The following is a 144,179-nucleotide window of genomic DNA, read 5'->3' on the forward strand; positions in this document are numbered from 1 at the left end:
CAGGAGAGAAACTTCTTTGTGAGGATAAACATAGAATGTGTAAAAATTGAGTTGGAAGAATCCTATGGAGTGCTTATATGCATTCTGAGTAACCCAGCAAGAATGTAATTTGGCAAGAAATGGTCCCAGAAATGGTCCAGCAGGAATGGAGAGTTGCAGAAACTGAATGCTGAGTTAGCAAAGGAAAACTGTGCTGTGATTCTACTATGTATAGCCACTGAATATTGATTGACATGGGCCCTCCCTGAGCCATTTCTCATTGGAAGTACTCTGCCTCCAGTCATCCAAGCACATGTGGTTAAACTGTGGTATAAATTATACAAATTCATTTAAAACACAAATAAACCTGGAAGATAATCTACATTGACAGCTCTCTGTCTCCTGTGAACCGTTCACTCATCTCAGTGGCCACAAATGTCCCTCATGATGAAGAGTTTGCTCTGACAAAGATGGCAAAACAAACATGGTGGTATTTTAGTCCAGGGCTTGTTTGTGCTGCATGCCTGTCAGTCATGTCACCAACAAGCACAGAATCATAGAAGCACAGAATGGATTGGAAGGAACCTCTCCTTCCAACACCTCTGCCACAGGCAGGGACACCTTCCTGCAGACAAGGTTGATTCAAGCCCCATCCAACCCGACCTTGGGTAATTCCAGAGATGGAGCAGCCACAACTGTGTGAGTTCTGTGTGCAGTGTGACTCTATTGTCATGGCCATGACAGCAGAGTTCTTGGGGGAAAAAATCTAGGAAAGTTTACTGGAAAAGAAGGATTCAGAATTAGAAAGAATTGACTCCCGAAAAATAGTAATCAGTGTTCTATGATATACTTATGAATCGAAACAAGAGCATCCAACATCTTTGCATGTAGACATCAGGACAGTGGACAGACACTTTGCATGCAGGTGTGGTCTGTCTAGAGAGAGGGCTGAGACATCCTGGTGAAACTTGGGCTCAGCCCTTGGAACCTCAGTGTGGGGAAAATGAAGCAGTAACTCATTGCTGGTGTGAAGCAGCAACCTCCTACTCTGCCTTGCAGCTCTGAGAGAAACCCTGAGCTCTGAGTCGGGGTCTGTAGCTGATCTCTTTGTGCTGGAGATCCCTCCCCAAGGAGGTCATTGCTGCCTGCAGGGTAGTGCTGCTCCAGGGTGACAGCCTTTGCTGGGTCTGCACAGTTCCTGTATTTCTGGGTAATAAAGGAGTTTCTCACATGGGAAGAACACAGAACAGGTGAATACAAACTACTAGGGGAAAATAACGACCTATTGTGAACCTGACAAAACTGATCAGCCTAAAAAATTGGTGGGAGCATGCAGCCTGAGAGCTTAGGGAGGACAGAGCCCAATGAGGCTGCAGAGTGGTAATGACTGTCTCTGAGGAAATCTGTGCTGGTGGCCATCTGAGGTGGGACTTGCTAGGGAGAGGGGGGAGGAAAGCCCCCCTCTGACTGCATTGTTTACTCCACTGCTGGCTGTGGGGCTTTAGTTTTCTCTGATGCTTTGCATGGTGTGTTTGCACATGGAATGAGCTGCCTTGCAGGATTCTCTGATGTTTATGACCATCACGGTTGGGATCTTGATTGACTCAGGGAGCAAAGGATGATGCTGTCTGAGCATGTTAACTGATCAATGTTGCTGCCTACAGGCCAGGAAAGGTTGGGGTCCCCTGCCTAATGCCAACTCAAATTTAGATGCATGTCATTTGTAGCCATGCAAAGCAGTGTCACATTCTTTTCTTCTTCTTTGATCATATCCAGAAACTATAAATCCCCAGGGTGAAATCTTAACTCTACAGAAACCCAGAGCAAACCTCCTTTCAGTGATGCAAAGTTCATGGTGAAAGTTATGTTTTTATTCCTTAAAAAAAGTCTTGTAATTGCTGGAGAATTTTATTTATTTCCCTCACAGCAAATTAAATGTCAATTTTCATGGTCAGGTAGTCTACTGAAAACAGTCAGGCCTGTCTGTTCAGGGTGTTGAGGGTTGATAATAAAATTACAGCCCAGTAATTTTACATTTTTCTCCTATTATCTGCCATGCACAGCATGTTTTATGTGTTCTACACGTTTCATGTGTTCTACTCCACTACAACCATCGTAAACCTGTGGCCAGCTCTTTCATTTGAATGTACTCGGTGGGAGGTGGCAGGTGCACTGTTACAAAAAGATCTTGAAACTTTATCATAATATATTCAGCAAGGTGATAATGTAAAGCCTGCTGGAAAATGGAGAGAGGTGGAGGAGAAATTCCATGCCTGGGAACTTACTTAATGTTTAAAGACAGGAAATGCTTTAGAAGCAAAAATATCTCAGATCTGTCTAATCCACTGCCCCAGACTAGTTATCACAATGCCCCTGGTGCAGGGGGCAGGTGGAGGAGATGACCTCCATCTCACCTCAGCTTCCATCATGCTCTCCACCTCCTGTGCCAGCTGGAGCAAAGAGGCACCTTAAACTGACACTGTTTATTTTCACTGTGTGGCTGTGGGACAAGGGAGATTTTGAGTGAGATTGGACTGAGACACATACTAGAAATACTGGCTCAAAAGGGAGATCATGAGGTGAGGGACACCTCCCAAGTGCAGCCAAGATCATCAGAAACAAGTTCTGTGTTCATTTCCAGTCTGGACCAATCCCATCCACTTTGATACTTATTTGCCTTTAGATTATTCAGATCTTTCATCCTTTCCTGAAGCTTTCTATAGGAAGGAGTGTGTAATAGCACAACTACATGGGCTGTGATCAGAACCTGGTGCTGTGTTGGACTCAATTTGTGTGAGCCACTGTGTGAAAATCAGCTCCTCCATGGACATCAGTGTTCAGTATCCAGTGCCTATCACAACTGTGCTCACTTCCCAGGCACCTTAATCTTTGTGTGATTTTTTATTTGTTTTCCAATGATTCAACTTCTAAAAAGAATAAAAAATAACAGCACATTGTCTCCAAGTGAGTGGTGAAAGCTGCACAGCTTGTCCTGGACTAGTGCTCATCCCAGCATCCTCACAGAACTCTGCTCCTTGTGAAAAGAGCGGACTTCATCAATGTGTGAAGGTGTAGTGCCAAGTGTCTGAAGTGTCTGAAGGAGGAGTGCCAAGGGGATGGAGCCAGTGCAACTGGAAGTGTACTTGGAGGTGCCCAGCAGTGGGACAAGAGGCCATGAACAGAAACTTTTGCCCAGGAAGTTCCACCTGGACATGAAGAAGGATTTCTTCCCTGTGCAGTGGCTGAGCACTGGAAGAGACTGTCCAGAGAGGGTGTGGAGTCTCCCTCACTGGGGACATCCCAGAAGTGTCTGGAGGCAACCCTGTGTGCGGTGTGTGCATTGTCCTCCTCCTTCTGGGGCGGGGGTTAGGCTTGGATGGAGGAATGCTCAGGAGAAGCTGAGGAAGAAGAATGCCTCTGATGTGATAATAAGACTACACCGGGAGTGTGGTGGCCTTGGAAAGTGCTCTCTTGTACGATGTCACATCACCATTGGAATATAACTAGAATGGTGGAGACAAGGCCAGCGATTAGGAGCTGGCATGACCGTGGTTGCACCAGCTGATCCACTACGATCCCTTCCAGCCCTACCACTCCCTGCGGGCCGGTCCCCCATTCTGCCCCGCATCGCAGGTAGCCGCTGCCCGCGCATCCCCGCGGGTGCGTCCGTCCTGCCTGGCTCAGCCCGACCCGGCTCAGCCCTGCCCGGCCCAGGTGCTCGCTCCCGCCCCGGTGCTGTGCCGCCCGGCCCGGCTCAGCCCGCCCCAGGTGCTCGCTCCCGCCCCGGTGCTGTGCCGCCCGGCCCCGCCGCGCTCCGCCCCGGTCCCGCCCGCTGTCCCGCTCGCCCCCGGGCGCGGCGCTCCAGACGCGGTGCCGGAGGCAGCGCTGCCCCGCGGCGGCGGCGGCGGCGGCGGGGCTTAAAGCGCGCTCGGGCGGCCGGGGCCGCGCTCACCTGGGCGCCGCTCCCGCGCTCCGCCGGCCGCCGCAGCGGCTGCGGGGCAGCGCCCGGGGACCATGCGGGGCAGGCGGGCGCGCCCGCCGCACGCTCCGGGCAGCAGGTAGCACCCGCCAGGTGCGCGGCCGAACATGGACTGTCTGCTGCTGGCCGTCTGGACTTTACCTGCGGCGATCCTCGGCGGCAGCTCCATGCCATTCCAGACTCTCCCGTGGCTCGGAAGCACTGTAAAGGCAGGTCGAGAGCACTTTCTTTTGCAATCGCCTAGTGTGCTTTCATACCAGGTTGCTGCAGTTTCTGGTGCCTTGTCTTTCTGCCTTGCCTTGTCAAGGAAATCTCTCCCAAGACTCCTTTTCTCTCGCTCTCTTTTATTTTATTTTATTTTTTTTTTCTCTTGCAGACCCTTCAGCTGTGTTGCCTCTGTTGCATGTCTCATGCAGCAACTTTAACCAGTGACAGCATCAGTGAATTGACTCATGGTTTGTATAGCTCTTTCTTGTGTCTGTGTATGTGAACGTTTGCATGCATGTTTATTTTTATTTATTTATTTATTTTTCCTGGAGTGAATATTTAGAGGGAAGAAATCCCAGTGTTTGGGGAGCATGGAGTGCAAGTAGGCTGGCTACTGCAGGATAGTGAACCATGGGCAGGGATTAATTTGTTAAGCCCTGTGTGCTAAAGCTGAAAGGAACAATATGTAACAGCAAAGCAAATGAATGGGATGGTAAATACTTCCACGTTTCCACGTGTGATTAGAAAGATGAATGCATGTATAGCCACAGCAGCAAAGCCTCATGTGTCTGTTGTGGAAGCAGTGAGACAAAAGTAATGAAAATATATGTGTGGGAGAGCAGGAGGTGCAATGCAGGCTAAGGGAGAAAAAAACCTGGAGAGGAAGAGCTTGTGTGAGTGGGAGCTCGGGAGCCGTTTGTTCCCAGGTTGGAGTGCCTAACACGTACATGCTGATGACTTTGGGACTTTTGAAGTGCAGTATATGCTTTGTATTGTGTGTGAGTAGAAACAAAGTACAATAGAGAACCACACCAGGGTGCAGAAAGGAAAACCCTCCTGCACCCTATGCTCTGCTCACCAGGGGATTCCCTCTCTCCAGCAGCTGCTTGCATTTTTTGGCCCCCAGCCTACGTAGCGTCCTCAACTTCAGCCGTTGATTAACACCATTCGAGGAAAGTGAAAGCTCTTGATGTATTGTTTCCACTGTCTAAGAAAAAGCAACTATCAGTGGTTAAGTGTTCAGCCTAATGTGTGTCCAACAAAGTCCATTCAGGCACAGAGATTGATTGAGACTGTTTGCAACATCTGTTACAACACAAGGAGGAGGGGTTTTTCTTCCTTTTTAATGGTGTCATTTCAATTTAGGAAGAGAAATTAATTGTTTGTCAAGAGCATGGACATCTCTTAAGTATCCACGGAGAAACACAGGTCACAAATTAACTGGGCTTGGGAAGCAGTTTTTTCAGCATAATTACTGAGGCTACCAGGAATAGGTACAAAGATCCTATTTCAGGGAACAGCTAAAACTCAGAGCCTGGTTCCAGGACACAGGTAATGCCTGCATGGCTAGATCAACACCGGTGGTGATGTACTGCAGGTGAGGCACCTGCTTGTACAGCCTGCTGAATTGTGGCCTCTTCCCTCCCCACCCCCTCCCCTTTAGGTGCTTCTGAGTAGGTCTGAGTGTTCTCCTAAAAAATAGTTTTGTATTTTTTTGCATATTCTATCCAAAACAATAAACTTCTTTGACATGCAATTAGCAATGGCTGGCTAAAGGTTATTAGGTAGGATGTAATCTCTTTCTGCTGGAGGTCAGTTACAACTTGAAACCCAGTCTAATCAAGTCACTACAAAGAGATGAGGTCTCATTCAGTTAAGGCATTAATAAATTAATCCTTTAATCCATTTGAAGAAGTGGTACAGTTCTGCAAGGCCCCAGTCATGGCTACCCCTACAGTGATACAATATTTGCTGCATTCTTAGGGAAGGGAAAAGCCTCTCAAACCAGAGCAGCCTTCACATTTGACAGCAATTAATACAGGGGGAGGGGAAAATCTACAGATCTGCTGGTGATGACAAATGTCTTCAGAGGAGCAGTTGTGGGAATGTTCACAGCTATGCTAGTTAGTCTGTGCCTCTCAGTGGGACACAAAAGAAACAAACACAGGCTGAGAGCCTGTGTGACTTACAGGGGTGAATTTATGTGGGTGAGACAGCACACACAGAGCCTGCTGAGCCTGCAGGCCAGCCCCAAAACGTGGGGATGCTCCATGCCACAGGAAATGCCTGATACTGTGTCAGAGTGCCTTGTTTGTGGATGCCAGAGCTGACGGCCAACTCTTTATTGTTACAGATTATGTGTTTGTGACACCTGTCAGAGTGGATGCCAGCGGATCCTACATTTCACATGATGTTTTGCACAGTACTAGGAGAAAGAGATCAACTCAGAGTTCAAAGAGTTCCTTGCACTACAAATTTTCAGCATTTGGACAGGAACTTCACTTAGAGCTTAAACCTTCGACCATTTTAAGCAACAGTTTTATTGTCCAGGTACTCGGGAAAGATGGAGTGTCACATTCTCAGGAACATGAAATTGAGCAGTGTTTCTACCAGGGATTTATAAGGAATGATAGCACCTCTTCAGTAGCAATATCTACGTGTGCAGGCTTGGTAAGTGTCTGTTTAAAACAAATCACCATTAAAAGTATTTTCATACGTGGAATAGTAGCTGAAAGTATGTAGTTCAAATAATATTCAGGACATCATACAGCTTTTTCTGATTTTTCTAGTATGACTAGTTGCTATTGTGTTTATCAGAAGAGACTTTGTTATAGCCAATGAACTGCATCAAAACCTTTGCATTTTTTGATGACAGTCTTTCAGGAAAAAAAAAACCAAACAACAAAGCAGAAGACTGGCTGGTAGTCCTAGTAATTATCCCATAGCAATTTGTTACAGATTGTGATAGTTTATACATTTTTGCTCCCTCTTAAATAGAAGTTCTTCCTGCCTTTGTGAACTGCAATGAATTAAAGGAAAAAAAAATCGGTCCAGAAGCTTGTGAAAAAAACTTATATCTAGGTTCATCAACTGCTTTAAGTAAGGGTGAATTTCCTAGCTTGGCAGGAGTTGTGAAAAAATTTCCCTTGATAATTCAAATTTCCTTTGATAATTCAAGCCTTATTTGGGTTTACTAGTGTTGATGAGTTGATCTCTTATGAATTTGTTAAATATTATCATTATGTATTTTCCATTTATGGCTGTCAGCCAAATTAATGAGAAATCATTATTCACAGGTGATTTTTTCAAAATCCGTTTGACAGTGCTCGTTGCCTGCAGAGAAGGCTTTACTGATGTAATTTAGGAGAATCCTGTACAGAATTAATAGTTAGAGATGTTTTCTAGGCTTAATCCCTTGCACTTGCAAAGCAGACTGCTGTGGCTGCAGAGGAAGGCAGTGACATTGAGTGGGAAGTACATGAGGTCATCTGTGTGCTTTGTGGTTGACTAAAGGTCCAGAGGATATGTTGGGTCACCCTCTAGAAACCTGTTTTGCAAAGGTACTTGTCTCTGAGGGCTATTAACGTGTGTGACAGGACCAGAGAAGGAGCACTTGAGACAGCCAGTGTTTCCTTTGAAACTGGAATCAGTGACTTGAGAAGCCTGTTCATTAGGGAGGGCTCTTGATAACTTGTTGAAGTGGTCTGGGTTGTATTTTCAATGCTGTACCCCCCCACCTTTTTTTTTTTTTTTTTTTTTTTTTTTTTTTTTTTTTTTTTTTTAACCTCATCAGGTTAGAGGAACTTTAACAGTCCATTTGAAAAGTTGCAGAAGTGAGTTTGGAGCAGGTGCCAGGAACTGGGCTGGCACTTTCTTTTGCTTTTAAAGTTGTTTGTGATGCTGAACTGTTAATATCAAATGTGCTCATGGAAACCTCATGTTCACAACTGCTACCTTTTATCAGATTTACTGAGAAAAGTGCCCTGTTTTCACTCACTGCAGTGTTTTGTCTTTCTGCTATGGGAGGTGCTCTACCTACACACCAGGTACAGTTTGGGAGATCTCCCCTGTTTGGCCACGTTTTGGTTTTCAACATGCTTTCTGAGCTAAGTGAAGTTGGGCTTGTCAAGTCTTGTCTGGAGGAGGAAGGTTCAAGCCTGCCTCAGGTCACAGAGGAACAGAATGTGGTGATCTTAACTGAGAATGAAATGGATCTTTTACCACTGTCTCGACACAGAGGTTGTTATGACTGGTAAGCTTCACTTAGAAAAGATCCAGAAACTGATCAAAAGAGAATAAATATTGTAGTATGAACAAACTTATTATGGAAGTACCCAGATTATCAACAAATAGAATCTCTTTTTAAAGTTAATTTCAAAGTTCAATAGATTTTGCCTTAAATTGTTGTTTTAAACTGGCAAATGAAGTATACCTTTACTTACAATAATCTCCTGTAGGGTAGGTATCCCAAAGTATAATTGTCCCTTTCTCTCCCTATCCATCTGTTAATTTCAGTGCACCTAATGAATCCCAGGCAAATTACCAACAGGATTCTGAGTCTTTCAGTTGACAAGGCTGCCCTCTTAAAGATGTCGTCAGCTGTCTGTAATGACACCCACGTCACTTTTCACTGGGATCCAAACTCAGTAATCATATGTTAAGTCTGGACGCTGTGCTCTGATCAAGAGAACCTTGTGAATAGCTTCTATATCCTTTTTCACCAACTACTTTTGTCACTTGGTTGCCCTTCTTTCCTATTTGCTTTGTTCACTGCAATTAAACCGAAAGTGGTGTTTCTTCTATATGGTTGGTAGCACTAATCTTTCCATTGTTCCTTTCATTAGCAATAGCTTCCCTACAATAAAGCTGCAGTGACCCATTCTTTCAAGCCTGGAACACCACAATGTGATTTGGAAGCAATTGCATTTCAATAGACTATGGGGACTCTTTGATCTAATTTTTTGGATGACCTAGAGTATTCAGTCATTCAGCTGTCTGTTATCTGCCAGTGCCTGCAGAGGAGACTTTGGGGAGAGTCCATATGAAATGGTTTGTTAGGCAGGATGACCTTAACTTAACACTGGAAAGGAGCAAGAATTTGTTGCTTTGGTCTAGATCTGTTAAGAGATGTGTGTATATTATGTTTTAATGGCTTAGTTGACAGGAAGGCCCCACATTTTTATGCTGATTTGTTGATTTGAGACCAAATGTTTCCATCAGTCAACACAATTTTCTTGGTGTGTCAGAAGGCAGAACAGGATCTTTATCTGAACAAGTCTCTAATATAGTAAGTGAGCATTTCAGGAGAATGTGCACAAGTTTGCTGTGAGTACTGCCTCTTTGCATTATCAAAGTGCTTCGACTTTCAACTGGAAACTTGCCTTTTTCTGTCTTCTGCTTCAGTCAGCATCCTTTGCTTGCTGGAGCATCTGTTAATACAGCAAAAAACCCAGTGCTTTTACTTGCTTTATAAATGAAAACTCTGTTCTGGACCTTCTGTTTGAGAATGAGAACATGATACCCACAGAAGCTATGATAATTTTTTCATGTTTCTTTAATGTATTCTCACTCTCAGGGATCATTTTTCTTACTCTTAAAATTTTCGGACAATGAGTTTGTTTATGTTAGTAAATGCAAAGCTAGTTTCTCTCTTTAGCATCATCTTAATGTGTCCCAAATAAAAAGTAATGCAATTTTTTTTACTTTTCTTCATTAATTTTTATTATTGATTTAATAAACCTTTTGTTTTATTTCTGCATGACTTTTTGAAGTTTCCTTCAGTGCCTTGTGTTCTCCCAGTTGGTATATCCAGGCTACTGGTTTGTCTTGCTGCTTCATCCCCTATTTACATTCTCCAATTCAATCTGTTTGTTCTTTCCACATTCAACCTTATTTCCCAAAATCCTGATTTGTAGCTAATTCTTACTTGTTCTAATTGTATTTTTATTGCTATTATTATTTAGTAATTTATTGTTACTTATAATTGCCTTAGCTAGCTCATTGGGAGGCAGACTATACCAAATCCACAGACTACTGTGGTTTTTCAAGTTTTTCTGAATGAGATGGTGCTGGCCACTCTTAGAATATGAAATTGGTTTTTTAGGACCTACCCAGGATGGTTGTGTATATTCCTTCCTACTTTCCCATTCTCATCCAATTTGTGCTATTTACTCTGCATTGAAAATGAGATCTGTAGTAGGTTTACCATCTGTAACTCCCTGATGACATCTAAAAGATTTCCTGCTGCCTTCCTAGCCTGTACCACAGTGTGGTGTTTGCCTCTCTTTATAGGCCAGGTTTTGTCTCCTTTCTGTCTCCTTACTTTAGGTTTATGTGTACAGAATCTCCTGTATAAAGTGAGTTGTTTGCAGTCACACAGTAAATCAGGGCAGAGTACAAGAGAACCTCAGAGGTCTCTGGTTGTATTGTAGAGACTTTCTCAAAAGTAATTTGTGATTGTGCTTTTGGGAGCAGAAGTTGCATTCCCCTCATGAACTCGGGCAAAGCCAAAAAGGTTTATAATCCAGTACACTACATAGGAATTGGTGGCCCTAATGAGTGAGGGCTTTGTCCAGCATCTGTGGGGTGCAGGACACAGGCAAGGGTCTAGAGCAAGTACAGACTGTGTGCCCAGAGGAAGGATCTGTTTATATCAGGAACTCTCCTGCCATTCCATCCCAGTGTGTGTGTATTCTGGGTCAGGAGAGGCGAGTTCAGTTCAGTACAACAGTTCAGGTCCTTTAAAACTATATGACACACAGTTTTATCACCCAGGCCAAGTTTAGCCCTGGCATGGATCCCTGAGAGGCTGCACCTGCTCACACCAGAGGTGGGCTTGGGCTGTTCTCTCCCTTTGGTTTATGTACCTCAGTTAGAAGTAGTGGTGCTCTCCTCTGGTTTTGGCCAGATGTGGTTGAATCTGTCATTAAAAGGAGCCTCTCTCTTGTCTCAAGTTGTGTTATGTTTATTAGTGTCTAGCCAAAGGAAGAGGAGGGAGGGGTGAATCATGTTACACTCAAGCTGTCAGAGGATTCTAGACATGAAGGGTTATAGACATAGCACTGAGAGATAAACAGGAGATGAATTAATTCAGTGGAGGGTGTGTGTGTGTGTGTGTCTGAGGACAGGGCTTTGCTCAAGGTATCAAAGAAGCCACAAAATTAAAGTGTCTTGATGCAGTCTGACCACCTAGGAGGCAGGCAGGCCAGGCAGCTCATGTACCCCCTCTTTGTAGTCATTTAATTGCACCTGGTATTAGCCTTATTAAACTTGATGCTAACTGCAGCCTCCTGTTCCTAGAGCTCACACTTTAAGTCCAATTAAATGTGTTGAGACAAATCCCAAGGTTCTTCTGCAGACAAACTGCCATCAAATTCAGTGAAGGCAGACTGCTGGTGAAAGTACAGAATAATTGCTGTTTGCAATGAGGGTCCTTCACAAATCTACACTGTAAAAATACAATTTGGCCCAGTGGGATCTTGAGGAGAAGCTAAATATAGCGCTGGTGATTTTTCTCCTTCTTAAAGGTGTTTTTAGTCTGCCCAGAAGCCAATACACAAATTCTGTATTTTCTGCCATTGTGCCAGCACAACATGAACAGCATCCTGCATGGGAGTTCTATGATTTTCTTTGTATTCACACACCATTGCATCTCCATCCTTTATAAAACACAAACTGTGTTTTACAGAATTATCCTGTTGTTCACTGTGTTGGTGAACTACTTTCCATTCTTATTCTATTACTCCATAATACGGTAAATATGAAAATAAGAAAAATCTCCACAAGAAAATGAGATGACAATAGGAAATAGTCATATTCTTGAGGATATTTTAGGTTATACTATAAAATGCAAGGCAGTGTTTCTGGTTTCAGCATTGACTGTCTGGTGATGAATTGTGTGATTAGGTTATTGATCAACCTTCTCCATATCTGTCTGATAAGCTTTCTGTTTAACTCTGCCTTTAGGCTCTGCAAGACAAAGGCAGTGTAATCCCAGGTGTTTTGGCACTACTGATTCCTGATAGGTAAGAAATAGAATCAAAGAGGATTAATGATGAGAAAGAATCTGCTTCTGCTTGGCAGAAAAAGCAATAGAATTCTTCCTGGTTTTATGTTAAAAAAACTGGAATGCACATAGAGCAAACTGTGCGTGGTGGGCTGTGGCTGCAGAACTGCCTTTGAGTGCCCACAGGAGCTGGTCCTCTCTCACTTGTGCCTGCTCTGTCATTGCTCAGCTGGCAGCAGAGCATGGAAATGGTTCACTGGTGTATTTGCAACCACTGTGGGCACCAATGCTTGAACCCTTGGAGTGACTTTCCAGAAACAGGGAGTGTCCATTTGTACAGAGATAGTTCATCCTGGCCCTTCTTGTTAAGCAGCAGCCTTATCATCACTTCCAAAGCAATCAGCAGTCTCTATCCATGCTGGAGACACCAGCAAAGCCTTTCCCCTAACCCTAGTTCCCACACTTTGCCTAGTCCATTAGAGAGAAGCTTATAGACAAATGCCCTTGTGAGGGTCAGGAGTGGGTGACCTGCTTGCACAGATGTGACCTATTCATAACAGGATGTCTTTGATGTCCTGAGGATTTTTATTTTCAGCACCACTATTTTGATGTGGGCTGTACCATCTCTGCTGCCCAGAGACAGTGTATTCTGTTCTGCACAGCTGGGAACTGCTGGACATCACAAATAGCTCTCTTTTTAGAGATTTCAATAACTAATAGCAACTTTTAGTCACTAATTAACCTAAACAGGCTTTTATTTCTGTCATTCCCCTTTTCTTCCTGCACCTCAGAAGTGTTTGAGGAGGATACCAGGTTGGCAGACCTGAGTAAAGACTTTTGTTGTCCCAAAACACAGTGGCAGTCTGTGAAACTGGAGCTCAAGTCCAGGCCAAGCAGCCCTGGAGATCTGTGCCTGACACATGGCACAGGATTGGGAAGCACAGAAGTGTCTTGGTTGTCCCCTGGTCCCCGCAGAGGAACAAATTCACTTAATTTGAGCAAATGGTGCTATCAAAACTGTTCTTAAACATTGTTTTTATCCAAGCTTTTTCTTTCCTCACCCTGTGCAGAAGCAGAGCCCTGATCACAATGACATACCTGCACTCAGCTGGAAGCTTGACTTTGATGCAATGTTGGCTGCTCAGTCACAACTACCCTGGATGGTCACTGGGAGTTCTGTCACCTGCTCCAGAGGTCCCTCATGTGTTTTGGCTCCTCAAGTTTTTGTTTGTTACAGTGTCACATTCAAGTCCACCAGATATCTATGATAATGTTTTCTAATTAGCAGCCTCTTAGGGATGGGTTTGTCTTCCTGGTGTAGCAGATTCTTTACTCTTTGAAAGAGAGGATCACCGGGGCTGCTGCCCAGTACTGCCACAGGAGGGAGGACTGGAGGTCTAGAGACCTGTGGTTTGGAAATTTGCAGTGCATGGATCAAGATAAAAGCTGGAACTATGCTAGACAAAGACATCCACAGGGTGGTAATGCCCATAATATATCAATCAATTCCTTAAGATCATTTCAGAGCTATTTGCATCTGATTTCATTCTCTCCTGAGCATTGGCACTGCTGAATACAGACCCAGGGCTTTCTAGGGATTTCCTAGAAAATACCTGCTTTTCAGGAGCTCTGTGCCTCACTTTGTCATGGTCTTCTCCCAGCTAGCTGGCAAGAAAGGGGTTAAACTTAATTATCTCTATAGTGTGAGCTGACAGTGGACCTGCAGTGAGTTTTAGCAGCTGAAGCCCAGACTTAATTTTTTTTTTTTTTCCTAAAACCCACTAATTTTTGTGTTAGGAAGCCTCTGACTAGCCCTTAAGTGGTATCTGAATTGAATTTTAATGGATAATTCCATTGCAAACAAGGTTTTCTTCTGTCTTTTTGATCATGTCACTGAGAGCAGAAATGTTGGTTCTTTCTTGCCTTTTCTTATCCCATTTTAATCCCAATTCTGTTGCTGCAGGTCTACCATAAATTACTGTATGCTAAAGGAATTTCCTATTGATTTGCTCTGACAGTGATTTGACCAGCTATGTGAATAGCTGATGGAAGCAGAACTTATCTTGAGTTCAGACAGTGGAGCATTGACTAAAGCTCTGAGGTAAACATTGACAGAAGAAACCTGGAATCATGAAGCCTTGCAGCTCAGCACAATTTGCAAACATGTATTAATTAAGCTTCAGTGCTGGCTCTGCTCTGTGTTAGATGAGAACAACATCCTGGCACACAATGGGTTGACATCAGTAACCTTTTATTGTTTATCGTGCTCGGAAGTCACCAAGAATGAGGGTGAAGAAATGTCAAATAATCAGGTCAGATGCAAGTGAATGAGTCTTGATGGTTGGAGCTTGGTACCGTGGGAACCATTATTGTCCAGAGTAATTTCTGGAACATGCAAGTTAATTTCTTTTTTACAATGTTAGTTCATAAGCTAGGGAAATGTGCAAACAACTTATACAGTCAGATGAAAACCCTTTGCCTGAATCTTATATGTGGCTTCCCAGCTGGTGACTGCCAAAAAATGGTAAAAGACAAAAGTTGGATGACAAAGTTAATCAGTCTTGAAGTTATTCCTACTGCAATAACAAGGCCCAGCACAAACCTGCTTAAGAGAAGAGGAAGCTGAGGCAATAAAGTGATATTTGCTTGCAGAGACAATGGGGTGTTGCCTTTTCACTCCCCTGGGCATTCACATTTCAGGCTGCCCCACTCTGTACACAGCACACTCGGGGCTTTATTCTTTGAGGGCTGGATTCTCGCTGTTCACAGTGGGATCACTTGAATGCTTGTGCCTGCCTGTCTAATATATGTTAATTGAAGGACTTTTGTGTCTCAACATCTTTATTAATATTAATGGAATGAGATTTTTAATGGACCTATACGAAATATGCTTGACCTAGCTTGAGCCCTCACTTTTGTTTTTACACTCTGCAGCACAGTGTGGCTTCTGACTAATTTAAGAACGTAATATTATATTCTGTGGCAGAGTACACAAACTAATGAAAAATGGATTACTCTTCAGACCTGCAGTTTCCTTGCCATGAGATATAGAACTTATATAGCACCAGAATGTAATTAGTTCTTTTTAAATCGTGAAATTAAAAACTGGTTTTCTTTTTCTTTGTGCAAATTTTTGCACTTCAGTGGAAAGATTTTTAAAATAATTCTTTCTTGACCAGACCTGTCTTATGCCACACACTAAGTTTGTGTTTTTTGTTTTTTGGGTTTTTTTTTTTAAAGGAAGAAGTAATCAAAACAGTAGGCCTTAAAATTAGGCTAGACTAAACCTCAAGAAATATTTCAAATTAATATTGCTGTTAAAGAACAAGTTGGTCATGGTGAAGGATAGGTGTAAATGCTGTAATGAGAAGAAAGTTTTAACTTCTCTAAAAATGTGGCTACCCAGTGTCATTTCTTGTTAACACTTGACAGAAAGTTATGTTACTTGTTTTGTTAGATGCAAATATAAATGAAATGTTAAAGTAACAGTCTTGGGTGAGGGCAGAGATGATTTTAGTTTTTCATTCCACTGTGGATGATTATGACCTGCTCAAGAAAAGTGCTTCTGTCACGTTTGCACTTTTTTGTTATTTTTTCTGATAAAGAATAATTCCTTGTAGTGTGTTCTACATTTCATTGTTTGCAATAAACATCTCTGTAACCACTGTGGAGACCAGCCTGCCACAACAGGAGCTCCAGGCTTGCTCTGTCAGCTGGTCCTCTTCATGCTGGAAGCCATATGGATGTTTTTTTACACTACTGACATTCCCACATACTGGTGGTGAGATTGTTATCCTACCCCAAGCAGCAAAAATTTGAGCAAAGAGGCAGAAAAGAGAATTTCCTGGCTGAGACAGCAGTGAGCTGCTGATGTATGCTGATTCCTGCAGCCCAGTATCATCCACTCTCTTTGAGAGGTGTTTGCTGCTTGATGGGCTTCATCTAAACCCTATTGTGGTGAGTAAAAAATTTTCTGCTGACTGCTTTGGATCTGAACCTGGCCTTAGGAAGTGTCTTTTATTCCTTCCTACATCATCATGGCCCTTGAGTCAGTCCCACTTTTTTGGGACACTGCTGTGCAATTGCTGTTTGGTTTAGAAACTCATTTTATAAAGGGGAGGCACCACTGGCTCATCAGGAAAGTGAAACGTGTCTGTTGCTCCTGGCGGACCCCAAAATGCATTTTGGGCATAATCCAGGGTGGTGCTGTGTGATCAGATTTCACTGGGTCAGAGTTAGATGAAGGCAAACCCCATCTGCAGGCTGAGCCTTGCTGTTCTCATGGACTGCTCAGACCAGGACAGCCAGGAGTGAGACAGAGCAGGAGCTCAGGCAGGTTCCAGAGGCAGCTACTGCTGGAACGTGCACCCAAGTGCTTGGCATGCAGTGCCTGCTGTTGCCAGAGAGGTTTCAGAGCCCTGGTGCCAAGTGCTGTCATTGCACTCTGCTGCCAGCATATCCTGGCAGTGAAGGACTAAAGGAAGAGCAGTGGCCACCAAAGAATGCAAAGCCATGAGTAAATGTAAAGAGGTTATCTGGCCTAGCCCAAACCAGTCCTGATGAAGTCAAGTCTGGTGATGGGAGTAAAAGAGGATGGTGCTTTTTGTTGTCCTTGTTAGACAGGAGATGGACTTGGCAGGTTTTGAGCAGAGAGAAGTGCAGGAATGCTATCAGATGTCATCACAGAACACCTGTAGGGGGCAAGACCTCACTCATCTCCTGCTCATGGTACGAGAGCTGGGTAATTGCAGAGGGGAGCATTTACAGAAATGGTTAATTGGTTCCTGTGTTTGCCAGAGAGAGCTGGAGGGTCATTTGGGCTGCCTGAGGCACAGAGCCCTGCAGTGTAGTGTGATGAAGACTATGCATGAGCTCAGGAAAGAACAGGGTGCAGGTGGTGCCATGTGCTGTGAGCATCAACATAATGCTGTGGTGACAAAGGCTTTCCATCAGTGGGACAGATGAAATACCAAGGAAAGGACAAACTGGACCAGCAGCTGAATCAGAGGGCTGATACATCACCATATATTGCCAGTTACAGCTAGGACAGAAATGTGCCAGACTGTAGTCTTGGCCTGTGAGTACTGCACTGGTTCTGTTTACAGGTCCTCACTTTTGGGTTATAGTGCCATCAGAAGTTTATTTTTGTTGCAATTTTCCAAACATTTCTTGAAAATTAGCTTTCTGGTGCACAGAGCAGCACCACCACACTAAATTAATTGCAAATAGCTCGAGGGCTAAGGGAATAGTATATTTTTTTGTTGTGGCTGTTCACATGATTTATTTAGTCATTTGAAAGACTACAGTTTGGGAAAGTCAGGAACCCACTCTGATGTGAGAAACAAAACAGAAGGAAATGTTATTCATCCAGAATGAGGGTCTACTGCAAACCAGCTTTTGTGCATAGCCAAAGTTGTTCTGCCTCCACAGCCCTACTCCTGTGTTAGGATTAGCAGAAGATGAGGAGTATTTCCCATTGGGAATGTTTCCTGCTCAGAATGGTGTCCTTTTGCTCCAAAATATCTCCATGGATATTCCACATCCTTTAGTGACAGCTTAGCCTTTGGACCTAATTGCCTATAAAGAGGAATTTATATATTGATAGATACTTTTAAATATTGATACATACATACATAGGCACCCTGAATTGGTGCCTATTCTTTATTAAATCTTTATCATGCAAGGACAGTGCAATTCAGTGTCCATTGTATCTGAAATATGAATATATTTGTTTTTGTATTAAGGTGCAATGCTGTTCAGGGCTGTAGTCTCTTCTGCTGCTCAATAACTTTTTCAGTCATTACTATTATGATTTAAAGAAACACCATTGTGCTTGTTTCAGGAAATGAATTGCATTTTAAAGAGAAGTTTGTTGTAGTTTGCGTTTGATTTTTGTAGTAAGTGGAGGATGTAGGTTTATTGCAAAATTTATAATGTGGAGGATGTATATGAATGAGTCTCACATGACTTCCTTTATTATTTGTTAAAAGATATTAAAGGAGTAAGTCACTGTAAGTCTGTAAAGTGTTATATAAAATGTATCTGCTATTGAAAACAAAAGCAATTTTATTTCATATTGGTGAATCTTGTAAGAATCAGCATAAATTATCTGAAAAACTATGGTCAGTGTCCTATTTTAGTCCTTTTGAGGGGCTCAGTGGAGGTGTATAAAGAGAAGCCCTGGAGAGGGGTGATCAAATGTGAAATCTTGGGCTGAACAGGATGGGGAGTGTAGCTTAAACCCTCTCTTATCTTGCCACTCTTCTTGTGTGTGCTGCCTCTCCCCAGCAAGGTGCCTGACTGATTCACAGCAACTGATGGGCAGTTCAAAATTACAAAGCTTTCAGTTTCCTTGCTCCTAACAGATAAAGAGGGTGGGCATTTCCTGATTATATGGTATACACTCAAAATATTTAAGTTCCCCATGGTGCTATTTGTGCCTAATTTACTTCTCTAGCACATTAACACTGCTGGTTTTCTGCAGAGGGAGGGGTGTGTGGTGTAACATGCTGTGAAGAGAGGAAATGTTTCACAAGAGCTCCTTCTGGCTTTTCCTCTGTTTGCATTACCACCTGGAAAGAAGAAAAGGTGGAGGGGCTGACTGATGATCCAGATGGATTGCAGGAACACTCACATCTGTGGTCAGATGTGTTAATCTGGGCAAATTCACACCGGGAAGTGGCAGGATTGCACTTCAGCTCCTGAGGCACATGGAACCTCCTGTAGGAAGGTGTGTAGGCATGGAGAGTGCTGAGCCACCATCAGCCAGTAACCTTGGGGCAGCCTGTGCCCCTTCAGAGGCCACTGAGAGCCAGAATGTTTTGGGGGAAAGTTGGGGATATGCCAGTGTGAAGGATGGGGGGGGTGAGGACAGGCTCCAGCAGAGCAGATACCATCTGAGTATAATAAATCACAGGCTATGCAGGTCACACAGAGCTTCAGAGAGGCTTGGAGTGGGAGGACCACATTTATCACTTTTCCTGTTCACTTTTCTAGTTCTTGCCTAGGAAAGCAGACAAATGATCTCCTGTTTATGGGAGTTGGGTGCTTTGATGTACTAATTATTCCACTGGTGGTGCTTAGCAGAGTGAGCATATCCTGACTGCTGGGGAAGGGCTCAAGGTGCAAGAGCTGTGCTGTGCAGCACTCCTGTCACTGCTGTGCAGCATTTCTGTCACTGCTGTGCAGCATTTCTGTCACTGCTGGCTGTGCTGTGCTGTGCAGCCAGCCCAGGTCCCTGGTGCCAGGATGGAGCAGGGAGCACTCTCAGGCCCTGGCAGTAGGAGCTGCATTGCAGACTGGAGGGTCTGTGGCTCTCACACACTCCCCTGATGTCCCAGAGCCTCTTTGACCCTGGCAGCACATTTCTCTTCTTGGAGCTTTTTTTCTTAACCTGTGCTTAACCTGACCTTTGCTTAACCTGCTGTTCAGGAGATTCACTGCAGAAACAGGGGCAGGCTGCTTAGGAAATTTTGCCTCCTAAATCTTCTGCTGATACAATATTTTTTTTTACCATCCCTTTATAATTTTGCTGCATGCTGAGCTGTCAACAAATATCTCCCTTGTCTTCACTGCATCTTTATTTTAGTCAGAAGGCCTGTAGTGTTTAACAGTGGCAACATCTGTTCAATAGATATCTGGCAATCTTGGATCAATTTAATATAAAGAATATCTCATAAAATAAAAAGTTGTTTTCAGGGACTGCCTTCCCTTTGCCACTTAAATTTTCTTGTTTCCTGAGATCTCAGAGAACATCATAGGGTTACTTTGAGCTTTGATCCACAGACTACACTTTGAGAGCCTGAAATGTAAGGTATTGTGCTGAAAATGCTCTACCTGCATGAAAATCCTTGCAAATGGTGTTTTCTGACATCACACATAACTGAATGGATTTCTTCAAAGACACAAGTAAATGTTCCCGTGCTGTCTTTTTTCCCCACTGTTTTCTTAACTCATCGCTGCTAAATAGTTGCATAATTTAGATGCTTGTACTGGAGACTGGTGATGGCAAAATCAGTGTAACCTTTCATGACCAGTTTAGTTCTGCAGGCCTGTTCAGGGGGTACAAGTCAGACATGGGGCTGAATACCTGGAAACCAGTGGTTAACACTCCAAATGCTGCTTTAGACCCTGCTTTGGGCTCACAGACAGCGTGTCAGGAGGTGTAAATTGATGCAGTGGGTTGAAAAATGGATTTACCTTACCACAACCTGGGCCAATATGAAGGTAGTATTCCTGTGCCCTTTTAAGGGCAGTTGTGGCATTATGTTATCTTTTATGCCAAGCCAGGACTTTTTTGTGGTGTGTTTTGCATGTCATCACAGTTATTTCTACTACAGAGATTTAGAAAATAGTACTGAAAATTATTTCTCACTGAACTTTTACTTATAATATTAAAAGCAGGAAATCTGGCTGGATTTGTCACAGACTAGGCAAAGTTTCTCATTTACTCCAGCAGGGCAGTTACAGCATGTTCACCTTGGGCATCATTCCATTAAAATAGAAGCTGAGGCTAATTTGTGGGAGAGGAGTGAATGAGTGCACAGCTTTAAAACAGATCCAAGGTGGGTGCAGAGTGGCTGAGCAGTGCAGATTGGTGGCAGTTGGCTACAAGGAGGAAAACAGAGACTCTGGACTCAGGGTATGCTTGGCAGTGTAATGTGGAGAAGGCAGGGTTTGAGATGTAAACAGGGCCTGCAAATAAGAGGCCTTTTCATGCCATGGAATTTAGATGTAAGTTATTACATTTATCTTAGTAAATAACTATTTAAATGCCCATGTAAAGTAAGCTCTGGATGCTGAGGGTGTTTGTTTGGTCATGGGAGTGTTATATGGAGTTGCCATTGTGCAGGTTTTCAATGTTATGCAAAACTGAGACAAGGATGAGGTCTTATTTCAACTTGGTGGATTTCTGGGATGTTGCTGCCTTGTATTTTGGGTTTCAGTGTACAAAATAGAGTTAACATGTTACTGCTTTACCTGTTCTTGGTGGTGAGAGGAGATGCAGACACACCTAGGCTGCTGTTCTGCTTCAGAGGGAGCATTACAGCAAGGGAGCAGAGGATGCCATTGATTGTTCCCTGCTCTGCCTTGCACAGTGGTGCCACCCCAGTGCAGAGGGGTGGTGGAGGGAGGGGCTGAGTGCTGTTCCATCCCCAGCTGGGTTTAGCATCAAGTAACACCCTTTCCCTAAAGGTGTGGGACAAGTAGGAAGCCTTATTGCCCTGGAATTCCCAGGGATGAGCAAAGCTCCCAGCCCCGCACAGCTGGCTGTGCTGTGTGTTTCTGGCCCAGTGGTGCTGCCCCTGAGTGGGGCCACCTGCCAGGAGCCTGTCCAGGGTGTGCTGAGGGTCAGGGCTGTGTTTGGGGTTTTTGAGCAGGGCAGTTGCCAGGTGGGAGCCCTGGGGGTGGCTCTGGGTCCCTGTGCTCAGCGCAGCTGGCTCCTGGATCACAGCCCTGGCTGTGGACTGGCATGCAGTTTACAGCAAAGAAGGGGGAAGCACTTTAACAGAACAACCCAGCCAGGTCAAATGTGAGCCTTCATGGGGCTCTCATGAGCATTTTCTGCATTGATTACAGCATCCTGCTTGTTAAACTGATAAATAAGGGACAGGGAAGCTGAAATGCTGAAGAGCAGAGAGTTTAATCCAGATACCCCAGGCGCCAGCCTGACATTCTCACTCTTGGGCCATCTTTGCTCCTTGTTTTCCATTCCCTTAATGGCCTAAGCTCTTTTGTTCCACTCCCTTTCTCCTTCCCACGTAGATATTTCAACATATGGATCTGTCTGTGTATGTGGAATATCAGCAAAGCTGATACTTTGCTCCCTACAGAGTTCCTTGTGACCACTCTCTCATGTAACTAATCCATAGCAATGTATACTCCAACAAGGAAAAATTAAAAGGTTGGGAACCACTGACCTAACTTCTTAGTAAGCAATACAGCTGGCAATCAGATGTAACCCGAGCTCCTCGTTATTGGAGCTGCCTGAGCTATTCATAGCAAAGCAAAATTGCTGTGGGAATTGAGCTGGATTTATTTTGTTTGAATGCAAATTATCCCAGGTCAGACAGGCTCAGATCTTCTGCCCCCTCAAATTCATTTGCATCAGCTCTGGCAGGGCAAAGCTCCTATCTGGAGGATCTGCACTGGGGAAATGTGGGTATGGGTAGGGAGCCACCAGATGTGGAGAGCATTTTTTTGGGGCTTTGGTGCAGTTGGGTGTAACTCATTGCAGCCCAGAGTCCTGACCAGAGGGAAGGTTCTGCCATCAGGGAGCTCCAAGTGCTGTCCCATGCTTGGGCAAGCCTCTCTCTATTGCTGCAACCTCTCCTGTAAGGGAGAGGGAGTACTAAACCTTGCCTAATTCTCACCTACAATATGAAATGTTCTGAAGGGTCTAGCTGCCAAAGTCCCATCATCACAGGAGAAGCTGTGTTTTCACTAAAAAAAACCCCAACCCCACTTAACTTTGATTCTAGTATACGTGATTATAAAGGGTAAAAAGAAGCCTCTTAACAACTCAGCTGAAAATGGCTCAAGAAATCAGAAAGAAAATAAAACACTGAAGCCCTTTGGCATGGTTTTAAAAAAAATCTCATAATTTATAGTGTTGTTTCATGCAAGGACTGATTCATGACTTTTAATGCTTGGAGTTGCTTGTCTGATAGGGAGGAATGTTGCTGATCAGAAACACTCAAGCAAGCATCTGTTAATGCTAAGTACCTATGGAAAAGGAATTTCCAAGTACTGATTTTAGTTATACATCATCAGGTTTTTGGTTGTTTTTCTTTTTAAGCTGTTCATTTTCTGTGTCACTCTGCCCTAATCTTATTGGTTTTGCCTTTATTGCCACTCTAGGAGCAGCAGCTTCATTAAGAAGGCATGCACTTCCCTGGAATATTGGTACATCTGAGCTCCAGCCCTGTAAAATTGATTAGCTGTACACAAAGGGGGAGGAGAATCTTGACAGAACATTTTCATTTCACCTTTGAGCAGCATAAATTCTTCATAGCAAACTCTCCTTAGGGTGAAATGCTCTGTCTGAAGATCTGGGCATCCTGAAGGCACATTTCAGATATTTAGGAGGGGTGTAAATGGTGCTTTTGTTTTGTGCTGTCGCAGAGAATGACAGTACAGAGAGGGCTGCATTTCCTGTGCTCTTGAAGGTTTCTGGAGGTGAACCTGCTCTCACCTGAGTGTTCTCTGTAGCTGTGCACCTTGTTACATGGGATGGTAGGTCAGGGGACACACTAAGTTACTCTCTGAAGCAATTTTTCTGTTTTTCTCGAGGTACCCTAAGTAACTAATCAACTGTCAGCACATGACAAATAGTGGGCTGCCTCTTTTTAGGAAAAGTGAAGCATAAATGCACTCATTAAATAATCCTGCTGTTTCCTGTTTGCTTTGGGATGGATTTCACAACTGTCATAACTAATAAAAGCTCTAGATTTTATCTTACAGTTGCAGAGATTTCCTTAAACAACCCATACCCAAGTGCTTGTACAGCTACCAAGGCTAAATTTGAGCTGTTGGTTTTAGCTAATTGCCTCCCAAAACCTTTATAGGGAGCCAAAGAGCCCTACTGATGGAATTCTAAATGAAGTGATCCTGAGTGTAACTTGGTAAACCTCTGGCATTTCACTTAAATATTATTGATGTACACTTAGTGTGGTTATGCTGTAGTTTGTATTAGTATTTTTCTTCTATTCATTTATCATGCCTACTCCTGGGGTGTTTTTTTGTCTTTTTTTTTTAAGCCCAAAACATGAGAAATGAGCGCTCACATACTGACAAGCAAGTATTTAATCTGTGGCAAAGCAATCAACTTTGTGTTAGTTCTAGAATGTTTCATTACCTTGCAATAAATACAAATTTAATACATTTAAATACCAATGTGACTGGTTCAATTACCCTAAGTGGAGGAACAAATAAGAATATTTCCTTATTTGCCATATGCTGACAGGGGGTTGCATAAAGATGTTTGAAACAAGCTCAGTCAACTGCAGAAATACAAAGGCACTATTCAGAGATAACGCTGGCTTTGTTCATACAGGAATAATTAAAGACTTGCAATTTTGTTACCTTGTTTTAATTGCTGACTGTTCTGCATAGCACTTCTTTTGAGCAACCAAACAGAGTAGTCTTTCATGGCTAAATCAGGCTGGCAGTTTAAATCTTGTACTCTCCTTCTGTCAGATTATCAGGTAAGAAAATGCTGTATTGTTAAGAACCCTTAATATTTTACGTTTGCAAGAAATCTCTATTATGTTAGAAACCAGAATAATTGAGTTATTTTTTTCTGAGTCAGATTCTAAAGGAAAATGGCATCTGCTGACAATTCTCAAGTCAGAAAAGGCAACCAATGATTCTAATGCTACTTTCATGATTAAAAAAAATATTTTAGTGTGTATAAGGGCCATTAACTTAACCTAAACATTTGCTGTGGTACAGAGCCAGGTATTCCAGTCTGGTGAAAATCAGTAAAGGTCTGCTGAGGTTATTCTCATCAGCCAAGGACCCAGTCCCATAAAATATCACTTTGTACTTCCCTGACTGGGGCCAGCATCAGGAACTGCCCATTTACAGGCTTGATACTTTTCAGGAGGATGGGTGAATTTTTTGGCAAAGATAAAAGCTAGGGAAAAGTTTAGTTAACTTAAATTCTCTCTTCCCTTCAGTGTGTTCACATGCCTTTGTGCTGCCTGGTTTGGGATAGGATCAAAAATGAACATGCTCTGAATTTTACTCGTGGGATTTCTGACTTCAATAATACATGTGTATTATTGGAAGCCTCATGAGAGTCCATTCTCACTAGTTTCCCAGAACATTTTCTTTCCCAAATTGGTATAAAAGCACTCTGGAAATGCTTGCACAGACAATGTTCAGCTCAATGGGAGCTCCTGGGTGCTTAACACTCTGTAAAAGTCTGTCATTAATTTAACAATCTGTGTATGGATTTTAGGCCCCAGACTTTTCACTTTTTGTTGGTGGATCATGGATGGTGTCCCTGTCACGGTGTCTCAGCAGCTTGTTCCCTTTACCCAGTGCTTCAGTAATGTGTGTGACAGGAAGAGACAAAAAGCCCCTCAGCCTTGTGGCTGCTGCTGTCCCCTCTGCAGCTACCTCCCAGAAAAGGGGCTGTGGGTCAGAGTGGAGAGGGGAGGAACTCCCCTAATTGCCATGATTTACTGCCATTGGCTTGGCTGTTTGCTCCTGATGCTTCCCAAGGGTAAAAATATCTTTCACCTCAGCAACACTTTCTGCGGTTCAGCCCTTTCTCCTTTCCAGATATGCTGCTTGTCTTTTTTTTTTTTTTTTTTTTTTTTTTTTCCTACCTAATTTCACATCTTAATTTGCTCATTTTGATTATATTTTCCAGAGCATTGACATTGTGACCCTAACCTGAGAGGGGCTCAGCAAGCCATCTCTCAAAGTCAGTCAGTGCTATCGGGTATCTGCAGTTCCAGGTCAGCCTGTACTATCCTGCTGGCTATAATTCTTGGAAGCAGTTTTGCTTATGACTGTAGTAAGGTTATAGTCTCACATATTTTTCAGACTACCAACTTAACCCATCCCAAGAGGTGAGTCTACTTCATTACACATTCCCTAAAGAAACAATCATTTATTTAAACTGCTTACATGATGCAGGATCGCTCTGAACAGCCTTGTGATGGTGTTGGTTGAATACCCTTGGTTTGGAGGAAAGAGGAATTCATAAGATGAATGTTGGCAAACTTAACAGGACTTTATTCTTCCTGGGATTCCTTGGCATGAGTGAGAAAGGGATACATTTCCCACATTTTCAAGGCTTAACCCAAAACCTGTTCTAAGCAGCTGGCACTTTCCCTGCTCTCTTGGCAGGTTTTTGTCTCTCCTGGTGCTCAGGGATTGCCACCTCCTCATGGGTTTCTCCATGGGGACATTTGAAATATTCCTGAAATCCCTGCTGCTGTTATGAGCTTGCTGTTATGAAATGCTGTGTCCACACTTGGCTGCTGTGCTGTGCTTCACTCAATACCCAGGCTCTGAGCAGACCTGTCCTCCTGGGCTGGGCTGGCTTGCTCTGGCAAGTGTGTGTTCCAGGCAGGGATGGAGGGATGGTGGCTAATGTGAAGGTGGTTTCTGTACTTGGTGAGGGCACTGCCATGCTCATAAAACCTGAGGGAAAGGCTTCTCTCACCTCCACTCACTCTGGGGTGGACTCTGAGCAGAGGTACAGGACTTATGGGGAGACCTCTCTCCCCTGCTAGCACAGGTTGGTGTTTAACAGTTGGTATCTTCCCAATTCCAGGGACCAGCCTGGGCCAAAAGGCAGCTCCTGAATATTGTCAGGGAGCTCTAAGCTGTGTGAACAGCTTGGTGTTCTCTGGGTCTCCAAGCTGTCCTTGGTTCCATGTGGGGAATGGTCTGGCAGGCAGAACCCCCAGGTGGGACAGCTGAGTGAGGGCACTTGTCACATCTTATCTTCTTTTTGCCAGGGCTGGGTGCTCCTTGTTGGGACTCAGATGTTTCGTAGTTCTTATCTGTATGACAGTCTCACAAATCGTGAGTTCTACAGCACTTCAGGCTAACAAGCTAAAAATGGAGGCCTATCTCTCTCTCTACAAGGCTTTTTAAGGATAAACTGTCCAATTAAGAAATGACACCTAAATTAATTTTACTTTTAACCCAATAACCAAACACCTGTGGCCTGCAATGTGGACTTTTGTATCCAGATACAAAATCACCCAAACCCATGAAGAAGGTGGTGAAGGACAAGCCTCTGCTCTAAAACCTCCACCTTGCTTTGTATATATTACTATATTCTAAAGCCTTTCAGTTTTCAACACACCTCTATTCAAACTACACACCCATAATCCCAGCTCTGTTACTCAGATTTGGAAGCCTTCTCCATGGTCTCAGATCAAAACAGTGTTTTCCTGGGGGTCAGTGCCTATCAGCACAGAAAGTCTAAAACTCTCAGAGACCAGGGTTCCAACAGGCTGTCCCTCCTCCAGCACGGGAAAGCTTTGGTGATGGAGCTGGACCTCTTGTGTTTCCTTTGTGGTGCCAAAGCACCAAGGACTTAACAGAACATCAGGGCAGGAAACAAGAGTTTGATGAAAATGAGCTGTAGATAAGGTAATTTCATGAGTTTTCTCTCTGCAAAGTGAATGAGAAAAGACTCCAGTGTGCTGTAACATGAGATGGCCCCAACCACACTGTGATGTGCATATTAGATTTCTAGGAATCTTTGGCCTCAGATGGTTTTAAATAACCAGCAACCATAGTTCATAGGTCATCTGCTCTCCTTGTTCTTTGTTTTTCAGGGAAGTTCTTAGTTTACATTTTTATGTGTTTTAAGTAGAACTAAAAATTGTGCTTTATGTCTCTGTTCTTCACGTCCTGTAATTCTTGTTGAGATGTGTTTGAATCAATGATTTGGGTTTTTTTTAGGAGCTGGACAGTTGGGAAATAACAGAAGACTTGGATCAATGTCCACTGAAGTCTGTGGAAAGCTTTATGCCAATTTCAGTTGGCCTTTTGTCAAGTCTTTTAAAACTTTCATGAATATTTGGAACTATTTTAATGGGTGTGAAATGACATTTAACTCTTCCTTTTTAGTGATTTTTTCATTTTGAGCACACTCACACCCACATAATGGTATAGATTTCATTGATTTCTTTGGCCATTGTTTTAGTTAAGACACAGTGAGTTTTTAGCACCTTATTTTATGTATATGGTCTTAACACTGAATAAGGCATTCTGGGTATGAGTAGTATTCCTTAGGAAATATGTGCATGCTTTTCAGTACTTCATTTAGTTGAGATACTCTTGTTCTTTTGCAAACTATAATTTAACTTTACATCAGTCAGTATTAAGTAGTTGTGTTTAGCAGAGACACTGCAGGTCAATTATTCATCTGTTTTGATTCTCGGTTTCGTTTTGTTAGGCTTTTATCTCATTATTTGCATCTGGTTTCTGAAACTCCTCTAACTTTAATATGCATAAAGCTGTTGCCTTCAGTTTAATTAGCATGTAATGAATAAAGTGCCTTGTATGCAGAGAATCCACAGCCACAAGGGCTTTCTAGTCTGGAGTGAGGATTTGTCTGCTCCTCAGCACTCAGCTTTGTTAAATTATAGGAGAGAAGTTCTGCAAATCCTTCACTCACTGTCACTGCTCTGCTTTTTATGGAGGGTCTGGCTTTTCTAGGGATGCTGAAACCCCAGAGTGAATTTGGTTTACAGGCTGGTAAGCTGCCAAAGGCTCCACTCTAAGAACACAGGGGAGCAAATAGGAGCAGCCTCTAAGAGGCCAGTGAGATCTCTGAAAATCTCTGAATATCTACCTGATTTTACATAGTTAAGATGATATTTTTGAGTGGTTTAAAAAAAAAATCTCATTTTTCAATTTATAGTCTATGTTCTATTAAAAAATACTGAAGCAGATGCCATATTGTCATTGTCCTTGTCCAAATCTCATTTTGAAATTCATCCTTTTGAAACACACCAAGAAAATAGAACAAGTTCCTTACCTTGGTGATTACACCCAGATCCTGAGGAATTTCAAAGAGGCACATTGGATCTGAAAATTCCTTTAGCCCAGAGCTAAGCAAATGTTTCATAACAAATAACAAGAGGGGGAGGAATGTTGTCTTTTTCTCTTCTCAACTTTTCCACAAACAAAATGTTAAGTTCCTCTAAATTATTGATTCAAAAGTATTTGCTAACCATATGGGTCAACCTATGTCTTTCCATTTTCTTTCCAATGGCAGGGAATCTTCCTTCCAGAAAGATAGCAAATATGTGGTGTGAGGGAAGAAGAAAACAGCAAATTCCAACTGAGCAATCTCTTGGGTGTTCCTTCCCACCATATTCTCACAATTATTGCTATTATTAGTGATAGCCACAGTGGGATACAGAGGGAATAGACAGGAGTCCCTGGCCTTTGTCATGCTGTGTTGTCTAGACTTACAAGAATGTTAGATTTTGTCATCCTGCTTCCTCTCATGGTGTTATAATTGCAGAGAATCTGAAATAAAAGTGGAATTTTGACCTATCTGACCCTCTCCTTGTTGTGTCCTAAACCCATCAAGGTTAATGGAAAGTCATCCTTGATTCAGGGAAAATCAAATGTAGTGCATAAAGCTATGCTGAAAGTAGAAAACCCAATGCATGAATTTCCATGACATTTTTGACTGTATTTGAGCTGGATGAATACCTTGAATCTAACTCAGAACTATGGAGATGTTTCATGTATTTGTAGAAAAAATTCCCAGGACACCCAGGAATACACAGTAGCCAAAATCTGACCTGGAAAAAAATCTGGAATTCCTTCATGGTGTAAAGCTAGGAAAGATGAACCTGTGCCAGTCTGCTGCCCCTGTGCCGTGGCATTTCCAGCTGGCATGTTTGCCAGCCAGCACAGTGGAGCCTTAGGACGCTTTGCTTTAACCAATTTAGGGTAAAATTGTTTAACAGTTTAGGAACCTGCAGGAAAAGGACCTGGCAGTTGTTGTCCCATTGCCCCCTTTGCAGAGCTCCAGAGGACTGGAGCTCTGTCTGAAGCCAGGTCAGCATTCTCTGCATTGCTTTGGAGTTCCCAAAGTGATTAAGTCAATACAAATCCTTGAAACCATCCCATACCTGGAAAAAATGGCAAATGGTGTGTGATTGAATGAGTGTCCAGACTGCTCTGTGGCACTTCCCCTTTCTTCTTGACAACTTCATAAAACTGGGTGTTATCAAAAAGAAGGTATCTTTCATTCACACAACATTTTTCAACTTGGAGGATGAGTTTGATGTAAAACCCAAAGGAAGAATGTCTTATTGGAGATTTAGGGTCATTTCTGTTGGAAAAAAGTGACTACATTTGTAAGGCACTCAGTCAGCTACAGCCCTGTAAAGGTGCAGCAAAATACAAGCAGGGCTCAGAATTCAGTCACTTCTTCTCCCCCAACAGGAATTCTCAATCCACCCTTATAGTGTTAAATATAGAAATGATGTTTGGGGCTGAGACTTCATGTGCATCAGGGACAGTTTCTTACAGGAAAATGTAGAACCCTTTTTTTTTTCCCATATGGTTTGAATCATTTACAAAACGAATCCTACAGGAATAATTTCAGATGTGGAAACCTTTAAAATGGGGAAATAAGAACCAGATTCACTACATTTCTGTATTCCAGCTGAAAAAAAAAATTGCTTAGCAGTGCCCAATTATCAGAGCATTCTAGATAAAGATTGCTTCTCAGAACCACTTGTAAATTGTATGATGACACACATCATAAGGATTAAAATATTAGTCATCTTCCCTACAGGAAAGTACTTTGTCATGACCAAATGTGAACTGACATTTGAAATATGCCAAGTTATTGCAATGAGCAGGCGAGTTAAATTCCTGTCAATTATTTAAAACCTGTCTTTCATTGATGGAGGCAATTTAACCTTCTTTTAGAATGTGAAGTAGATACAGGCTGAGATACATAATTAGGAATTCATGCTGAAAAGAGAAAAATGGGCAGACTATGGATCAGAATATAATTTGTATTGTTTTGTTGTTGTTATTATTAATATTAATATTATTCAGAGGCCAGTTAGACCTTCTCAGTTCATAATGTGGAATCTCTTCTATTGCCAAAATTGAGATCACAGTGTGATTTTATGAGCAGTATAATTGGGCCCCTGTGAAAGGTGCTTATACTGGGGAGTTCTGCAAAGCTGCCTTTGATTTGGATCAACAGAAGAGAGATTCTATGAAAAGAGCACAGTGGATGGCTGTAGTCTGTTGAGGATCTGTAGATCTTTAATAAATCTTTCCAGCTGGAATAGACATAAAATCAGTTTCAGTAGTAAATGGTTAAAGCTGTGAAGATTCAGATGTAACATTGAATTTTCACTTGCTTTTCACTGTGTTGAGTTTTCCTCATGGGAAACAGTTCTTAAAGTGCAGAAAATTCCACAGATCCTGAAAAAATACCATGCTTACATTAGGCATTCAAGCTGCTCTCCTTGTGATACCCATGGCATTGAGGGCCTGGGAGGCTGTGCTAAAGAGCATCCATTTCAGAAGGGAGGAGGTGATGCATGTGACATTTCTGCATTTTCAAAGACTTTTTTGAGGAAGGAGGTAGAATCATGGTCTTGGAGGATGCAAGATGTGGGGCAAGATGGTTTGCAATTGACATTTGTTTGTCTGCACATATTTTTCTGAAGCCTAAGAGATATGTAGTCCTTGTGGGATGTCAGTTTTGGCAGGAGGATGTTGGCACATGGTAGAGCCTCACTGATCCAAACCAAAAATCTGTATCTAGTACTGTGTATATAATGTAATAGAATTACCTGATGAAACTTCTTTTTGGTTTTTGACTTGGTAAAAAGGGGTGTTTATTACAACATGTTTTACAAAACCAAGAAATGAAATAAAATCATAACTGATTAATGAGCTGCATGGAAATACTTCCTCAGTGCCACCCACATTTCCCTGGCCCTGCTCCTGGAAACACTTCATCACATGTGCAGTTTTATGCACAGATCCTATGTGAAAACTACAGTGTAGTTTTCCCATACTTGTGTCTTTCAGAGATCCAAGAAGGAAAACAATTACTTGCCTTTAGTGATTAGCTTTCCTTTGTAGGAGGGTATAAATTGTACATTGTGTGTAAATTCTGATTAAATTGCAGGGAGTTGATTACTGAATGATGATGCTTAAGCATTCAGATGCTTCAGCTTTGTGCTGCTGACCTGTAATGTAATTTTCTACTTGAAGTACCCATAAGTTTGGGTTTTTTGTCTGGTAATACCTTATTGAGAAAAAGCTGTGAACTTTAATTCAAATATTTTCTGCTATGACCTGTGCACTTATGAGAAGTTGTTATTTTCTAGAAGCATTTCCTTTTTCTGTATATCCTGTACACAAACCTGAATTGTGGGAGTCCAGGGTTTTTCCCTGGCTCCTCTGGGGATGCAAAAACCCTCCTGGCAGACCTCTCAGAGACCCCCGAGTGCTGCCCAGGAGCTGCAGGGGCTGGATTTGGCTCCCTGGGAGAATCTGCCCACATTGAGAGAAGAGACACAGAAAATAATGATGAGTAGAGTGTAAATTAGAATGTTAGAATGTAGTATAAGTAGGTTTTTAGATTGTTTATATTAAGGGCCATGTGACCAAGATGGAGGATCCTGGGTGTGGTGGGCTTCTTCCTCCTTCTTCTTCGTGTCTTCCATGCTGAAGTTGCACCCTAGGAACCACAGATTGGATGGGGAAAGAACTGGACATTGTAAAGAGGTTGCATGGCATTGGGGAGAATTTGTAAATATTGTATACGTAGTTTAGAGTATTAAGACCTTGGCGCATTCCGCCCTGGGGCTCTTCTGCAATGGTCGACCTGCAGAGCGGACCTGTGTCGGGCTGGCTGAAACATTTTTAAAGATAAGATAAATAAACAGCCCTGAAGCAACACAAGGTCATCTCGAGCTGCTTTCTTGCCGGTGCCTCTGAGAGAACCAGACTTTTTACCACCTTCATGCCCTCTCTGGGAGGTCTCACGCCTGAAGAGACCCTCAGAGACAGGACACTGAATGGGTTAACATTGCACGTGAAACCATCCATGCTATTGTATGAAGGTACTGTGCTGCCTGTCCCACCACACTTGTTTTTCCAAATTGGAAATCTGGTCATCTCCAAAAGGAAAGGACGCTGGGACGAATATCCAGATGGCACCTTAAGTAATCCCTAACTGGAGTGCTGACCAGTGTCGAGGTGCTCATTGTGGGGGTTCAGGAAGGTGGAGCTGGTGTGCTCCAGCTGTGAGCCGTGGCAGCTGCTCCCTAACCTCGGCGGTGTCTCTTTTCCAGTCGGGTTTGATCCGGACGCGGCAGATGGAGTTCCTCATCTCCCCCTTACCTCGGCAGCTGGCACAGGAGCACAGCTTCACGTCCCCCGCCGGCCACCACCCGCACGTGCTGTACAAGAGGACTGCCGAGGGCAAGGTGCACGGCTCCCCAGCCCGGCCCCAGCCCAAACCCTCCCCTGGCCGCCGCAGAACGCGCGCCAGCGCCCACCGCCACGGGAGGTTCCAAAAGCAGCATTTTTGTGGACGGCGCAAGAAATGTATGTAAGGAAACTTTCTCTCCTTTCTTGAGGTAGAGGCTGTTTCAGGCTGTGTGGTGGTCCCGAGGTGTCCTTCACATCCCTTTGGGATGGAGACGTAATAATGTTAAATTGCATATTTCTAACGTGAAACGCGTATGAGGAACTTGAGTTTTCCTCTAAGTTCATAGAATCGTCTCTTTTATTAAGCTGTTTAGTTTTCTTGTACTTCACCTAGATTAAAAGACCCCAGTGGTGAATTTTTTTTAAAAATGACATAGTTTTCAGTAAGCAGTTCTGCACAGTGATGGATGCCAAGTCCCTGAACTTCTCTCTGTTAGATTGGGGATAAAAAATTAATTTGGCTTGAAGATGCAGGAAAAAAAGCTTCAAAATCATTAATTTCTGAGAGCATAGAGAAAAAGTCTTTCAGAACTCACCATTTGATAATGAAATTTTCAGCAACTGAGATCTTCAAACAGAACCACCCATGTAAATTGTTAAATAAGATTTTGGAGCCACGTCTTAAAAAATATATTGAAACATATTATCCTGCCAAGATCCATTCTGAGTCCTTCATTAGGCCCTCAAATTGCAGAACATTTTAAAGCCCCCTTGGACCCCATATCTGTACTTTTCGCATTCAGTTGAGTCTTTTTGAAAGCTGATCAGCTTCTGAGCTGAGGTTCTTAATGAGTGTCTCCAGAACTGTGAACAGTATTGAAAACAGTGCCTCAGTCCACTTATACTCTTCCAACTTCCTACTGAAGTTCCGAGAAAATGAGCAGCTTCCTTTTCCAAAGGTGTGTAAGGAAGAAGGAGAAAATAAATAGAAGGGAAGGAATGAGAAGGGAGTTAGTGGGAAAGGTGGCTGGCTGAGACTGGGGCCTGGAAACAAATGGCTTGTTAAAATTTCAGCAATCCTTCCCCCCAGGTTTGAAAGCCAACCCTCAAATGCCAGATGCACAAGCCTGTGATTCAACCTGTAAACATTTACCTTCTAATGCAATCCAAAACTGCCTTGTTACATCCTCCCTTTCCATCCTGTCTGGTTTCCCTGCTGCAGAGCAGGGCTGAGGGTGCTCTGTTATCTCCTCTGCCCTACACTGGCCCATTTTGTTTGGATTGTCCACTGTGAGTTTGTGCTTTATTTACTGTTCCTCCTGTGACTGCTTGTCCAAAATGAGAATTATCCCTGCCCTCTTGAGCTTTTACACAGTACTTATCCCTAGAACAGATGAGAGCATTTTGAACACTGTGTTTGTTTGACCTCCTGGGATGTGAGGAGATGTTTTTGTTATTCCTGTCTTATACTGGGACTCAGACACAGGAGAGGTCAGAAGTAACCAGTGATTCTGGGAACTGAATTGAGAAACTGAATTTTTCTGTAAAAATACTTTGTCCTTTTGTAAGTCTACATGGATATCTATTTATTCAATAATTTAGCTTACAGCTATGAGCTCTTAGCTGCATATTCAAGCAGGTTCTATATTAAATGAAGAACATGCAATTAGCTTACAACTGTGATGAGTTAGTAAAAGTGATTTACCCATCATTGTTTAGGAACTTGATGTCAGACACACTCTTGGGGTCTGATTCAGCAAGATGGCATTTAAGTAACTTACCCACAAAACTCTTTGTTTTCACACCCTGTGGTCTTTCACTTTGTGCAGTTCATACCTGCAACCTTCTGAGATAAAGAAAGGAGTTCTGAAAAATAACAATATATTTCCAGACTTGGCCTTGGGTAATTTACAGAACAAATCAATCTCATCTTCACTGAATGAAATACAAATAAAATCACATGTCATTGTTTAATTGAGTAGAGGAAAATACAGGATGCAGAAGAAATTACCCCAGTAAATGGAACCCTTTTTCTATGAGTATTTGATTTTTAATTTTTTTTTAACATTTTTAAACATTGTTTTCCTGGTCTTATTCTGAGATCTGGAGTCATATCAATTAGAAATTTTCAGTGAAATCCAATCTGGTCACCTGAAATAGAATTCCAGTTTGAATGTACAAAGGGATGAAGAATTCAGTCTGACAAAAGGTGGTCCTCTGCTATTAACCCTGCCTAGTTAGGGTCAATTTATCCTTACCCAAGAATGAAATCAAACTTGATGAGCAGTAAGAGGGAAGAGCACATTGGCACTTGGGTGTCATAAAAATAATGTCCCACACACCATCTTTTAAAATTTCATATGCAGGCAGTTTGTAAGCACTAGAAAAGCCAGTTGATCATCTTCCAAATTCTGTCACAACCTAAATGCATTTAGATCATTAGAGAATTAACTCATAGTTAGTAAAACATGCATGAAACTTCTGCTGCTTAGGTTTTATGAGTAGCAGTGGAGTAAATTCAAGGGCAGAACTTCACTTCTCATGGATATGTGTGTCCAAAGCACTTCAAAATAGTACCTGGGCACTGATGTGCCTTGAACTGAGCACTTCCCTCTTGGATGAGGCCTGTCCTTGTGTCTTGTGAAAAGTTCTTAGAGCTTGTAAGGGATGGTTGTGTATAATGAGTGATGCATTTGAAAATCACCATAACCTGGTTCATTGTACATTAAATGCACATTAGAGTGCTGAGTTCTTGGAAGCAGACCACTGTTGTGCATTCTGTGGTGTCCTTCATTTCCCAGTTTGGTGTGGAAGAAAGTAGGGTCTGTTTTAGCTCTTTGGAATGACTTTCTGATGAGGCACAGGCAGGATTTTTTAAATTACCTGAGGCTCCCTCACTTGTGTTGTTACATCCTGTATCAAAAAACCCCATTATTATCCAAAGAGTTTGTTAAAGTGGCCTTTGAGTTAATTCTTGATGCAAAGACAGTATAGGTTTATGCAGAAGAATCTGTGGATAGCAAGAGCACTGTAGGATGAGGGAGATGGATTTCTCTTCCCATTTTCTGGTTCCCTGAAGAGCTGGAGTAGAAACAATTCTCCAGCTGTGCCACTGCCTGTGCTGCACCAGCACAGAGGGAGAAAATGCACCCTGGATTTGGGATATGCATTGCTTGTTGCCTTGGTGTTCCCTGACTTTTCCCTGTACTCAATAAATACATTCCCAGCAGGAATAATCTCGCTGGCAGTTTGGCATGGAAGGGCAATGTCAGTCCCAATATCAGGCTGGCAGAATTTACTTGTGGAGTGTGTCTGATTTCTGTACTACCCATGGACATCTGTTGTGGAAAGGACTATTTTTTGCCAACTGCTGTGTAAGTAGCACATGCCAAACACCTCAGGAAGTTATCAAAAGGACAGGAAAAATGCAGATACTCTGTTAAAAATTCTGTTGTATTTTTTTTGCACAGATGCTACCATTTTATTAGATTGATTCCTTATTTTAAACTGCTTATTGAATATAAATGTGGTTCTCCCATTTCCTTCTCTCCCTGTAGCAGCCCTTCCCTCAGGAATGAATCAGGTCTTTTTTAATAAATATGGAAGAACTTAGCCAGAAGTATTAAATCACATGCTATAAAAATAATCTAAGGCTTTAAACCTGTGATACTTCATGTTCTGATGAAACTGTTCATGGGTGATCTGAACTCTTTCCAAAACAGTTTTATTTCCTTGTAGATGCACCCAAGCCACCCACAGCAGAGACCTACATTCGCTCAGATGAGTATGGGACTTCTGCAAGGTTCAAAAGATCTTCTGCTAAGATTCAGAAAAATGGAAGTCTAAACGTTGAAACCCTTGTTGTGGCAGATAAAAAAATGTTGGAGAAGCATGGCAAGGAAAATGTAACAACATATATCTTAACAGTCATGAACATGGTAAGGTGTGGTGTCACTGAAGTGTCTTTTCCCTGGGGAGTATTGTTGTGTCAGTGTAGGACAGTTCATTAGACAAATACTGATAACAAAAAGAGCAGAGACACCTTATGCAAGCCTTTCTTCAAGCCTCATCTAATGTAGTACTTAGATCAAAAAGCCTTTAAATACACGTCTTTAGAACATCACAGCTCTGGCAACAGTACTGTAGAGTAAAAAAAATAGAAACATTTAAAATGTTACATTTTAAAATACTTCCTGTGTAGTACAAAAAATGCAGATACTCTGAAATGGAAATTTTCATTTAGTATCACGAAGCTTTATCTGTTTCATGTCTCCTAGAAACACTTATTTGAGAAAGCACAAATATATTTCCATAAAATTGATATAATTTGACTAGAGATATGTTTTCCTTCATGGCCTTGCTCTTTATTTTTGTAGTGAAAAACTTGAGCTTGAACTTTGGCCTTAATTTCACTTGATCCAGGAGACCAAGAACAGATCAAAGCCCATTGAAGTCAACAGAGGGTTTTCAAGTTTTTAACTAAGGGTGGTTTGGGGCATAATTCTTCTGGTTTGAGTTCTTGTGGGTTAATCCTACAAGGTATATAACTCCATTAGCTAGTACTGAAAATTGAAGTCCAAGGCAATAACTCAGTACATATGTTTAATCTATTAAAAAGGGATTATGCACATAGGTGATATTTCCTCTCCAATAATCATTTCAGGTCTCTAGTCTGTTTAAGGATGGAACAATTGGAAGTGATATAAACATTATTGTTGTGAGCCTGCTTCTTTTGGAACAAGAACCTGTAAGTTATGTCAGAATTTTTGTCTGAGCTACTTCATTTGCTGCTGTTGGGAGCCTTGGGTGCTCCCACATTATATGCAGGGAGATTTCTTAAGACATAGAGTGTTAGAAGAAGAATAAAACTGCCAAAATCTCCAAAATGACACTTTCTACTTTTCACTGCTTCTTGGTCTTTGATTCTAAATTCTTCATTACATATAAATATTCTTTAGAAACATTGAAATGCTTCCAGTAAGACAAAACCTAACATTTTCCAGCGTTTCCTTGAGGAGAAATGACTGGAGTAAGAAATCTACTTAATAAGTATTTAAATAGATAGAATAATTTTGAATTGTGCTTTCCAAGATGTAATGATCAGAAGTGGTAAGGAGTCAGAAGTCCCAAACTGAAGAAAACATGTAACAAAATGTGACAGTGGAGCCAATTCTTGTGTCAAGGGTGCTGAGACAAAAAAAGACAAAAAAAGACAAAAATCTCTATTGCTGTAAAGAAATTTGTGATGGGTTGATCTACTTGGATAATATTTTCCTCCCCAGTAATTACAAATACATTATAATAACAATATTGAATATGGCTTGGTGTTCACCATTCTCAGGAATCAGATATATTTGCACACTGCAATTCGAACCACCAGCTTTAAAAATATCAGTGTGCCTGGGGAGAGGCCCAGTTTTATTTTACAGTTGTAAGAGATTCCCTCATCGGCTGACTCAGCCCTAACATGGGAATACAGAAGTTGATGTCGAGCAAATATGAAATATTCCCTCCCTTTTCCCTAAGCAGCTCTTGCTCTTTCCATGCCATGCACTGCTGCGAACACCTTGTGTGTGTGTGTGCCCCCCTGCAGGGCGGGCTGCTGATCAACCACCACGCTGACCAGTCCCTGAACAGCTTCTGCCAGTGGCAGTCGGCCCTGGTTGGCAAGAACGGGAAGCGCCACGACCACGCCATCCTGCTGACGGGCTTGGACATCTGCTCCTGGAAGAACGAGCCCTGTGACACCTTAGGTGTGCCACCACAACAGGGCTGAGGCTTGGGGGTGTCCACAGCAGGAGCTGAGTTGGTTTCAAATAAAATAATCCATTTTTGCACAAGCTGTTAGTCTTCTTGAAGAGGGCAGGACAGTATTTTTTTTTTTTTTTTTGGATTGTCATCTCTTCAAGGAATATTTTTTATTTCTGTTTTTATTTTCTTTTTGTGGCTTCTTGCCTTTTCTGAATGAGATTCCTCCCTAATTTGAAAGCAGCAAAGGCATGGGGGGTGGGTTGAGGGGAGAATAATCTTTACAAACAAAGTGTAGTTGGAGAGGTTAGGTTTGATTTATACTTTTTATATAGGAGTTCCTTTATTGTCAAATAAAAGTCTGCTGTAATTCCTCCATGATACACCTGATAAAGTAGATAAGTGTCTCCATGTGCCAAGATAAACTGGATTATTAGGACCAGTGCAGATGATATGAGTGTTTGGAATTCTGGAGAGAGGGGAACAAGCTGTTTTACTGCTTCCTTCCTTCAGGATTTGCACCCATCAGTGGCATGTGCAGCAAATACCGCAGTTGCACCATTAATGAAGATACAGGCCTTGGACTGGCTTTTACAATTGCTCATGAATCTGGACACAAGTAAGTTCCTTCTTCTATAAACAAATATGTAAGTGAATGGAAACGTAGCCTATTTAATATAAATCAGTTAAATATAGATCATTTGGATTGGCTCATTCTGAATATAAATCATTTGGAAGCCCAAGGAGTGGTGGTGAACAGGGTTCCATCCAGCTGGTGGCTGGAGTTCTGCTGGGCTCAGAACTGGCCAGTCCTCTTTAACACCTTTGAGCTTCCCATACTCTTCCCATGTTCTGGAAGGCAAATCCCTTCTGGAATCCATGTGGTTGCTCCAAAAAGAAAGGGGTTGCTGTGGGTTACTGCAGCTTCACAGGAGAGTTGGTCTCTCTGAGTCTCCCAGAAGACTCAGTGGTTCATGGAAAACTTTGAACCTGTCCTTTGTTCTCTCTACCAGTTTAACAAATGATTTGGGTAAAAAACATCTTTGTAATGGTCTCTGCCTTTTGTAGAATGACTAATGTTCTAATTTTCTTAGAACCTGATGTCTCTCATACAAAACCAGTAATAATCTTTTGTGAAGCTTCAGCTATTCTTCAGATTGTTGAATTAAAACTAAAGAAGATGATCAGATTTTGTTCAGCTGTTTTTTCCCCAAATAATTCTGGATTACTTTTCCTCAACTTTGTGCATGGTTTTGATTTCCAGTTTAGCACAGTTCAAGCTGGAGTCTGCCTCAGCACTGGCAGTAGGAAAGCAGAGTTTCTCTGTGTGGTACAAACCTAACATCAAGGCTTAGTTAAATGTTGCTTTATTTTTCAGCAACATTAATGCACAGAAAACCTTTGGAAAGCAGTGATTCTCTATTCTGCTGATGGGTCAAGGCATGAAGCCTTCCCATTCTGCCTGACTGCACCAGGACTATTCAGTTTTCATTGCACTGATGTGCTCTGCAGTACACACTATGACCTAATGTCTACACGAGTGACCCTTTCACAGGTTTCTGTACATCTGAAGGGAAGCAAGGAATTAAAGAGTAATCCAGCTCCAGTGAGGCCCGTGGGAATTGTGCCAAAGCATTCAAAGGACCAGATATGTAATATGAATATTGTTTCATCCTCCTGTCAAACTAATGCAGTTTCACTGACCTCAGTACATTTTTAATGCCCTTCAATCAGTATTAGGAGAGAATCAGACCCATAGCTTGTTTTTCAAGAATTATCCCATTTAGTCTCTTAATGTTCTCCTTCCTTTTTATTTTCTTATTTGCTTTGAGAGATTCAACTTGGATTTTTTTTTCTCTCTTTTTTTTTCTCTTCCTTTCTTCACCACTGCCTTTGATTCACATATTGTTTAACCTTCCTTTGGTATACTTACATGCTCCTAATAAAATATTTCTTATCTCCTGGGAAAAGCCTGTGCCAGACACAAAATGTCTTTATGATCATTTGTCGTGTTCATGGTCCTGAGACTACCTAATATGTGATGTATGGCAACAGAACTTGGTTTCTGTGATACAGAGATTCTTGGAAGAAAAATACCCAAAAACTTATGACAGCTTTGGAGGTGCTAAGGTCCACTGTGAATGTATTAACCAAAGGCTTCACAGAGGGAGAATATCACACTCTGTGATCCACTGAAAGCTTCAGTGGTTAGACATTTTAGTGGTTTGTTAGACATTTTAATGATTTTCTAAAGTTTGTGTTTTTACCTGAAACCTTAACAGCTCCTCAGGGCGTTCAGAGCCCATTGTGTCAGTGGGATATAAACTGGGAATTCTCTGGCTGCAGTGCAGGGGAACACAGTGTTTTATGAAGGGTTCTAAAACACTGGCTCAATTGGTACTTTTTTTGTCCATTTATAGGAAGAGCCATATATTTTAGGAAGTTTGGAGCCTCAGCTGGTGGCAAGTCATGCAGTAACCCTGATGAGCCTGTAATGATTTATAGCAGTAGAGGCTTGAGTCCAGTAAATGAGATATTCCCTGCACATGCAGAGATTACATTTATAAAGTCACCAGTGTTCTACAATAATGAAGTAACAGATGATGAAATTTCTATCCCAAACACATTGAAATTCACAGATGTCCTATGCAGTCAGTAAATACAGAACAGCAAAAGGAAAACCTCTAAAAATTAGCTTTATTATATCAATAAAATCTCCATAATCTTTAATTATAATGTGATTTTTAAATTATTGCTTATTATTCTTTATATCATCCTAATACCTCTCCTAGTGAAAGCAGGATCTCCTGATGCTCAGACTGAGCAAAGCAGTTTTCTCAGTAAGAGGCACTATTCCTATTAAAGAGTTACAGTCTAGACAAAAGGACAATGTAAAAAAGGTGAGGAAACCAATGTGATTTGCCTGAGATAATATAGCAAGTTAGCAGCCAAAATTAGAAAAAATAATATTTTTGTATTCACTGTTCTGTATTCTATTTGTTCACATTTCCTTTGCTACAAATGGAGATCTGTAGCTCTTCCCTCCAGTCAGGAAGGCAGTTTGGTGTGTAAGGCACATTCCTATGGGTGGTATTTCTCTGGATTCTGACCTCCACAACATTCATGTTCACAGGCACTGTCCCTGGGCAGAGACAGGCTCACCCTGCCTGCAGGTTTTAACCTGGGAGATTCACAGGAAAGGACAAGTGTGGCTGATGCTGTCCATCCACCTCACCATGGAACTGTTCTGCTTTGGCAGTGACAAATGGCTAAAGTGGGAAACTTTGGGCACAGTCTGCAGCTCCAGTGCCGCTGTGCAGTGTCCTGTCACTGGCTGACTGTGCAGCACCAGTGTGGCTCTTCCTTGGAACCTGACCATCCTTTCTCATCAGACAAGAGTGTGATGACAAAAATTGCTGTTAATTGGAATTTGACTCATACCCATACTAATTTGTATGGTACATCAGTTTTTATCCCTTTGGAATGAAAGGGGTGAATTCCTCCTTCCCTGTGGAGTTCAAGCATAGAGCTGTTACCCAGGAAATTTTTATTTCCCCCTAAATTTTGTCTTGCTTCTGTTTAATCTCGACTTTTCCACCTGGTTCTCTTTTCAGCTTTGGGATGATTCACGATGGAGAAGGAAATGCTTGTAGAAAAGCTGAGGGAAACATCATGTCTCCCACACTCACTGGAAACAATGGAGTGTTTTCTTGGTCTGTGTGCAGCAGGCAGTATCTCAACAAATTTCTCAGGTAGGTCAGATATAAATCTGGGCTGGTGCCAGGGAATGCAGCTTTAGTAATTGGGCTTGAATTCTAAACAGCATAAAATTGCTGAAGTGTGAAGATCTCCTCCTTTAAGCCCACACACTCAGGCTGCTGGAGCCTTGAGGTGCCATGGCTTTTGTCCTGCCTGCTTTCAAAGCATGGGTTTCACCCTCCAGGAATACCCTGCAGGAATGACTGGCATATCATTCTTTCCCAGGCATTCCTGTCAGCAGCTGGGTTTATTAGAGAATTAGTAGGAAGTGTACACAAAAGAGGGCAGACACAGTGGTACCAAAGTCATTACAAGATGTAAATTAACATTGGTGGCCTTTCTCACTGAGTTTCTCTCTTGATCTAGCTCATGTCATGAGTACAGGACATTTTACATTTTTCACATCCTGTTTCTGGCAGCAAGAAAAAAGGAGAAGGGGAAAGATGTCAGCTTTTTTCCAGCATGTTGTCATTACTCATTGATGCCTTTAGAGGAACTGTTTTTCAATCACTGTTTAATTCATGATTACATTAATCTTTCCCATATTTATTTTTTTCTTTGGTCATTCATGGGTAGACTGTACAGTGTAGGAGATATTTTGAGCAAAAGCAACACAGGCATTTTAGATGTTAATTCCTTAGAGTGAGAAGCAGATAGTTATGTGGATCTGGTCCTTGAATTCCCAGTCAATATATTTGAGTACCAGCCAGAAAAGGTTCTGGGTTCTGAGTTCTGGAGCTTTTTTAATGCTGCAGTGATGCAATATATTATGTGTACAGAAGCTAATTGCAAGCTAAAAAGTCAGATGAGCCCTCCAAGCTGCCATGTGGTCCCAGAGACTGGCACTTGGAAAGCATATCCAGCATGGAGTGTTACAGGGGCTCTGTGTAAGGAGCTCTGTGTAAGGGGCTCTGTATAAGGGGTTCTGTGTAAGGGATTCTGTGTAAGGGGCTCTGTGTAAGGGGTTCTATATGAGGGTTTCTGTGTAAGGGGCTCTGTGTAAGGGATTCTGTGTAAGGGATTCTGTGTAAGGAGTTCTGTGTAAGGGGTTCTCAGGCAGAGACCAAGGGGAAAAGGTGGAGCTGGGAGCTGTGCTCTGGCACAGCCAGCCCAAAGCACACACCTTGCAACAACAGCTCCACACAGGGCAGGTGCTGCAATGGGACACTGTGCCTGCTGCTTCTGCTCATTCCTGATTTGGGGAATCCACTGAAGGGAAAGAAGCAGATGAGGTCACCTCACTCTTGGTTCCCCATGAATACAGGGAGGAAAAGAATTTGAAACATTCTTTTTTGTTGTCACAACAGTCCCAAAGCCTGGAAATTCCTGCTTCCTTAAAACTTTGCAGGTCAGGCTACCAACAAGATGTCAAGAACTTTTGGTTCCTGCACACACAGATACTCTTGTTTCAGAGCATACCACTAAAACTAGTTAAAGGTACTGTATACCATGTTCTGTATTTGTGCTGGTCTGTAGCAAATTAAAATATTTTAATGTAAAGATCATAGTCATGATTAATTTACCTTCTCATTATAGTACAGCTCAAGCTGCCTGCCTGATTGATGAACCTAAGCAAACAGGACAGTATAAATACCCTGACAAACTGCCAGGGCAGATCTATGATGCTGATACCCAGTGCAAATGGCAATTTGGAATGAAAGCAAAACTGTGCAACCTCAGCTTTGTAAAGGTACCTATTGATGCACTTTTGAGAAGTTACAATGATGTGAGAGATCTGCAGTACACTGAATAAGCACAAGTAGGAGGGGGTTCTTCAGAGGCCTGGGCTCTTTCTCTGCCTTATCTGGCTTGGCAATTTGCTTTGAAGGTACTGGCCTCTTTTGAGGAATATCCCAGTCCCAGGGGAGTTCAGAAGGAAATGTGTTCCTTCCAGGAGTCACAAGGGGGGCACTTGAATCCACATGAGCCCTTGCCTGCCATGCTAAGGGAAATTAGCAAGCAGCAGAGTTTTGATCAAAGCTTGTGTGGGGTAAGAGGGACTCAGTTTCTTGTGTTTTACTTTTATGACAGCAAAAAGTCTGGGAGAGATCTGTAGGGTTATTTTAGAGCAACGAAATGTAACTTATACTCTTGACTTCATGATGAATGATTAATTTAGATTAACCTATTGTTTTAATGACTGTTACACTCCTTACTGGTCTCTTCAGAGAAGGCATTTTTTAAAATAATCTGGAGTGCTCATTCTGGAAAAAACATATGGTAATTTCTTTTACTCCTGATATTATCCTGGAGTATTTTGATTTAATGTATACTAACCACATTATTCAAGTGGTGGCAGCTGTGTTTCTTCCACAGCTAATAGACAAGGAAGAGGGAGTGAACAGCACTGTGCACAGAAAGCCTTTCCAGATATCTTCTGTGGTTTAGAAAAATCTTGTCTCTTCACAGTATTATAGTCCCTGTAGACATGATGAAATTTTAGCCATGAACTTTTTAACACTGTGTTCTATTATAATCTCACACTCAATATAATTTTAAGAAATATATAGTGAAATGGTGCATAAACAAGAAGGAAATATACTGGGTACAGCTGTGCTGGGAAACTTTAACCCAGGCTTTTCTAAATTCAGAAAAGTGTTTTTTAATACATCTTTTAAGGTAGCAAAAGCATGTTTCATTGGAAATAATGGAAATATTTCCAGGAAATAGTGGAAATTTGGAGCACTGTAACGAGTACTGTTTCCTTTCCAGGATATCTGCAAATCTCTCTGGTGTCACAAAGTGGGTCACAGGTGTGAGACAAAGTTCATGCCTGCAGCAGAAGGAACAGCTTGTGGTATAAGTATGGTAAGTTGTTTTCTAAATAAAATATTGTCACCCTAACCTGAGTTTAGATTGTGTTTGGTCAAATAAAAGCTCCCATCAAAACTGTTTTAGCCAGATCCCTCCAGATTTACCATCCTGAACTTTGGGATTGCTTTGTAAGTTATTCCACTGTGGTGCATATTCAGGATTCTGTGGCACCTGTCTGATGACAGGGCCTGGTGCCTCTCCCAGTGAGCTGTGGGGTCAGATATCTCTGGCAAATCTAAATCAGTAAGAAAATACATTAATTATAACAGGAGTTAGATCAGTGCTTCAAATTCCACTCTGATATGAGCATGCCTTAAGCCATAATATTTGCTATACAGACTAAGGCCACGTTTTCATCAGAGATCACCACTTATTTGAGTGAAACCTTCTAATTTACACTCATCTTATTTGTTTGTATTTACCCTCATTTGTTAGTGTTTATTTGAGTTGAACCTTCTCATTTACTCCCCTCTGTAGTTGTGCAAAATATTCTCTTTTCCTATAAGGTTCCTTTGTTTTCCAGCAGAATATTGTTTTGATTGAGATATTGACAAATGTTCTATTTTGCTTTTTCTCTTTGAGCAGTATTTCCTAACTGAATCATAAAAGTGAGACATGTGAGCAGAATTCTAGCAGGCTGTTTGTAAATTACATGGGAAGCGTTGAGCTCTGCAGCACAGGGCCATAAAGTAACATGGATTTTTGGGGGAAGAGTAAGGCAAAAAAGCACTCCTCAAGAGAATAGTTTTGAAAATTTATCATCTCAGGGATCTTCAACTCAGAACTTGGATATAATCTAAATATTAGAACATTATGTATCTATGCCACTGTATGGATCGATGTCCCACTCCAGAGTCCTTGTCCTGCTGTGAGCTGTTCTCTGGATTCAGTGGGTGACCTTATATTTAATAGGATCAAGCACTGGAGCTTTTAAATGTGTTTTTTGGTTTTTTTTTTTTTCCTTTTTTTGCCTCTCCTAGGTGCTGCTAACTGTGTTTGCTGTCCCTGTTTTGCAGTGGTGCCGCAGAGGTCAGTGTGTCCGCTACGGTGACCACGGGCCCAGGGCTGTCAATGGCCAGTGGTCAGCCTGGTCCCAGTGGTCAGAGTGCACTCGCACCTGTGGAGGGGGGGTCACCTATCAAGAGAGGCACTGCAATAACCCAAAGTAAGACACAGATATGGACAGGTAGTATTTTTATACTGTTCCTGTTGCTAGAACAGAAAACGAGCCCGGTGCATTTCTGCAGGGCAGGGACGTGTGTGGAAGTGTTTGTAGGGCTTTCTCCCATCCCAGCATGAGCAGTCAGTGGCTGGAAGGCAGAGCCCTGCCCTGACCTCAGAAAGCAGACTGGGGCACCTCAGCATCTTCAGCCCAGCTTACTCCATTTATTTTGGGATGCTGCAGTTTATCAAATACTGCAGAAGTAAGGAAGCACCATACAGACATTTTTATACCTAACAGCCTAAGGTCAGGAGAAAAAGATCTGAAAAGCTGTTAAAACTTCTAGTGAGATCATGTTATCCAGGATGATAAGGACAGATGTCTTTGCATGTCTGTCATGCTCTTTGCATTCTTTTTATATTTCATGAGTCGAAAAAAATTTGCTGAACCCTAGAATTGTGTGCTAACTCATGAAACATTTTTTATTTGCCTCTAATTAATGTCTTATCTCTGTATATGCTATTCATTATAATAAGTATTTGAAGTATATTAAACGTGTTAATTGACCAGCATCTTTCCCAAGTACTCAACTCACTGCAACTTACAAGAAAAACAGGGTTTCCCTGCTTTAAATCATACACAAATTCAGCAGGCATAGACACATGTATTCCTCATTGCACACAATAAAAGCATCATTTAAACTGCAGTAATAAAAAACAGAGAAAGTATGACACAGTTTATATGAGGCTGTAAAGAAGCCTCTCATCTACTGTACAGTGCTGCAGTAATAATATCCACGCTTCACATACTATGTTATAGAAGAATGTGAGTTAGTTCAAGTAGTCTTTATTACCCTCAGCCAAGCCAATTTTTGCAGATCCATAGCAGAGCGTTTTGTCAACCTTTTCTGTTGTTTCTCAGTTCATTTTCATAGATAAAATTACTTGTATATTTTCCTTTGTTAAATGCTTTAGCAAAAGAATGCAGGGTCTCAGTTAGAGGCCATATCTATATATTTTGGTCTTCCTGCTTTCTCCCTGTTTATCTTGCTGAATTTGTATGGCTGCACATTGTTCTTTGTATTTATGCACAAGCTGCCCCTTGCTCTCCCTGTGTGACAGGAGAATGTCCAGGAGTGGAAATGGTTCAGTTTGGTGCACTGGTGGGACTGATAAAGATTTCTGGGGTCTTCAAACAGAAGCTCTTCAACAAGAAGAGTGTCAGCTGCTGTAGCATTTAGAACTTTCCTTCAGAGTGAACTGTCTGTTCTAATAAAGTAGTATTTGATGTAACCAAGTCATACTTGGTGCCAGAGCTGGATCATGTTTACTCTGGATTTAATTCCACTGTATTAGTGGTAATCCAGTTAGGGCAAAGAGAAGATGGTATAACTCACTCTCAGATTTACACTGATAGAATAACAGAGGTATAAATAAGCCACACAACAGTGCACAAATGTCCAGGTTGCTGTATTTGCCATCACAGAATTTTGTATGAAAGTGGAATCAGAAGAAAAATAGTATCAATTTTCCATGCTACACCACACAAAATGATTTAAAGACTAATCCCTGTTCATTGTTCACCTCTGAAAACACACAGCAACTCAGAATAATGATTCCTTTCTTTCTGAATTTCTGAAACATATTTCAGATGTTTATATATTTTGGTACATATATGTATGTTATTTTATACATGATATATTTATTTCACTTTTCCTAATCCAGATTTGTGTAGGAGCTAATGTTTATTTTGTTCAAAAGATTGATAGATGATTTTGAATAGCAAAATTTTGAAAATGACAATGGCATTTCCGTAAGAGCATCAGGCTGCTGAGTGTGAAAATCTCGCTACCTGTGTGAGTTTGTAAAATCCTCCTTTTGCAAATAATATCCAACCAATTCAGTTCCCTCCCCCTTGCCAATTTTCAGGCCCTTGTGACCACACCCAAACAGTTTTGGGTATGGCTTTGGAATTCCCACTGGAGTTGTGCACAAATTTTCCCTGACAAACACCCATGGGGATGACCTGCAGTCCACAGAGCTGGGCAGACTTGCTAAAATCATTATGTTCCTCTAAATTGTCACAGTGCAATTTCATGGATCTGGTTTTCATACACCACAGCACTTTACAGCTGAGGTACTTTTCCAAGATAGAAATTGATTGCATAATTTAATAGTTTAGCTGGGAAAGAACCCGAAGAGTGCCTGAGAGATTTAAATTAATACCTAAATCATATCTGTGGGACTGCATCCTACACTTGACAATAGTGCATTGTTCAGCAGAGCAGGATGGAGCTGTAGGCATGTGTGCAGTCAAAAGACTGAATCCAAACTGCCTGAACAACTTTTTGCAATCTTTTGTGTGCAATATCTGTAGCAGTGATTGCAGAAAGTGTGAGATGTAAACTGATGCAAATTAATGATGCCATTTAAAATACTTCTAGAAAACAAAGACTGTGAAAGATATTGTAGACCTTTCAGATTTGTGCACAACAATAAAAGTTTGTGATACCATCATAATATGGCCACAAGATGAGCAGAAGTGTTCTTATGTGAAATAAATGGATTACATTTGTTGATGGATTACTGGATTACAAAAAGTGAGAAACAAGAATCCAGAATTTCAGAGTCTTTAATCATTTGGCATTGCAAATATTTTCCTTGATCACATCAATTCCATGCTTTCTCACTCCCTGTGTTGTGTTGCAGTGAATTTCATGGTTTAGAAAATCTACCCTTAAAAGGGTACTCCAGAATTAATTTAAGCTACTCTTATAGCATTTTAATATTTGAGTCTCATATGGAGTGGAGTACTTACCTTTTTGCACTCAGATTCCTCTCCCAAATCCATACTGGGAGACTTTTTCTTGCTGGCCTTTCTCACCAAATTTCTCCCTTTTCCAATTATCCTCAGCAGGACCTCATGTAAGTCAACCTATTTATGCCAGTGCTGGGGGATCACAGAGAGATGAAAGCTTCAGGCTGTGTCTGTACTGGGGAAACTGTAGTGCTGCAGAAACTCTTTGTGCAGGTACACGAAATGCTTCTGGAGGTTAAAATCTACTGGTGTTACAAATAACCTCAAGAAAAGCATAATTTTCTCAGTGTGGATAATAGTGTTTCCACAGAAACCTGCATTTGTAGATCTCCATCTCGTTTCCTGTGAATCATTTAACTCCTACTGACATCTTGTTGGTAAAAATGAAGGTGGAGAAGTTTCCATCACTCTCAAGCCAACAGTTTCAGTAATGGGAATGTACTGTAATATTAAAATATAGTAATGGAGCTGGGAAACAGAATGCCTCTTTCAGAGCTCCCTTAGTTTGGAGGGATTTTATCCCATCCTCAAAAGCAGGAGTGCGGCTGGAAATCACGATCTAGCCATAAATAATTCTATTATATTGCTTATTTGGTGGCATTTACTTGGAAGGAGTTTGCCTCTTTTCCTTACACTAAAGCAGATTTGTACTCTGGGGTTGAAGGAGGTCAAAAATCCTCCATGTGCTGAAGCTGTAAAGAAAGTCTGTAGGGAATTGAGTCAGCACCCAACAGTTTGGCTGCCTTAACTTGAAGCTGTCACCAATTGCACAAAGTCAACATAAACACTCCCTGATTTCACTGAGGTTCCACAACCTCCCTGCCCTTCACAGGCTGGATTGCCACCAACAAGGACAAAAATTTGACTTTAAGACCTTGACCATTATACCCAGTGTCAGTGTAGTTGGCTGATGACCTCAGGAAAAGTCAGTGGAAGTTGTTGTGGTTTTTTCCACAGGACATTTCACTGGAGATTTAACCCAGTTTAAAAGACAGTAACAGGTGGGTTTCCATCTCTTTCTCTGAAAGACTGTTTTGCAGCCCAGAATTCTGGAAAAGGCAGATATTGTATGAGTAAAACATAAAAAAGGCAAGTCCCAGCTTGGTTAGAGGTTTAGATGTATGGGAGGTAAAATTTATCCCAGAGCAAACAGAAGAGGCACCTGGATTTTCTCTGCAGGTTGCACAGAGCTGTCTCCATGCTACTCTAGGAGTTTCATGGATTTGGGGAATAGTTACCATATGGTATTTAGGGATCTCAATGAACAATATGTTTCAATTGCACATTTTGTACTCTTAGAATTTTTAATGTTTGCTGTTAGTTAATATATTACTCTTATTCAGTATCTTTTTTATATTATTCTGGGCATTTTCCTTAATGTGTGTGTAATATGGGAAAAGCTGTCCACTCAAAGTTTGTATCTGGTCTTTCAAGTATGTAAGTTCCCTAATTTCTTTTAAAAATCATTATATAAATGAGTGCAAGTGTAGCATTGGTTCATTTCTTTTCACTGGGTGCAAGAAATCTATAATACAACAAAGGGTTCTTAGAATTTGTTATTTTGAAGCCTTGTCTCAGTGCTTGCCAGATGTGTACCTCAGCATTGTGAAACTACACAAATGACATCAGTGAATTGCTAAGTTAGAAAGACCAACTCTTGCATTTTACATTGTTTTACTATGTCTGTGCACAGACCAAATGGTTAAAAAAGTAATATTCTGATAATGTGAGGTATGAGCAAAGTAACAGAATATGCTCTTTCCATTCTGGCCAAGATGAAGGGAAATGCCCAGGTGAGGTTTGCTGAAGTGCATGTGGCATGTTTAAAATTACCCCTGAATTCCAGCATTTTCCTAAAGCAGGACCAGTATGCACAGTCCCTGTTTCCTCTGACTATTTAAAAGCACATTTTTTCAAAATTATTTACAAAAGAAATGAACAAGCAAGTGTAATCATTCATTCTCTTTTTGTTTGATCAGTGTTATGTTATCCTTTATTAACTCTAATTGTGATAGGTAATTCTTTGCACATGTTCATTCCTTGGTTACAGCAGAGTAAAAATAGCTGTATAACAAGGTTGAACCCAGCCAGTACCAAATAGCCCCATAAATTTAAATTAGTGCAAACATGACTCACCTCTAGATGGTTGCATCTTTGCTGAGTCTGCAGTGATCCAAGTAGATAATTCATGTAACTGCCTTACTTGGTTTTAGGAACCATGAAAATTAATGACCCATATAAGAAATACTGATCTCCCAGTGCAAAATATCCTCTCCTGCTCCCTGCACACACTCACTCACACACATGTAACATGCCAAAAACACACAAGGCAGATTTTGCAAAATCATCTTTTTCTCTTTTGTTTTTGGTAGGCCACAGTATGGTGGGAAGTTCTGCCAAGGTTCCAGTCGTGTTTATCAGCTTTGCAATAAGCAGCCTTGCCCAGCAGACAGCCTGGACTTCCGAGCCCTGCAGTGTGCAGAGTACAACAGCAAACCCTTCCGGGGCTGGTTCTACAAGTGGAAGCCCTACACCAAGGTGGAAGGTGAGAGGGGCTGCCCAGCTCTCAGGGGCAGGGAGGGAGCTCTGAGCACCAATTATGAAAAGAGCCCTGAGCACCAATTCCCTGTGTGTGCTCTGAGCACCAATTATAACATGAGCTCTGAGCACCAATTCCCCCCTGTGTGCTCTGAGCACCAATTCCCCCGTGTGCTCTGAGCACCAATTCCCCTGTGTGTGCTCTGAGCACCAATTCCCCCGTGTGCTCTGAACACTAATTCCTCTGTGTGCTCTGAGCACCAATTCCCCCTCTGTGTGTGCTCTAAGCACCAATTCCCCTCTGTGTGTGCTCTCAGCACCAATTCCCCTCTGTGTGTGCTCTGAGCACCAATTCCCCTCTGTGTGTGCTCTCAGCACCAATTCCCCTCTGTGTGCTCTCAGCACCAATTCCCCTCTGTGTGTGCTCTCAGCACCAATTCCCCTCTGTGTGTGCTCTCAGCACCAATTCCCCTCTGTGTGCTCTCAGCACCAATTCCCCTCTGTGTGTGCTCTGAGCACCAATTCCCCTCTGTGTGTGCTCTGACCACCAATTCCCCTCTGTGTGCTCTCAGCACCAATTCCCCTCTGTGTGTGCTCTCAGCACCAATTCCCTGTGTGTGCTCTGAGCACCAATTCCCCTCTGTGTGTGCTCTGAGCACCAATTCCCCTCTGTGTGCTCTCAGCACCAATTCCCCTGTGTGTGCTCTCAGCACCAATTCCCCTGTGTGTGCTCTCAGCACCAATTCCCCTCTGTGTGCTCTCAGCACCAATTCCCCTCTGTGTGCTCTCAGCACCAATTCCCCTCTGTGTGCTCTGAGCACCAATTCCCCTCTGTGTGTGCTCTGAGCACCAATTCCCCTCTGTGTGTGCTCTCAGCACCAATTCCCTGTGTGTGCTCTGAGCACCAATTCCCCTCTGTGTGTGCTCTGAGCACCAATTCCCCTCTGTGTGCTCTCAGCACCAATTCCCCTGTGTGTGCTCTCAGCACCAATTCCCCTGTGTGTGCTCTCAGCACCAATTCCCCTCTGTGTGCTCTCAGCACCAATTCCCCTCTGTGTGCTCTCAGCACCAATTCCCCTCTGTGTGCTCTGAGCACCAATTCCCCTCTGTGTGTGCTCTGAGCACCAATTCCCCTCTGTGTGTGCTCTCAGCACCAATTCCCCTGTGTGTGCTCTCAGCACCAATTCCCTGTGTGTGCTCTCAGCACCAATTCCCCTCTGTGTGCTCTCAGCACCAATTCCCCCTCTGTGTGTGCTCTCAGCACCAATTCCCCTCTGTGTGCTCTGAGCACCAATTCCCCTCTGTGTGCTCTGAGCACCAATTCCCCTCTGTGTGTGCTCTGAGCACCAATTCCCTGTGTGTGCTCTCAGCACCAATTCCCCTCTGTGTGCTCTGTGCAAACACAGCCCCTATGAGCAGGTAGAGGCTGGCTGACTCTGTGTGAGATGTGTTTGCTCCCTGGCAGAGCTGCAGCCAGCCTCCAGTGTGATCCTGCCTGCATGGACATGCAGGATTGATTTGGGTTGGGAATTCGAGTCCTTGTCCTCACCATGACTCCTGAGCTGTTGCTGCCCCTCCCTCTCTCATTTTATATTTCATATTGCTTAGTCTGAAACCCAAGCAAAACAATTTCCATGGAATTTTCAGCATGGGAAATGTAAGCTTCCACAATAACACTACCAGAGTCTTCCTTCTTTTGGAATGTTCTCAGATTTCGAAATGTAACAGTAAATCAACCTTTTGACTTTTCTGCTGGTATGGTCCCATGAGAAGTGGAAATGCAAACAATGTACTGGCATACATTTTTTAAAGTCATCTTTTACTAAGAGATCTTTATCAAGTTCAGGTCTCAATAACTATTTCTGGTTTTTTGCACAAGGATGTTTATTTTTACTTTATGCATCTTCATTTTGCAAATATTTTGAATCAGTATTCACTTTTATCAGCTAAAACAAATACAAAACAAATGTTTCTCTAGTTTGAAAGCACTACTTGAATAAAACTGAATTTTCTCACATCATAGCTGCTTTGTTTAGCACATGTACAAATTTGCTTTTGATGATAATGTGTATAATTAAGTAGATATATAAACATACAGAAATGTAATTTTCCTTTGTAGCATAGATTATATTTTCTTCAAAAGTCTTTGTGGACGTTTCCACGGGTATTTAAAAATGTATAACAGGCAGTGTGAACAGAGGAAAGAAGTAATATAAATTCACAGCATGTAGCAGTGGATGTTGTATAATAAATCAAAAAACACATCTTGTTTAATAGAAATTAAGGTGGCCTACATTGGTTTTAAAGGGAGGGGCTGTGCTTAGTAAAGATGGAGTAAAATTTGGGACAAGAGGCATAGTTTTCAAATGCAAGATGTCCCCAAGTGATTCTGAAGTTGAAAATGCCCATCCTTTCTCTCAGCTGCTTTGTAAAAGCTCCCCCCAAGATCTACATTTATAGTTCTGAAAAACATGATCTGGATTTCAAAATTGCTGCAGATGCTTTGCCTCTGTAGAAGGAACTACTGGAAATCCAGCTGCTGATTCAACAATATAAGAATTCTCTTTTGAATCCAATTTAATGTTCTTAAAAACTGTTTTATTTGTTGCACTTAAATTTGTATTAAAACTCTGCATTTCAGCATTTGTGATAATATTTACAATTTCATGACTGGTTTTGTCTGTGCAGAATTAATCAGCCCTTTATAAGCATAACACACCACCCATGTGTAAGGAGACATTTGACAATGGTTGGGATTTGTTGGAGGAAAAAGACTTTTGTTAAGGGAAAGTCTGCCTGCAGTTCTAGCTTTCAGCTGAACTGGTCATTTGTGCTGTGTTATCCCTTTCCCAAATTTTAAATAAACTTAAAATAAAATGTTTGCAGTCTCCCATTTCTCTTAATAAAAATGAAATTCAAGCCTGTGAAGCAGTGGAACTGAAAGCAGGGTGCAGAATTAGAGCTAAGGCACTGACTTTGAATTCTTAATTCTTTGTGTGGACAAGAAAATCCACGTGTGCTTTTTAAAAAGCATAATATAAACTTCTATATTTAGCTATATTTCCATTAAGCTGCATTCTGGTGTTCTAAGTTGTCACCATGCACAGTTCATCCTTGTCTTCTAGAATACAGGAGGAAACAACAGCCAAGGTGCTTTTTATCTCTTTAACACTGCAGATGTGCTAATGCTTCCTTGTCTTGTGTTTGTTTGTTTGCTTGTTTTTTCCCCAGAGGAAGACAGATGTAAATTGTACTGCACAGCTGAAGACTTTGACTTTTTCTTCGCAATGTCCAGCAAAGTGAAAGATGGAACTCTGTGTTCTCCAAATAGTTATGATGTTTGTATTGATGGAATATGTGAAGTAAGATAAAATTTAGTTTCTTACAATCCTAATGTCTATATTTTTTTTTTAATAAGTGGGCAATTGACTCCTTTAGGGAAAATGCAGCTGTTTCTTCAAATTCCCTTTTCTCTGAGTCCTTCACTTGTGCCTTTTGGTTGCAGCAAGTAGGGTGTGATCATGGACTTGGTTCCAAAGCGGTATTGGATGCTTGTGGAGTTTGTAAAGGAGATAATTCAACGTGCAAGTTCTTTAAAGGCCAATATTTGATCCAGCACAAAGCTAATGGTAAGGAAAACTGTTCCCCATGATCATTAACTCCCTGCTCTGCTGTGTCCCCATGTAATAGATATGACCCTTGCTCATCCAGGCAGTGGCTGAGGGTCCAGATGTGAGTTGAAAATCACAGGGAGAGTGAGAGGAGAGTTCACATTTCTCCTGTTTCTTGGTAACAAGAAGGCTGTGAGCATAAGTCTTGGTCAGTTAAACAATACTCTTGTTTCTTAAGCTACATTTTCCCTTTACTGTGAATTTCCTCTTAAAAAAAGATTTTGGGATTTAGGCAAGTGACAAAATAGCTGTCAGCAGCTCTGACTGGGATGGGACTGTGGAACATATAAAAAGCAATACACAGCATAATGCCAAACATGACAGTATTTCCATGTCCATTTTCAAATTAAGTTGTCTGGAAGCTGTCCAGCTGTTTCAGTGGAAGATCCAGGCACTGGGAGGTGGACTTCTCCTTAGTGGACTGTCACAGGCTTCTTGGGAAATAACCTCCCTGTCCTGCAGTTTTTCAGTCGTAAAATACAGATAAGATTTGAGTACCCACAGCGGTGTATTTGTTTGCTGTCGGTCATAAGACATGTCCTTACAGTAATAAAGGTCAGGAAATTGTCCAGGATGTAGTCATGCAGCCCTGGCTGGCAGCAGGGAGATGCTCTGGTACCCAAGGCTTTGTGGAGACTGCATCCCAGTGCACCTCACCCCAAAGCCCTTGTGGCTGGCAGCAACACCTTCCAACTGCAGGGAAAGCTACAGTGCAGCCACCATCAGTATGTTCTGCATTTTCCTGAGGTGAAGTCGCTTTTTCTTGCCTTTAATCTAAAGGAAAAATTTCAAGAATTGAAATACCTCAGAGTTGCTCTGATTAGAGGCTGCACGGGCGGGAGTGCTGTAATCAGAACAGTTTTTTCCTGGTGAAAGCGGATTGACTTGGCGAGTCAGAAGAGCTGTGCATCTTCTGAGCTGCGCTGATTTCCAGTCTGGCTCAGGAGGACGGGCCAGTGTGCGTGTGCCAGCTGCCAACAGCTGCTGCTGCTCTCCCCGCAGACTACTACGCGGTGGTGACGGTGCCGGCGGGTGCGCGCAGCATCCAGCTGCAGGAGATGCACATCTCCCCCAGCTACCTGGCCGTGCGCAGCCTGGCCAGCAGGTACTACCTGACCGGGGACTGGACCATCGACTGGCCGGGGAAGTTCCCTTTTGCTGGGACAGTGTTCCATTACCAGCGCTCCTTCAGCCAGCCCGAGAGCCTCTACGCGGCGGGACCCACCAACGAGACGCTGGTCTTTGAGGTGAGCCTGGCTTGTGTTTGTTCATGCCCTGATGTCCGTCACAGAATTGGAAACGACAGCTTGGGGCTCTCAGAGAGATTAAAGCACGGCGTTGAGTCACGGCAGCGTTCGGGCTCAATTGTGTGGTCATGCGCGATTGAAAGGCGTTCCCCTGCGTTACTGGGGGCTGAAGTTTGGTAAACTGTTGTTGGATGCTGCTGGGAACCAGGGGACAAGCAGCCTCGAAGCCTTGCCTTTCTCAGGCTTTACAGGGTCCAGGAATTATAACAACGATTATGCACCTGCAGGGTGTGTGAGAGCCGTGTGAGTGTCTCGTGATATTTTGCAGAAAGTATGTTTTCAGAGAGGTGGTGCCTTCTTGGACCAATGAGTCTTTCCTGTTTTTCACATACTACCCTATATATATGTGTAGTTTAAATAAAGCTGCTTCTCTCTTTTGCTTCTCCATTGCACAAGGAACGATATTGCATCATCCTTTTCGCTGCTCCTATAGCCTTAAAATGCAACAAACTGTCACAAACTCAGTGAAAAGGAAGGTGCATAAAACACCCTATAGCATAATTTCTGAGTTGCACAGTGCTGATGGAAATTTTAAATGCCTCCCATACATGGCATGCAATGAAATTCAATAAGGTCAAAATTAAAGGTACCATTATGTCAATGCTCAGTGGTTACAGGTACAAATAATGCTTCTGAAACTGCAGGTGAGTGGAGCCATTTTCACATCCACCTTGGAATGCAGTCAAAATACCACACACAGGCTCCTGCAAAATGTATTTATGTTAGTTCAGTTATTCCATTACATGTGGTCATCTCAAATGAAATTTGTGTCACCTACTTTGTTTGCCAGATGTCCTGTGTTGAAACTATTGTAAGCAGAAAGGAAACTTGCTACTTACATGGTTAGTTCAAATTTTAGTTTACAATTTTGAAATTGGCCTGTGCTACTGCTGCTCCAAGAAAAATCTCCTTCTGCATTAGGTTGCTTAGCTAGATTTCCTTTTAAAATGCATCAGAACATCTGAGGGGCCATTTCTGGCTGATTCAGGGCTTTGCTTCCTGTTAGCTCAATTAGTTTGCCTTTGTTAGCTCTAGCAGGTCTTTGGATTTGTAACTCAGCTGTTAGTCTGCTTTGATGAACCCTTCCTTCCCTGGGAGAAGGAAGGATCTCTCCCAGCAGGGATTCAGTTCCTCCCCACCCCTTCCAGCAGCAGTATGGAATGGGCAGTGCCCCTGGGGGGCACAGCAGTGAGTGCTGTGCCCCCTGTGTCCCCTGCCCGAGGCAGCAGCCTGCTGTCCTTGCCCCCATCCCATATCCCAGTCTCTGGAATCCTCTCCCTTGCCCAACTTGGGCTTGTTAAACCAGGAAAGAGCAAGCACAGACTGGGACATGAAGTATATTCTTCGAGGGTTATTAAAGCTTTCACAAGTGAGCATTTGGAATACTGAAGAGCTTTGCTGCTCTTCCTGCTGGCTGAGTAAAGGACTGAAACATGTCCTGAAGGCCCTGGACCATGGGCAGGGTGAAGCTCTTTAGGGTGAACACAAGTTTTAGAGCAGGCAGTTTGACATGGGCTAAAGGTTTGTCATTCTACAAATTGGTATCACAATTCACAGTGCCTTTTGCAGCATCTTTCTCCATTGAGGAATTTCCATTTTGGATGTGTGTGCTCATAGGGATCTTCCTTTAGTCTGGTCAGTTTAGTCCACAAGCTGCAGACATGCTCCCCTCTCTGCAAATGACCTGCCTTACACCAAAGCAACCACACTTACAAATACTATGAAATGTTAAGCTGAACTCCCAGGAATCTTATTTGTCATAACCCAAAAGTAGATTTGAGCTGTATTATTATTTTGGAGCTGAAGTATGAATAATAAATCCCTACAGTATGTGCATATCGTGCACGTAATGTGCAGAATAAAGATTAAAGAAGAGAAATTAATGCCAAATAACACTTCTATTTTCATACTTTCAAATTATGCTAAGCAGTTTTATTAAGATGTAGCATTTAACAGGAGGCTGTTGCTCCTTTCAGAGCTTATTTAGGCTTCCTTTGTATTTTTATTTAAATACCTACACCACTGGCATTGGTAGCTGGGGATTCTAATGACTAAAAATATTATGTGTTCCCTAATTACACATATCTATGAACTGGATTTAAGATGGTTATTTTTCTCCTTTAATAATTTAAGCAACATTCAACAAGCAGAATTCTGACAAAAAATGCAGAATTTTCTGTTCAGATTTTCATTATTTATAACTTACCAGTAACTCTAAAAAGCAACTAAACCAGAAAACTGAAGAAATATGCTTTGGGAAACATATTGCTGAATATCTACTTGCAGCCATAATAGTGAAACAAATCCTACTTCAGTTCTAGAAACTGGTAGCAGACTGAAAAAAAGGAACATTTAAGCATACTTCAGTGTAGCTTTGTTTTGAATTTTATTTCACCTATAATTTTGAAAGAAGCACACAAAACTGTCCTGCTGCAAATTTTTATTCAACTAATTTAGTTTTATATAAGATAGGGTTTTCCATGGTTTGGACCTCAATTTCTGCCTGTAATCTTTGGATTTTTAAAATTTTTAATTAGGCTGTATCCAAAAACTATTTAATGCTTCTTTTCTAGATAGGGCTGTTGTTTTTCTTCCAGAATAATTCATGTGAGCCCTTGTAAAATGGTGCACTGCAGGTATTGAGGACTTGGATAAATTGTATGTATAATACAGGAGCTTTTATTATTCAGGTGAGCAGAAAATAGAAGTTTTTGCAGCTGTATTTTTTGCCATTCACCCATTACTGAATGCCAGATCAACCCAGCTTGTGCCCATTTCATTCTGCAGTTATAATTTTGGTAGAGGTTTGTGTGGTGGCTGAATTGGTCCAGGTTTTTGCCTTTGTTTCTGCATGCAGAGCAGGTATCCAGGAAGCTCAGGCTGTGCACGTCCTCCAAGCAACATTCCCAGGAGAGGATGGGACCAGACAGGTCTGGCAAGTCTGTGCTCAAGGCAATCACTTACTTTGAAATGCAGTCATCCTCCAAAATATTTTCTTGAAAGAGACATCTGAAGCATGTATTGAGAGAGCAGAAGGAGATGCAAATAAGAAAAAAAAAAAATCTTTACATTTTTCATTGTCTTGCACACCACAAGTTCAGCCTTGCAGTTCTATGAGATGTGTTGTATTTCTGTTTTATTGTACAGTGTGTTCCTGTGCGTCTGCTTTTCTGTCAGGCTTTTCAGTAGTTCAGCTGAGCACGTATCATTTCATCAGACATTGCAGTCCTCAACACTGTTCAAAAATGGGTCAGAGACCAGAAAAAGACATAAAGTGCTTGTCTTATTTACCCTAGAAATTCACCAAACCCTCCCTTCCATATCTGTACTTCTATACATTATAGATATGTAATTATAGGAATGAATCATACTAAAATGGCAAACAGTAGTGGCTCTGTAATTTAACTGGGTTGTGGGAGAAAAAGTACAAACTGTAGTGACCAGATTTTTTTGAAGAGGAGAACATTTTGAGATGAATGTGGAATTAATAGATATGAGTAGTATTTCCTGAGCACAACTGCTGGAAGGGTGACTGCATGATGAGGTTTTAGGATTCATCAGGATCCCTTCTGGATTGTTCAGGAATTGATTTCAGAGGGGGGCAGGTAAAACCCAGTAAACTGATGTCCTTCAGAATTTGTGTATCAGTGTCCTTCTGAAGTTAACATTACGGATATTTTTGGTGATTATGTTTTTCAAAACCCAATAAAAGCTGAAATGTAAAATATTCATGGATTCAGAAGACAGTCACTAAAATGACCCAGTTTAGATTACATGAAATAATGGTCAGTGGTCAGAGGGGTAGAAATATGATAGATGCTAATCAACTATGAAAAATTAACACCAGCTTTTGAAAATATAATTTTTGTAGCATATTTTTCTCATCTTAAATAGAAATCTGCTGGATTTTTAAATATATAATATAAATTTAATACCTTCAGCTCATTTATCTGTTATTTGGGCCTAGGTAATCCACCTAGGTAATCTAAGGTCAGTTCCTCCAGTTTAAAGACATTTTCAGTGTTTTTCTACTAACTGAAAGATATTTGACTTGAGGAGAATCAGTCACTATATTTATCATATATATATATATATATATATATACTATATTTATCATCTGGCTTTGCAAACAAGGGCTGCCAGTGGGCACCACCAGCTGCTGAAAATCCTTTGGAGAAGGAGAACCCTCGCAGGGCCCTGTCACATTTGGGGGTCTCTGGGGACATTAATTTGGTGAAATATTCAGTCACCCTCCACAACTCACTCAAATTCCGGGAAAGATTCTGAAAGGGCACAAGAAGCAGAAATTTATGTGAAATGCATGAAAAAGACTGCATGGCCAGGGACTGAGGAAGGAATTAAAAACATGGGAGTTTTGTAATTTTGTGTTCCATTCTATCAATAAGCAGATGAAGGAAGAATGATTTGAGAAGTCAAATAAAACTGGAGAAAGCAAAGTATTCCAGAGTGAGACAGGATGAGTATCCTCACTGAAGGATCCTCAAACTTGGTGAAACATTAAATCAAGAAATTGCGACATCTTTGTGAAATAAAGAGAGTTTATTTTAACATCAATAAGTAACAGATGGAAAGAATGCTTTGTAAAGAGGCAGACGTCCACAGGAAGAGAAGGTGAATGGAGCTTCAAGGCAGGAACATGTCTAATTAAATCCAGTAAATCACTTCCTCTTTATCAATAGGGGAAAACAGGAGAAGGGAGGCCAGGTGGAATGGCTTTAGTGATGATGTAGCTGCCACTGGGAGAAAGCCAAGTTGCAGTTATAAAGGATTACATTTATTATTAGCTACTAGATGATAAATTTGTACTGATTTCCCCTGAAGAGAAAGTAGGCTAAAGAGACCCAAGATGTACTTATAAGATACAGATGTTGACTCAATACAATGGATAAAAGAGTTCTCCTGTAGTGAGGAGAGATTAGCTGGACAGCATCCCTGAAGGTTGTACATTTAGCATGTGAACAGTGAAAAAGTGGAGCACAATAACAATGGAAGATAAATTTGAAACAGCTGAAGTAGAAATGAGATCATATAGGACCCTTTCAAGGATACTTTTTTTTTTTTTTTTTTTCTTTTAATGACCTTAGTGGACTTGAAAAACAGTAGTTTGTCATAAGCTTTTAGTTAGGACTGTGTTTAAAGTTATTTTAGAAGTACTGAAGAGATAAAACCCCTTTTGTTTTAAGGTTTGGCTTAAGTACCCAGTGGGTAATTCTTCCTATACTGCTTTCCAAACAGGTGTTCTCCCACTTCCCTTTGAAGCCTTGGTGCTGCCACTGTCGAGGATCCCATCCAATAACTGCCCATTCCAGACAACTGACTAGTTTTAAAACTTGTTTTAAACACTTTCCACCAGAACCATATGCTGCATGCTTAGATATACCAGAATAAAGCCATAGAAGTCCATGGAATTAACCTTGTTTGAGCAGAGAATGTGGCTTAGGATATAGGATGTAACAATTTTATTAAACAGAATGTAGATCCCCAGTGGATGAGAGCTGCAGGTCTCAAGCAGAGCACAGCCAGGCTTCTCACAGCCTGCTCTGTCTGCCTTCTCTGCAGATTGGTATACCCCCTAAAGAAATTATCAAAGACTTCCAAAGCATGGGAGTGACCCAGGAAGTGTAGATGATGTTTGCAATGTAAATGCAGATCAAAGGCACTGTGGATGCTGGGATGTGGATGCTGGGATTCAGAGTTTGGGTTCATGCCCATTTTGTGAATTGGGCACATGCAGAATATATGCAGATGAAAACAGTCCTTTTTACCTGGATGTTTTCCTCTATGCTCAGCTTCACCCTGTAAGTGATTTGCAAGTGTCTGTTAGTCCTCCTCCACAGAGATAATGAGGCTTTTTTTTCAGCACTCTACAAGCCAGGCATTAGAATTCTTTCCTAAACATTCAATAAAAACATTGTGGAAGGAATAGGAACTTAGATTGTACCAATTAATCTCCCTAAATTCAGTGTGCTGCAAATAACTTCACATGCTCATCTTACAATAAAAGAATACTGGAAAGCACTGAGTCAGTCATAACCAAGCAGTGTTAGTAGACTAACAATTTGACCTGCATAATAGAGTATTATATTAGAAACTTAGGATGGCCCTGAGAAAAATCAATCTCAAACAAAGGAGCAGATGCACAGCTAGTTTAGAGAATTTATTGGTTTAGCTTTCACATCAAAATTAGCAGCAAAGGGAAAAGGTTCTTTACTCAGGAGAGTTCAATTTATCCATTGTTTTAACATTTTGTGCCGTTAGCTAAAGCCACAGTTCCTTTTCTTCGGAATAGATCCAGCAGATTCCAGCCACAGAGCCTGTGGTTTTCCAGCTCAAGGAGCTGTAAATTTTATAACTCTGCGCCCTGCGGTCAGAGCTGCTGAGTGTTGTGTCTGAAGGCAGGTGGTTGGTGTGTTAAAGGTAGACATTAAACAGCTCTGTGGAGGAACTGGAAATGTTTAAGGAGGTTGTTTGCCAGCTGTAAATTTGGGAGCAAATGCCAGTTGGCTGAAAAGATGCTGGAATGCGTCCAGTTAAGTAGACTAGCGCTGGAGGTCTTTCCAAATTTGTAGGTCTGATAACTTGGCTGAATATGCAGACTTCAGTTATTGGGCTGTTAAGAAGGGGCTTTATAATGAATGCTTGAAAATACGACAGAAAACTTTTTATGTGCTCGTTACTTTGGCAAAATTGCAGCTTTGCAATACTATTGCATTCCTGGTGAAAACTAGGTCAGACATTATACATTGTGTACTATTGTTCAGCTGAGTGCCAGGGGCTTCAAAGCATATATTTTATTTTGATTTTTTTTTTCTGTGCCTTGCAATATTTTTGTCTCCAGTACTGTTCCATAGTTTGATTTTGCCCTTTTTTTGCATATCTGTGATGATACAGGAGGAGAGGCAGTGATGCAGCCCCTGGCTGGTGATCATTCCCTCTGCTGGGTGGGAAGGGGCTCTGGCTTTGGCTGCTGGCCAGGAAATGGAGAGGAAGTTCCCTTCTCCTGCCTGTTGGAGTTGTGGCTGCTTCCCAATGTGCAAAGAGGGGGTGTAGCCCAGGGTGTTAGAGTGTGTATGGCCCAGCTTGCCTGGTGTGCAGGATTTACCCCAGGCATTCACCTGGCTGTGAGCTCCTGCTCTGTTGGGAGGCTGGTCTCTGAGTGGATGCATTCTCCTGGGTCTTGTTCTGACTCATCCCATATCACTCCCTCCACTCTGCTGAAGCACCAGCAGAACACTGGAGTCAAACTGCCACCCTTACCTTCTCCTCCTCCCCCTTTCCTGCTCTCAGCTCTGTGCTCAGAATGCATTCCATCTGTTCCTTGCCTCCACTGTCACAAAGACAAATGTTAGGCCTAATACTTCAAGATATTTTTATTAGAGAAGTTTTAAACTTTGCTGCTTTTTGGCCACTGGCACAGCACAGCTTTATGACAGTTGTCAGAATCAAATGAGATGAGGACTAAGCCTTACATGAGGTTTTGTGGTATGGACAAAACCTCCTCCTCCTTTGACACAACTTATTAAAAGGCCAGACAGAATTTCAGCCTCAGCACTTGAAGGAACACAGAGCACCTACTGAAATGGGAGAAAGTGTTTCTGCCTGCCTAAGATGCTGAGATCTGTACTAATACCTTAGACCTGGAGGATGAGTAAATGTAAATTAAAATATTTTAAGGTCTGGTCTGTAGGAACAAGCAGGGAAGGAATTGTTTTAAATGAAGAATAGTATTAGAGGGCTCAGTTCTTATTACATTTAACTACATTCTGCATTTATTTTCTGAAGCACATGTTCTGAAGCTTTATGCTTCAGGTATTTGTCTCAATTTGTCCTTGAGAGAAGAGTAGGTGAGCACATTATTGCAGCCTGTTTTATCTGTAATGCCAGTGGACTTGGGATTCAACATTCAAACTCTAGAACAGCTGTTTTAACAGTCGGACTTTTTGCTGTCAGCAGTCTGATAGATTTGTAAAAATAAAAATGCTATTTTGGCAAAATTGCAACTTTGCAGTAGTAGTGCATTCCTGATGAAAGTTTGGTTGAACATTATACATCCTGTATTCCATTCAGAAGAGATGTTTTCCTTCATTTCAAGGGACTGTTAAATCTTTTCACATTTACTTCAAATAATGAGGAATAACCCAGGCAAAAAGAAAAGTCCTGAAAAAAGTTACACTGATAATGGTTTGAATAGAGTGCAGCAAATAGGGCACAGAAGCACACACTGAGGAAGGAAATATAAAAAATAGTGAAATATAGAAGAGGTGTCCATCAGTGAGCCCCATGTGCTGGGAGCACTGGACACTGTGAATTTTTCCCAGGGAGCCATAAGTGATGCTGAGATCTGGGGTGCAGAGAGGAGTTGCACAGCAGTCTCAGTTCTCATGTTTCCTGATTTCAGAGTATTCTGTTTAAACCTGTTCTTGTGAAATAGTTTGCATCTACCAGCAGATGTGGTAATTCTATTTCTGCCAAGAATTTTCATTCAAAATAGAGCTCAGTAATCACTCTCAGATCTGTTTCTTCCATAACCTCACAGGTATTCTAAGATGCTCATGAATTAAGCTTGCATGGCTGAAAAAATTCACATGAAATACTGGATTTACCTGTGCTTGAAGGGGTTTCTAATCTGAATCCTCCCAGGAGAAGGCACTTACTCTGCAATTCATTTGGAAGTATTTGCCTTTTGCAACCCTAATTGTTGCATTCTCAGTTTGGATCATTATGGAGGTTCTCTGACTGAAATAAAATCTTTGGCTACTAAGAATGGAAATGATAGCATCCGTTTTCCTTTCTTCTAGAAAAGGAGACACTGAGCAGACCAGATCCTTTATGTGTTCAACATTATTGAGCTGCAGGTCATGTAAATTTGGTCTGAATTTTCACTGTCATGGGCAATTTCTGTTTTCCAGTAGGCATATGTTCAGAACACCTTAAAACCCTTGGCTACTTTTCAAAATGTTATGATATTATTTAGTTTTAAACAAAATAAATGTGAGTTTGTTGCTATTTTATGAAACCAGTCTCTACAGAGATCAGTTCTACTTGCATGATTGTTTAAGTGCTCAGGTCAGACATTATGTAAACTTCACTGATAAGTTATTAATATTTTGAATGGCAATTATTAACATAGACTTGAATTGTACTTGAAATACTAATACTTATCACAAAGCATATTTAGGAACTGAGGTTAACTGCACCTGCTCTTTATTTTACTGTGACAAGATCCATATTGGTGAAGATTTAAAACTCATTAGAGCTCTGTAACTGCAAACTCCCTCACTGTTTCTACTAAGTGTGGATACAAATGCACTTTGCTGCCAAAAGTTTCTAAAATAATTGCTGTTGAGTAGAAATTTCTCCCCAAATTTAGGTATGTGTCAGATGTTCATGCATCTTGCAGTGATTATAATTCAGTCTTGAAATGAATACAGTGAATGAAAACTGCAGTATAATTCACCACTAAAATAGTGCACCCTTGAGAGCTGGGCTCCCTGAGTTAAATGACAGAGATTGTTACTATAGTCAGTAATCACACTTTCTATAAATTTTCTAACACATTATGCTGAAATAGTGAATAAAAGATTTTTCCAATCCTTTTTGCCCCTGTAGACACCCAAGGACAGGTTCTCTCCTGCACTGAAGCTTTATCAGCTTCCATCACCATGAGAGAAATTCCTGCTGAGGGTCTTACAAACAAAATTTATTCCCAGTCTGCATAGAAAAGAATTTTTTACAAGAAAGAGATTTGTGTTTTATACCCTCAGCCTCAAGAACCTCAAGAGCAGCTGTGCTGCTGCTGTGCTAAAGCTTCTGCCAGGAAAGCATTTGAGTCCTGCTTGGTGGGCAGATGTTTCCTCCATGCCAGATGTTGCCTATAGGTAACACCTTACAAAGGAAGGCCAGGTAAAGTCACAGCTCAGGCCTGTTACTTCAGCTGAGCAGAAAAAGGCTGTGAGAAAGAGATTCAGCTGAATTGGGGGTAGAAAAACAAGTTATGTCACCTGTAATGTGTTCACATTGTGGTGTGTTGTGGTTGGTTGGTTACAACAAACATAACAGCAATCGTGTTTGTTATGATTTAAGACTGTAATGGGCTAACTGCTGAAAAAGGGCTGGTTTCTGCAATAAAGGGTCTCTCCTTGGCACTGCCTGGGCACTCTGGGTCACTACCCAGACCTCACCCAGAGCTAGCAGGACCAGCCTGGATTTGCTTAGTAAAGAGAGGAGGTGTCTCCCTTGCCCAGATCCCAAATCCAGCCCCTGCCAGGGGCTCCCAGTGAGAGCAGGGACCCCCTGGGTCAGGGCAGGGCAGGGGGCTCTGGGGGTGATGTTCCACCTCTGCTGAGGGCAGTGCTGCTTCTCTGGCCCTGCCAGATGCCTGATTGTCAGGAGGGCATTGTATTTCTGCACCCACTCTTAGAGACCTGCAGCTGTTGGTCCAGGCAATGCTTGTTGTTTAGGAATTGCTTTGATGATGTTTCCTTTGGGTTTCCATAAAATTTCTCTCATAAGCATGCTATGTGTCCATATATTTTGTGTGTATCTTGTTTAGCTCATCTTCGTTCAGACTGACAGACTCCTTTTTTACCTCCTCCCCACCTTAAAAAAAAAAAAAAAAAAAACCAAACAACCCCAAATATCCCTCTACAGATCCTGTTACAAGGCAAAAATCCTGGGATTTCTTGGGAATATACATTTGCCAAAACCAGCATGGAAAACAAGACATCTGTCAGAAAACACAGCTACTCCTGGGTGACAGTGCAGTCTGAGTGCTCAGTGACCTGTGGTGGTGGTAGGTGACTTTCCCATTGCCAAGCCTCTTCTTTTTCAGTTTTTTTTTTTTTAAGCATCTCAAATCTTTTCAGCTGCCTTTAATTTTGCAAATATATATTGATACGTATGGGGGTTACACTAAACACCTGGTCCTTATTTTTTTATCTGATAACTTAGAATACAGAGGAAATAACTTGTATTGCCTTTAGAGTAAAAAATATTCATGCCAGTGAGTCAGTCTTTTTTGTTTAGGTCAACCCATATGCATATCGTATCTTCCTGTTGAAGTAATGTGGAAATTAATTAGGCACTTTGATTTCCTCTTTTTTTGCACAGAGACCCATTTGTTTTTATAAATCTTGCATGTTTTGTCAGTGTAAGTAAATCTGGGATGTAATGAAAGCAGAGAGCTGGCATGTGGGAAGTCTGTAATACCAAAGGATACAACTGGGCACTGAAGGAAATGTTCCTGTGTTGGCAAAAAGTTCAGGTGAAGTTCAGGAGCACCTTGCTGGTGCATTGTCAGAACTTCACAGCACCTCAGTTAATGGTTTATGGAAGGAAGATCCACCAGGAGCATTGCAGCCATAAAATATGACAGCTGTATTCCCTTCCTTCCCTTTAGAAGGCTGCAGCATGGATATAAAAATGATGAAAAGAGTCTTGTTTCCAAATTAGATTCACTGTGCCCAGTGAACCATGTGTGAGGTGAATGATAGATCTCAGTTAAAAGATAAATGTATAAGATCACTTAAGGCATTGCTGTAGTTGTCCTGCTGCTGACACTTGACTGAGTCTAAGGTACAGGTACCTGCAGCTCTGGAGTCTGTAGAGATTCACTGTAAAAAGTTTACAGAATGTTTATTTGTAGTTTTCAGGTGTGTGAGGAGGGCTCTAAGCAAGCACTGATAGTGTCTGCAGGGAATTAGGATTTGAATAATTACTAATTTTTGCTGAGGGAGCAGTCTGCAAATTTGTTGTTTATAGTTAAAATTTTTTATCTGACTTCAGTAGTATCTGTGCTAGAGAGAAGGAAATCAATGTTAAAAACATGTTGCCACATAAACCCATGTTCAAATCAGTGCATTCGTAGCAAGGATGAGTTTAAACTTGTTTAGTTAAAATTGTTCTCTACTACTTTTTTTCTCTTATATTTCAAATAAAGGTTTATTATAGTGTATTCTTTTCCAATACTTCCACAGGACACATTACAGCAAAAGCAGTTTGTTTGGAAGATCATCGTGCACGGGTCAACAGCTCCCTTTGTGGCCCAAGGACAAAGCCTTTAACAGAAACAAAACTCTGCAACACACATCCCTGCCCAGCCTAGTAAGTTCTCTGGGTTTTGTGCCTGCTGCAGTTGTTTTCCTGCTGGATGAGCCCCTGTGCTGTGTTAACAGGAACCAGCAATTGTTTAAGATGTTCTGCCCAAGGCTCCCAGTGGGGTTTGGGTCTGATGCCTAAAGCAAGGGCTCCTGAGGGCTCTGTCCCCATGCTGGGGTGACACAGGGCAAACCCAGCCTTCAGGGGCTCCTGCTGCCACTTTCCTGGTCTTGAATCACTGAACCCATTTCCTGAGTAAAGTGCTACTCCCTGTGTGGAAGCTCAGCCCCGTGACTCCTCATATTAGATTAGGTTAAAAGAGTCTTGTGCAGTGGAATTGGGGATTTTTGGACAAAATGTCCCACAGAGTATTGTGATGCCATGAAGAGGACTATCTGAACCAAATGAGTTGTTATCAAAGACAATTTTGTGGTGCCCACAAAAATATATATGAAGGCATTACCTTTATGACCAATCTTATTTTCTAAAAGATGCAAGAAAGGCAAGGTGCAAAGAAAGATGTTGACATATAGATAAGCACTTAGAACCCAGCTGGTCTAAATCAATTTAAAAACCAAGGGATTTACAGTAGCTGAAGTAGGGATTCTTGGGGAAAAAAACAAAAGTTGTGTGCTCATATAATTAAACACAGTATTATGTGGCTTAGGGTATAAATAGATAGATTAAAGGACACAGTGGCCATCTTTTTTCTGCTGGTTATTTCACTTTTGGATTCCTGGCTTTGCAACCTCAGTATTATTGTAATTTTATATTAAAGATCAGAAAAGCTGTATTATGTTGGACAAGACATTTAAACCTCCTGAGCAGGAGATTTTCTAAAGGAATATGTTGAAAAAATTAAGAGTGTTTCAGTCAGAGGGAAGTAAATACACTTGAAGGTGCATTGAAGCAGAAGAAATGGAGGAAGAGTCCAGACCTGGCATGATCTGCTGGTGTTACTCTGGGGTGATAAAAGCAACAGTAAAAGCAGTTGGCTAAGCCTGCTCCCACATTTCATAAAATATCCCATGTATTGATGTGTAATAGGAAGCATCCCTCCTCTCCCCCAGTCTAGGAGAGGATGGTGGGCTAAAGCAAAAAGATGCATATGTTCTGCAGTACTTTGGTTTTACTTAAAAAATCCATACCTTGCAATATGTTGAACATACTGAAAAATAGTCCAGTAATAGTTTGGAATTTCCTGCAAATTTAAGGAGTACAGCAGAGTACACAAAACCCAAATGCCAAATTACACACTATGACCACAGAACGATAGAGATAAGGTTTAAATAATTGTACCTTGTGACATGAGAGCCCCATGTTACTGCTTCAGCAGTTTCTTTAGGTTGTGTTTAGCCACATGGTTTGCTCAATACCAATTTTAAGTAATCTTTGTAGCCAAACACAATCTTTTCAACTTATCTCCTGCCAGGACTATTTTTATCCAGTGAGCACAGGAATATATTGTCTGTGATGTCTCCAGGAGTCTGTCTAAACTTTCTGTTTACCTTGGTTTTGATGTGGCATCATTATACTATAAAGCTCCACCCAAATCAGATTTATTTATATTGACCACACACAAAACTTCTATTTCTGATAGCTTAAGATCCTGAGGCATTTTGAACATCCACTGATATATATTTACTGTGAAAATGCTGAATATCCATTTTGACACACAGTACAATGTTTTCATATTGAAATCACAGCTATTCTGTGATTTTCTACTTTAAAACAAAATTAATGATTTGAACCCTAAAAAAATACAAAAAAAAAAGATGTAAAAGCCCCAAGCACCTTTAGGGAAAAAAATTGTTCAACTCACTAATTAATTATTCTTAAAATCCTTAGGATATATTTATGCTATTAATGCATGGAGGATCTACATGTAGGACCATGCCTTAAATTAACAGGTTGCCATTGAGCTGAGTGAAACTCTGCCAGGATATCTCTGCTGAGGAATCTGCCCAGAAACTCACAGCATGTAATATTTCCCATAAACCCAAGACTGCCAACAGAAAAAAAAAAAAAAAAAGTAAAAAAAAAAAGTAGGATTTATAAATACCATGGAGGAAACAAAAGAATGTTTAATAGCCAGCAAATAAAGCAAACCCAAATACACCAGGCAGAACAGGCAGGGGAAGGAGGTGACAGATGAGATACAAGTGTGTCAGTTTGGGGACATAAAAGAGGCTCCAGACTTGTAAAGGTCAGTGAGGAATAATTGCTGCATGAGAGCAAAGGCTGATAAGTCTGAGTGGGACCAAACTACTGTCCCACACAGAAAGGCACCAGCACTGCACACTGCTGTTGTTGGATTTCAGAGCTGCCAAATCTGGTCATAATTATTTAGTTACTTGAACTAATGAAAGATACTCTTGGATCACAGCCCAGATAATCTTGGAAAATGGAAGTTTACTAGAGGACATTAAAGTAGGTTTGCTGCCCTCTCCTCTGTGCAGAGAGGAACTTTCTGAGCAAGTTATGGTGAATAAACTCCTAAAATGAACACTTTTGGTCACACTACCAATGACCATTGTCAGAAACATCAAGGCAGACTAATTAAAGGTCGTAAAATGGATTAAAATTCTTTTCTTAGAAGTTTGTAGTTCAATGGCCCAAATATTTATAAATCAGACAAAAAGGAAACTTCTGACATCTTCTGGAATTACATTATGGCTGACTTTTCACATTAATATTTCTTTGTCCTTAAATTAGTGCCTTTTACATTTTTCAATACTTTTGGCAGTTCCTGAAGTTGCTAGACACTGAGAGCTGGGATTTCTTCTAATTCCCAAATACATTTTTCAAGAATAGGCTTTTTATGAATTTATACAAATTTAAATGAGGGGTTTTTTTTTCAGGCAGCTGTGAATAGACAGGCAAATGGGATGCTGTACATCTTTCACCCAGGACAAAAAAAGCTTTCTTGTCATTAAAACTGTATGTAAGCAGCTATTCCAGAGGTCACAGGATTGATACTGTGAGAAACTGTGGAAGCAGGATAGGCCAAGTGGTCAGGTGTGAGACAAGAACCTTTTCCCTGACATAAATTACTAAAAAACTGTCAAACTGTTTAAAAATCTTCAGTTTCATTTCAGTGCTGGGTCTTCGAATAAGAGTTCTCAATGGGTAATCATTTAGTCATTCATAATTTCTTCTGATTTTTCACTTCTGTTTTCCTATCTGGCTGTGATTATGATCTTATATTGGAAGCCTTCAAGGAAAAAGACACTTGGTTGCATGTTTGCAAAAGTGTCCCACAAGGACCCACTCAGAGCTTCAAGAACAGAAATAGAGAGCAGCTCCTGGCATTTCACAGCTGAACTTAGCCCAAGCAATTGTCAATAACCCCTGAGACTTGGTGTCACTTGAGGGATGTGACGTGTGAGCTGCAGCGTCCCTGTGCCTGAGCACACATTGCCCAACAGCTTGTGCTGGTTAAATTGCCTCTGTTTTATTTAGATTCTGCACCGTCTGCCAGATTTATTAGTCTGAGGATATGTAAATCATTGAGTCAGAGAATCATAAAGTCACAGTGTGCTTTGGGTCGGAAGGGACCTTAAAGGTCACCCCCTGCCGTGGCAGGGACCCCTCCCAGTGTCCCAGGCTGCTCCAGCCCCAGTGTCCAGCCTGGCCTTGGGCACTGCCAGGGATCCAGGGGCAGCCACAGCTGCTCTGGGCACCCTGTGCCTTCCCCACCCTCACAGGGAACAATTCCTTCCCTTATATCCAATCTAAACCTGCCCTCCTTCAGCTTAAAGCCATTCCCCCTTTTCCTTGTGCATTCCCTTGTGAAATGTCCCCCTCCAGCTCTCTTCCAGGCTTCCCTCAGGTACTGCACTTAGGTCACCCTGGAGCCTTTGTTTTCTCAGATTGAGCAGCCCCAGCTCTCTCAGCCTTTCAGAGCCTTTTCCTCAAGACAGCAGTGACAGGACTGCTGCCTTTAGCAAGCAAGTTCTTTTTGATGAATATGGGCCAGTAGGGTTTGACAGAAATGCCAACATTTGTCACCCTGTGTGAGTGCAGTGTATCTCAGCACAAACACGGTTGGTACATACTCAGCTACATTCTATCTTGGCTCATTATATCTTCTAATTATCTCTTCTAAATACTCCACCAGCCTCAATGGCAGCATCTCTTTCAGCTCCTGTGGAATTCCAGATTCCAGGTCAGATTCATAGGCAAGCTGGTTCTAGTGGTTAAAAGCTGTAAATAAACAACACTTGCTTTTCTAGTTGAGTGACCTGCATTTCATCCCAAGCAGAAAGTTCCATGCTTTGAAAATAGGATTATGCAACTGCAGCTTTTTGATTGCTTGAACAGATACCAGTGCACCAGCAGATAGGCTGAGCAGGATCCCTGGATAATTCACTTTTGCTAGGTGACTGGCTTTATTGATTTTCTAAAGCTGCTGTGTTTCTAACCCACCTTTCCTCCTTTAAGCTGGTCAGCAGGTGAATGGAGCACGTGCAGCAAGTCTTGTGGAGGGGGACAGCAAAGCCGCCTCCTTCAGTGTGTCCAGAAAAGGGCTTTCCAAAGAGAGGAGGTGGTGGCCCATTCCCTGTGTCCTGTCAGCACCCCAGCACAGGTACAGGTGTGCAGTAGTCAGGACTGCCCACCTGAATGGAGCCCTGGCCCCTGGTCTCAGGTAATTTGGAGAAAATTTATGTTTTTTGTCTGCTGGTATAGTGAAAATACTGCAAATAATTCTCCTCGAAAAGAACAACAGTGCAAACTTTGTGCAGATCAGAGCTTTGCAAGTGGCTTTTTTATTGAAGATAATATGTAAACCATGTTTGTATAAACATGTAAACTAAATGGGCATTGAAACCAGCCTTCAGAAGAGCTAGCACACAAGGGCTTGCCAGAAATGGGCTCGTGGTATTCTTTTAGGCACATACAAGCAGATGGATAATTCTTACTGGATTCATAATTTAAGGCTCTGTGTATTCTCCAGACCAACAACCTTCTATGACACGACTTCCCAAGGAATATTAACTTCTTTCAGAAATGACAGGCAGTCAAGGAATGAAGAAATATTTGAGGTTAGAGTTGCATATTAATGCACACGTGTATATGGATTGTGGGGTGATAAATTTGTGATTTACAAATTCACTACTCACTTCTGTGCTTTTGCCTTTGTTAGAGTAAGTCTCCTGCAAGCTGTGCTGCTTCAGGTATTGCCATGAGGGCAAATTCCTGTGTGCACACCCTGCTTTACACACCTGACACTGAAATACCTGAGCTAAAACCACACAAAACTCAGCTCTGCTCCATCTTTCACTGCTATTGATGCTGTTCATGTCAGGAAAAATGAAGTATTGACACATCTAGGGTTTAAGAGAGCTGACAGTACCCTTATAAAAGGATCTACATTAATTTTATTTTCCCATCTTCATTCAGTGAGATTCAAGATGGATTTCAGTTAGCTGAAAAATGTATTACTTACACGTTCTCTTCTTGGTACTGCTACTCTTTAGGTGCTCAAGAACATCTTGACCTCAGCACTCCCAGCTGAGCATGAACTGCCCCTACAGGATTGCCCTGTAATGTCCTGTAACAGAGGAGTGACTATTCAGTACTCCAGCTCAACACTCAAAAAATAACTTTTTCCTCCAGTGTATCTGAAGGAAACCTGACAGTGGCAGAAGATTATATAAACCAGGTCTTCAATTGCATTCACACTTTCAAACTTTCTCCCAAGACAAATAGATAGATAGATAGATAGATAGATAGATAGATAGATAGATAGATAGAGTTATGAAAAATCTGTTTTCCTCCTCTTTAAGAGGTAGAAAATTCAAGTTGCAGTTTTCAAATAAGCCCACAGAAATTCAGTTCACCAGTCCAGCTGAAATGTAGTGAACAGGCCTACTGAACAAGTTAGTAAAGGGTATTAAAATTCAGTTCAAAACTGTTATATTGCAGGCTTAGAGGTGTTAAGAGGGAAAAAAAAAAGGAAAATCATAAGATCATAGAGTGGTTTAGGTTGGAAGGGGCCTTAAAGCTCATCCAGCCCCACCCCAGCCATGGCAGGGACCCCTCCCAGTGTCCCAGTCTGCTCCAGCCCCAGTGTCCAGTCTGGCCTTGGGCACTGCCAGGGATCCAGGGGCAGCCACAGCTGCTCTGGGCACCCTGTGCCAGCCCTGCCCACCCTGCCAGGGAACAATTCCTTTCTAACATATAATCTAAACCCAGCCCCTCTGCACTAATCAGTGCTGTTTTAAATGAAAAGATCATTTTCTGGAAGGATTAAACCCACAGATTTTCAGCATGCAGACATTTCTGTTGCATCCTCAGCACAAAGGTGCTTTTATGGAATCTTTTAAAACATTTGTAATTTGATGCACACAGTGATTCTGCCTTGGAACCTGCCCCATAACTGCCAGGAGGAAGAACGGTTAGGGGAGGATGCAAGTAGGAAGCTGGCAGCATTATTCCAGGGCTCTGTGCCTCATTTCATCACAAATGGCTCATTCAGGCATTTTGCTGTATGTAAGGCAGTGCAAACCACAGCATGTTCCACTGAACCACGGCTCAGCAATCCATTTTTGTTCTGGTGACTCGTCCTAAGCTGCAGCTGGCAACTGAAATATCTCCCTAGCCATTGTCTGTGGTGAGATTCCCTTGGTGGAGGAGTTATGTATCCATTCCCTGGGCAGTTTCCTCTGCCTCAATCTCATCCCTCTAGGCCAAGGTGAGGACAAAATGACAAATAGCTGAGAGCATCTTGCCATGGGAGATTCTGTGATGGGAGCATAGACCAGTTTTAACTATGCTGTGCAGGGAAAAAAGCATTTTGCTCACAAAAGCATTTTGCTTACAAGTCCAACTTAACCTCATCTGCAGAAAAGAGATATCACTTGTCTGTTCTGCATGGGGGCTGAGAGAGTTCACAGCTTACATTAAGAACATTTAAAGAAATGTTTTAGAAGTGACACACAGATGTTACTGTTACTTATTTACCAATAGAATTTCAAGTTTACTTATATCACAGTGGCAGCTGTACAGCCCATTAGCCATGCTTTCTGTGCTCTGCTGGAAAATGCAAATAATGCCAATTTTCATTTCCTCCAGTTCAAAGAAGTGTTTCTTTCCACCACAGTGCTCCAAGACTTGTGGGAGAGGTATTAAGAAACGGGATGTCTACTGCAAGAGTACTGGTTCTCCCAAGGTGAAGATCTTGCCTGAAGACATGTGCAGCACAGACTCTAAGCCTGAGTCCCAGCAGACCTGTGTGCTCGGCCGCTGTCCCAAAAATGACCGGCTCCAGTGGGTGATTTCTTCCTGGAGTGAGGTAAAGTGGTGCAGTTTCATGGCTCACTGCCTGCCCTGGCTGCTCTTGGAAATGCTGGCTCAGGGACACATGGACCACGGGGAGGAGAGAAAGCTGAGCTGTCCTTTGGAAATCAGGTGTCCTAGACGAGGTGCTGTGAGCCCCAGATGTAGATGGATGTCCTGGTTTGAAAGACAGGTGGCTGCCAATAAAGGCAGAAGCTTCTCTTTGAAATGGAGAATGTAAACCCCCTTCCTCCAAATTATGGTAATTTTGAAATTAAGGGGCTCTCAGGCAAAGTTTTGGGAATTAGGAATAACAGTTCTTTAGTAGGAAAATTCAAATAAAAAATACAGTATTACAAAGAACAATCCCAAACCCTGCCAGAGTCAGAATCCAAGCTGACACCCGTCAGTCAGTCAGGGTGGTGGCAGCAGTCCCATTCAATGGTGGCTGCATCCTCCTGCAGTGGCAGATGTGGTTCAGCTGGAGCAGTGCTCCTGGAGAAGGTGCAGTTTTCCTCTGAAGCTCCAGGGATGATGTGGAAAGGTCTGGCTTTGCTCTGGAATCTAGTGGAAAGAAGGTACCTTTGTGTCCAAAATCTCAGTTTTTATCTGGGTAGGAAAGGCTTGGCTGCTCCCCTGGCTGGAGCATCTCCCAGTGAGATGATGGAATTTTATCAGTCATGCACTGGGACTCAATGGGCCAGCAGCAGATGATATCTTCCTGGAGGGAGGATGGGTTGTGGAAAAGATAAAGATGATTGCCCCAGCTAATTTAAAGATGGTCCATTAGCAGATAATATGTGCCAGGAGATCAGGGTCACTGTCCCACCCAGCTCCAACGGATGGTGACAGAATACACATTGCTGGCCACATCCTGCATTGCAACCCAGGACAATGGATGTACCCCAAACTGGCTGGGGCTCACATTTGAATTCACACGTTATGGAGCATGGGCTTAGTTCTGTGATCCTTTCATAACGCACAGTTTGGGGTGGGTGACACAGCAGCCCTTCCCCTCTGTCTGCCTGTGTTTGTGGGGCTGCAGCAGCTGTGCTTTGCCTCTGCAGTGCTCGGCCTCCTGCGGGCCTGGCGTGCGGCAGCGAGAGCTCAAGTGTGGCGAGAAGAGCATCCACGGGAAATTGGTCACCTTCCCCCAGAGGAGGTGCAGGAACATCAAGAAACCAAACACCAACCTGGAGGAAGCCTGTAACAAGGCAGCCTGTCCATCACAGACCTTGTACAACATGGTGTCTGGCTGGTATTCCTCGCCCTGGCAGCAGGTAGGAATGGGGAATCAGTGGTGGGGTGGCACAGAGGAGCTATTTCCAGTGCCCCAGTGCCTCCAGGCCCCAGCTGCCTCCTGCAGGAGCCATTCCCTAAGGAGGGACACAGCACTCAGCCACTGAGATGGGATGCAGCTGCTCTACATCCATCATGTACCTCAGTGCTGCTCAGTTCTTTGTCCTGAAACTGAAGAATGTCACCTAAAAATGTTATTCATGCTTGAGAGGCACTGCATTCCACACTCATTTTCCAACACTTTCTTCTCAGTCTTCTTCAAAGTGCACTGTGGTTGAACTACTGCATATCTCTATGCACAATGTATTTGAGCATCTGCACAGATTGCCTGGAATTCCCTAAATACTATGATTAATTGTGGGATCAGTCTGTATTTGTTTCTACATTCTTGCAAACAAGCTTCTGTATTTCTGGAACTTATCTACTTTATGAGTCATATATCAATGAGACATGCACTCATTTAATGATATTTACATGAAACAATATATGCCTGACAATTGCAATCAGATGAAAATGATCACATTTATCTTAAAGACAACTTTTCATGAAACACATACAAGTAAAAGGCTTATTAATTTTAAAATACTTCATAGTTCTTCCTGCAAACCCTTAGTGGTTTTCCCCAGATACTGCCATAATTATGGTTCTGATGGGAGTCTTATCTGTGTTCGGGGAGCAGGGTTGGGCCCAGAGGCTTAGAGATCAAAAGAAATTCTTGCAGACAATCAGAAACAGGTTTCTGAAATGTTCAATTTCTGTCTCAATGCCTAAGTAAGGCACCCGATTTTCAGCGGAGTCCTTAAATAACCAAAAAGTCGGTGCTGATGGGGATTGGTGAAGAGCAGCACACCTGATCCTGACCTCTCTTGCTTTGAAAGTCTCATCTGAGGCCCTTGCAGGCTCCCCTTGGCTTGCAGGGGCTGTGTGGTGCATGCAGGGCGAGCCAGGCTTTGTTTCCGCAGTGCACGGTGACCTGTGGCGGGGGAGTGCAGACGCGGAGCGTGCAGTGCCTGCGCCAGGGCCGGCCCGCTGCGGGCTGCCTGCCCCAGCACAAACCAGCTGTCCTGAGAGCCTGCAACACCAACTTCTGCCCAGCCCCCGGGAAAAGAGGTAAAACTCGGCTCCAGGCGCTGCAGCAGCCTTGCAGCTTAGAGCTCTGTACCCAGCAAACATCCCCTTTTCACTACGCCACTGATCTGGCCTGCTCCTCCGTAAATGGTTTTATTCCCAGACTTCCAGGTTTACAGTAACTCTCTGATATTAACAGCATCTCTTCTTCACCAAGTGAGCCCTCTTAAAGCAGACTTGGGAGTACAGCTGGCACTGGCATATGTGAAAAAAGCCATGCTGTTTGGTGCTGAGCTGCACCTTTATACTCTTGTTGAAAAAGCATTCTGTGCTGGTACTGCTTTTGATGAATAATAGTAACTTTGGAACTAAGAATTTGCCATATACTTTTAGTCTTCCAGACTGCACCCAGCTCTGGGATTCCAAAATTGCTTTAGCTAGAATGTCCTTCTGACAAGTGCATGACATGGAGCCAGGGATCATTAAATTAGGGTGTCTCTCCATTTTCATGTCTATTCTATTCTTCCACCTCTTCAGTGTGAGAAGTGAGGGGGAGCAAGAGGTTTTGTGCCATGGAGTGATGGAGGGGGAAGTCTCTCAGCACCACCACAGATGGAGAGTGGTGCATTACCCTGTTCCAGAGATTTGCTTACAGGATGGTTACTATTTGTGACTCCTTCCTAACTGCATGGAAAAAATCTCATGGAAGTCCATGTTTGTCCCACCTAATCTGGTTATCTAGGTATGCTAAAGCACTTTAAACAGTGACTTTCAAAATACTGCACATTAATTTACTTGTTACCTTTTAAAAACTGGGAGCTGGAAGCAACCTCTATAAAGCCTAGGCTGGATTGCAGGAGGAAGGTGGTAATGGAGTTGGGAGCAGAGGTCAAGCTCTGGCCTTGCATCTTGTAAACTGACATTATCCAACCACCCCCACGTCTGCCCCAGTTCCTGGCATTGCCTGTGCACAAAACCCCTGAAACCCAGTGAGATCCCAGCAGACCATTCTGCTGCATCAGCTCGAGACATGCAGGGTGTCAGCCTCATCTATCAGGGGGTCTGAATCCAAACAAGGACATGGAGATGAAATGCTCCTAAAAGGGATAAGTAAATACTTCTGCTGTTTTTATCAGTGAATGTTTCTAACACTTCAAATTAACATTCCTAAAAGGTTCTGCTGTACTTTGGAGTTTCTGTGTAACTTCCTTGTCTGTTAGGATATAGCAGGGACTTTTCTTTCACCCCTGTTTTCCCCTGCTATATTTCATGTCTGAAGTACTGTCTGTTATTAATTTTGGCCTTGGCCTGTTTTTCTCTCTCCTCACATCTGCAGGAGCCCTTTCCCCTTTATTATACCTGGGTCATCAGGCTCTAGAGATCAATTATCTCCTCGCTGCTCTCTAAATTTCTGTCTAAAGCAGCAAAAAGAGAAGAAACCAGCTGTGCTGGAATCACACTGAAGCAAATCAGTCTCTATTATCAGCCATGCAGCTCCAGCTCAGTGATCACAGGCAAGAAATTAATGTGTCAGGGAGAGTTTGCACACTTTCCTAGACAAACTGGGTCATTTCCATCCCTCTCTAGATGCAGTTACGGTCACTGTAACTCTGGTAAACCCAGCTGCTTCAGATGGATGAAAATCTAAACAACTTATAAATACTTTGGTAAATAGAAATAAGGACCTGACTGCCTGATGCCCTTCCACTGCATTTTGTGAGGCTTTGTGTTCCTTCCAATAGTCCTTGGATTAGGTCCCAATTTCAGCCATACCTATATTAGTATTTCCCTCTGATCTTCAAAGGGGGCATTAAGATTTATTAACATGGCTTCCTTAGTGCCCCTATACTTTTTTTTAAGCAGTAATTATTTTTTTTTAATTTACCCTTTCGTGGCAGGATAACTCCTTTCTGCCTTCATAAAAACAGCTTGCCCTCCTTTGTATGGTGTGTGCTTGTCACCTCTTGTCTGCTTTGGGTTCTCCCAAATTCTGCCTGGTGGCAGCAGGTCAAGGGATGGGAAGGCTGGTGCTGAACTGCCAGCTGGATCCCTCCTGACACTCCATGCAGAACAGAAAGGCAGAGATGTGGAGTGGGAAGGCTGCAGTTCAGTCCTGAGCTCCCCAGCTCCTGTTCAAAAGTATTTTCTTTCTGTACCATTAGAATTTAAAGACAAGCTCATGTTTTGAAAACCTGAGGAAAAAATGGCCTATTTTAGAAAAATTATGAATATTAAATTATTTTATTTTTAATTTAAATAAATTTGAGGATGATAAAGGCATAAAAAATCACCTTTGCCATCATATAAAAGAATATAAACAACAACAGGGGTGATTAAACCAAAGAAGTTGCTATAGAGAGATGGATATGCCTCCTGTTCCACAGAACATGCAGAAGTTTGTGCACTGTGAGGGAGCACTTATCTGCTGTGACTCAGTAACTGATCTGAGAATGCAGACAGTGGTGGCTAGATTTCTGCTCAGTCTCCTTGTAAATTCCTTTTATTGACCATGTAAACAGTAGTTCTGAGAGCTGAATGGAATATTTTCCCATGCTTGCTGGAGATTTCAGTTTAGCTATAAATTTTGCTAAACTCTATTGAGTCTTACTGCTCTCAGACATGGTGAATTTGTTTATAAATCACCCATATGAATCATCACTCTCCTCTTTTAAAGAAACATAAAGCATCCACTGCAAAACTGGACAGAGGAGCAGCTACAAGGTGCTTTTAAAACAATGGAGTTGTGTGTATAAATTATATCTGTACATAAATTGAAAAGTAATAGAATTTTAATTGAAGAACATAATTTGGCTGTATTTGTAACTAAAAGCTGGGCTTTTGAGAACTAATCATGGTTAGCAAGCCTCTTCTCCCATTTCAGTTAATTAAGATTTTGCCAATGTGGCATAGTCAAAGTCCTAAAAGCCTGACTCATGACACTTAACTGAAGTGTCTGAGAAAAGAGATTTCTGAGGTTCCCTGAGAGAAAGAAGTCTCTGCAGAAAGTGCTGGGATGCAAGCCTGGAGGAGAGGTCTTTGTGCAGGGCCCAGCATTCTGAGTTCTGTGAGGTCTGTGTGCAATAAACTCCATGTGATGATGATGATGGCAGCCAACAACTGGTATCCAATATGGAGTAGGCTCATTTGTATGAGTACCTGGCTTTGGAGCAACATTTGTAATCAGAGATGTAAACACAGATGGCATTTTTTATCCTTTAATATTAAACTTCTTCTTGTCTGCCTGGGCTGTAAAGTGTGCTCCAATTTTTTTAATTCCCTCAGCTTTTGAACCCCTTTAATATTAACTCTATCTCAATCAAGTTAACAAATCTCCTAACAAAAATTTAATGGCTCTTAAAATAAAGCAAGAAACTTTTGAAATTTTTGAGATGAAAGCTCATTCATCTTTCTTCCCCTTTGAATCCAGTCACTCATTGTGTTTTTAATATTACCAAAGGCATACAAGGGTGTGGGACTGTTGCCTGACTTGCAGACTTGCTAAAACACAGTCTTACCATATTGCTTGGGTTCCTCTCCTTCAGATGATCCTTCTTGTGTGGATTTCTTCACTTGGTGTCATCTGGTGCCCCAGCATGGTGTCTGTAACCACAAATTTTATGGCAAGCAATGTTGTAAATCATGCACGAAGAAGAACTGATAGCAGCATGTTATCTGAACCCTTCAGTGATTCTCTTCTTCCAATTTATGTTGGAATTATCTCTGCTTTGAGGCAAGACATGGTGCCACATAAACCACTGATGGAAGAGACATTTTTTCTAAGGGAATGTCTGAGGTACAGTAATTGTTGGATAGATGTTGAAAAAGGAATGTTTCTTTCTTATTTTTTTTCTTAATTTGCTGACCTCACTAAAGCACAGGGTACTATGGATCACTTGAGCACTGAGACTCGAGGGGAAGTTCTTCTTTGTTTAAAAGTGTCATTTTGCACTGTCACGTGTAACGAGGAAGAAATCAAGGCAAGGGAGCCTTTTTTGGCTGATTTACTGCAAAGCAGGAGAGTTGGGAGCTGGAGGAGGAAGGACCACACCATCAGGAGGTGTCCTTTCCTATTTTTTGTGACTTGTCCCAGGGTGAGGAAGGTGTTTGCTGCCCTGGAGGGACATCCACGGCCAAGGGCTGGAGAAGGCAGCGTCACACCTGTGGCCACCAGAAGTAAATAGTGCACTACAAAGATACTATGGTGCTTCTCTACCAGACTTGCTGCTGGAAAAGCAAGTTGTGCATCATGCTAATGTTTTTTATAATTTTTGAAGAATTCATTTTCTGCTTCGTGTAGAAACTCAGAGGTGGTTAACCAGTAACTTGAAATGTATTTCTAGAAATATGCAGCGTTAGGATATTTGGACTTTTAATATTGCTGTGTTACAAGTAAAATAGAATTTCATATTTCAACTAACTCAAGGAACTCGGATTGATTGAGCTCAATGGTAATGTTTTCAACTTTCTAAGCTCATTAGATACGTAATTTTAAAATTTAAACTTGATATTTTAAAGTAGTTTTGTTTCAGAAGCTAGATTGTTTGAATGCCAAGATACTAAAGAATGTCTTCCTTCTAATCTCAAATCTCCCTGCAATTTTGATTCATCCATTACCCAAAGGAAATAACAAGAATATTGCAGTCCATCAATTCATGCTGAATTCTCTAAACAGTTATTTATTCACATTGCACATAAAACAAGCATGAAAAGATAAGTGAATTATTTTCTCTTACCAAATAAAAGTCAATTCTATTTTTATACACTCTCCTAATATTTGTATTTAGTTCAGAATCCACAAACAAAAGAACAAACAAAATCCACAAACAAAAGAACTGTAAGCATGCTGATATTCGTGGCCATTCAGTATAGAGATGCTGATGCATTTGATACGTGGTGCCACTCAGGTGGTTTCTGCATTGGAAAAACCCCAACCTATTTGCCAAACCCATTCTGAGACAGAGCTGTGTCCTACTGCAATTTTCTGGGGAGTGCCTGTGAGGGACATATTTATCTAATTCCACCCAATCCCACAACTTTGTTTGATGAATGTAGTTCAGTTTGAGTGGCTTTTTTAAAGTATGGTTTCAGTGTAGGATTAGCCAGCTCAGCACTAATGCCAGACAGTGGTCACTTAAAATTAGCAGTTCCTTCTGAAGCAATTTAAATTAAAAACATGTATTCTGTGATACTTTACAAAATGATTGGAAACATATCTCAACCTACACTGCTCTGTCTTGATATTGAACATTGTGTAATTATAACCTTTTTTTTTTTTTCTAGGAAAACTACAAGGTTGTTTTTGTTTTGTTTTTATAATTATGTCCTTTTTATTATTTGATGTAAAATAATTAATTTATTAATGCATAGCTTTTCCTTTATATTTCTTTGCTCACTTCCTTAAGTGAGAACTGAGGAAAGAAAATGGTAGTGTCACAAAGTATGAATTATGGTGTAAAAAAAGCAAAAACTATAAGTGTAATATTTAATTATTTTATAAGCTTTGTAATAAAATACTCTAACTGTTTCATTATATTTGGAATTGTAAAATTCATGAATAAAATATGGAGGTTATAAGTAAATATCAAGTGTTGTAAGTGCTGTGTGCATTCCCTTGCATCTTTGTTAATTGTCCCATAAGAAGAAGTTTATCCTGTTTTTCTGCTGCTGTGTTTTTGGGAAATTGGGCCCAAAATGGCAAAATGGGGCAAAAATCAATGGTTTTATTTGCATGACAACACAAAAGCTAAAATACAGAACAATACATGTGCAAGACAAATCTAAGCTGTGGCTCCTGTCAGCAAAGTGGGGATTTGTGTATCCCAGAACCAGCAGGATTCCTCCCTGTCCTCATCTGCAAGGTGGTGCTCAAGATAAGGAGCCTCACTCAACACAGCAGGAGCTTTTACAGCCTCTCCCATCTGCCTGGGGACACTTTATTTCTCTAAAACTGGCTAAGAGCTTTCCAAGCCAATCCCTAGAAGGGAGGGTATCATTCCACTGATCATTTCAGATATATTCTCCAGCATATATTGGTGCTTTTCCCTTTGTTCAGAATCACTTGGTGCTCTCACAAGAGCCAGATATTCAGAGGGCTGTTGATAGAAATACTGAGATGCCTCTGACACACAGTACAACCCAGTAAGCAGTAATAGATCAGGCTGCTCCTGAAGGACTCCCAGCAAGAGCTCTTTGCAATGGGATTTGGACTAGTGATTTAAATAATTAATATGCCCACACAGGAATTCAGACAATAAACTGCTCAGTGTTTGGGGCTAGAATTTTGGAATTAAAATGAAGCGATGGTTGTCAGTGAATTACAGTGTTGGAGGGGGATGTTGAAAGAGGAAATATTGCATAAAGATGTGCTGTTGTGTGCTTGGATCCTCACCAAGTCCACAACTGTTTTATTGCTGAGCCCTTGCAGCAGTATTTGGTACACAAAGCTTGGCAGCTTTCTGGGAATCTGTTGCTGCAAGGTTCACTTTATAGAGCAGAATGGGCTCTTTTCATAAAGGAGTAGCTCGATTTCCTGTGGTCAGATTTCATCACTCAGGTAAAGGGTGCATCTGCCCAAAACTCATACAGATATTTAATGAATAGCTTGATTGTGTAAATCAAACTCAACTCTCTCAGATGCCCAGAAGACATGAAATGCTGGAGACAGATGAATGTTTCACTGCATGTGGTTTTATGGTAACACGATCCATACCCCATATTTCCTTTATTTTTCAGCAAATCCTATTCAAAAGCATCAAGAAGATAAATTAACATTACTATTTCTGTTGTAATTGAAGTACAGCTTTGCAGGGTCACTGGGATGCCATTGTGTTCAGGGCTGTGTGTACAGGTCGTGAGGGGCTCAGAGTCCTGAGTGTGCCACAGGAAACTAAAGAGAATATCACATTATTAGGGAGCTCATGGTGATTAGGAGGAGAAGTGCTGCTGTCTATGTGGACAGTGCAGGACATCTCCAAGGCAGCTCTGTGCAGGTGAGATCTGAAGGAGCAATGCTGAGGGACTTTATCCTGACTGCTTTGGAAGCAGAAATGAGGTGTGTTCAGTGCTGAGTCCTAACCAAGACAGGGACTGTCCCAAGAGGAGGGAAATCCATATGGATCACTCACCTGCAGTTACTGGGGACTGAGAAGTGAGGATTTGGCAGAGCAGTAGGCCTCCTTCTCATTAGAATATCCTGAAATAAGGAGGTGCAGCTTCCAGGAGATGCTCTAAATTCCTCCCCAGGCACTGCTGTAAGAACATCAGCCAAAGCAAGCTGACCCCTGTCTGCTTCCTGCCCACTGTGCACCACCACCGTGGATATTCTCTGTGCCCTGCTCCTCAGGACAAGTCCAGGTCCAGGCTGGGCTGGAATGTGTCCTTTGGTGTAGCTCACACTCTGGAGTCCTTCCCCTTGAGCTTCCCACGTGCAGTCAGAGGCACAGGGGCAGTGGGACTGACCTGATCCTTAGCCCTGCCAAGGTGCTGGTGGTTATTTACAGCATCAGCCTCACAGTGCCAGGGGAAGGCACAGCCTCTGCCTGGAGCACAGTGAATCAGAAACACACTCTGGCCTCCCAGCAGCCAACACACACCAGACAGGGCTAAGGGCAGGGGTGCAAATGTCTGCCAGCTGGGCTGAGCTAGAGCAAAATCTGAATTCTTCCATTCACAATATAATGTAGTAACATCAAAAACAGTTTTCCTTACGTTCCCTACTATGGGGTCTGTGCTTCAAGTTACTAAATATTTTATGTACTTTCTGTTCAATATTAAGGATTATTCAGTCATGAACAGAACCTGCTTTAATTTCTGGATTCTGCCAATGGAGGCAGGAACCTTCAGCTGATTTCTAACTTCCAGGCTTGCTTTGTAAGCATTAAATCAAGCTATTGTCACCATACATGTCAGCCTTAACACTGCTGTGTGCCTACTGCAAATAATGATGGATCTTTAGTATCCCTTGGGCTGGCAAACATTAATTCATTATGTTCTGTTGTGGTAATGTTCACTAATCCTTTCATAATAACATAGCAAAGCTGACAAAAATCTAATTCAAGAGGACTATGAATGGGTTTTTATGGAAAATGTTTACTTGTGAAGCTCCTACCTGTGGAGACCAAAGAGATTTTGGAGGAAAGCATAGACAAGAATTTCTTTTTTTGGGGGGATCTCCTTTGGGACCTTCTCAATTCACCACAATATCTGCATTTGGTCTGTCTGATAGGACAAACTGAAGGGATTCCCCCCAAAGCAGGAATGCTCTACCAAAACTGTTTTCATGGAAATAATGCTCCTCTACTGTCTCTGTTTAGATTAATTGAAGAGAGTCAGGATATCTATTAAAGGAATTTTCACTTTCAAAGGCTTTAACTGTACAGCTCTCTCCACTGATGTTTTAAGTAGATCAGAAGATTTCATTCTTAGAGAGATATTGCCTGTCAGCAGAAAGCTCACCAACTCAGGTTTTGTAAAAATAAACTGCAGATGCCAAGTTGCCCATAACTTCCATGAGTCTGGGCTTTGCTGGGGTGTGGGGAAAAATCAACCAACACAGACAATAACAGGCTGTAAACACAGCTCTCTGCCATTAAATATAGGATACACTTCATCAAACTCTATCATTTCCCACAACTTCATTCAGAGGGGTTTGGTGTCCACTTCCAAAATACTGGTTGCAAACCCAAAATTGTGTATAAACACAATGTATAAACTGGAAGATCTCATCTGAAAAGCATCCAGCTATTGATTGAGGCTGTCAGGCAGTGTAAGGGGCTGTGATATCCACGTTACACAAACCTGAGCTGGCCTCGTGTCCTGTGGCCACTTAACAGCTAATGCTGGCTTTGTATTGTGTTGTTTCTCAGTTGCAATGGAACTCTTAATGAAAAACCATGAAATTGGCATGAGGTTATTGATCAGGTGTCAGGATTACCCTGCTAATCTCCATCTCCAGCAGAGCTGTGTGACATTTGGCTGAGGGACTGGGGAGCAGAGCAGTGCAGCCCCCACAGGCTGGTACAAACACTGAGCTCTCCAAGACATGCTGTGCATCTGTCCCACTCATCAGCCATTCCTTCTGCTCCTTAGCACAGTGACTCTACCCTAGAACTTGCCCATCACTGAGAATCCTGCCCACATTCACCAGCCTTGCTGCTAAAAGTAGGGCAGAGTAAAGTAATAGTAAGGTAGTGGTATGAACAGCAAGGCAGAGCTAAAGCACCTGTGCCTTCATGCCTGAGGCTGGGGGAGAGCACTGAGGGAAAACCTTCATCTGAGGAGGCAGAGCTGCTATCCCTGCCCTCTGGCAGTGGCAGCCCATCCCTGTGTCCTACCACTCCAGGCCCTTGTCCCCCTCCAGCTCTCTTGGAGCACTTTAGGAACTGGAAAGCCTCAAAGGGGCCACCCCAGAGACATTCTGGGTGTTGGTGCAGGTATTTTAACCTCTTCTACAATCTCCTGTGAGTTAGAATCTGTGACCTGCTGTAAGGTCAGGACTCTACTGTGAGGTGGCAGATGATGTTTTTGCAAGTTCTTCACTTGTGTGAGAAAGGAAAAGAAGTGGAACAGAAAAGTGGATCCTGTTTGGATTAATTCTTGATTCTACACCTGTGACATAGCAGCCTGCTGTGGTCAGAGAGTGGATTTACTAAAACCACTGATCACTTTCAGGGCTTTAATCACCTCTCTCTAGATCACTGTATCCAGTATCCCCTTAAATGGTTCATTTTATTTAGGGGAGGAACAGCTCACACCCTCTGTATAAGGGCAATTGTTAGGGTGCCCTGATATTAATGTGCCATTGTCCTGCTAACAGCCCTGATCTGCTGAGAGGTTGTGACTTAGACGGAGACTAAAACTCTTCTTTTAGTTCAAAGATCCCTCAAATCAGGCCAGTTTTAGAAACTGCTACCCAAACTCTTCTTATCCACATATATACACACACACACATATACAAGAGTATTGGATACTTACAGACTGTTCATCTAGATCTTGTTTTATGTAAGGAACAAAACTAAGGTGAAAAAAACACCCAAACTATTCTGCATGTGCTATGTCTTGTCAGGAAACAGCCAGACTAAAGTAGCTCCCCAGCTTCCCAGGTTGCACAATCCCACTTTGCCCAATAAGAGAGTGCTGCAGGAACTGGGTTGTTCTTGGTGCTGGCTTTTGTAAATCTTTTCCCCGAACTTCTCATTAACCTTCTGAACCTCATGTCTACTGGATGGATCCCAGCCAGCACCCTTCACTACCAAAGGACTCTTTGAAAGGAGAGTTTACACCTCAGGTTCCAAATTGATTTTCTGTGGCACACTAACTACATAGAAGAGGAAGGCAAGCAGTGGGTTTGCCCTTTTCAAAACAGCAGTTGATTAAAAAATAAAGTGCCAATAATGTGAGAATCGTGTCTTGAAACCTTCAGACATTTTGGCACATAGCTATGTCTCTCTCAGACAATTGCATCCCCTTTTTCACTGCTTCCCTCTTCCTGTCCAGAGCTGCCCCCTGAAGCCATCGGGGGGTGGGAGCAGGGTGGGATTGAAGTGTCATGGGATAATCCACTCTGACAGGGAACTGCACTGATTAAAAGTTATGGCTTTGGAACAGCAAAGCTCCCACTGCTGTCCGTGTAAAAGTTGCTGCTTTCTATTTAAACCTTAACAGTCAGATCTAATCAAGAGAAAATAAGGACGTTTTTATGGATTCCATGAGAAAAATCCCCCTCAGGTGTAGCTTGCACGGTTTGATCAGCTCCAGTATCATGTTTTAGTGTTTCATATTAATCCAGCCAGCTCCGAGCCAAGAATTTAACTTTCAAACTTGCCTGACGGCCAGGCAAAAACATTTTGGCAATTTGTTATTATTTCAGCTAAACTTGCAATATGCAAATTAAGATTTATGGCAAATGAGGCCTTAAAACTATGCATTTATCTCCACGTGGAAAAGGTATCCTGTAGCTGCAAGGTGCCAAAAAATACCAGAGCTGGGCAGAGAACAAGCAAATTACAACTCCCAGAAGGCACTGGAGAGTTGTACATCAGCATTTGGTGTCCTGATGACAGGAAACAAACTATTTCACAGTCTGAGATTTTCTGGAAGATATGGAGTTGACCCAGCCCTCAGACTAAGTATCTCATGTCACTGTTCTCAACTGAAAACTGTTAAAGTGTCAGGTAAATCTGGGTTTTTCAACAAGGCTGAGCTAAAAGAGAAATTATTGTTTCTTGGAATGTAAGCATCCTGTTGAAAGCACAGTGATGGGAAAACACTGATTAAGTACAGATAACATTTATATTCCTTTTTATTCTCCCATCCTCGTTTCTCCATGCATAAGCAATTAAGATCATTCCCATGTGCCAATTCAGCTTTGCTGCAATCCCAGTAAGGCAAAGGGAGCAGACACTGCCAATTCCCTGCCTCCTCTTCCTGGGGTAGTCCAGAGGAGCACAAACCATGCAAGTCAGATCCAGAGGTGCTCTGGAGAGATGCATTCATTGCTGTGTGGTCTAATTCCCTGCTCTGCATTCTGCAGAACTGAAGACAATAGGATGACACATGGACTGGAGATAGATCCATGCATACTTTCCTTCCTAAGTCAGGGTTTCCAATGAAAAGCATTGGAAAACTGAGACACATTCCCAAAGTTCAGCTCAGCCTGAGCCTTGGGGTCCAATTTTCATCTTAATCAGAAATAATTTTCCTTAGGTTAAAGGATTCATAACCACACAGAATCAGTGCACACAGGCCAGACTGAAGCCACATCTGGCAACAAGGGCTTGAACATGAAGAATGCTCAGTGGACAGCACAGACTTTTTCTCAGTCTGTCCCCTCACATGCAAACCAGAATTTCCAGATTCTGGAAGCCCTAGTTTACTGGAAGAAAAAAATCCCCAGCCTTCATTATCCACCTTATTCCCTATTTTTACCTAACTCCTAGGAATATTTCATAGAATTAGAAAAATTGTGAGGAGCTGATTCAAGCAAGGCTTGGACTTGGTATAAATACAGAATTCTGCCTTAGAGGACAAACGTGGATTAACCAAGGAGATTTGGTGCCAGGGCATGTGGAGCTGGGTTTGCTCAGCCCTGCCCTGCTGTGGCTGGGAGAGGATGAGTGGGTAAGAGAGAAAAATCAGAGCACAGACCATGTGTGTTCTTAGACAGCCACCTAGTGAGTTTAGCAAGGAATAAGAGCTCCAAAGAAATTCTGTGAATTCTCTCAGAGGCTGGAGTTACACTACAAACAGAGTGCTAAAACACTGCCAGACTTTGCCATGAGTGCAAAAGGGCTTTGCCTCAGTCAGGGCAGTAGCAGAGCAAAAGGGTGTTTCAATTACTGAGCTGTGAGACATGATTTATCATCCCTCTGTGATTCAAGTATTGAAAAAGATGTCTAAGTGAATTGCAGAATTTTGTTCAGGAACAAGAGCATGCGTATGGTTTTATTTACATACATATACACACATACATGTATATACATATATATATGTTGTATATATATACACACCTCACCTTTTTCTTACATGCTCATTGCTAAATCAAAACATTTCTGTTGACTAAAAACCTTACAGACATCATGCAATATAGAAAAAGAGGCAAAGTCTGGAGGGATAGAGAAATTCACAGTTATTAATGTTTGGAAAGGGCATCTAAGAAGAGAAAATCCTTCTGTCAGCCCAGCACCAACACCATGTTCACCATTAAACCCTCAAGTGCTGCATCCACCAGCTTTTGAACCCTTCCAGGGATGGTGGCTCCACCATGGTCCTTGGGGGTTGGCACAGGGATCCTGCTCCACTGCTGTGGTGTGCTGGGCCATTTCTGCCAAGCCAAACTTGTCTGTGGGTGTGACATTAGCAGGAGAAAGAAAAGAGAACCTGTGAGCCCATTTCACCTCAAAACCAGCACTTGTATTTCCTAGTTGTGTGTGCTGAATTCCAGCTCTATGAAAAAGAAGTGGGGGGAAAAAGACCTCAGTCACAAGGATCAACAGAAAAAAAACCATTCAGGTATGATTTTTGGAGTTTGCTTTTGCAAAGTTCCCCCAGGGAGATGTCTGAGAAAGCTACACACTTATTGTCTCATGCTCTGGGCACTCACAGAGCCACAGCATGCAACTTTATCCCTGTGCTGGAAGGACACAGAATGTGTGGAGCTGCAATGAAGCAGCCAGAGTCAGCACCTCATCAGTCCATTGGTTACCTATTAACCACTGCTCAATAAATTGCCTTCTGCTATGAAGTTCCCAGATGGTCTGTAGTTATAAATGGGAGCACTGAAAGGAAAATTAAAGAAAAAAAAAGGAAACTGAAACAAAAACTTACGATGCTAGTGGAAAACCTTATCAAAACCATGGTTCTTCAAAGTTCCATCCAATTTCAATATGCCACAGATTGGCTGCAGGGGGGTGAGTAGTTCATAGAAGAGATAATCAAACCCTGATGATGACATTCTGTTTGAGATGTTGTAGAATTTCTACTTAGGTATTTATTGCCTCCCAAAACTCTACCAAAAGAGAGAATTGCCTGGGCTGCAGATTGTGTCAGTCCCGATCCACTGCTGTAGACTTGGTCATAGAGTTTCTTTGTACTTATGGACTTGCAGTGTTTGCAATCCCCAAGTCTAATAATGTGATAACATATTGAAAATAGCTATTAATGTGCCTTGAATTCCTCTTGGAAACATCAGCTCTACATACCTAATTAAATATCCTTGACACACACGAAAAATAATTGCAAGGAAAAGAAACCTCTCTCACGAGGGCCAGATGATTTTAATTAGGTCTCACTCAGAATCTTCCTGGGCTCACACAGCTCAGCTCTCAACAAAACACTGAGTCACACTGAGATGCCATACTGTGCTCCCCTCCTTTCCCTTTCACACTGCCTGCTGCTCCTGTGTCCCAGTTTCTCCCTCTTCCTTAAGAATTTGCTGTTCTCCAGCCCTCAGAGCTGAGGCTGTGAATGCCCCAGACATGTGGGGCCAGTTACTGATTTCTTACTTTCCATACCCCAGAGAGCTGCTCTGCACATCTGGTGTGATTCTGTGTAGAAGCTGAACATATGCACAGAGGCTCCTCACCAAATCTGTGCAGGAGCACAAACTATTTATTTATTCATTCCAGAGGAGATTCAGTCCGTTTATCCTCCCACAGCCAGCAGCAGGTCTGCTATTATCCCAGCAAGTGGAGTGTGGACTCAGGTCTCCCTGCCTTCCTTGGAGGGCAAGAGGGTCTAAATCCTGATTTAGGATCTCAGCAGAGCCCAAGGGCATTCCCAGAGGGAAGCTGGGTCCACCCCAGCTGCAGAGATCCTGACAAATTCAGGCTGCTGCCTCCACAAACCTCCTTCTTGATGCCCAGGGAGGGGCAGACTGGCACTTTTCAGTGTCTCAGTTACAGCTCAGATATTTAAGGCTAAAGAATTTGGGCATCTCTAAAGCACAGTGTTCCACCCCCCTCCATTTCCCAGCCACAGATATTAATAGTTAACAGTAAAATTTATACTCCTTGAGAACTGAAGTGATATGGACACCCAGTTTGCTCTGAGGAGTTATTTACAAATACTAGACTTATTTAATCTACTTCAGCATAACATATATTGGTTGTCATAGTTAGCAAAGTCCTGCAGTTGTTTCTTGTGGGATTTCTCCTTTCCTGAGCATTTTTAAGCCTGGGCTCTTGATTGGATATTTTTTATGTGTGTGGTACGGGTTTAAACAGTGTTAAGTGTCACCAGACTCAAGCTGGCCCTGAATGGCTTGTGTTCAATGCAGTGTTTTATCTGACATCTCGAGGGGCCATTCTAGATCTTGCAATGACTTTTGAGTGGTTTTTTTTGTTTGGTGGTTGGTTTCTAAATGCCAGATCAGTGAGTCTGGCAAATTGTAACTATGATATTAAGTTCCAGCTGTTGGACAGACTTACAGCACAGCCCATAGACCTTCTGAAATATCTCCACTGCAGTGCCACCCTCCTCCTCCACCTGAGGTCACCCACAAGTGTCCCCCAAATGGCCACTGCTTCCCAGCACTTCCCTGCTGCTGGAATTCAGCACCAGCAGGTGCTGCCTGTGTCACTTCCACAGCCTCTGAGGTTTCCATCTCTGTGCTGGGAGTTCTCTTCTGTGTTTTTTTTACCTTACTTCTAGTACAGCAAGGAATTTTATCCTGCAGTCTGCATCCAGCTGTTGTTTTATTACACACAATGTTCTTTAAATGGACTGTCTCCAGAGCCTCCATGATTCCTCCAGTTCAGTACAGATATCCACGCAGGGCTTATTAGCAAACTTCACAAAACTTTCTCTTTATTTATGAGAAAAGCAATGGCATTAGATTAAGAGCTGTATTTAATTTGTCCAAAGAGGAAGAGCTGCTCAGTGCTGCTGCATTAAGGCAGTGTCACACAAGTGATCACAGGTGTCAAAGCTCTCTGACCTGCAGCAGTTCCTCTGGCTCTGAAGCCATGAGTGTACTGAGATTCCTGCCTGCATGGATCATTCTGTTATTCACCTGAAGCACGAGTAAATTCATCCCTGTCAGACCATGAAGAAAATACTTCTTCTTGGGGATGTATAAAATATATTTTCTCTATGCTAAGTGTGCAAATATGTTTTTGTCTCAGGTAATACCTGTATGACACTAATTTCTACACTGTGTATTTGAAATTTCTTCAGTGATGATCCCTAGAAAAGTCTTCCCAAGTACCTGACCCCTGGAGTAGTGTGTCTGTGTGTTCCCATTACATGCCTAGAGGTGCCCTGGAGTAGTGTGTGAGCCCTGTTCCTGTTTACAGATGTTCCTCTGGTGGAACATCTCTGTGCAGCCTGATTCAGAGCCTGCTGGTTCTTTTCCTCTATGACCTTCTGTCAGGACACAGCCTTGTCACCAGAATCACCTCATGGAGTGCCCCATAATGGCCATAAGACATGTCAGAATTACAAGAATTTAAGACAATTTGCAAGATTTTGCAGAATTGAAGCTTGTGGAAACAATGGTGATAGGTTCAGGCATAGCTGCAGTTTTGTTCTAGGACTTCATTTGACAATTTGTTCAATACCATTGCTCTGCTGTATGAAGTGAAAGATATTGTTAGGGAGGGAAAGGATCCAAGGAACTGAAAGCCAACCACCTTTCAGTACCCCTGGAAAAATAGCAGACTTCTCATATAAATAATCATCAAGCTGCATCCATCTTCCTGTGGTTTGAAAATAAGGACAGGACTTGATTGAGTATCTCTGTGATTATGGGTTTAGCCTTTAATGATTCAGAGCAAAAATATCTCTCCAGGGTCTTCTAATTTAGAAAGAAATGCTCCATCATCTCCCATGAACAAACCCTTTGGTGTTCCCCAAAGCCTCTGGAAAATACCCTAAGCAGACTGGCAAAACTACAGCCATGAATTCTCTTGCACAGGACAGTCTGGTGGATTTTATTGCTTCCCAGATCTTTAACTACAGAACATTCCTTTGTAAGTCTTCATTGACCTTTCATAACCCTGAGTTTAGATTATATTATTGTTTCTATCCCTGATTAACTTACTTAAGGTTTATTTTTTGATTTTAAGGGCAGGCAAAAACATGGAAATACAGCTGAAGCTGGTGGGAACTCGAAGCATGGAAATACTAGAAATTCACCTCTGGTATCAGAATGAAGCCATTTTACAGGAGTCACATAGTATGTACATTGACAGAACACTCCCAGTTTATGAAATTAAACATTTACTGGAAATTCCTTTGCTATGGTTTAATTTTTCAAATCTGACATGCTGACAGCATGTGGCAGAGCAAGCAATGATAGCAGGAAAGCATATGGTTATGTTTTTTATGTTTATGTTGTCTTGTGAGCATGAGATACACAAGAACACAAATTTAATTAAGACTTGCCCTAGTTTTCTGACCAAATTCAGCTGAGCTGCAGCACCCACATCAATGCAGCAAGTGCTGCAAGAGGTACATTGCAGGCTGAGGGGCAAAGCCATATCAAGAACACAAGAAACAAACCCTTACATTTGCTGGATGGCTTGCTAGAAAACACCTGACTTGTTCCATTTTCATGAAAATAACCTCTGAGACATGAAGCTGTGACAGTTTTTGTAAAACAAGAGGAAGGCTGACCCACCTGAGAAGCTGGGATGGAGCTGCTGCTCACTCCCACTGCCTGCAGCAGTGCTGTGATAAAAATTCTGTGCTCAGAGGACAGAGCCAAGGAACCCCACAACTGAGCCTGCAGATGGCATTTCTCTCTGTCAGTGTTTCTCAATGCTGAGCCTATCTAGTTTTGAATAAATTCTCATATTTTTGGTAAGGTAAAAGAAAAAAAAAAAAAAAAGCCCAACCTCTGTTTTCACAAGTTTAGGAGATTTAAATTCAGTCTGTCTGTGAAACTTCATAGAAGAAGAAAAACTTCCCACAGCTCATCTAGAACTTAAAAGAGGTTTTGCTGATTCCATTGATGTTTTACACTCTCCATGTGAGACAATTCCCTCCACTGATCTCCCCCAGTGGTCCTAATTTCAGCAGTGAATTGTTGGATCACAGAAGGCAACTGCATGGGGATATGTAGAATAACTTGTGGAGGAAGTCTCATGTCACATGAAAAATCTTTGAAAGCAAGTTTAGGTGTTTAGGTTATTACAAAAGGAATGATAAATCCTTCCTTTATGCATTCTTTTTGGACACTATTAGAAGAAATGCTGTAAACAACCACACCTCAGAAGTGTGCTATCCTTGCTGCTCAGTAGCAGTTACCTGGAAATGTTTGTACTTTTTTCCTCTTGTTGCTATAATTGCACATCAGGAGGGATGTGGAACAGAGTTGCAAAAAGGGGAAAGGTGGGGTTGGAAAAACTCATCATGGGACATGAGGGACGTGTGCAGGTAGATCTGAGTGGCATGAGCTGGATTAAAATAATTCAGGATGAGCCCCAGCAGGGCAGAGTCCATGCCAGGCACACCAGGAGGGCTGACTGTGGTTCTGGTCTGAAGAGGAGATGTTCTGCTTACAGCCAGACACTTTTGGGGACTCTTTGCTGACGGGCAAATACACACCAGAAATACCTTTGGCTTAATTCAGGTGGTGGTGGAATAATCAGGATGATCCAAACCTTGCATGAAAGATGGCACAATTCTTCAATTCTGCCTGTGAGATCACTGTAGCTCTCCCTAAGCCTCTGAAAGCACTGCAGATGTACATACAGCAGCTGCACTGCTATGAGAAGCAGCATCCTTGTCTCCTTCATGAGCAAAGTCTCCATAAACACAGTTCAATGCCTCCAGCAGCTGATAAAACCCAACAAGGAACCCCTTAACTTTTCTCTTTTATATTACACCTGTGTATTTCTGAGCTGCCTTCACCTGCAGCATCCTTTCTGAGTTAATAGAAACTGAAGCAAGTTTCTAAGTGTTATCACCTCCAAAAGGTGTTTAATGAGAGTGCCTTTCCTAGCCTGTGACCAATCCCAGTAATCCCACAGCTTCCCTGGACCAGGCACTGCACAATGCATAAATGAGCAATTGCTTTCATACTGTTTGCCTGAAGGTTTTCAGCAAATGTGGATCTACTCGTGTGCCTTAAGAAAAAATACTCCAGCAAGTAAAAACATGAACGTGTCCTTAAAATTGCCCTTCTGGAATTAGCTCAGACTATTTGCAAGAATTCTTGCAACTTAGCACATGCTTCATCTTCAGCTCAGAGTATTAGCCAAGCAATAATCAGCACTCAGCAAGAATTAGAAAGCCAGTTTGTCACAGTGAGGTCATGGGGAAGATTATTCCTGCTTTATGACTCCATTTATAATAAATATTCCATAGCCTGTCATGGAAAGGATGTAGAACATATTTATACTTCCAACCTCCCTTTTCACATAAAAATGTATCAACTTGTCTGGTAAATTCAATAGGAGCCTATTCCCTTTTGTCACTTTTTACAAGACTCCTGGCTCAGGAGAACCAATAATCTACCTCAGAGTGTAAGAGAGATCTTGTCTTCCTTTGAAAGTTAATGTGGCACAGATCTAGATTAGCAAAGTTATTTAGGTATTTCCTTTTCAGCTAGAATATAACTGCATAAATCTTCTTCTCAGACTCAAGTCAAACATCTGATGCACTCTCCTCATATTTAGGCTGCTTATTACCATCTGTTGAGGTATTAAGATTCAATTTCACAACATCATCTTACTCCTGTCCAAGTATTTATTGCCAGATAAAAGTGGGCTTGGGAAATCAGCCTACATGACAGTGTAATGCCTCTGTCCTCCTCTTTCAGAAACACTTGAAGGAAAATCCAGTGCATTTCTCAGAACAGAACCATTCCCTTCTCTGAAAAAGGCAACAGGAAACCTGAGCTGTGTCTCACTACGTGGCAATGAGACATTTGATTCCTCACAGGGAGGGAGCCAAAGCAACAGGACATCCCCACACCCAGATGGTCAGAGTGCAGCAGAATTTAGACAAAATTTCCCTATGTCCTCAGATTCCCTAAGGGATTATGTCAAAGGAGCTGGCTGTGGTATTTTTACAATCCCTGTTCCAATGCCCATCTCCTGCCTGGTGTTGCCAGGCTTGCAAGACAGGTTGAAGAAAAGCTCCAGGTTCCTTTCTTTTTTTATTCTGTACATATTAGCAGCACTAATGGTGATGATACAATTTTAAAAAAATGAAATAACAAAATAAATCAGACTGAGGAATGTGTTATAATTCAGGACCCAGACCACTGAAATGTTATTAAAAGGCAGGAAAGAAAACACAGCTAAGATTTCAACAGGTATCTCAGAAAGACTTACAGCATGAAATTGACTAGAAAACAGGAAAAGCATTTTATTTGCAAGACATGAAGACACATGTTGTACCTGTGTCCACTCTAAATATATAATGAATATTTAAATGCACGTTGTTGAAACAAATTGAGTACAGACAGCTATTTCTTTTTACAAAACATATGGAAGTGATCATGACGGAATTACTCTTTCCAAAAAGAAATTTTGAGGAACTTCCAGTTGTACTCCTATAAAATAATTGCTTAGAGAGGGAAAAAAACCAAAACAAAACAAAACAAAAAACCAAGAAACCCTACAATCTTTTTTTCTAGTAAGAAAGTTTCTAATCCTACATTTTTTTACTCCCACAATTCTTACACAAATGGCTCCACTGAAGTCTGCTGCATAAAGAAGCTTCCTTAAGTGAGTGAAAAATGATAATAAAAAAACCTGGTAACATAATTTAAGCTTCACAAAAAAAAAAAAAAAAATAGATTTGTCTTGAGATGGCAAATGAGAGGTTTGTCTTGAGAAATTGCATATGATTTTTTTTCCTCACCAGCATTGCAATTTCTGCAAGGGTTATGTGGCATATCACAGGTGAGCTGATTCAATGCCTGGAGCCTTTAACTGTTCCACAAAAAGAGCTAACAGAGGAAATGAGTGCACCTGCCCTTGAGGAGAGAGAGGACAAGGATGATGGAAATAGAGAAGAAGAAGGATTCCACCCCCCAAGGCTGAGAATCTGTTAAAATCTCATATAGCTTCGAGGAGCCAATTCACACAATTGTTATATCAGGACAATAAATCAGAGAAAGGCTGAAAGAATGGATGAACAGTCAAAAAAGAACCACACTGAGAACAAACCAGTAACCCCATCTAGGTGTTGAAAGATGTTGGGATTTGTATTTTAAATCTTTAAAATTATCTTTTTGCCCTGGCCATGGGGAGATAAGCACCCTTATCTCCATCTCGGGATCTTTTGTCAAAATACACATCCTCTCTTAGTTGTAGAGCTGACCTGGGTCATTTTCCACAGCCTCTCCTCAAAGCTCCTGGCACCAGCACCTGGTCATCACCTCAGGCTATCCTACTTTACAGCAGCCACACCTCGTTTTCCCTAGCAGGAATTGTTAGCATCACATCCTGCAGTTCACTGGACATTTCCATCAGGATTCTAAGCAGGATTCTATGAATCTAGTGCTTTTGCTTTGGGCCATTTCAGTCCTTTAACCTAAGGCTGCCAGTAAATTCAACAACAGACTTTGCATTCTGATTTATACACACCCATGCGGATTTTCCCCTTACATGGAAAATACTGGTGTTTATGTGAAAAAAGAAAAAAAAAGTCAAGTGAGCTTAAACCCACCAGTTTTATCTGCCTTTCTGAGGCTGCAGTACTTTAAAACTCTCAGCATGGTGCATAAAGCAGTCAGCAGCTTTGCTGTTTAATTGTCCTTTTCCCCAGCCACTTGCAGGAATGGAGCACTGGCACCCCTGTGCCACAGCTGGCACACTGAGGCAACAAGTTTATGCCCCTCCTGAAGTAACATCTGCTTGAGGATGAGATTTGCTTAGAACTCAGAAAGTCACTCTAAATCCTATCTACAATCCTATTAAGAAAAATAATGAAAAAGTAGCAAGAGGCAAGCCAGCTGAAAAGTGAGAATAAGGATTAAAAACTAGCAAAACTTTAAGATATGAGCACTGAAGAAAAAACCCTCTGAAGCAGGCAGTGGGTAACATATCTTTGGTTAAGATGGGCTACACAGTAAACCTGTCATAAAAGCCTTCTGCAAACCCATGAACAACTATATTTTTAAGAAATCCAATAATAAACACTGAACATGAGCCCAGTCCAGTATAACTAAATACTATTTCTTGTTGATGTAAGCTCTGTAGCCAGCGGAGTGTGGTGCTCAGTTAAATCTCTGGCAAGCAGTGGGAGGAGTGCACAGTGCAATCTCAGAAGGCAGGCAAAGACTGATGGAAAGGGACAATAAATGAACCAATGACTAGACAGACAGAAAATCTCACCCAGCATTTTATCTTCCATCTGCTTCTCCCTATAACTGTACCTTTACAAAACCAGATCTCCCTTCCTGACACTGGAAATGGCACAAGGGGTGTTTATGACAAGGGGAATGTGTTTAAACATACAAAAAAACCCCAAAACAACAAAATTAAAGTCTGAAGGTAAGAATTTGAGAGCAGACACTCTTGAAAAAGATTTCTTTAAAATAAAACATTCTTGTGTTTTCTTTGTTTTCCCATGCTGTTCTTTAATCTGCCCCTTAAAGGAGGGTCTGAAGAGCATTGAGAGAGAAGCAGAAAAGAGATGAAAGAAGGAAAGATGCAGCTTTGAAACAAACAGTGAAATGTGTTTCATTCTGTCCCATTCTCCAGCATTCCCTGCAGCAACAGTGGGGAGCAGTAGGGAATGTGCTGGGGAGGGAGTTTGGCTACGAGTCTCAGTTCCAAACAGCACATTTTTACATGGCACAGAGCACAGGCTTTATCACCCTTCCCATCAGGTCTGGTTATATTTGACACTTACACGTTTACATATACTGTTATCTTCAAGCCTTGTAAATCATCTTCCATTTAAATTTAAATTGCTCCCCGTGGGGCAGAAGGGAGGACGAAGCAGTTAAAAGCTTGGTAGTTAGTGATTGAGTTTCCAGGCTCTGTAGACTGCAAGAGCCGGTGAAATTCTGCTACAGGTTTTCTGTGTTCCACATCACCACAGATACTGCAGAGATACAGAGGGTAAATGTTTGCTTCTGTTATCAAATGTGCAGGGATAACAAGACAGAAAAACTTTATCTTCCTCTGCATAGCAAGAAATACTCTACTACTTTATAAAAAGTTGGTTCTTCAAGAGATGAATGATAGACAAAGCATCCTTAGGGCTGAAATGACATTGATAATGCAGCCCTGGATTGCTTCTACCAAATAACTCTAACATGCAGCACTTCAGCAGCTCTGCCTCTGCATCACCCTGCACCTGCTGCAGCTCTCACCTTCCATCCCCATTTACCACACTCGGGGAGAGGATGAGAAAACCATTTCCAACAGGATTAGCAAATTTAGAATCAATGGGTTTTATTGATGCAAAGGACAGAGGGATTTCTGCTAGCAAAAGAAAGCATCCACCACCTCTTCAAGCTCCCACTAATTTCGATTTCTTACTTAAAAGCAGCAAAACACTTCTGAGTTGTCCCTGGGGAGCAGTTCTTAATGAGATGGAGTTGGCATAGAGCACTCAATCAGTGCAACAAAGGACACTATTCCTTGGCACTGACTTCGAGGTTTTTTATGGCAAAACCGTACTGATTTCCAGAGCATTCTGTGCTCAAGCATTTCAGACTTTGCAAGAATTGCAGCACTGAATTTTATCAGCTATGTCAGTTTGATTGGGTTGTATTCCAGCTCCAGAGGTGCCAACTATACAGTAATATTTTATTGCTTGTATTGCTGACAAAGACTGTATCATCTAGCTCTGGAAATGTACTTAGAGGGCTGTAAATAAAAAGGAAATTTTGCAGAACTAATATTGCAGGTTGTGAATGGCACGGGGGCACATTTACAGTAGAACACTGATGGCACTTTCTGGTTATTTTAGCAATTGGATAATGATGGATGGAGCTACAGTAACTTTGCCTTGGGTCTCAAGGGAGATCAGTGCATATCCTAGGCAACACCCTGTTCAGGAAAATTAATAAATAAATGAATAAATGTTTTTATTATAAAATAAAGGCCTTTGATTTAATATCAAAATTAAATACTGAAGACAGTAATTCTGCTGAGCAGGAACTGTGGATAGAGCACATTGTAGCACCTCTACAGCACAGGGATGGTGTTTCTGAAGTGATGTCCTGATCTACATCTACTGCCCATGGCCACCCTTTAGCACATGGCTTGTTTGGCAGGATCCAAACCAGCACCAACCCAGCCAGGGTTTATTCAGCTGATAGAGTGAAGAGCTCTCTGAGAGTCAGGGCTGCAGTGTTTGCATTTCTGAGTTGTGCTGAGCCTGGTCCAAGCCTGTTCCAGCTGATGGAAGCACTCCTGTTGACCTTGGCATGTGCTGGATGCAGCCCTTGGAGCAGTGAGGGGCAGTATGGTGTTTGAACACTGACATTCTTGAACAATGTGAATATTTCACAATTTAAGGAACACATAAAAGACAGCTATTTTCCCTCCCTTTTAGTGCTCACGTTACAAAACTGTGGCACAAAACCCCTGCCAGGTTCTCCAAGCCATTGAGCAACCTTCCTTGCTTTTACATTCTTTTGTTCTTGGAAAAAAAGTCAGACAAAAATATCATCTGCATCATCTCAATGTTAAACAGCTACTTCAGACAAGGACTGCCTTATTTTTTCCAATACTTAGCACTTCAGAAGTGAACTGTGTTGAGAGCTGAAAATAATCAACTATTTCATTTAGTGGACGCCAAAATCCTAGTTAAAACCTGTTTCCATTTGGAAATATCAATACTTGTCCCTGTATCACACAAGGCCATGCACTGCCTTGATCATGGTCCAAGAACAGCAGTTCTCTCCAGAGATTCAGTAGGAAATGTCCCAAATATCATTTTAAACACCTTTAAACTTGCTAAATGCTGAATACTTTAAAAGCAGTTTCAACTGATTTTCCACCACCAAGACATGTGACTAAAATTTTCATAGCTTCTGAAATAGGCATGATGCAAGCAGGACTGCTTCCTTTTGTGACTGCAGTTTTCTGATCTGGTGTTTTGTCACACCAGTTCTGTGGTTAAATACATCAGTTCTGAGCAGGGGCTCTGACTGAGACATCATCAAGCACTGGAAGAGCTCAGGGGCCAAGAAGCTGTATATCCAAACAGGATTTTCCATGTCTTTGGCATTTCTTCTTTTCATAAGTCCCTCCATAACATAACATGAGAATTTTAAGTTACACTGCATTCTTTGTCCCTTCCAGCAGCCAACCCTTTCTCTTTGTTGTTCAGCAGAGCAGTGCCTACATTTGGTGACAGTGCTGCTACCATAGTTTGCACATTATGAGCCAGATTTGAAATTAAGGGGAATTCTATGGCTATAAGAACATATTTTATTTTGGGCTTTGATTTCCTTGGTGCCTTTTTTTTCTTTTTAACTTAAGATGGCATCATCATGAGAATGACATATCCTGGAAGATTGTTTCAAAAGAATGAGGGTTGCAGGCTACCCATGGAAACAATCAACTTGAGGTATTTCCTAGAGATCTTATCACTGTCATAGCAGAATTTCAATGTGTGAGGCAGATAAATATGGATGGCAACTGAGCTGCAAATTGACCTTGGAGGCTTGGGATAGATTTAGTCACTGCTGCCAAAAAAATTTTCAGGTACATCAGAGATTTGTGCCCAGGGGTCCTCTTCTTACCCAACTAACTTGTAATCACAACTGTCAGCTTCAGAACATTTATATGACCCTGTGGAGTGTAATGTGACTCAACCATCTGAATGTGAAATTCGTTAGACAACTGCAGCATGCTCAGTGGGAGCAGACTGTGAGACAACTGTGATGGATAAAAGAAGATGAGAGAACAGGTTAAAGGGTTCCTGCAGTGGTTTTGCAGGTTTGGGAATAGGTGTGCACGTATTAAGTGCCAAAGTGCCTCTTCACACACCTCCAATGAGATCATTTGGGTGCTGTGAAAACTTCAGCAGTAACAGAACCTGACACCTATCTCTTCCAGTATCAGGGTATAACAATGATTGGCCTGCACTTTAATAAGCCTTGCCATTCCTTGTTTATCAAGGACATAATGCTTTGAAAGAACAACTTGCTTGATTATAATCTGGCAGTGAGAGGTGTGAGCAGCCCTCCTCACAGCACTTTACTCATTACCCACAGCACCTCTCAGCCTGTGCCAATCACTCTTGTGTGAATCATTCTAATTGTATAAAGGGGTTTAGACACCACTAACTTGTATCTGGTACAAGCAGGGTTGATTTATTAGCCCTCTCCCACTTATACTTGTTTGAACCTCCAGTAGTCCAAAAGGAATCTATTGATCTAGTTAAGGGCTCTATGTAAAACTGAGCCCTTAGGCAATGAGACTCCTTGGCAGGCTCTCACTGAGTTATCAGTTACTTTTTTTTTTTTTTTTTTTTGGTCTAATTTTACTTCCCCTGTCCATTTTGTCCCATAATTTCTTCTTGCTGAGGTGGGCACTTACAGAGAGAGGCAGTGCTGCAACTGAGAGAATCAATACTTCCATTGCAGGGTACTTACAGTGCCTCATTCTCTTTGCATCCTGTGCCCTTCATATGTCAGGGATAGGGATCAATTATGAAGATCTGTCGGGTTTGTTATTACATGAGAACATTTATTCTGTTAAGAGGATGAAGCAAAGTCAGCAAGCCAAGATCATTTCAACTACAGTTGCAGCCTGTTAGAAAGACAAGAATATTTCCTTTATTCTGAACTCACAGAACAAAGGGACAATTCTCTTCAGCCTGACCACTGAAGAAATCTAATTGAGAATCACAACACAGAGATTGAAAATATCTGGACAATTTTTTCTAATGGTGTTTTTGCCTAAAGGCTTTTCCCCAAAGCCTCTCCTACATCACAAAAAGAGTCAACAAGAACAGCATTTATCAGCTCCCTTTTTGTACTGGACTGAGAGCATTACTTCATTTTCCATAGCTGGCCCAGTTCAGGGCATGCAGTTGTGGCCTCCTCTTGCCCCTCTAAGGCACTGTAAACTTGAATTTGCCAAAACTAGCAATGTCCAAATACACTGCAAAAGGTAGAAAGGCAGCAAGTGTGAGCAGAACATGGCTCCCAGATCTCTAAGAGCTTGTTATTAGTTTGATTAGCTGTAGTACTGTAATTGAATAGGCTGGACACATTAAACTTGCAAACACATTCAGCTGCTGACTAACAAAACTCTTGTTCCACACGTGTACACCTGATCCAGGCAAGGGCAAGGTCGGAGGCAGGCTTTGTTCCTTAAGGTTTTATGGTTTTGCTTTTCTTCACAAGATAAAAGGCAAAGACAAGAGCAGAATTTCTTATAGTGATTTTCAACTAATGCTTTGAAGGTGAATTCTGAATATTTAAACTTTTCCTCGCAGTGGGAATTCTGATATTTGTAGCCACTGCCAAAGAAGGATCTTTTACTATTAAAGTGGCCGAAAATGAAAGTGAACATACTGCAGAGTCTGGGAGAGCTGCCAGAGCTGCACGTTCTCTGCATAGCTAAGAACAGGTACAGTGTAAGTGCTGTGTGGGGAAGATGTTATCTACCCCAGCAAACATCTCAGCCTAATTTGGAAAGGATCACGTTGAGGGGAAAAAGGTTTTTTATTCTGCACTTCCATTCAGCAGTGATTTAAGGAGCTAATTAGTGCCAACATTTGAGGTCCAGACCCTAAATAAGCTTGAGTGCCTATTAGCTATTGCATCTCCTGCCAGCCACAAGCTGTGTCCCTCTGAGGATGTGAACCCTGGTTGTGCTGTGAGAGGAACAGCCCCACATATGGAGCCTTCCCTTGCTGTTCAGTGAGAGGAAACCCACTATCTGGAGGTCAGTTCTCACTTGTGCTCAGCCCCTGCAGGCAGCAAGAGCAGACATGACTTTGAGAACACAAAGAGGAATTTGACTCCAGGTACTAAACCCAGAAAGGTTTATTTCAAAGCCCTATATTGGATATCACATTTAGAGTCCTGAATCAAATTGTTTCTATTGAAATGCATTAGGTACTAAGGATCTGCTTGCAGTTATATATAATACCACCACCACCCTCACATTAGCTCCTGAGCTAAAGAGTGACACTTGAAATGGCTTTTCTCTGTCATTCTGCTTTATGGGACTCAAGGCACAAAATATCATCTCAGACCACAAAGACCCAATACTTAGCTCAGCATGCTCCTGGCAAGACCCTACACACTGCTCTGTGCTATTTCCAGGGCTGAATTTTCTTCTTAGTCCAAATTCAAAATCCACATAATTCAGCAAAGATTTTCCAGACACAGCAGTCAGAATGCATTTAAAGTTGAACTTCTCGTTTCTTGTTATTCTTCCATTTGTCTCACGTACAGATTTATTTTCAAATGTGAACAGTCTTTAAATATGTATCTGCATATATAAAAACCAGAGTTTGCACCCTGCTCTGACTGTGACCCTGTGGTACTTGTGGTACTGAGCCTGCTGCCCTGGTACACAAGTAAGGACAAGCTGAAGCAAAAAAAGTTAGGAGGAAAAAAGTGCAATTCTAAATCTTTTATGCTTATATATCTTTGTAATTCCAGTCATGGATCCTATCTGTTTGTAAATGCTAAAGCAAAATACCTCTGAACTTGCTAAGTCGGTGTGGATATGCTCATCTTTTCCTTGCTACATAAAATTAGACACATACCAGGCAACAGTGGACTGATTAAGAGTCTCTCCAGCAAAATAAAAGAAGATAGGTCTTGTTATCAACTTGGCTGCTGACTCTTTGCAGAGGCAGGAGAGTAAGGTGCATTGAGATGCTTATGAGATTGCTACCCTCTATTATGAGAGCTTTCAGCAGTGGTTTTATACTGAAAAGTGACTCTGAATAAATAGCATTGTGAAGTTCCAAATTTATTTTCTCTCAAACTCTTGCAGAATAAATTTGCCCACTTTACAGGAAAAGATGCATTTTCTCTTGCTGACATCCCTGCAAACTCTGAAAGTCACAGCTGTGTTCTCCTTTCATTGCTGCTCTCCTGAAGTGGTGTCTTAGTTAAAACTCTATTGTTAATGTAACAGAGAAAAAATTTCAATACCTTCAGAAAGAAGTCCTTTAAAAAGCCTTGAACATAAAAAACAATCAATGCATATCCTAGGATTACTATAAAGCTATATCCATATCTAAAGGAGGGGGGGATACAAATCACTCTGGGATTTGAATTCTCTGAATCATAAAGATTCATCATAAAAATCTAGTTATGAGGATCATTAAAAAAATGAGCTTCAGAGCATGAAATGTTACAGACATTTGCAATCTTTTAGAAAAATAGTGTCTTTTTCAAGACCAGATTTTAAATCATCCTCTCTAAGTTGTCTGGATGCCAATATCTTGCAGGCAGATGTTGATGTGAAGAAATCTTTTCAAAGGTGTTTCAAAAATGTGATGTAACACACCCAGTACTGGCATGTCATGATCTTCTCAGAAGTGGATTAGGGTCACACTTTGATAGACCTTTCATTTTTAAAGATGCAGATAAATACCTAATGACAGTTTTGAAAAACCTTTATTATCTCACTCTTGTTAAAGTCCTTTAAAACCCAGAAGCATCTCAGCTGTTTGGAAAATTCCAGGAGTTACTGAGCATAGTAAATGCCCAAATGACTTTAAAATGACATCAGTGCCTGTAAATGGCTGGCAAAAGAACATGTAGAACATGTTTAAATCTTACAGATTTAAAGCAATAGATAAATAGATGGGATATTTTGCACTGCTCTGATTCTGCTCCTTTTATTAGGATAGGTCACGTTATGTGATCAAACCTGACTGCAGGATTCAACTCAGGAAATCAGGGTGAGGCAAAAATGAGGCACAACAGAAATATGTAAAAGCCATAGTAACACTTCTTGTTTGTAAACTATCTGGGATGTCACGATCCACCTTTTGTTGGATATTTCAGGGTTTTGAATAAGGAATGAGCAGAGTTATTTGCTGGGTTTCACCAGCATGTTCCACCAAAAATCTTTGCCAGAGTTTGCTTGACCTCCTGATTGGGAGCAGCATGAAAAGCCCTGTGAGAAAACAGACTGGATGTTGAAATTTCCATGGATCACTCCGGATTTGAGTTCTCTGGATTTCTTCTTCCAACCATCACCTAAATGGCAGTGCAATTAATGTTGTGCATGGCTTGTGGAAAGTGCATTTACCTGCTGATCTGGGCTCTGGCCTTTCAGGAAGTTCAGACAACTTTTCTGAACAGCTAATGTCAGATTGGAGATGATAAAACAATCTATTAATTTACCCTTTTGTAACAGGTCATATTCCAAATTTGTTCATGCCATTCTATAGCAATGTTATTTTGAACTTAAACTGCCATTTATTTTACTTTTATTGGTCCATTGCTAAACCAGTTCAAGATCCCTGAGTTCTCCTCAGCCACAGGAGAACTGGGAATGGTCTCTTTTCATGGATGTATGGCCACTTCTTCTCAGAGTCAGCTCTGGCCCTGTCTCTTTAGAAAGTGCATTTGTTGTTCAGTTTTACAGAAGAATCTTTTCCATAGATTCTGAAGTAACACTAGAGGGCAATAATGCATGAGATATTCAGGATTTCTCAGACTGAGAATATCTGACATGGGTGGTCTCCATTTGTTAGTTCATCATTTGCTTCATGTGTTTGCTTTAATTAAGGAAGGACTTGAACTGGGGTAGGAAAAGAAAAAGCTTCACAGAAATCTAAAACTTAACAATCACTCATTTTCCCAATGTTGTGGTATTCTTAAAAGAAAGTGAGGATCCCTTTTGGGAAGGAGATCTGCATACAGGGGAGGAGTGTCTCTTCCAAACAAAATACTGAAGGACATTTTAAAATCTATGAAATTGTTTTGAATTTTGCTGAATCACTGATAGCAAAAAAAATCTTTTGAAAAGGGCAGAAGAGGAAAAACAAAGAACAAAAAAAATAAAAAAGGGATATAATGGGGGAAGATTTAAAAAAAGTTATAGAGATAGGTAGCATTAAAAAAAAAATATCTCTCCATTAGAGGTATCTTACCTGCACAACAAAGAGATTGTGCTCTTCCTTGCTGTGAAGTCTCTCCACAAGTTTTTTTCTTTAAAGACAGTTATCTGTAGAGTGACACTTTGGCAAGAGAGGAGAGGAAGGGTTTGGTTTGGTTTCCAATCTGATCTGTCACACTTTCAGAGTGTCTTGGGTCACACACTCTTTTAACAACTGCTCTTCCTCAGATTGCTGTGACAAAAGGTAATTGTCTAAAGCTTGGGCACTGTATGGTGCTGGAAAACAAACCAAAAATCTTTGCATCTTGCTGCTTTCAAGTTTCATTAAATCTAAGGAACCTGGATGGGTTTTTGTCTTGAGTGAACGTCTCTGATGATTAACATCTTCAGGGTGCACTCAGACATCAAGAAAAGGCTTTGCTTCAAAAAAAGTTTTATTTTAGGAATGCCAAGTGCAAAATTAATGATTCAGGATTGAGTCTGGAAGAAAGAGATGCAAGTGTGAAGTGCACCTTTAATGGTCTGTAAGAGGGAGTGACTGCTTAGAAGATATTTTATAGCACTGCACTTCCTGCTACTTGGGTAATAATAACAGCAGTAACAGTAATAATGCCTGCCTCTGATAGCTCACTTCCCATCAGCAGAACACAAGTAATTATGCTCATTTCTTATCTTAAAGCAAGTGTTACCGAAGAGAGGAATGTGATCATGTGGTGTTTGCTGCTATCTGTGTTTTTAAGCAAAGTCTCAGGACAGGTTTCTTCTGCTGTAGTGGGGCAGGGAAGGACCAAATATCAGAACAAGATGTTCTTGAGCACCCACATCTTAGACAGATCACCTCTTTAAAGGTGAGGTGGGAGTCATGTCATGGCCACAGAGGATGTTTAGCTCCTTTGAGTAGAGAAGGAGTGTGTTTGTGACATTTGAAAGCCTTACCATTTCTGCTTTCAACTCTGCAGCACTGGAGTGGCACAGACCACCTTGGTACAGCACGTTATTGATGGGTGACAATACCTATCAGTTGAAGCCAGGCACTTTAAAAACAGAAGATGATATTCTTTTTAAGAAAAGGAATTAAAGAGAAGTCTTAAAATACTTATCAGCCTGAGCAGGGTTCATTTTTTCCCTCCTACAGCCAAAAGGAAATGATCATGCCATAGCAAATTAATTCAGGTCCTGATAGTGCCATGGTGAAGCTAGAGGCCAGTTCGTGGAGATTGCTCAGAACAGCCTCTCTGCTTCCCTGTTGCATTTAATGAGCCTTTTGGCTGAAAAATTTGTTATGCTGCACTTTGATTCCAGCACAAGATGAATATGGCTCCTGTGTTTTTGAGCCTCTCCAAGATAATTACTGTGATTCCACCGTTTCTCCTTGATGCGCCCGTGTTCCTGGGGCTGAGCTCCCTCTGCCACTGGCAGGGTATGAAAGGGAACACTGGGGATGCTCACACAGGTCAGCTTTCCCTGAAGGGATCTTGCCTCTCATACCTGTGCTCTTTCTGCTAATCCAAACGTAAAGATGAATAGTAACAATTCATTTCAGCCATGTATCATTAATTTTAAGCAGTCTAGTTTTTCTATCAGCCACTTTCTATTACCCATGTGTAATGACCCTTGCCCACATAAATCAGCCAGGAAGATTTAATTCGCTTACTGATGAACCACTGATGAATTTCCAGGCTCTTCCTGCAAAACTCAGAACAGAACACTTAGTTTTTTTCTTGGACTTCTTGAAGAAGTAATGCACAACTAAACCCTTCAGTAAAACTTGGAAAATTGCCCTTCAGTGCCTAAATGCTGACTATTAACTGCAGGAATTTTAAGTGTTTTTCTCAATTGTATTTAGCCCAGCTCTGCTAAATTATCCTTGATTTTTGCACTGTCCATTTTTTGTTAAATGAGGTGATAATTAAACACATGCAGTCTATAGAACAGAAAGTGTTATTCAAAACTAAACAGCAAAGGTCATGGAATAAATACATTGACAACTTGCTAAGAAAGGAGATTACCCAAAGTCTTGACTTGGTGTTATTTCAAATCCCAAGACAGAAGAGAGTTTTTATTCCCCCTCAATTCCTTTGTTGTTTGGGGATTTCTGTGTATTGCTTAGCTTAAATTTCTCTCAAAGCCATCCAATCAACTCTGTTGACTGCTTGGTAAAATTCCCTTCTACACTTGGGTCGGTGTGTACTGAAGAAAAAGGTTATCTGCACTATTAAACCTCTGACTCCTTGTCTTTTGAAGAGATCATTTTGCATTTTGCTATGGCAGAGCTGTAATTAGATCTGTTAATTAAGGACAGAATGAACTTTTTAAAAACCCTAAACCCTTTTCCATTTTTGATAAGTTTGCTTAGGTTGCTACTGACCTTCGTACAGGGTTCGCCACTGCTTATTAATTGTTAAATTTTAATTAGGCATGCTGATGAATGTGCTAGCCTTTGCAATAAATAAAAGGTAGCTTCATTTATAATCGGGTATTTACCAGCCTACACAGAAATTATCTGCTTTCCTAGAACACAGTTAATTTAACATATTTTGATAACAGTAATTGGTGGTCTATAAAACCCAAATGCAAACAGATAAATAAAATGGCTCCCTGGTCAAAGATGGAATTAGCAGTCCTAACAAACTGAGCTAGGACACGGGGTCTTAAAAACATTCCACAGGCATTTGAACTAAACTACTTCAACAGCTGGTCAGATATTCATGGTATTTTTATTGAAATTCCTTGAAAACATGTTTTCCAGGGAACTATCAACACTTCTTATAGAAAAAGCAGGTCAGACTGAGGAGATAGAGTAGGAGGATGAAGAAGGGGATCATCTTCCATGCCTAAGGGAAGAGAAATTTTGCAGCACTGGTGAACAACCTACTTTTTCCTTTGCCAGTAATAACTGTGGTGAATCCCAGAGCCTGTGGGGGCTCCACAGACCAACCCACCAAAGCTGTAAAATAAATATTAGGAAATCAAAGGATACAGAGAACCAAAATAATTCTTTTAGATTGACCACTATCCCCATAACTAAAAGAAATATCAATTATGTATCCTGTTGGAATGCTCTGTTAGAATTGGGCATCTTTAAAATTGGACCTCCTGCCACGTTCACCTCTTGCCTCTGTGGAAGACATCACAGAATCTTGTCCTGAGGAATACATGATGTGATATATTTAATTGGCCATGTCCATTGCCATGAAACAGAGTTAATAATCAGCAGCTTCTGCCACAGCACATTCAGGTATGTAAATTTATCCTTGATTTCAGTGCAATAAATGAACAGCAAACTGTGAAAATGCTGGAGATGGTGACTCAAGTCCTGGCTCACATAGAAACAAGTGGCAGAAGGCCCCCCTAATTTCCACCCAGTCCCTGCCAAGCTTCAGAGACCAATGGCCAAATGCTTTGTTTTTATCAGGACCCACCACCTCCATAAGGAAATATTGCTGCTTTTTAAAGAAATGAAACTCAGTTTTGGAAATGGGGCTCCATTCACTTCAGCACCCAGTGCTGATTTTCCAGTAGCTTTCCTTCAAGAAAGAGCACATATGATTCACTTTTTGCTGGGAACTTTAGCACCTATCTCTTCCCAAGGGCTGAATAATTAGACAATTACCACGTTGCCTGTATTATTAGTGCTGAAATGCTGCCTACATTTGTTAGGGATGTTGAGGCAGGTGCAGCAGGCTGATGGAGTGCACTGCTCAGAGCTGTGTGTGAGCAGTGCCAGGGGTGCCTGTCCCCTGACCATCTCAAAGCCTGTGGTCACTGCTGGCTGGTTTGATGCCAGTTCTTCGAGCACTGAGTGCTGCTTTCAAGATTCCCACTGCAAGGAGCAGGGCCAGTGATTGACTTGCCAGGGTGATTTGGGGCACTGATGAAAGCAGGGCTTTTCAAAGGCTGGTGCTTTGGGAGCATTCTGCCAGACTGAGGGAATATTTTGCTATTGGTATACCTAACTGGGCTTAGAGTGAGAATTCAGAGACAGGTAAATTAATTTTCTAGGTCCTAGTAAGTATGTATTCCCAGAAAACAAGTTTCAGCAGCAGCCTAACGTGGGACTCAGTGCTATGTGTTTGAATATGTCCTGACACTGAAAAAGCTAGTTTTCAGAGAGGGTTTGAGCAACCTGTCTGCTGTTAACCCTGGCTTAGGCACAGATGTTCCTGCAACCCTACTGAGAATCAATTCTTCTCCTTTTGAAATCAGGTATGACTGCACGCCTGGCTTCACCTTTCCCTGCAGTGGAAAAGCAAGAGGAACATCTGAAAGCTTTCCCCCTTAGGGGCATAAAAATGACTTTACATCCTCAGCACAAGGTGGGGATGCTTCACCTGCTCCTTCAGACACAGCCTGACACATTTTACCTGTTGATGGAAGTGAAGACCAGCTCTCTGCAAATAGAGTCGTTACTGCAATAGAAAATGGGGCATGAAATAGGGGCTGCAGATCAGTCTGGTTAATAATGATCTCCTCAGAGCTGTATTAACGAGCTGGAAGTGAGGAGAGCAGAATTTCTTCCCCTTGAACTTAGACTAGCAGCAGGACATGAAGGAGCTGTAATAGAATGTTATTTTACAAGAAGTAAATAATGTAATAGAGTCTATAAGGATGTCAGCAGGAGAGTTAGAACTGTCATAGCATAATCCTGACTTGAGCAGCAATGTGTGAAAAAGTAGCCTGCAGCAGTTTCTCCAGTACTTCAATAATTTCTGCTTTCTCACTGATCTTTGTTTACTCTACTTACCTTGTCAAAAAAATGTTTTACCTTATGTTAAAATGCTAGCTAAAAGAGGAAAATGTATTCCCAGAAATCCCAACTTTTCAAACATACTCATTTCATTTTCTTTTCTGCTGTTGTTGTTGTGGAAAGGATGGAAGAATTGTATTCCCTTCACTTAAAAATATGAAGTAGTAAAACCATAAATAAAAAGAAGCTGCCTCTGTCTTTCTTGCTTCTTTTTTCCTTCAGACTAATGAATAATTCACAAAATTGGCAGTATTAGACTTCATATCCTTGTGATATGATGGCAGATTTTCCAATGAGGCCTCAAATGTAAGCTCAGGAGGGTCATGAAACTACACAGTTATCATTATTGGAATGCAGCAACATCTTCCAAGGTACTGCAGCACCTTTATATCATCACTGAAGCAAGGCAGAGAGGACAAGTTTGCAACTAAAGAAAATGCTAAGTATTAAACTGAAGCTACAAAAAAAGGGGAGGGAGCTGAGTCTCTGTTTTGTCATTTCTCTTTCCATATGACATCTATTTAAGTTTTCTTAAACCATTATTACAGCAATGCTGTAAAGACAAGGGGGACAAATGACCTCAAATTTTCAGGATGGTTTTTTCTTGTACCTTGACACTGTGCAAAGAATTCAGAGTATGAATGCCCCCAGAAGAATACTCTCACAAGCTTTCCCTGGAACAAATTCTGACTTCCCACAGGATCCAGGCCCTTCTACTTTCCTTTCCAACATGCTGCTTCTGTTGTTACTTTGCTGTTGGTGCTCTTGCAGGCCCCAAGCTCCTCTGCAATTCTCCCACCCCATCCCAGCCACAGCCTTGGGGAATACTGTGTTTTAAATTCAAATTGTGTTGGCTTCTCCAAGTTTGAGACAGACCTTTAACATCAGCCTGGTGTAATGTGTTTGTAGGGTATATTTGTCTTGGCTTTAAGGAAATACATTAAAAACCTTTCATTGAGAATATGAGATATTGCATTGTCCTTGAAATTGTGTTTGGACCTTCAAAGCCATTTAATCTCAATTAAAGCAGAGCATACAAGATAAGGTGCTCTGAAGAGGCATTAAAGCCTGTTCCAGTGCCAAGCCTGGTGCTCTCTGACACATCCTGAAAGCACTGTGGCACTGGAAGGGAGGTTCAGAGCTCTGCCCCATTCTCCATGGATCATTAGCATAACTCAGACTCTCCCTGCACTCTGCAGTGGGTGCTAACAAGTGCTGCTAATGGAGGAAGGCTTGACATGATAGACTGCAGTGCCTCTGGCTCTGTCACGTCACAGGCAGTTTGTGCATTAAATAAAACACACCAGGGGATTACAGAGTTAAGAGATTGCAAATGCACCACGGTGAAGCCTTTTAATTCAAAATCACCATTTGTGACCCACGCTGGAGCTGTGCAGTGCAAGCTGAAGTTTGACCTGAGAAGGAGGGGCAGGAATTGGTTTGGGATGGTTTGGGGCTCTCAGAGCAGCCCATCCACAGTGGGACAGCAGCCTGCTCATCCTCCCAGGGGCAAGAGAGCCAGGCTGCCCTCTCAGCTGAGCAGGAGACATTCCAGGGGCACAGAGTGACCTTGTGCTGCCCCTGATCCTGCTGCACCAGTTCAGAGCACAAACTGAGGACTCAGTTCTCCACAGTTATCAATCTGGCACCCTTCAAGCACATTTAGATTGGCATGGGCTTTTGTTTTCTGTTTTTTCCCTCCTTCCCAATTACATGTTAAGTGTAGCAGTGTTAACAGATGTCACTAGAATATAATCTCCAAGGATTTCAAGAGCAAATAACACTAGGAAAAAATTGATTCACAAAGAAATGTTTAGCTATCATGATCATTGAGAATAAACCACATTATTTTCTTAAATGCCTAGTTCAAATACTGTTTTTAGAGTTATTTTGACAGAAGATTTTGTAAAAGGTGCCAGCAAACAGTGTGGGATGACAATCACACAGGAAAAAGATGGTGCCACAGTCAGAATTTACCAGTGACAAAGATGAAAGGCATTGGATCATGATTTTTGCAGGAATCTAACCTCCACGCCTACAATGTGGTTCATATAGCAGAGTCTTACTGTGCCAGAAAATACATTTATATTTGTAACATACTAAAAATACTGTGAATACCATGATATCCTAGTTCTTTTTCTTATTTGCTTTTTGGGCTAAGAAAGCTTTTTTTTTTATATATATATTTCTATCATTAGTTTTTAAACTATTTTTTGTGTTGTTTTTTGAAAGCAACTCACCAGATAAGTCTGTTGTTAATAAATTTATGACTGATATATTTTTTTTAAAAGCATTATGTGGGAATGTGAAGTAATGAATACACCAGAATACCTATTTAGATTCCTAGAAATTAATGATCACAGAAGCACAGAGCTCTCGTGGCTTCCAAAGAAGAAGTGAAATTCTGAAAGCAGAGCTGTTTTAATACCCACATTGTGGACATGCACATTAAAACTGATGCCCACAAAGTTTATTACCTCTGTCATGGCAACTCATTGGTAGTTTTGGAGTTCATTGCCATTGTCCCTTTATTTTAGACTAATAGATAATAGTAATTTTTAATATGTCTGTTTTGTACAGGGCAAAGCAGGCCACAAACAGCTGAGCACACTGATATAAAAGTACCCAATACAAACTGTTTTTGTAGCTCATGCACAGACTTTATGCTTGTTTACTGCTACCCAGGTCTATCGCCACAAGTAAGACCAGCAGAAACAGAAGAATAATCAGTGAAAATTATTTTTTCTGTAAGATGGGAATATTCCTGACCCTTATCAGACCCCCTGTTGTTCATCTTGCACTGGACACCAGTGTCTGGAGCTATATCAGTGTCTCAAGCTCAGACAGGTGCCTTCAGCATGTCCTGAGCTGGCTGGTGTGAAGGAGGCCAGAGAGAAACCAGCTTGTCTGGCCCCTCAGGGCATGGACAAAGCAGTGTATGTGCAAATGTGTATCTGCCTGCAGCTGAGCAGAGCTTTTTTCCCACTTTTCCCCTCCAACTTTGCCCCTGGGCTCTGGGATGGAATCCCACCTCTGCCCATCCTGAGTAGGGTCTCAGGGAGTTCATATCCCCCTGGAGAAAGCCCATTAGCACCTTCCCACTGGCCTGAAAGCCCTGAAGTCTGCAAACCCCAACCAGGCTGTCCCACAGCTGCTGCAGAACAGCTCCAGCCCCGTGTGAGCAGCTCCTACACGGTGCCACTGGAAAGCAGCTTCAGCACAGCACATCCAAACTGTGCACCTTCACCCTTGCTCTGCCCACTGCTTGGAATGTGAACAGAATCTGGGTTTTACCTCATTAGTGACCTGCTTCAGGCTCATATTCCCAGTATTTCTGGTACTATTTCAGTGATGAACTGTAGATGGAGTTATTAACCCACCAGAAGCATCTGACAGAGGAAAAGGCCCTCAACACATTCTCCAAAAAAATCCCAACCTTTGTGATTGTTTGTTCATTTACTAAAAGTAGTATATTGAAAAGCATGGAAAGGCAGAAGGCTGGAATTACTGAGGCATGAGACAGATATGACAGATACCTGGCTTGGAAATGCCACAGGACACTTCTTTTCCATACACCATTATTCACCTCTGAACACTCCTTTTCAAATTCTACACCTGCGGGAAAAAAACAAAAAAATAAAGAAAAAAAAAAAAAGAACAAAATGCAACAGGAAAAGGAAAGATTTCAAGATCAAAAAATTACAAACAACCTAGTCCTCAACTAACAACATTCTTAGAAACACAAATAGCCAAATTTACTTGATTATGTTTAATTTTAGGAGCAGAAATGGCTCCTCACTGTTTCCCAGTTATCTGTTCACATCACAGCTCACTCTCTTTCATATTTCATCCTTGTTTTCAGCTGATCTTCAATGGTTTTTGGAGTTGGGCAATAGTCAACCCCCTGTTCAGTAGCATCAGTATTGGGCTAATGCAAAAAAAACCAGGTTCACTTTCCAAGATGTGCCAGCTGCCTGCTGAAAATATCTGGATGGCATTTCCTATGTAATAGAAGATCTCCCAATTGTTACAATACTTGCACAATTTTAAGGAAGCAGAACACCCAGTCTGCAGTGGGTTAAGAAAATCCCCTGGAATTGCATCATAAGCAAATTTTATTCCTGTTCAGTGATTTATTTAAATGCAGTTTTCTCTGAAGGATAAGAAACAAATCCTCAGGGTATTCACAGAAGCAGGGAGTTAGGGCACAAGGGGATTTTTTACCTTCAGACTGAATTATCTGACTTTATTCTAAAATGAGGATGGGCAGCTGGAATGGTCAACCAAGCATTTGTCCAAGACTACAGAACACAACTAGCAGAGCAACTCTGCTGACCCAAAGGGGTTTTGAGTAATCTGAAAGCTCAGCTGTGGGAGCAAGTGAATTAACTGAGACTGTTGGGGCTGAAAACTAACAGCCAGTGCTAGAGAGGATCCTGGAGAGCTGCAGGATTTAAAGACACTCCTCACCTCCCTCTCTATCCTCTCTCCAAGGGGTTTGGTATGCATTTCCTTATCACCCTTGGCAATATGAAGCTATCAAGATGAGGTTTGTAAAGCTAGGAGAGCTGGAATGCTCTCTTCTAGGCAGCTGTTCTCTGAACTGCATGCTGAGGCAAACCTGGGAGTGTCTTCTCATCCCCAGAGATCCACACTGGAACCTGGGTCAGGTCATTAGTTTACACCACGGCATTGTAGAGGGTGGACTTATTCTGAAAAGACATTCATTATTGTCAGTCTGAGCATGATGGTCCTGGTAGCCTCCATGAAAGCCCATATAATGTTAAATATTCAAGATAATGCCACAAAACAAACCTTACACAGAAAATTGTTCACATTTACAGTGAGTATAAATATTATGCCTTTTAGCTAGCTTAAAAGTATGCAAAGTTACCATTTAAAAATAAAATGCCTTGATAAATGTTTGTTATAATCCATATGATACTGCAATTATTTGAACTGGGAAAGCTCCACACCTAGCAAGGCAGTAATTTGATGGCTTGCTAGAAGAAACAAGACATAATAATGTATTCATGTTAAGAACCCACATTAAATGGGAGAATTATCCTTGAAAGGATGGATGTTCTCTGTCACCCTGGGACTTCTCTCTGACGAAACAGCCTCAGACCATGTATGGGGGAGAGTAGAAATGGGAGTTTGGACTGAAAATGGAATAATGGAGAATTCTGGCTGGCTTTGGCTGTCTTGTACAGGAGCCAGCATGGAGATTGGTGGTGAGGGAGCAGTCCCAGGCTGTGGCTGTGGCAGTGGTAGTGGCAGTGGCTGTGGCTGTGGCTCTGGCAGTGGCTGTGGCTGTGGCTGTGGCAGTGGCAGTGACAGTGGCAGTGGCTGTGGCTGTGGCAGTGGCAGTGGCAGTGGCAGTGGCAGTGGCAGTGGCTGTGGCAGTGGCTGTGGCTGTGGCTGTGGCAGTGGCTGTGGCTGTGGCAGTGGCAGTGGCAGTGGCAGTGGCTGTGGCTGTGGCTGTGGCAGTGGCTGTGGCTGTGGCTGTGGCTGTGGCAGTGGCAGTGGCAGTGGCTGTGGCTGTGGCAGTGGCTGTGGCAGTGGCAGTGGCTGTGGCTGTGGCTGTGGTAGTGGCAGTGGCAGTGGCTGTGGCTGTGGCAGTGGCAGTGGCAGTGGCAGTGCTAGTGGCAGTGGCAGTGGCAGTGGCAGTGGCAGTGGCTGTGGCTGTGGTGTGGCAGTGGCAGTGGCAGTGGCAGTGGCTGTGGCTGTGGTGTGGCAGTGGCAGTGGCTGTGGCTGTGGCAGTGGCAGTGGCTGTGGCTGTGGCTGTGGTGTGGCAGTGGCAGTGGCAGTGGCAGTGGCAGTGGCTGTGGCTGTGGCTGTGGCTGTGGCTGTGGCTGTGGCAGTGGCAGTGGCAGTGGCTGTGGCTGTGGCAGTGGCTGTGGCAGTGACAGTGGCAGTGGCTGTGGCTGTGGCAGTGGCAGTGGCAGTGGCTGTGGTGTGGCAGTGGCAGTGGCAGTGGCTGTGGCAGTGGCTGTGGCTGTGGCTGTGGCTGTGGCAGTGGCAGTGGCAGTGGCAGTGGCTGTGGCAGTGGCTGTGGCAGTGACAGTGGCAGTGGCTGTGGCTGTGGCAGTGGCAGTGGCAGTGGCAGTGGCTGTGGCAGTGGCAGTGGCTGTGGTGTGGCAGTGGCAGTGACAGTGGCAGTGGCAGTGGCTGTGGCAGTGGCAGTGGCAGTGGCAGTGGCAGTGGCAGTGGCTGTGGCTGTTGCAGTGGCAGTGGCAGTGGCAGTGGCTGTGGCTGTGGCAGTGGCAGTGGCAGTGGCAGTGGCAGTGGCAGTGGCAGTGGCTGTGGCTGTTGCAGTGGCAGTGGCTGTGGCTGTGGCTGTGGCTGTGGCTGTGGCTGTGGCAGTGGCAGTGGCTGTGGCTGTTGCAGTGGAAGTGGCTGTGGCAATGGCAGTGGCAGTGGCTGTGGCAGTGACAGTGGCAGTGGCAGTGGCTGTGGCAGTGACAGTGGCTGTGGCAGTGGCTGTGGCAGTGGCTGTGGCTGTTGCAGTGGCAGTGGCTGTGGCTGTGGCAGTGGCAGTGGCAGTGGCAGTGGCTGTGGCTGTGGCAGTGGCTGTGGCTGTTGCAGTGGCAGTGGCAGTGGCAGTGGCAGTGGCAGTGGCTGTGGCTGTGGCTGTGGCTGTGGCAGTGGCTGTGGCTGTTGCAGTGGCAGTGGCAGTGGCAGTGGCTGTGGCTGTGGCTGTGGCAGTGGCTGTGGCTGTTGCAGTGGAAGTGGCTGTGGCAGTGGCAGTGGCAGTGGCTGTGGCTGTGGCAGTGGCTGTGGCAGTGGCAGTGGCAGTGGCTGTGCAGAGCAGCACATCACATCACACTGCTCTCTGGACACCACTAGATGTCTGTCTCTGCCTGTGCTCACCCTGGCACTGCCTGCTCCAGGAGGGCCTGGCCACCAACTCACCTCTTGGACCCCAGCTTCTGTCTGTGCTTGAGACAATCACCTCACATAACCTGAGTGCTGGTAGAGAACACCCACTCACTGAATTAACTGTTTAACAGACCAATTAACTGCAGCTATTTCTCTCCATAAGTGCAGTGAGATCATTCTCTTCCCCTCCACAACAGGACACAACTGCAGTGCAAAGTTAGAGCAGACTGAGCAAAGCAATGTACCCAGTGTGACCCAAGAGTTATTGCAGGGAGTGAGACTTTTGCTGCTGTCTCCAGCTGTGTCAGGATTTGTAGAAATCCTCTTTCCCATAACAGAGATGTCCATTTTGCTGTGTCATTTTAACAGCCTCATGTGTGGCTCCACTCACTAATGCAGAGTTTACCTCTCAGGCTGTTTGTGTTGGCTAATCTCTCTCATATTTGGCTGCACTAAATGGATCAGTGAGCACATCCCCTGCATATGTTAAAGTCCCTCAAAGTAGAGTCATGCAGTCATCTAGCTTATTTTCCCTCTTAGCAAATAATCAATTCTTTCTTTTGAGTGTGTATCTGCAATTTTCTCCATTTCTATTTGAGAAACTGAGTTAGAGTGAGTCTCAGTGGTTTGCTAAAGGATCACTCAACCCTTCTGGCAGACTAGAGAGAAAGTCAGGAAGGGAAGACAGCTAAAAACTCAAATAATCAGTGTTTCATCAAGCTGGCAGCAGGTTCTTGGACAAAATAAAAGTACTGTTCCACAGAATGTTCAATTACACTTGGGAGTTCAGCATCATTTAATATTATGGAGAATAAAAGTGTAAAGGGTTTGAGGAAGGAATTAGAAAAGCCAATCCCCATCATATTATGACAGATCTGTTTACCTGTTTAACAAGCAGACTTTTTTTGTATTGGACTGAGTGCAAAAGTCCCCTTCCAACAGAAATGAGTCCAGCCCATGGGATGAGGGGAAAAGGTTCCCTGTTCCATACCTATTCCTTAACCACTACCCCCATCTTCCACCTTGGATGGGAGAGATGGGATGTTTCACTCCAGAGGATTTGAGGTCACCACTGCAGCCAGAGGACAGAGCAAAGCTCTATTACATGAGGGAGATCTAGCCAAGCAAGTGCTGTTATGGTTCTGTAATGCAAACAGGATCTGCAGGGAAGCAAGAGCTATTTTGGTGATTTTCCTCCAAGGTTCAGAGACTTTGTTCCTATGAAAAGTATCATGTCAATTCAGGATGGCTGTTAGGGCACACCATGGAACAAGCAAACAATAGTGGCAGGGTTTGCATCCTGGTAGAAGACTAAGCTGGTTAAGTCAATTCAAGTTTTCCCCTTCCACAGACAGGAAATTAGTCCTTTCTGCCCTGATCCAAACACCTACTGCACACCAGGCTGCCAGGTGTGAAAATCAATACAAATAAGAGAAGAATCAATAAGAATAAGAGGAGACAAAATTTCAAGAGGAACCTTTCCACCTTTTGTGACCCAAGCATGGTGCAGTGGTTGTAAGGGTAATTTTGAAACTAAGGGCACTGCAATGCTGTTTTTGCTTTGCAAAGCAAATGCCAGTTCTCCAAGTGCAGTGGGAAATGATGGCAGCTCAAGGCTATATCCATTTTTATTCCATGAGTGTACCAGGAACTAGTAGTGCTGGGAGGTGGTTGTGGAAAATGAGGGCATCTAAACAATTACTTGTTTACATAAATATTCTAAATATGCCTTCAGTAAAGCACTGGGGTTATAGAACTAATTACTCTGCTCATCTCTCACTGACTTCCATGGCTCTACCTATTCCCTTTCAGGGTGGATATCTCATTTTTCATATGGATTTGTATATGCCTTGGGTTTTATTGATCATTATGTGAAGGTCAAACCAGATATGTGTTTTTCTTTCCTTAGGATCCTGCTACAATTATTAAGCAAGTATGCTATTAGCAAATACAGGGGGGGAAAAAAAAAGTAAATAAAAAAAAAACCATACACAATGAGTCTATTTACATGCTTATTTAATGATACACTTCACTGCATGGCTAGTTAGATACACTACCTTGCAGTTAAAGAAGACTGTACTCAACTCACACCTTTCCCTCTCTTAGCTCAGGGAGTTCTTAGCAGCAATCCCAGTGGAGATCTCCCACACTTTGACTTTGCCTTTCAAAGGAAGCTGGACTCCCCACCAAAAAATCCTTATCTTAGTTTTCCTCTCATTTTCATACTGCTCAGTCATGCCTCTTTGCAGTCTTTACTTTTTGGTTTTGTTGGTTTGTTTTTTTTTTGTTTTTTGTTTTTTTGGGGTTTTTTTGTTTGTTTGTTTTTGTTGGTTTTTTTGTGTTTTTTTTTTTTGTTTTTTTTTTTTTTTTTTTTTTTTTTCCCATCAGTAATTTTTTAAGCTGGCAAAATTCTAGCCAAATAGAAATATCCAGAGAGAATGCATTTCCAGTTTAGTCCAAAATTGTTAGTGTGGGGCTTTTTCCTTAAAGTGAGAAAATCCTTCCTTATGAATTGAAACATTTTGTTCATTTCACATCACTAATCTTTCAGGTTTTAATTTTCAGGATTGCTTTTTTCCTCATAAGCTTCTAAGTTACATTTAAGTAAATTCCTCCATACACAGGATGTTTTCCTATTGTTTGCCTCTTAGAGGCTGAACTGGTCCTGTGCTTGCTAAAAATATGCAGGAAGAATATCTGTGGAAGCCACTTCTGATATGGAATGGAATTCCTTGTGGAGCAGCACTGTGAGAGCCCCAGCACAGCCTCTCTGCTCCTGAATGAACACAGACCAACACTGCCAGCAGCCTCTGCTGCTGCTCACCCTCTGACTTGGCTTTACATGGACTGAATATTTTCATTTAGGCCCTTAGCATTAGACTCCCTGACATATTTTAGCATCACCAAACCTTTCAGATGCATCAAGCAAGCAAAACTGAAAGACCAGTGAGATAAATCTATGCTCCATCACATGCAGTTCAAGACTCCAGTGCCTAACATCTTATTTCAGCAAGTCTCACAGATAAGAAATTTAACACAATCTCACCAAACACAAGCTATATCAGCCTCTAGGATTCATGGATCTTAAAGTAAGCAAGGAGATTATCCAGTTTGATTTGCATTGCACAGGCCATAGAATGTCATCCCATAAATCCCACCATCAAATGAATTATTGCTTCCTTCCATGTAAGCAATCCTTACATCCAGTAAGTTGTGGCTGAATTATAGCACATCTTGCAGGAGGGCATCCAGCTTCCTTCCATCCTATAATGCTTAAAAGGCCAGGCACAGAGCCCAGCAAGCCATCTCCTTTCCCATTTCCTAGTGCTGGAACTTAATCCAGCTATGACATGAAGGTAAACTTATGATATGGGCATTGCTTCCATATACCACTGGCCTCATCCCATGCCAGAATTATACCTTTCCTCAGGGAAATAAGTGTTTCTTCAGAAATGATGGCTGGGATACTGGGAAGAAATCAGTCAACAAGAGGATTGCAATCTACAAAGGAAATTATTCCTGTTTGGATCTTATCCCAATTTCTTTCTCAAACTTGGAGAAATTCAAAAAGTAAAGCAGAAAATGGAAGGAGGAGTGAAGGCAAAATGACACAGGGCAAGAACGTGAAAATATCTCAGATTTATCTTGTGCCCTTCACTGGAAATTCTGGAAAATAAAACTCTAGACATTAGGAGTATGTGGTGGGATAAAGTACACAGTCACTGGCTCACTATCCCCAGCAGGATGAGGGAGAAAGTTAAGAGAGAAAGTGAGAAAATGCATAGATTGAGATAAAAAGAGTTTAATAGTAAAGCAAAAGCTGTGCACACAAGCCCAGCAAAACAAGGAATTCATTCTTGCTGCCCATGGGCAGGCAGGGGTTCAGCCATGCCCAGCAGAGCAGGGCCACATCCCATGGGAGCTTCCTCAGGAGCACAGACACCTTCACTCCAAACTCCAAAACTCAGTCAACACAGGCTCTGACTCATCTTTGGGTGCCTGTTTGTGTTACCAACAAACAGCAGCATGTAAAGAGCAGTAAATTCCTCACCTGGAGCTGGTTTAGTGGGGTAAATTTGAGCATTAATCATAGCTATGTCTGGATGAATGCAGACTGAAAATGGTCCTATTTATTCTACTGACAAGTATCTGAAATCAATTTGCAGCTTATTTTGTGTATCTATTACATAATTGCAACAAGGAATATGTTTAATAAGCAGAATCCCAACAACTGCAGGGTGGAGGAGATATTTTTGTTGTTGTAGGTGTTTGCCATTGGTGACATAAGCAAATACAAGATGCCCCAGCTGCAGCCCATTCTCCCGCCTGACTCAAGATTTTAATGTGAAAATGGCTATTTTTAGGCTGGAGCTCATTTGAGGTTGTTCTGTGTCCCCAGCATGTAGCTGATTGCTGATAACCTATTTGGGGGAGTGGGGGTGAACCAGTGCAATCTGCAAACATTATGAATCAGATTGACTGAAAAGCAGAGCAAGAGCTGCAGAGACCTTTCTGAGATTCTAGTCTGATCTCTGGTGCTCTGCCTTCTCTTGGAGATCCACTCTTTAGTTATAAGTGACACTTCTTTCACATTTTAAATAGCTAGCAGAAAATAAAAAGGTAAAGACCCTAAAATGCTTTTGCCAGACTAGTCAATGCATTTAAGATTTAGCTGAACATTTCTATACATCAGTGACCTTTAAAATCTGTTAGGAAGGTGAGATGTTAGGATTTAGTCTCAGCCAGGTGATTGATGTTTTTTTTTTCAACTGCAAAGCAAAGCTATAGCCTGTAGTCTAAAGCCTATTTATAATCCTCTTTAACAGCACTTGGTATAAAGATACAACTCATTTCTTTGTGAAAATAGCCTGGCTCTGCAATAGTGTGATATATTGAAAGAAAACAAAGTAAGAACTTGGAGTTTGCCTCTAACATATATATATATATTAAAGAAGTGTCAATAGTTGCCCTGTATTTGAAGGAATTTTGTTAATATGAAAACCTGATAACATTCCTACAAAGTGTCAATAAGGGTGTTCATTCATCCACTTACCTTCTGAAACAGATTGGCAACAACAATAAGCAACAACAGAAGCAGCTTTGTGGGCGGGGGTTTGTTTCTCAGGATGCTCCCCAGGATGTCACTTTATCCCACCTGCAAGTGCCAGTGCAGGAACAGCACTCTGAGGGACAATGCCCACTGACAGTAATGTTTATGCAGCCCTTCCTTCTCCTCAGCCTGGTCTGCTCTGCCCTTCCTGTGCTCCAGGAAAGCATTGCACCTGCCCTTCCATGAGCTTTACCACACTGCTTTTTCATCCTGTCCTTAGAGGCTATATGGGAAAAGGGAGAGAAGTTCTCTTGCCTTCCCTGAAGTAGCAAAGAGCAAATTCAACCCCTTGGCACCTGAATGTCCTTTACAACAGCCCTGTCACCTCATTATCTGACCCTGGATTGCATCTCCAATAGCAAATCACTGATAAACCCACTGTATACCACCACCAGACATTTACCTTCCTTCTGGAAGACTATGCCAACTTTTTTTGTTCCTCCCCTCATTGTGATTTTTCAATGCACAAGTCTGTAAATAGTGCATCAGGAAAAGCATCAAAAATGGAAAGCAAAATCTTTTTGTTTTACTTAAAGGGATATACCTCAAAGCCTGTCCTAATGCACTTCCAGAGCGTGTCTGCTGTGGAGTTGAAGTATTAAGCACACATCATGCACTCTGGTTTCACCCCTGCCATCACTGAACTGCTTGATTGCAGATGAGCTGCAGCAAAAAATCACGAGGAAACACATCCCTGATGCCTCAGGGCAACTTCTGTTTGAATTTTCCAGTGAAACAAGAGGTAGGAACATGGCCTGAGTTATTGCAGGCTGATCTCCCCGTGCATGCAGTGTCTGCTGGCCAGTCAATCCCCATGGATGTTGTGAAAAGTGAGGTTCACTTTCCTGGTAAAATTTAAAAGGTTTAATAAAAGACAATAAGAGACAATAAAGCAAAAGGTTACACGGCCCACACACTAACTCAGAAAATACATCAACATGTTGCATATTCATAGACCCTCTTGCATTATTCAAAATCATTATCCTCCAACCTGTAAATCAACATTTTTCCTTGTGGCACCATCTTGTTGCACACTCCATGATCAATAAATTCCTTCCCTGGGGTTCTGGTGTCCTCACCTCTCTCTTTATCCAGACAGGATAATCCAAGAATATGAAGAATTTCCTGATTATCTTTTTACCATTCTCTGAGTTAGTTACATGAGCAAAAGCTTTTTACATCACCATGCTATAATCCAAGAAGAATATATTTATCACAGTACTATTTCTAAGTTTTGTTAGTAGCAAAACTAACAGAAACTATATTCATACAGCAAAGTTTCCTAACATTATACATATAGCATTCATTTTAATATTTGTGGAAAGCCAATAATATAATATGTACTTATACAAAATATAGTATATACTTATAGCAGATGTGCTCCTGGCTGCTCTCTGCTCCCACTACCCTGTGTTTGTCCTCCCTGCCAGACTCAGCTTACTTAAAGCTAAACTCACACTTTATCTCCCTCCACAGCTAAACACACACCTTTACCCAGGTAAAGGTAAACACATACCTTTACCCTTTGCTGTCTTTACCCAGGCAGCAGCTCCCTGCACTCTGCACCTACCAGTCCCCATCACCATTTGCAAACCTTTTCCATATTTAGTAACTAGGGGAGTTAATTCTGAGATTCTGCTCAGAGGAGTTTTAACATGAAAGGGTTGCTGTGGAATTTAAGTGTCACCTTCCTTTTACAAAGAAACAGCCATTTGTACAATAGCAAAGTATTCCCTGCAATAACAGTCAAGGAGCTTTCTAGACTGTGCATGTCCCAAGAACTAGGTATGAATGAGCTAAACAAATTTAAAACCACAGCAAGCTTCAGGCTCTGAAATGGGACTGAAATTGTCTGAATAATGCTGGGATTAACTGCAGGGCAGACTCTTGAAAAAGCCCAATCAAAAATAAGCTTGGAAAGGGTCAAAAGACAAACAATGTGATCACACCTAGGGTTTCTGTGGGCAAAGAGAAGGAAATGCTAACCAATCTCTCAAAGGAAATACTGATTCAACAGGTTGGAAAACACACCAGTTTAAACATTTTTGTATAACTTTAGTCAAGGGATTTTGTTTGCCTTTGTCCCGGAAAAAGAATTTTAAGTTTCTTTCCAGGGCATTGTTCCACCAGGTGAGATCTGAAGAACTCAACACATCAACAGACTGGGAATAGCTCAGAAGATCAAGGCCACCAGTGGCCATGAATATCAGAGACCATCCACAAACACCTACCCCAGACTCTGCCTCTGGCAGAGCTGGAGATACTTGCTCTGGAAAGGACTGAGCAGAAAATCAAAGAATGAAGATCTGATTAACATTGGGAGCCAGGAGATTCAGATCCAATGGGAAACTGAATACTGGCAGTTGCTCAGCTCTGGATCAATGAACTTTAAAAGGGTCCATCTCTATGGGTTTTGACTGTGTAAAGTTTGGGAGAAAATCCTGCAGAAACATGGAATGATTCTCTCTGCACACCCAGACTATGTGTGGATGAGATGATTTCTGTGGCACATCCTGGCCAGAACAACATCCTGGCCAGAGAATAAAGTAATGCCTTGACTCTCTAACATTAAAAATTTGCAGGGTTCTTGTTTTCCTTCAGTTTTGGTGACAAACATAGTGGCAGGACTGATTTTATTCCATGTAGTGAGTCTGGAATGTCCCAGTTCCTCTGAAAGCATTGCAGGAGGAATACAGTGTATATATTTATTTTACCTGAAAGCAATACAGAACATTTGCTGTTACATCTTGATATGAAAATGTTAACTGTTAGTGCTGCACTTCTCAGGGAAAGGAGCAGAAAGGCAAGAAAAAAGCTCGAGGAGCAGGTAAACATCCCTGCTACTGCATCTTTCTCTGGATGTCCAGCCTTTCTATTTTGGTTCTTTGCTGAAAGGAAGTACAAGACCATACCTCAGACACATGACTGTCAGCATTCATTAAGACCAATGCTTAATCTCATCTGACAACATCAATGTCAAAATCGTAGCTGGGAGCTGGCAGCATTTCAATAGAGGATTCTTCTGAGCTCTTGCACACTACTTCAATAAATAATCCTACCGGGAAAAATGGAGAGGAGCATTTAAAATGATTTTAGCTGGCACGTCACTACAAGGTTGAACCACCATGTAGTGATGTGCCCACTGCCTAATTCCACTGTGAAATGTTGAAATACAGCTTTTAGCTCCACAGAAGCATGTAGGCCTCTATTTACATGCAAATTAATGCTATTCATGTGTGAACTACAGCAGGTACTGATTCTGCCAGATGGAATAATTTGGGGATGGGCCCATTCTCTTTCGCTGAGGGCTGCATGTATTCTCCCATGCTGAAGATAATTGTTGGAGTTTCTATGTCACCAGAACTCCCAAATAAATAGCTATTTAAATAATTTACTTTTTTTTTTTTTTTTTTCCAAGTGAAACATGGTCATGCATGCAGTTGTGTAGACTAAAAATAATGATGGCAGCAATCACACTTCTAATGCCACTATTAGTAACAACACCATTAGCACTGAGAGAGAAGCAGGTGGCTCAAGACAGAGTATCAGGAAACCTGGATGTGTCACTGCCCAGTGATTTTGGACATGCCATTTCATCCCAGAAATAGAATGAAATAAACTGGAAAGGACCCATCCAGACCAGCGAGTCATTGTCTCTTTCTTCCCTTTGTTTTCAACAGTAAATTATTCATAGAAGGCATAATACTATACTCAGTTCCTGTACAGAAGTAGGCAAAAAAACCCCATAAATGTTACTGTGACATTTACATGCATTTTGCTGCATTAGCCCCCACTTGACCTTCACCAGCAGAGAGGGTCATTTGATTTTAATCAATGGCAGCCCCTAATTCCACAGAATTAGGATACTGAAAAGCAGTAGGTGGCTAAACTGACTGATGCTAACAGGCCTGGTTTGGCTGATGGTATTTTATTTGAAGCACTGATATGCTTAATATTTGTTCAATTATCATCAGCAGAGAAATCAAGATATCAGTGTGTGAACCTCCTCGACATGCAGTGACCAACTTTATATGAGGCAGCAACAAACACAAGACCTGAGAGGAATCTACAATAGGATCTGCTGATCTATTTACAGTTGGAAGCCACAAAGGATTTCTTAGCCAGTGATTTTCATTCTCTTGAAGCTGGAGATGCAGAGACAGATTTTGACAATTCTGCAAAGAAAGGGATTTAATTAAACTGAAGAAAATGAGATAAACTTTGCATAACAAAAGAAAGGAAAATACACCCATCTCACATAAAGAGGCTGGGATGGGATGTGAGGGGCTGTCTCCACCTCCTGCTGTCCTTGAAGCCCATTCCTGTGGTGTGACCTTCCAGGCACTGGCAGGGCTGTGCCCTCCCTGAGTCTGCCCAGCCCCATCCGAGTCTGCACAGGGATCAGCAGAGCAGCCTTGGAAGGCAGGGTTTGGAAAGGAGGACCCCAAGTGAAGATAATCAGCTGCACATCCACAAATGCACAAATACAAATGATTGGAAAGATCATAATCAAACAACAACAACAAAAAACCCAAACCCACATCAGAAAATCTCTAAATTCAGGCTCAGCAGAGCCCTTTCCTTTTCCAGCTTTTCATATTCCAGAGCCATGTCAAGAACATTCAGCTTCACTGCTCCCACCTGCTGGAATACTCCCAAATGCCTTCCCATGTCAGGGGCTCTGGGGCTATGGATGGGTTTGCTTCACCTGTCAGTGATGGAGAGCACTGCAGAGCACAGACTTACCATGGAATCATTGCAGTGGGGAATACAGCATCATCTTCCAACCATGGAAAAAATCCCCTTATGCTAATCCCTAATTCACAAGAATATTTCTCCCTAAATAGAAATGGCCTTTCTGAAAGGCCATTTAAAAATAAGATCAATCACATATTCCTGGAGAAAAGAAAATCCTCTGTTGTGAGAATCAGAGGTGAATGGCACACACTCTGATACTACTGCCTGAATCTCTTCTTCCTTTACCAGAGCTAAAAACAAAATAAACAGACAAAGTCTATTCTGGACTTTTGATATTATTCCCCATGTGCTTGATTTTTGGGACTAATTTTGTTTTGTCTGTCAATTTTAATCTCTCTTGGTCAAGTCTATGGGATAACAATAAATTCAGAAAGTAAACAAAGGGCACTACTCTGTAGCTGGTGTTCATATCTGTGATTGCTGTGTCTTCAGCTGGTTGCACAAGTTTGTGAATGGAAGGGCTAGATTTTGGAAAGGCTGGATTTTGCTTGCTTGCTAATCAGAACCCCCTGACAGACACATAGAATCAGCACCTGCCTGGTATGTGAGACATGGGAAGAAGCCCTAAAACCCAGGAAAAACAATGAGCAGCTATTCTGTGGTGCACCTTTCCACAGCCACTAAAAACTCCTGCAGGAGATCACATGAGAAACCCACCTAGTTCTGTTCTTGGTCTCTGACAGCAACCAAGGAGGGAGCACGAGCAATGGGAATGCACAGGGAAATGCTTTCCCTGCTGTGCTCAAGAATTCAGTCTCTGTGACAAAAGATTTGAACAGACTTGCTTTTAGCAGCCACTCATATGCTTCTTCTAAAAGAGTTTAATCACATTTTGAATCCATGTTTAATTTTATTTTTCAAAAATCTTGTAGCGATGAGTTTCACAAATTAATTTTTCAGTCTGTAAAAAGAACTCCCTCTTCTTTCTGTAAAATGTACTCACCAGTAAAATTGCTGGTTATATTCCTGCACACCCATCTTGAAAAACAGTAAAGTAATAATTCCTGATGCTTTTCCTTCATACTGTTTATGATGTTATCTGCTTCCATCATGTGCATCCCTTTCATTTATTTTCTAAACCAAAGACTCAGAATCTTGATAGTTCTTCCTATTTTGAGCATTCTTGTTGCCTTTCTCCTGTTTTAATATTCTGCCCTGAGCATTACTTTGGACTTCTCAGTACAAAATTTTATCTGCTATTCCATTGGTTTTGTGAGTTTAAGGTCTAAGCTTTTCAGTTTGCAGTTTGACTACCCTGATAATTTTTTTCATTGCCACTACACATGAACCTCCAGGATCTCTGATAATGTGCTGATTAGTACAAATCCCAGCTGAAAGCCTTGGAGTGTTTCCCTTTGATAGAAAGGAAATCTGTGTATTCCTACCCTTTATTTCTTATCTTTTAACCAGTTTTTAATACTTTGGAGGACCTTTCCTCTTATACTTTGACAGCTTAGTTTCCATGAGGGTGTCTCATGAGAAACCCTGTCAGAAGTGTTGAATGAAAACCACTTGGATGAAATGTTTGTTATCAGGAATTAGAATATTTATTCAAGATCAGCAACCTGTGGAATGGACTGTTTGATTTCTGGAGAGAAGGAAAAGGAATTGTGAATCATTTATAGGATGTTTCCTCACATTGGATGTCAAAGTAGATGCTGCAGATGACATTAAAATGTCATCATTTCAGTAATTTAGCTGATGTTTTAGTAATATCTGGTGAATAATGTAACTGGTATTTTTGCTAAATTCTATATAATCCCATTTTCACTATGTCTTCCTTTTTTTAAAAAATTTTTAAACTGAAAACTAAAATGAAAACAAAGATGACCTGACATTAGATAGAAGAAGCTGACCTTGTCTTCCAGCACACTTTGGTGAGGCTGAAGAGAAACAAGAGCTGAAATTCAATGCTGGAGCCCCACGGCAGCTCCTGCCAATCCTGGCTCAGGATGCCAGCCCTGCTTGAGGTGCAGCCTGAGAGAACAGCAGCCTGTCCCCTTGGCTGTGTCTGCTGCACTGCAGGAGTCTGGCAGATGCTGCAGTGCCACACACAGATTGGGGACAGGCCACGTTCCCTGCCAGCCCTGGCAGCAGCAGCCACAAGAAGCCCCACTGCAACACTCTGCCCAGCATGGGGCTTCTCCTTTCCAAAAAGCCCAGGAAGCACTTACAACCCTCAGTGCTCTGAGCAGGGACTGCCTCCTTCAGATCCCTGCAATGGCAGGGAACAGAGACAAAAGCAGAGAGCAGTTGGGCACCGAGAGCCCTCCCTGGCCAGAGCCTTCCTGCTGACCTCTGTCCTGACTGCTCCTGCCTGTGCCCAGCACCCAGAGCCCCTCTGCTGCCATTCCCAGCCCATCCTGCCCATCCAGGGCACTGCTGGCACATCTCCTGCCTGTGCCCAGCACCCAGAGCCCCTCTGCTGCCATTCCCATCCAGGGCACTGCTGGCACTGCTCCTGCCTGTGCCCTGCACCCAGAGCCCCTCTGCTGCCATTCCCATCCAGGGCACTGCTGGCACTGCTCCTGCCTGTGCCCTGCACCCAGAGCCCCTCTGCTGCCATTCCCATCCAGGGCACTGCTGGCACTGCTCCTGCCTGTGCCCTGCACCCAGAGCCCCTCTGCTGCCATTCCCATCCAAGGCACTGCTGGCACTGCTCCTGCCTGGCAGAACCCTCTGCCATCCCTGCAGAGCCACATCCTCTGTCGAACAGGACAGAGTCAATGGAAATTCAGGCTCCTGACACTGAGGGCTCTGCCTGCTTGAAATATATGTGATCCTGGTAATTTGGAGACCTAAGTAAAATGAGCAGAGAATCTGTATAAGCAGGCTTTCACATCCTATTTCCTTCTGGTCAGGGCATGGAGAAAAATAATTTACCATGGAAATGATCTCACAAAGACATAACGTAAGAATTAGTAATGTCTAAGATTAAAAAAAAACACCTTTCTGTATGTTATCTTTTCTTATAATTTCATAAAAGAACAATTATTCATCTGGAAAAAGCCAAGTTAGATTTTATTTTATTTTATTTTATTTTATTTTATTTTATTTTATTTTATTTTATTTTATTTTATTTTATTTTATTTTAAGCTTGTGTTACTTCCTGATGAATAATCACATGGAGATAAAATTCAGATTCATGTGTACCAGGCATTTCAGGATATAAAATGTCATTGTTAATTCCCTAAGCCATACATTGCAAGATTACCAACATTAAGATTGCACTTAGAAGACATCTGCAAATGCTAAGGACAGTAAAGGTCATTAAATAAAATTAACATTTCCCTGTACTTCAAGTAGAATAAAGAGTTTGAATTCCTGCTGCAGGTGTCAAGCCCACTCTATTTTGCCTCTCCAGTCATGATCAGTTTCATATGGGAAGTTATCTTTATATCAAGGAAGCCTCCTACAAGGTTTATCTGGAGCTACACAACAATTTTAGAATAAAAACTGAACAGGAAACTTTAAAAGACAACTCCCCCCTGGCCAATAATCTAGAAACACTTAATGAGGGAGAATTACTGCTCCTTAACAAAATGGAGAAAGATTAGAATACTTGATGAGAACATTGTTGAAATTTTTCCTTTCTAAGGTGTTCTGTGCTGGCTGGGAGCCATTTACTCCTGCACTGCAATTGAAGAGAACATTTGCCTCCTTGGTTTTCCACTCTAATATCTCACAGCACAAGCAGAGCTTTTGTTATGCATCAGCAGCTGCCAATATTTTAATGAAAGGCTCCAACAAAACCGGTTGTCCTTTTCATTTCTTTTAGCTGGCAGCTCTTCAGAGTTCCACTCCCCAGTTCAAACCCAGTCTGCTGCAACCTCTACCCACAGCCCTACAGCACCTCCCAGTATTGTCCCATTGCAAACTGACTGACTGCACTGTCAGAACCTCTCAACAAATTCCCAGTTTCATTTAGTCTGCATGAGTTTTGTCTTCAGCAAAGCAAATTCCCAGATCTACTCTTATCTCATATTAAACTGGAAGGAATATTTCACATCAGATGGGTTCCTGCTGAATCCAGATATATTTAGCAAAGTCTCTAAGTCTGTCTCTTCATCCTATGATCTCCACTTGTTTCTCAACATGTAAGGCCTTTCCTTGCCTATTTATATAAGGTTTTAATTTTTGACATATATATATTTTTAAATTCTTGTCCGAGTATGTATTTCTCCAACACCCTTGGTTGCTGTGATAGGCACAAAGGAAAAAAAAAAAAAAGCCTGTGCTTAAGACATACAAATCTGCAGAAGTTAAATACATGGCTACATGCTCCCTTGAACTCTCAGTGACAAAAAGGTCTGTGGGCTTTTTGCACTGGACTCTGCTGATGTCTCTGTTTTATGCTATTGGTGACAACAGCACTTAACCAGCTTCCTTTCTGGTACGATATTCCAAGGACCTTTCAGTAAATCAGTTGCAATCAGGGGAAAAAAAAGAAACCCTTGAACGATAATAAATGTCAGTTCATTTGTACAACAAGAATAATGAAGCTGATTGCAAAACACAGGTTAGAAAAAAACAGTGGAAATACTGTGAATTATATTCCTATTCACGACATAGAATTTAAAAGCACAGAATTTGCCAAGTTTTAAAAAATTCCAGAGTGCTGATATTTTTTTAGCCATTTCTCCTGGCTTTGCTGATTTATCTGGCAGTGATATGTCTGTGGAGATATAACACTGCTTGGCGTGCTAAATAGTGTCACTTTCTTCTGATTCTGTCGAGTTTTCATGTTGACTAGCACAAGGAAATGTTAACCTCTCCTGTTCTCACTCCTTCAGTGTGATTTCTAATACTTCTGACACAATCCCTTGCATGTCCTTATTTCTCTGTAATTACATTAACACGATGATGTGCCTTCATCTGGGACTTCATCAGGATTTCATCTTGTAAAGAAAAAAAAGCCCTGGATCACTGAAGTACCTTTTTTCTTATGGATCCACCTTCAAAGCCTTAACCTCAATGTTTCTAGAGATCTGTCAGCTTAGAAGTAACACCTGACACCATCAAATTATTGCCATTATCACATCCAGGGCAATCACTTCTTCCTCCCCTGCCATCCCAGGGTTTTTAGAAAAAAAAAAGAAGCAGGGTGTCTTTCAACTTTGAAAGTTGCTAGCCACAGGTGTGACTTAGATTTACTGAATTATTCTACTGTTGTGTCCCAGGAAGATTTGGCAGAGATGGATTCCAGCCACACCAAGGATGACATATCAAACTACCTCACAGATGCTCATTCACCCAGCAGATTAAGGAAGGCTGACCCCAGAATTGCTGAGAACTGAAAGCAGTAAAGAGAGGGTTGGGTGTGTGTGATCTTGATGCCAGGTCATTAAGGCTGTTCTGGTAAGACAAAACAGAAGGGTATGATGCAGACTTTCTACCACAGGCTATGAACTTGTCATCTTACAGCAGAAGTCAGTCTGCCTAACTGCCTGAGCAATAAATAGAACCTCTTTCCCTGCACATAATAAAAGCAATGGACACCTCCTACTTCAGTTTTTCTTCTTCATTCTCTCATCTAACTTTGCCCTGAGCTCTTCTGGAGTTCTTGTTTAAGAGTTCTCTCTGTTGATGCCCACAAGCAATTACTTGTAGTAATGGGGCTGTGTTTTATGCCACAACTGTCATTTTATATTTACAAACACAACATCAAAACCTCATGAAGTAGGGGGACAAGGCTGATTTTTTGCAACCTGAAACAATGCCTAAGATGGGAAAGAAAAATACTGTAGTTATTTCCCAAAAATTTCCCACAGAGTGTCATTAAGTAAACTGGAATGTGAGCAAACACAGGACCTGGGCCAGTTTTGTAGAGCTGAGATATTTCTCTGATGACACAGTTTAACACTAAATATGTGTTTGATCAGGTGTTCCAGTTTAAGATGGTTTCTTCCCTGTGGCAGAAACCTGCCTATGGCACAGGGGACAGACAAGAGGAAACTCAGCAAGGATTCCATTTTGAATCCATTATTAGCAAAGCATGGTTCACAGTGGACTACCGAGAGTGTTCTGTGGGTGCACAAAAATGTATTTAGGGTTTATTAAAATAGCTGAAGGATAGACATTGCACTGCCTGACACCTCCTCCCACTCTTGATATTCACAGAATTTATGGCAGCTGGGCCAGTTTGGTCTCCTGTATTTGGCAGGACATTAATTTCAGTTACCTCAATGTTCTGCCCAATGCCTTGGTCTGGAGTGAGGCATTTTTTGACCCCTGACAAACCTGTGGGCACCACAGACAGCAGTATCAAAACCATTCTTCAAACCTCAGTGCTGACTGGAGATGAAATGAAAATGGAGGTTTGTGTTGTCTCTTTTCCTATGGAAATACAGAGAGGCACATGTCGAGGCTGTGCTCCTCCTGTGACTGCTGCTTTTGAGCTGCCCAAGTTGCCTTTCTTGCCAGGTAGTAAAAACATAATTACTGGCCATTGTGCCATGAAAATTGTTGAGTTTCTTTAGAGGAAATATTTGTTAGAGGCTAATATATGATTTTGGTCTTCTGAGGAGTGTGTTTTCCTTCCCATGAACAGCTTCACCTTGACTTAATAAAGCATGGCATGTCCTCAGTGTGCTGGCACAGTCAATGCACTCATCTCCAGCCTGCTTTCCTTAGGTCTTTAGGCTTTGAGTTGGCAGAACCTGTGTCTTCAGTTATTCCAATAAAATTGTGCTTACAAACGAGGGAAATAATCAGGTCTCTTTAAAAATCAGGTTTATGGGAACTAATCTAAATGTGAAGTTAACTCATTTTTAAAGCAGCAGCTTAAACTGTCATTAAAGCAACAAAATAAAGGCCTTTAGAGAGAAGGGAACACTAAGAGGAAGGAACAGAGATGTCAGGTTACAGATAAAGTTGTTTCCTGCCCAGCAAACAAGTAGTAGAGCAAACCACTTCATCTTCCACCTCACATAAACAAGTTGTTGATGATACAATAAATGCAGCACAAGTGAATGTTGGTACTGCAAATTACTTTATGCCAAAGCACAAAAAAATCAGGCGCTGGGGCTGGATGAGCTCTTTGCAAACAGGCAAGTTAAGACTGTAATATTGCTCAAGATCATTTAAAGCCTCTAAAAACCCTTAAAATTTCTCTCCCTCTTTCACTGCCACTTTAGTAAAGCAATTCCCAATATTTGGCTTGTGAAATAGTCTGGAATATAACAGTTGCATCAGCAGCCTGTAGCAAGGCTGCTCCTTATTGGCCCTGTGTGCACATTTGAAACCCCCTTTGTACCAGGATGAAAGCCATACCTTTTCCAGGGCATATTTGCACAGAGGGAGTAGTTAAAAGTTTTGATTACTGGGACTGCAGATGGTGGGGCTGATTCTGGGAGTAGCAGGCTATTCTTCCAGTCCCCAGTGTCTGGAGACCACTGGCAGTCCCTTTTTTTTTTTTTTTTCCTGAACAAAATCCTTTTCATCTGATACCAAATCTGTGACTCACATTGTTCACTTCAGCAAGCCAGCACAGTGTCACATCAGCTTTGTCCCCATCTTTAAATATATTCATGCCATCTGTCTCTTGGTCTCAACTGGTGAAACAATTGCAACGTAGGTTACGTACAATCAATTCCCAGTTGTTCTGAACAGCTTGAGATGTCTCACATCTAACTCAGTAGCTTGTGGAAGAGACTGGTAAATGACTTTTTACAGGAAGATGATCGGTTTAGGATTCCCTTTGCAGATATTTCAGATGGCAAGAAGTTCAGATTTTAGCTTGATATCTTTGCACTTTTTCACCATATGGTTTTGGTTCTTCTTGCAAAAATATGTGTTTGTCTCCATATGTCTCTTATCTTGGGATTTTTTGTGTCGTCTTTAATTAGAAATTGAAGATCAGTTGGTTTGATTTATATTACTATTTGTCATTGCTACTATTGTCTTTCAGGCAATCATATTCGGATGTTAATGTCAGATTAAAATTATTCTTTATAGGGTCATAAATATGAAATATGCAATTAAAATGTTGCCATTTTGAAACAACAGAGTGTGTGACAGACCCCTGCTCGCAGTGCCTCAGTCAGCAGTGTCCTTGTGAGAGAGCACTGTGTGTGTGTGTCACTCAGACCTACCCAGCCAAACACAGATTAAATCTGGGACTGCAGGTGCGACACGGTTCAAATTCAGACACCAGGGGAGTGAAATTTGCTCTGGGCTCTGGGGATCACGATGGAATTGTCAAAGTGAAGGATGATGCATCGCCCAGGTGGAGAATGTAGGAGCTCCTTGCTGGAAGGTGGGACCAGGAGCCACTGGGTGCCCTTACATCCCTGGGGATGCAGCCCAGGGAGCAGAGGGCTGGACACAGCTGCTCCTTCTGGGGATGGAAGCCTGACCATCTGCAGAGAGAAAAGTGGGCTGTGGGGAAGAACAGGCCAGCACTTGTTACACAGATTTGTCAGCAAAATCACTCTCACCAGAATTCAATTTCTGAAAGTACATCATATTCCTAATTTTTGTTCTTTTTTTTCACTTGAAAAACTTTCAGCTTCCTTATGAGGTTACTCCATACTAACCTGTGGGTTCTGGTGACAATAGGTAGGTCCTTTCCTTTAAGCCTCTGCAAAGAACTGGGATTTGTCTTCTTCTTTAAATGAAAGGAGCCTGAACAAAGGTATAACTTCATTTTGGTAGGTCCTTTTTTCATACTGTGCCTGTAACCAGCATTCCTCTTTCATAGGGAACCCTCTGCAGTAACTGAGGTGACCCTTTTGTTCTGCTCCACACAAGCACAGGTAGTGAGAATCTCCAGCATCCCCTCATTACCTCTCCCAGAGGAGGTAATGGGCCCTCAAATAATCCATAAATAGTGCTAAGAACTGTGTGTGAAGAGCTGTACACAAAAGAAGCCTTTTACAATGAAGCATAAACCAAGGTATTTGATTTATCCTGCAAATCACAGGGACAAATGCTGCACACTCCTGCATGCCAGTTACTGACTCACTGTCTTCAAGCTAGTTATTGGAGCTGGTTATTTCCATTATTTCCACATTCCCAGAGATCATTTTGCCACCAGGAATGGCTGCAGTCTGAGTGTTCAGAGCTGCCTCCAGCAGGGAATAAATCCCTCTTCCCCACAGCCCCTCACAGCAGAGAAAAGGGAACCTCAATGCTCCTGGAGAAGTAAAGCAAAGCAAGAATTTGGCAGACTGATGGCAAGGACAACAGAGAGGTCCTTACAAGTTAGGCAGCAGGTGAAATACTAATTTTAGCAAACTTCTAGAATATTCTTAGATGCAGAAGAAAGGACCTAAATTCAAGCACAAAGTGCCCTACTACCTCCTCCATCCATGATCAACAGTGTCTGGAGAGATGATAAACACCTTTGAGAAATGGCCCAAGCTCTATTTTATGGGAATTTTATTTCTCTGTAACATTTTTGATCATTCAGTCTAGTTTTAAAGGGGAATTTCTTCTGCTCCTAGCCATTCTGGGAAACTCTGTTTTTGAGACAGGATGTCTTGGAAATTGTTGTGCCACCTGATATGATTCAGCTCTGTGCAGGGGCATTAACTATAAAATAGTAATAGTAATAGTAATAGCAATAGTAATAGTAATAAATAGTAATAGTAATAATAATAATAATAATAATAATTATTATTATTATTATTCTAATAACTAGTATCTGAAGCACTGCTTCTGGACACTGACCTGAGTAAAATCAGTCACATTTTTGGAAAGCACCCAAGTAGTTTTGGGCTCCATATTTTCTTCTCTCCTAGTAGGTAAACTGAGAATAAATCAGGGTCTTTTACTGCAGTACAGCAGAAACTACCTGTTACATTGGGCTTCGTGGGTCAGTGCTTTGATGTGTGTGCCAGTGTAAATCTAAGCTAAAATCTATTTCCTAACTACACAGGGAGAAGAATAAAGACTGTGAAGGGAGCTCAGAGGATGTGTAGACTCAAACATGAGGCTTTCAGTGCTCACTGCATTTCATCTGCATGAATAAACAGGGCTGGTTTGGATTTGCTTCCATCCCAGCCAGGGGCAGCACTGTCCCAGGAGGAATGGGACCCCTCAGGGTGTCACCTGCTGTGCATCTGAAGAGTTCTAATTTCTGCTGGGATAAACTGGTGCAAATACAGCTGAGGAGAGGAAGGGATCCACTGCTCAGCCCCTTCTCTGATGGCTGGGCCAGCCCTGAAACATCCTGGTTGAGAAAGAGGGAGAGATGGTGACAAGACATCCAGGAATTTGCCCAGTGAACCATAAGAAGGGTCAGTAAGATTGTGGAGGCATAAAGTTTGTTGAGAAGCAAATTAAAATGCAAAATATGGTAGGCTCATACTGCAATGTCTCCAGTGAGAAGTCCAGTGAATATCAATCTAAATTAATTTTGGCCTCTTTAATCAATCATCTCTTTATGAAATACAAATAAAGCCACATCAGTATGACATGTTATTAAGGAAGAGAAGACAGTTGCCCTAAACGTCTGGTGACAATTTACATAAATGTCGTTAGAGGCAGCAAGGTTAAACCCTCCAGCAGAGCATTATAATATTCTAAGGATCAGCAGCAGCTTCACTGTGTACAAACCAAGAAACAAAGAGGACTGGTGCCCTGGAACCAGGGGGTGCTGGAGGAGTGAGAGAGAAGGAATTTAATTTGGCATGTCTGCAAATCTTAAAGAGTTTTTAAAGCATGAAAGGAATGTAAACAAGTCATCAAGTAAAATGGCCTGAAAGAAGAATATTTACTGTGGGTTTTTTTTGGTTTTTTTTTTTTTTTTTTTTTTAAGAGCTGTGATCCTCAACTCATCCAAAAGAAACTGTTTTTGTAAAAGATCTGTGCAACTAAGGTCCATGGTTGGTGTATTTATTATATTATAGTATTACTGTGACAAGATTTGTATTGCTGTAACTCCCAAGTCACCAGATGGAAGTGAGACCCTGTTATGTCACACGTTTGCTATAGAAGAATTTCACGTGGGGAATTTTATTTTCTAAAGAGTGGAGAGATGGAAGGAGACTGATTTCTTAGGGATAAACTGAACATGACTGGTTAAACCCTGATTAAAGTTCAGGAAATGCCCTTCACAGCCAGTGCCCAGCCCAGCTCTTGCACCTCTCTGTCTCTCATATTCACCACGGGTTCTCTTCACAGGAAGGTCAGCAGATCACTCCAAAGTCTCACTCATGGCCAATTTCTCTCATCAGGTCTCTAATGTGTGTTTTGCTTTCCTTCCCTCAAGCCTGTTTATCATTTATTCCCATTCTCCTGTATGAAAAAAATGAACAAAGACACTTTCTAAAGGCCATTTCACAGCTTTAGGGAGCTGTATTCAGGAGAGTAATGTGTGATCTAAGGCAAGCTGAGGAGCATTATTTTCCTATCACCACCCCACAGATGATGGGGAGTGACAGATTACATGCCAGTCACAGCACACTAGGCAAGGGGCCAGGCTGCCAGGAGCTCTGTCCTTTCTGGCTCCAGCCAAAGCATTGTTGAGAATGAAAGAATGATTTATAAATAGCTCCCACTGAAGTCAGTCTATCATAGAAGCTGCAGATCAGCCTGGTCTTTATTCAGGCTGTTCAAGATGATGTCTGTAAGCTCTGTACGTGCAGGTGCTGCAGACAGAGCCTGCAAGGATCATGTCCCAGAGCTATTCCCTTCCTAGCTGTCACCTTTCTTTGCTAGAAAAAGAAAACCTACTGTGAGCACATTTAGCTTCACTCCCTTCATTCCCTTTTAGCTTCCCTCTCATTTGATATGATTCCACATTAATTTGTACTTCCTTAGAAAGACTTCTTTCTAAAAAAACCCCAACAAATTCAAGTACCTGTCCTTTCTCTGAAGAACTGACAAAGAAAAAAAGAACAATATCTTATTAGCAATCATGTTACCAGATCTCTCACAGAAAGTGTAATATGAAGAGTTAGGATTCAGTGACAGAAGTGAGCAGAACCTTCTGCCAAAACTGAACAGAGTCAGTCTGGAGCCATCACAAATGAGTCATTATTCTCTAACCTTTCCCTGAATGTTCACACACAAAAACTATATGTTTTTTTCAAGACTTTCTGCTTATTCTATGAAATGAAATCTCTCCAAATCAAAGTATGAGTATCCTCAGTCTGATGAGAGAATTTGTTAGCAGTCCTAGTGGGCCCATGACACCTTTCTGCAGATTTCCTACAAACTAATCTGTGGGCAGACCCCAGAAAGCAACCTCAGCCCACCCAGTTTGTAGTAATGGCCCAGCTTTGCTGTCCTGGACACAGCTACCAAGAGGTGTCTCCTTTTCCAGGTGAGTGACAGGGACACTGGTGTGGAGCAAGAGACCTGCAGCAGCATCCCCTGCATTGAGGTGAGCCCTGAAATCATGGGGTGTGGTGGTTTTACATGAAAGGACCTGAAATGGGACTGGCTTTCTAATAGATACCTTCACCTGGTGCATTTTTAAGTAACTTCTCTGAAATTAACTTTCTGCATTATCCATTTAACTTATTCTTGGCACTGCCAAAAGGAGGGAAGATGAATAAGGCTATTTCTTTCAGAAGAGAACTCCTATGCTACAATAAAATTTTATTGCCAAAAGTAAAACCAGAACAGATTGGAAGAGAATCTGTGCCCACTGAAGATTTTTTTTTAAATTATCACTAAATATCATTTATCCTGTTTTAATCTCATGCACGGAACATCATTGCTCCTGATATATTGACCAAGAATAAAACCTGACAACTTACTCAGGAGCTGAAGGTGTTAGATGAAGCCTAATGAATTATACATATGTTTTGGGCATAGCTGAAATCAAGACAGTATGGGTCTAAATGGGTACTTACAGCTACCAAAATCATATAACCTGAATTTTCCAGCCATGTACCTTCTGTCTGTTCTGCATGTGTGAGCAATGACTGCCCAGCACATCAATAATAGTAAAAAAGAGAATTACACTGCAGTTCATCACATCATTTGTGGACTTACTCCTTTGGGGTGGGAGAGGAAGATGGACAGAGAGACAGTCAGACAGATGGAGTGCAACATTCTTGTTCCACCATGTACACCATAAATCCCTGAGACAGAGACAGACAGTGCCTCTTGCCAAAGAAAGGGTGTGAATGGAACCCTGGCTGCCATGCAATGGAGAGGTTACCCAAAAACAACCTCCCTACAATCAAAGGCTGCTTCTAATATCTGCCACGGAGGTTTTATAATTGTCTGCACCTTTTAATGCCCCAGTCCTGCATCTATCCCAAGTGGAGAATGGATCCAGCTCCTCTCCAGTATTGCAGAATTCACGTTTCAGTGTTTGTGGTGTTTTTCCATCACGTTCTGGCAGTGTTTCCTACCAGGAGCAGTGCAGGGACAGAAGCAGGACAATTCTGTGCTTGCACTGCCTGCCCTGTTTCCTGCCTTGTGCCTGCACCGGGTAATGCTGAGCTGGCAAACACCAGGAAGATGGTGACAAGCAGCTCTTTGTGCAACAGCTGAAAATAGATCTGTCTTAAAAGAGAGCCTAAGTGCTATTCATTGATCATGTCTGTTATTGTCTGCATAAATAGAAGCAGCTGATTGCAAAAGTCCTCCACTTTGGGAAAATGAGGATCACGCTGCCAGTTTAAGGCCAGATTGCACATGGCTGATCAGCAAATGAGGGGCAGAGGAATGGGAGGTGCTCTGCCCCAAGGCAGCAAAATATTACACCAGTTTTGGTTCTTCAAAGCAATTAAATGTTTAGGGAAGCTTTTATTTATTATGAATCTGCACAGTTCATGAGCTTGAACCCTGGGAAGCTGATTTACATGGGTGAG

General features: G+C 42.0%; 1 protein-coding gene and 1 long non-coding RNA gene across 5 annotated transcripts; one reads left to right on the forward strand and one right to left on the reverse strand.

Annotated features, from left to right (window-relative positions):
* The first annotated feature begins 3,839 nt into the window (after positions 1–3,839).
* Positions 3,840–83,251, forward strand: ADAMTS18 (ADAM metallopeptidase with thrombospondin type 1 motif 18). 4 transcript variants are annotated; one of them, XM_079316466.1, is made up of 23 exons: positions 3,840–4,167; positions 4,335–4,413; positions 6,300–6,616; positions 32,786–33,041; positions 36,603–36,802; positions 37,528–37,611; positions 38,458–38,617; positions 39,126–39,231; positions 42,227–42,364; positions 43,908–44,061; positions 45,084–45,179; positions 46,202–46,350; positions 51,537–51,709; positions 54,934–55,064; positions 55,208–55,331; positions 56,376–56,620; positions 67,352–67,493; positions 68,677–68,803; positions 73,241–73,445; positions 75,903–76,094; positions 77,146–77,358; positions 78,340–78,487; positions 81,988–82,237. In XM_079316466.1, the coding sequence occupies exons 1-23, from the start codon at positions 4,066–4,068 to the stop codon at positions 82,101–82,103; spliced, it is 3,657 nt and encodes a 1,218-aa protein (XP_079172592.1). In that variant the 5' UTR covers positions 3,840–4,065; the 3' UTR covers positions 82,104–82,237. The 4 variants fall into 4 exon arrangements, with proteins under 4 accessions (XP_079172592.1, XP_079172591.1, XP_079172594.1 ...); XM_079316465.1 differs by lacking the exon at positions 78,340–78,487 and having other exon boundaries at positions 81,988–83,251; XM_079316467.1 differs by lacking the exon at positions 78,340–78,487 and having other exon boundaries at positions 4,060–4,171; positions 81,988–83,251.
* LOC306807157 lies at positions 77,525–104,548 on the reverse strand. Its single transcript, XR_013775642.1, has 4 exons — positions 104,460–104,548; positions 81,961–82,045; positions 80,331–80,574; positions 77,525–77,542 (listed from the first exon to the last, which is right to left on the reverse strand). It is a non-coding gene; the product is annotated as an uncharacterized lncRNA (long non-coding RNA).
* Positions 104,549–144,179: the final 39,631 nt, after the last annotated feature.

This window comes from Erithacus rubecula (assembly GCF_903797595.1).
Source record: "Erithacus rubecula genome assembly, chromosome: 12".
Taxonomy (NCBI): Eukaryota; Metazoa; Chordata; class Aves; order Passeriformes; family Muscicapidae; genus Erithacus; species Erithacus rubecula.

What these genes read in the sequence shown, in the direction of transcription:
- ADAMTS18 (XM_079316465.1), top strand. Translation starts at nt 4,066, where the DNA reads ATGGACTGTCTGCTGCTGGCCGTCTGGACTTTACCTGCGGCGATCCTC. An exon ending in GCCCTACACCAAGGTGGAAG is followed by an intron (nt 51,710 to 54,933) that starts GTGAGAGGGGCT and finishes TTTTTTCCCCAG; the next exon opens with AGGAAGACAGATGTAAATTG. An exon ending in TGATTTCTTCCTGGAGTGAG is followed by an intron (nt 76,095 to 77,145) that starts GTAAAGTGGTGC and finishes TTGCCTCTGCAG; the next exon opens with TGCTCGGCCTCCTGCGGGCC.